Source organism: Netta rufina (assembly GCF_964035555.1).
Source record: "Netta rufina genome assembly, chromosome: 24".
In the NCBI taxonomy this organism is placed as follows: domain Eukaryota; kingdom Metazoa; phylum Chordata; class Aves; order Anseriformes; family Anatidae; genus Netta; species Netta rufina.
Window position 1 is genome coordinate 2270806 of NC_140148.1, and position 140886 is coordinate 2411691.

Here is a 140886-nt window from a genome sequence, read left to right on the forward strand (position 1 = left end):
TGCCACTGACAAAAAAAACTCTCCACAACAGTGTTCTGCTGCTCTCACCTCCTCATGGTTCCTCTTAAGGAAAAGTAGTTCTTCATTCACGTTTTCAATCTGTGACTCCAAATCAGATTTCGTCAGAGTCAAGTCATCACGAACTCTCAGCAGTCCATTGATGTCATTCTCAACACTTTGCCTGAGAAGGAGTTCATTCTCAAACCTGGAAAACAAGGCTTGTTTTGTCATCACCAAAACACAGATGTCTGATGAAAATGACAGAATCGATAACTACTACTGCCTTAGTCCTAAAATGTTTCTTTTTACTAAACTTTGCATTAGAGAAGGTTTACTTCTCAGCTTTGATGTAAGTAACTAGAAGCTTTCATGAACAGAAAAAAGAAGGAAAGTATGAAATGCTCATGCAACTTACTTCAGTCTGAAATCATCAGCAGCCAGTTTGGCATTGTCAATCTGCAGGACGAGCCTTGCATTTTCCAGCTGTGCAGCACTAATCTAGAAAGGAATGGTTGGAAATGGATGAAGCATTGACAGCAAGACTTGCAATGGATACCGAGTGATTCTTAAACATTATAGAAGATAGCTTTGTTTGGCATTTATGAAACTGAATGTGCATCAGCAACCAAAAATATTTTTAATCTCAAAAGAAAATTATATATATATATAATCTCAGTGAAGTGCATATAATGCATCTAGATGATGTATTGAGAAATGCATTATTTTATCAATGTATTATATTTTCCTGCACATTATGGTACTGATAGAAGCAAATCTGCTTGAAAATAGAAAAAAGGTCTGAGGCAGGAGAAGGAGAGGATGAGAATCTGTGCACATAAACGGACACTTATCTATTCCTAGAAATTAATTCTGCATGCAGACTTTATCCTCTAAACTTTAGCAGTCTGTTAGTTGTCCAGGTTTAAGCTAAATTCCCTTTAAAGTGCATAAAAGGGATCTGGATTTTGGATGTAAGTCCAATGGATTTATCGTATCTGGAGGACAAAATCCAGCAGATGAATTAATGTAAATGAAAGCCCTTTCTCACTTGATCACCAGAAAACTTTAATAGTCAGAAAACTATTAAAATTACCTAAGGCAAATATAATAGAATTAATTAATTCTGAGGTTTTTCACATATTAGATTACTCACATCTGTAGGCATATATCAAATATTATGGGCTATGTATAATCTGTCACTAATTTGTATCTGGTCAAAGTAAAGCATTTATTGTTCTTGGTCGAAACAATTACAATTTGAACAAGTAGGGTTAACACAACAGATTGTTACCCATCTCCACCCAAATTGCAATTCATATTGTTATAGATAGCTGTATGAAATCTTACCTTATTTTGAAGATCCTCAATTGTTTTAAAGTAAGCACTGTGGTCCTGCCTTACGTGTGTGACGTTCTTCTCATACCACTCCTTGATCTGCTTTTCAAGCAAGGAGTTTGCCTTTTCTAGAGAGCGCACCCTCTCCAGATAGGAAGCCAGCCGGTCATTTAGATTTTGCATGGTTGATTTCTCATTGCCAGTGAGCAGCACATCGTTACCAGTAACATTAAGCTGGAAGCTACTGCCAAAGTTTTGTCCAAGGCTGCTGCCAGTGGATATGCGGGTGCCATAGCCCCCGGCTCCACCATAGACGCTGGGTGCCTGGAGCTTCTGGATGGCTGAGCTCCTAACAGATAAACCACTGACACTGGGTGCAGAAGTTTGGAAGCGGGTGCTTGAACCCATCTGGAAGCTTCGGTTAGAGAATGCCATTTTCTTCCTCTTCAAATGAAAGAGCTAAATCTCCACACACACAGAGCAGCTGAAGTGAAGAGCGGCGTGTGCTCCGTAAACCTTTATACTGTATCTCAAAGAGGAAGCACAATGTCATGAACCCCACCTCTATTGACACATAAAGTAATTGGTGTCAGCGCAAATAACCCACAGCATATTGTCCCCGCACTCTGGGTAATGCAATGGGTGGTGGTTTTTTTTTTTTTTTTTTTTTTTTTTTGATAGTTTGGCTTGCTTAGTTACCATTTTGAATAAAAGATAAAACAAATTAACTGCTGAATCATTTATAGCAGTGTATCTGCACCCATTGTCTCTATAGCCCTTTTGAACAACCAAGTCAATTCTTACCCCTCTGTGCAGTTTATAAAATTAAGAGTTGTCTATATGTGACGAGACTTCAAATATTTATATCTTCAATCAAGTATATATTTCTCTTGAGTGAACCATGGTCTAGGCCTGAGGACAGCTTGGAACTGCCTATAAATTATTAGAAAGGTGGCATCTGTACCTACCCTGCTGATTCATTTCCTAGTAAGCACAAAGTGGTGTTCAGTTTTAAAAATGAACAGCGTTGTAGTTAGCTTGCATTGAATGTATCGTCACTGAGTATTAGAAGACCCTTACAAGTTGAACTGGGTTTCAGTGCACTTGAAACTAAGCAGAGTATGGCTTTGTGGAGAGAGAAAATAATCAGAGTATCATAAATCATCATGGTTGCCCACTTCATTTTACGTATGAGATGCGGACATCCATGGAGTGATAAAAGGCCCTGAGATTCTGTTTCCAGCACAGCTCCCAGCCCTCCTGCATGGCTGGAGTTAAAGCAAAGCAAGGGGGCCTCTGCCCTGTCAGTGCGCTGGGCTAAGATACCCCCAGCTGACCTGTTCCACTGCTGGCTGTTTTGCCACAAACACAGGTGTTGTAGTCATTACCAGGAAACCACCTGCCTCTGTTCAGTGTGCGAAGAAACCCAACGGGCTGTGTTTCTAATAGTTCCTAAAGCCAGGGTGGTGCGTGCTTTTGAGATGCACAATGCAGAGATGAAATGGAAGGCAAGGGACAAAGCAGGTTGCTGAGGGGGTTATTAGTGCTGCAGGAAAGCCTGTAGCAGGTGTGCACCAGGACAAAGCAGAGGTGTAGTTCCTTGGGGCACTGCATTTACTGTACTTAGTGTATTATTAATGTACAGCTAGTCACGTAGAACAGTTAACAAGTGCTCTTTGTGCTAGTGGAAAGCAGCTGCTGAACATAGTGGTCTTCCACCGTGGGGCAAGGAAATGGGTGAGACACAAAGCTTGGGGGCATTGGATTGTATCTTGGAAGCATCCTTAGGTTTCTGAGAACAGCCAAGCCTGGGATATCGCAGAACCAATTCTGCTAAATTGCTTTTAGATCACAGTGCAACAGATCAGTTTAAACAGTACTGTAGCAAGGCAAGAGTTAAGGTGTCATCGTTAGCTGTTCTGAAAGTACACGTCTCCAAACCAAAGTGATCAGCATGCAGGGCAGATTTTTTTTTTTTTTTTTTTTGCATGAAGATGCTGTTCAGCTGTATGAATTGTCCCGGACCTTGAACATCTTTGGGTGTAACCGATAAGGATAAATGTCTGAAAAACTTTTATGACAGTTCAAATCAAAGTACACTAGCCCAGTCATTTGGGCTGTTGCTATAGAAACTCAAGGTGGGTCTTTTATTTACTGAAAGCATTCAGACTAGATAGGACAGGGCAGAGCTTACATCTTTACAACTGTAAGAAGAATACAGCAAATATCCTGCTACGGTTACATCTCTTGGCTATGAACTTCACTGCCTGGATCTCTTACAATATTTTCTGATAGCCTATTTGATAGTAAACATTCTGCTTTGTCTTCTCAGTATTCATTAAAATTAGTTTCCATTTACCTTGATGGTATTTTTTCTAAACCTCATTTGAAGGTTTCATTCTTTCTTTCATTGTGGAAAAGCCAAAGGCTATTTGTTAACTTTCATGTTTGCGTATAAATGCAGCAGGATGTCATCAAAGGCCTAGACTGGCTTTTGTGGGTCAAATTCTTAATCTTTCTATTCACAACTACCTTACTTCCATATGGGGAAGCAGATAGAGAGTTTAAATATCAAAAAAAAAAAAACTAACTGCATGTGTTGTTAAATGAATGTCACATGTTTGAAATTTATAGAAGTTGGAGACTATCTAGAAACATAAGAATAATAAAAAAATACATTTCAGATTGATAGCAAAATAAAATTCACCGATACATAAAACCTTATAAACTTTGCTCTGACTTTGTCTTGTACAGTGACCTGAATAAAAATGGACAACAGGATTGGATCAGACTTTTGTCTTGGCCACAGGCTCTGCTCTTTAAGGTCGAGCTGAACCTTCAGCAGTCCTATTTCTTCCAAAATCCTCTTGATTTTAAGCAAAAGTGTTCAAGGCATACCCAGCTGGATGTACAGAGCAATAGTGCCAAGTTGACATAGCTTTGAAAGATACCAGGCTGAATTTCCCTAGCATTGTTTCTTTTCTTCTCCAATTTGCTTACTGACAATTTCTCCAGTCTTATCAGTTTATATATGCTTCTCCTTCCAAAAAATAACCTGGAATATCTGTAAGAATATTTACAAGGTTTGGTATAGGTATAATTCATACCACAGGTGGGTTTTACTCCTTTTTTTTTTTTTTTTCCCTCAATCCAGATTTTCACAGAATATGTTGAATGAATCATTGAATATATAAACCACTGAAAACTGCAAGAGTGAACAGGAAAGGCTGTATCTGTACCAGAAATGTAATGTGGGCTGTGTCCCTCAGCTGGCTGGAGGGCATTTGACTTGTCATGGCTCACAGCTGCACAGTTACACTCAGCTGGGAGTGGTTGATAGCTCCTGCTGCCACTCGAACTATGCCCAGGTGTTATCTGGAAGAATAGGGGCCGCCTTATTTTTATTCACAGAAATGATTGTAACAGGAGATAATCTAAATAGCTGTTGAGAAACATCAAAAATATTATATTGTCTGATATCTGCAGCTTTGATCAGTGGAAGAGGTGCTGTTAATGCTTTGCTAGTGCTTCAGTTTGGTAGTGCAGTTTCCAACTCAAGACTCCGCTGTGCGCTTTCCGTTGAGGACAGCCTGGGGATAACCCTGCGTAACGCTGCCTGCGGTGGTGTGGTCAGTCTGAAGGGTTGGTGTGGAGTCCTAACAAAATGTCCATAGCAACATCCGTGAGTTGTTTGATGTCCTGAAGATCTCTTGCCTTTATGACAGACATTTAGTGCCTATTACAGAGCTATGAAGATAACTCATGAAGGGTTTTGATAATGTGTGCATGCCATTTCGTATTACTCACCGTTACTAACAAGTTATATGTAACCAGTCATGAGAGTTCAAGGAAAAAAGACACACCCAGCTTTGGTTCGGTGTCTCTGCAGCCTTTAGGTGGAACATACGCTTTTCTTTTGGCTGACTTGAGGATTTAACTAAAGAAAAGCCTTTTAATTCGGGCTTTAGCGATGATCCATTTTCACAGTGAAATCCAGTGCCCGTTCAGTAGTCCCGGTAACTACGTTGTTGATTTCAGTTTGGGTTTTGTGCCATAAGAGTTTGATTCCCGAAGATCTCTTATAATGATGTCGTAAAAAGACTTCTACTGTACAAAGTGCATTCAAGGAAGAGGAATTCCATGTTCAAAATTCTGGCCATATTCCACTATTCAGTATTTCTGTGACTGAGAATTTCCTGTTCTTCTCTTCGTAGCCTACTTACGAGAAGACATTGCTTCCTGATTTATGTCATCCAGTTTACAACAAAGGAAACCATGTAACATGAGCTTTCGGGGCAAAAAATTAAATAATTTTCTTATGTAGATATGAACCAATAGCAGATTTTGAATTCTTTATTTTTTCCTGAAAAACTGAAAAAGTTCTTAGGACAATTCTCCACCCTGAATGTATATTTGCACCATTTGTTAATGCAAATGCTGCACCCTAGAACGCAAACAGTAAACAGAGGTGTTTTGTGTTTTGCAGACTGTGATCCAGGGGCACTGTGTAGCAATATAGATTGAGAAAGCATGATTTCCCTGATCGCTGAAGTTACAGGGAGCAATAATCCCTGCAGTCTGCGGGAAATTTCCCTTTGCACCTGTTATTAGGATATGTCCCATGCTGGTCTCTTTTACCTGGGAGCCACTAAATGGGAAACGTATGGGTCTGACTAAAGTTCATGGGAAGGAAAAAAGATTTCTCACTATTGTCATTGCTTAGTCTTTTGAAAGAATAGAGGTTTTCCCACAGAACGAGTGGATGGAGCTTGGACAAGCTCCAAAAGCACCGTAACCAAATCAGATGAGAGCAAGGACCAGGTGATGTCACTAATTAACCGGCTGCACATAAGCCCTGAACATCTGCAGCCCAAGATCTTACACTGTCTTCCTCACATATATAGTTTTTCCCTATTTCCCTCTCCTTTTTATCTTTTGTCCAGTGAAAATATCCTAATCGTCAAAACACCTCACCTTATTATTTTCTGTGGTGAGCTTTTGAGCAGAGGTAAATTTAAAACATCCCTTTAAATTGTGTGATACTTGTAGAAGTACTCCAGATCTCGGAGTGGTGCGCACGGCAGTGTGTAGGATACATCCTTCCCCAACCACAGGTTGCAAATGAAAGTCGGGAGCTGCCTTTCCTGTCTTAGCTGCTCTCCTCGAGCAGAATCAGATTTCAGTGCCAAGGAAAACAGCTCCAGGCCATACAAATGAGCCTTCTCTTCTTTTTCTCCCCTAAAAGTATCATGAATATCAGTTCTAATATAATCTAAAAGTCTACCAGCAGGAATTTTTCCCTTGTAAAAATCATGTGCAACGGTGGACTGAGAAAAGCAGTAAGCCGGTGAATTTTGCATTTTTCCTAGGTGCGGCAACAGCCAATAGCAACATTTACTGAACATCTGTGAACATGAATGTGTGGTTTGTATACAGTCATATCAAACCATTTACAGCTAGCATAAAGCTGGAACAGTCCAGTAACCATGAGCAGATATTCCGAGATCACAGATCATGAAATATCCCGACTTGGAAGAGCCCCACAACACTCCCTGAGTCCAACTCCTGGCTCCACACAGGACTACCTCAAACCTATCTGTATGATTCAGTAAGCAAATACCATTTTCGTGGCCCTGTGCAAATATACACACACACTGATAGTACACCATAAAAGCCGTGTATGAACACACTGCATCGCACGCATTCACATTTGTGTAGAATTTTTCCCTAGCTTTTTTTAAGAAAGCAGTCCTTGTCGTTTCAGGAATGTGCAATACACCGATATTTCAACAGAAACGTCCAGTTAAAAATGCCTCATTAGCCTTAAGCATCGCACAGAAGGCACAGATTGCTGTCATACCGTAGGCGTAGCAGTCCCATTTTTGTGCCATTTGGAGCAGAGGTGCAATGCGTGTATAGCTGGCTGTCACTAGAGGCCACCACACGCCTTCTGAAAAGAGCTGCGTGTGCGAGGCCGTGCAGTATTTGCTACAGCTGGAGAAGCCGTGCTGGAAGCTGAGCACAGTTAATGCAAGTGGCGTATTACATAACAAAAGTTCACATACTACCCACTTTTCTGTTCCTATGTCCAGAAGAAAAATGTTTTGCATAGCTCTTGCGGCCAAATGTGTGAAGCTGTGTTTATCTTCACAGCCACAAGCTGTAATTACAAAGAGTTTAGCGTTGTGTACGGCAGGGAGCTTGTAAGCAATGGCAACGAGGATTATCTATCTTTCTAAATCCCAAAAGCTGAATTTGTGGTGATAGGCGTGTTCATTACCCCTCTGAATGATGCTCCTTTCTTCATGAATGATACTTGAATATCTTAATTTTTAGAGAGCTGAAAGCTCTAGACATTAAAGGATTTTTTTGTTCTTCCTTTGGGTTTTTGTTTGTCTGTTTGTTTCTGTTTTTATGTTTTTGTGGCAATGTTATTTCCAGTGGAACATATAATTCACAGTAAGGTAACCGCTCTGAAACTGTTCTGTGGGAAGATTAACAAAGAAATGGAGCTTGGACACTGAAATGGCTTAAAAAATATTATTTGTCTCTATAATAAGGAAAGAGAGAAGTAGTGGTGTTTTTTCCTGCACTGGTAACTTTAAAATCACAGTTTTCTGTCTGCTTCTAAGAGCATTTACATATTTCCTGCTTTGAAATTGCTCTGCTAAGAGTTGCTTCCAGTTTAGTTGTGTTATGCCTTTTATGCTTTAGTTTCTTGCATGCATGATTCAGGAGGTGTAGATTTGAGCCAAAATGGGTACTTTTTCTCTGGAACTATCAGTACTAAAGAAGTACTGTACAGTTTGTCAGCTACTTGTTGGCTTGTTTCTTTCTTCTTTTCCCTGCCTGCTGCAAATAATTATTCCTCTAAATTAAATTAAGTTTTCTTTAATTAAATTATATTCCTCCTTTTCGTTGCTTTCATTAGAGCCTAATAACAGCCTATCAAATTAAATCCTTTTGACTTGTCCTTAGGACGTTGCACTGCAGAAAAATTTACCCCTGAAGTCTAGATAGTTATTGAAAGCGTCTTTACCACAGCTGATGTTATGATTTTATGCCTTTAAGCTTCTGATGCATATTCAGACATTCAAAAGGCAATTTAATATGTCTAGAAGAAGCAGCCATGCACCTGTTTCACCATGAGGTCATGTCTAGTACTTTGTCAGCTCTAAGTTTCTGTCATAAGGACAGTCCAAAATACAGTTGTAACGTATTGATTCTTGTATTTAATGTGTTTTTTTTTGCAAACAATTCCTTTATGCCAACCCTTAGATGTATGGCTCAAATAGGTCATTTCAGTATAGTTATACAATTAAAGATATCTTTAAAACGTAACTTGGAAAGAAACGCCGAACTATACTGAGGAAGGAATGAAGAGGAAGCAGTATGTAGTAAAACAGGCCCCAGATTAGTTCTGATTTCACGAAGCCAAGTGCGCATTAGAGTTGGTAATTAAGATGCTTTTGCTTTATAGTACAGGAAGTGTGGAGGGCAGGGGGTGCAAGCCTCTCCAGCATTATTCTTATTTGCTTTCCTGTTCATAGATTCTTCCTTTTTCTACGTGATTCATACACAGGAACAGGCATCTCACAGCAAAACTTTAGACACCTTTATAGGTCAGGGTGTGGACATTGTGAAACGCTTTACTGGCTCTTCCACCTATTCTCCGTGCTTCAATAACAGTATGCAAACAGTGTTTTTAGCAGTGTTGTAGATGCTAGATTTTGTTTTCTTCTCTTACTGAAATGACTGGCTTAATTTTCCATCTGTATTAACAAGGCAGGTACAAAGCAAAATTTTGCATTCGAGAGAAGTTTCTCGCTCATAAATAAGAAACAAACCTGCCAATGTGTGGCCACATCACCAGAAAGAATGTGTGATTAATAGCACAAACCATTACTGCATTACCTCATTGCAAACTTCTTCCAGAGGATCAACAATTCACTTACCAAAGCTGCATATTGTAATACACCTTAATAAGTTTTAACATTTCTACAAGTGAAATGAGCTGTGAGTCATAACACCTTCTGGAGTGCATTCAAGTCTGTTATAAATCACGTTGGAGGATTATTTAGTGCAGGACTTCCTTAAATGGCAGGTGAAACTACAAGAAGTGTTTTGAGAATGCTGATGGTTTCAGCCTCCTTTTATAGACTCTAAGTTCCTCTGTCTTGTCAGTTTGCAGAAGTTTTGTTACATCATTCACTAAGACTTAGAAATGACATTATCTCCCAATGATATTTTTCTGCTCTCCTATTCCATCTATGGAATATTATCTGTGGACATTCATTTTGAGTGTGGTATTTTTTACGATACTTCAAATCAAAAAAATTGCAATTTCTTTTGGGCCTGGGTCAGTCACTTCCTTGACACTGAAACAGCACTTCTGTGGATGTCGAATACTGAGAAACTGCAGCTAGCAGACTGTTCAAACAGTTTAACTACAATAAAATTACAAAATAATTTAAAATAATAAAATAAAGTCATACAGTACCGCACTCGTGAGGATTTCCTTTCATTCAGGACACTGATGTGAGACTTAGAGAAAGAGACACGTAAGGCGTCTCATTTTTAGAATGTCCCAAATACCACAAAATCAGCAAACCCACACTGTCATAATGTTTTTTACACGACTAATTTTAGTAGCGCTACTGACTCATGTAAATTGAAGAACGTGATCAAATTAGGTGCAGGGTCTTGACCAGCAGTGCACCCTTGAAACAAAACAGTCAGATTATCTCTCCAGCGTGATCAGGTACTGAAGGGATTGCTGGAACCGAGAGTGGCTCTTTGCGGAAGTCAAATTATCTAATAGCTGAGCTAAGTAGAAGCTGTGAAGTGATGAATTCTAATTTAGTCGCTATCAGTGACTTTCTTTGCAGCCTTGAGCAAGTTGTGTCATCTCTTTTTCCAATTTCTCAAGCAATAAAATGGGAATGATAATACTATCCCGCTCATTATCGCCCTAACTTCATCTCTCTGTGTTGTGAGAATGTGAACAGTGCATGTAAGAGGTGGATATTAGAATCATTAGTTATTATTCAGGGCACAGAACCAAAATTCAGAAATGATGGATAACCACCAGATACAGGGCAGCACGTGGCCAGTGACACAGTATCGTTCATTACTTGTCCAACAAAAAGAAATCTGCAGTGAAACGCAGCGTTCTGAAGACAGGAGAAATGCCCAGAATAAGCATTTTTTGTCATTAAATACCTGCCTTCATTTTGAAAATTGAGTGTAGTGTGACTAATATTTATATGTTTCAGGACTAATTGGTTTACTTAAATTATTAAAAGCAGTCTGAATGGAGGTATTAGAGCCACCGCTGTGTGGTGATGTTGGTAAAGTGCGTGATCTGTGAGGGCAGCGTAGTGAGCCACACCGCTCTGACCATTACAGGCTGCCATGACACAGCTGCAAGAGAAGGTTAACATCTTCAGAGCAGTGGGGTGGAAGGGGAATTGTGCTTTACACCTCTGCCAGTGCTGTTTGCACCACAGCTGAGCATAGCACAGGCATGCAAGGGAGTGCATCTCTCACTTCTGCATGGGAGGATGCTCGGGCAGAGCGAAGCCAACGCACTGCACGAGAATGTGAAATAAAAACAGGCTTGTTCTGTAAAAGCCTGCAATTACTGAGTTTTCTTTCTTCATTCCTTGTAGTTTAGCACAATCAAAACCTAGTGCAGGACAGATCCTTTGCTTTGATTTAGAAGTAAGGAACCACTTAGAAGTTTTTATAATTATTTATATCACAGCAATGCCGATAGGCTCTGTACATTTGATAACTAAATGTATCTCTAAATAGCACAGAAAATCGTACAAGACCTAGGCACATTTTGTCCAGATGCTACAAACACCAGGTCTGGCTTGTTGGATCTGGTAAGCCATAAGGAAGGACATTGTTAATTAGCCAAGAGTTACCAGTCCTGTATTACAAGTTTTACCCAATTTAAAGAAACCATTAGGTAATCCATTCAATGCTTTCGGGATCTCTTTGTGCAACAAGGGTGGAGAGTGGGGGAAGGAGGGACAAGGGGGGGATCATGAACTGGTCTTAACATGCCAGTAAGAGTGCTTTGTGTTGTAGAGATGGACTTTGTTTATTTTAAATCTGCATTTTCTTTGAAATTTTCACTTTCTTTTGTGAACCTTGTTTCAAAGCAAAGCTGGTAGCAAGAATTCTTTATGAAGGTCCCTTATGAGTAGGTATGAAAGAGTACAATGGCAATTTCACTCTTGAATATAAGACTGCCCAGAACATACTGTTTTATATGCAGACTTTGGAATGCAAATCTGAACAGACACTCTTGGTGCTCCATTTTGGCTCTCTTAGTTCTGCTCTCCAGCCTCCATTGTCTAAACAGTCCTAATAATACTGTGGGTTTTTTTTCTTCCTTAGTTTTCAGTGTTGTGTATCTCTGGAAATCTTCATATTGCTGTTAGGGTCTCCTGTTGTAGTGGTGACTGGGCTGACGTGAGAAAGGGGAAGAGTGGGTTTGGCTGAAGAACTTGGGCCTTCCAGCACTGGCAGCATGGTATGCACTGCATCTACCAGTCTGTCCTGACTGCAGAACCCGTCAACAAAACCGAGGAGCATTAATATGAAAGCAAATTGCTGAAATGGTGTTTTGAATTAAATAGGTCACTGGGAATGTATGAGAGTGGCTGGAAAAGTACTTACAGTCTGAAAGAAAACGTGTCAAGATAGTTGAACAAAATTTCTCTAGAGCTGAAGAATAAATGATTGTTTCCAGGATGAATATTTTAGTAAAGTGCACTTTACAACAGTACTGCTGATAACCCTGTTTTAAATGGTGCAAACCAAAAGTTTTATGTAAGGAAGTCTGATAGCTTTGCTTATATAAATAACACCTGTAGCTTGCGTCACGGCTTTTGTTCTTATTTGTGTCCTTCCACTTTCATACTCGCTGAAACAATGAGGCTTTTGCAGCCCCTTGGACCTGCGTCAATAGCACTGCCAGGGGCTGGTGCATACTTAAGAAAAAGTAATATCAGAAATACCAACGACCAATACAAGTAATGGAAAAGGATTTATTGGCAGCAGTGAGGTATATGATAAGAGACATAAGACCGGGAGAAAAGTTTAGAGATTATTCACGTTAAATTATAGTTAATTTGCAGAGCAATAACTGAACCACAGATGGAGATTCATGCCCCGGTGAGATGTGCATAATACATATATTACCAACTCAGACAGTCATTTCCATTGAGTAGTTTGTCTTCAGCGTTGTGGTGACTACAAGCCCTTTAGCATATCAGTTCTACCTAGCTCTGTGTGGCGCTTTTCAGCGTTAGGCTGCAGATCAGTTTAGGAGTGAGCTCACTACAGCATCCCCTTTTCACACACACCGAGACCAACGCAGAGCACGAGCTGTGCAGGGGAGTTCCCAGAGGCTGCTTGTTAGCCTGCCGGGGGAGCCAGGAGCTGGCAGGACTTCTTGCTTCATGCTTGCTGGTGGATCTCGTTGACGGTGGAGGATACCACCTGCCCGTTCACACTGTCGTGGACAATTGCTTTGATCTTTCGATTGGTCAGCCCAGCATATTCTGAAAGAAAATGAAAGGCTAATTATACAAGAAGCAATGCTGAGAAGAGATGATGCAGGGAAAACTTCATTTACAGTAATTTACCAGCTGCTTCTTCAACTGATTTATCTTTACATGTTTCCCTTTAAGTCAATACTTACTGCTCTTTGTGAAATGTTAACAAAGTCACCCTGGGCCTTGTCCAGGTCAGGGCAAATGAATAATAAAGCTGCATCCCAGCCAATGCAAATCTAACTTCAGAGCAAATTAACCTGCATGTCTGTAGGTCATGCTCATACCAGAATATGAGTTTCCAGACATGCAGATTTTGTTTGCTCTCAAGCCCTAAGACTGTTTTAGTCACCAAATGGAGTCTCTTTGCCTCCTCATATACCATGAAAGCTTTAGGCTTGAGTCTGAGCTCTGGACAGAGTGCTTCACTGGCAGAGGTCAGTGTGAAGAGCAGCCCGTGAGCAGGCAGACGCAGCAGAATGTGCTCTGAAGTGCAGTCCTTCGCAGGTGAATCACTGAAATTATTCTCAAATGTGGCCTACATGAGAATTAATTGCAATGCAAACCTTTCATAGCTCCTTAAGATGAAAATTATTCTGAGTAAAATTTGATTGGAAATGACAATAATTAAAAGCTACTATAGAGAACAAAATAAGGGACTTTTACCTTTAGCTTTCGATTCAGATTTTTTTGTTTTCCTGTAAAGAAAATGAAACAGAGACAAAGTAATGAATATACTCATCTCAAGAACTTATTCATCCCCTTCAACTCACTGATTCTAAGGAGGCCTCATACCAATATGAAAAGAGATGAAAACAAAAAAATTAAGAAGGGACTTTTTATAGTATACAAACTTTTCATTAGTTGTAGGTGCAGATGCCCTCAGCTGAAGCTGTCCCCTTGTGCATTCAGTATCACTTCTGTTAAGGACGGGCACATCGCTCCTCGTACGCCCTGAGCTGCTCAGGTCCCTGCCTGGTTCCTGATGCCCAGCCCTGGACTTGGTGCCCCACTGCCCTGCCTCAGGTTATAACAGAGGCACTCAGTTATTGCTGACCTTCCTTTTTCTATTTTGTGTAAATAAGCCGTGCTCTGTGTATCAGGTGGGAGAACAAAGAATAGAGAGGGCCAGAGATTTCTGAATGCAGAGATTCAGAAAAAAAAGAAAAAAAAAGATGGGGAAACCCAGCAGCCCCTCAGCACAGGGGCACGTTGTGTGGGTTTGTGTGCTGGTACTTGCAGCTGCGGGTGGCTGAGCAGAACTCAGCTGCACTTCATTTTGCACTTCACTCTGGGCTTCATTTTGATCTAGAACTTGTCTTGAAGATTGGAAATGACTATGAGTTTTACTGAAATTGACATTTTTTTCCTCAGCAGAGATAGACGTGCTGTGGGAATGTAGAAATTATTTTTAAAAATATATCGTTATATTAATTTAGGTAATCTAGACTACACAGATTCAAGTTTCTCCTTATATTAAATGGCTCAAGCTTTGTATTATGATCCATCAAATTAAAATACCAGCCCTTCACATAGCATGGAACTCACAAGCTTTGATTAAACGTAAACAAACAAATAAATAAGCTGAAAACAAGAACTCTCTTCTCATCTATTCCAGTCAGGGCAGCTTTGCCTTACCCGTCTACATTCCCTTCCAGCAGCAGGCGGTAAGTGGAAATTTCCTTCTCCAGGCGTGTTTTAATCCCAAGAAGAACTTTATATTGGTTATTTTGCTGCTTGATATCATGACGAAGCTGGCTTAGCTCTTCCTCACATTTGGAGATGATCTGCTGCATGTTTTGAAGTGCAACAGCATAGTAATTCCGGGTGTCAGCCAAGGTGTCTTCCAGCATGTGTTTCTGACAGCAGATAACAATTCTATGATTATTATTTATGTAGCAGGTATAATGCAGAAATACCAGCAAATTTGGTCTCTGGCCAGATGATTACAAAACCTAGGTTGTGGTCATTTAAGCACTTAGCCACTTGAGTGACTATTTACATGAAATCAGCAGAATCATGAAGCTGTGTTGTGTGTGCATAATGAAAGGCAAAAACTGAGTAATTTGTCCCTGCCATAATGCTTATTCTCAAAAGCTGTTGCTCCTGTAACTGCTGACTTTTTTGTCAGTTCCTGCTTTAACTGTACAGGGTTGCTTCAAAACCTCAAAGACGTGGATATGTGAGCTTTCACCTCTACAAAAGCTGAAGAAATAGCTTTAAGGTTCCCCATCAGTATTTTTCACAGTTCAGATATTTCACGTGTTATAACAGGGGTTGTAAATATGAAATTTATATTATCTGTCTTCTTTTTAGATAATGGAGTCAATTCTCCTGTATTTTCTTTTTCTTCTCCCCATATTTTGTTGTAAAGTGAGACAATTTTTACATCCTGGCAATGGTTGCTGAATCTATGTTACATATTCTGTCAAAATCAAGTATGGTCCAAATTCCAATTTCACGTATACTTTAATAACTACACAAAAATTACACTAGGCATAATTTAAGCAAAGAATTGGTCCAAGGCAGGTCCTATGAATTTATGATGTAACAGTGGCCAGCCAGAGATGTCTGCAGTAGATACCTTACTCATCTGTGCCTGCAGCTCGATGTCCAGGGACTGTAAAGTACGGGTTAGATCCTTGATCTCGTTCTCACTGCTCTGTATCTGTTCTGGATTAGGGGCTGCTGCCAGAGACACAGCTGAGCTCTGTGGAGCAAAACAAGAGAAAAGTTTACTGATTTTGGCAGTCAGGTACAGCACCAGGGATCTTTGAAATGAACAGGAAAGAGCTGTTACCAGTTCTTTGTACCAACTGTCGAGGCTTTGACGATTCTTTTCAATTATGGCTTCATAATCTTGTCTTATTTCTGCTAGAATCTTGGCTAGGTCTTCAGGAGGTGGTGCATTTACTTTTACATTGACTTTGAAGTCCTGTGATGAGCGATTTGCTTCCATATCCTGTTGATATCAGCAGATGAAACAAGCTCAAGCTCTGAAACTTGTTCATGAAAAGGGAAACAGTTTTTGTCCCTGGCTTGTTTTCCTCAGTTCCATCCTCTCAAAATACCCACAATATTTTTTTCATTATAATAGTTTGTTATACAGATTAGTTAACACTATTTTGAAAATGTACACATGGATCATACTGCGACATGACTTAAACCAGTGTTTAAGTCTGATACCTGCTTCCATGGCAGATCTGTGCTAGAGAGCTCAGTAAAATCATTGCAGAAGATCTTTTCAAATTATATTTCTGGAAGATATATATTTAATAAAGCACTGAGATTTTTAGTTTATTTATCTGTTATGAGCCTAGAACTTTTCATGAAAATCTAACAGTAATTTCATCTTTCTTACCCCGTATGTTAATATTTATGGAACTATAACGAAGTTTACAGGAGAGTAATATAAAAGTTCTATGTAATTGTTAAAGGAATAATTGGATTAAAACATATAATTACTGTGTAAACAACATAATTACAGGACAAGTCGAGCAGGTACGGTAACATTCCTTTTGGTGTAGCACAACCTTATGTGCTAGGTACCATTTTCAAAAGCGTCCAGGCAAAGCAGCATTTTGGGCATGACATCACGGCCTCTGCAATGTAGATCAGCTGGACATGCTGATGTCTCTGTTGGTTGCCTCGATTCCCAAAGCTGTTTTATGACAGCTGTTTAGTTCGTATCCTGGGCCGTAAGGGGACCAGCCAAAGAAAGTTTCACCTGCTGCTGTGTAACCCTTGTGTTCCTGTTCTGCTTTATCCACAGGTAGTGAGTAGGGTGTTTGGTTCTGTATTAGATACTAACTGAAAACAACACCAGATCAAGCAAAGTGAAAGCAGCATGCTGTCCCACAGTGGTATTACATAAAATGGAATAACAGAGACTACTCTGGTGTAGCTCTGTATTAAGACAGCAGCACATTTTTTGACAGGGATTGAGTGTTATCTAATTAATTATGTTTAGAGTTTTACAAGAATAAGTAGTCTCACATGGCTTTGCTAACCATTCTTTTCAGTTTTGGTCCTTTGTGAATTCAAGATCTGTTTAGTTTGGGTCAGCCTGCTCTAGGGGACCCTGCCTGAGCCGGAGGGTTGGACAAGGTGACCCCAAGAGGTCCCTTCCATCTCAGGCACTCCGTGCCTGTGAAATGATATATCCCGAGGTGAGGGGAAAGGCTACGGTCTGAAAAACTCCACAGCAACCAGAAACGCTTCCTGTTTATCCGAATCTCTGTGTACGTAGATCTAGGTATTTCTTAGAACATTTCTGTCAAATACGTAACTTATTATTAGCTGTGTGCGACAAACGAGGAGCTGACCAGAAAAGAGCCTGGGAGAAAATATAGCAATCTGTTATCCTTCCTGAAATCCTGATTTAGTTGGTAAAGTAGCACACAAACTTCGTGCCTCATCTGACTCTCGTTGGCTCTGTCAGAAACATGGTTGGGTTCTGAATCATCAATCCCATTTATAGATTGTGGATCTTACTCAAAGTTAATTACACAGTAGCAAAGATTTGTGTGATAGTGTAACTTTTTCTACCTCCTCATGGTCTTTCCTCCTGAGGATGTGCTCTTCTCGCAAGCCTTCGATTTCCATTTCCAGATCTGTTGTAATAATAGTCAGGCCGTCGAGCTCCTTACGCAGGTTCTCAACATCACACTGCACTCCCTGCCTGCGAGTCTTCTCGGCTTCGTACCTTTATGGGGAAGGAGCAGAGAGAGCCTGCTTAGTGAGAACAAACTGCCTCGTGTATAAGCAGTACCACAGAGAAGTAGACTTGCTTAAGTCCTCTATGTATGGAACAAAAACCCAAGGAAACAGATTCTGTTTGTAAAATACATTCTTTGATAAATTCTTGAATAGTCTAAAAATGTGGATGTGTTCCATTATTATTATTGTATTTTTTTTCCTTGTCACAGCTCCTCTATGGTATGAACTAGTTATTTTTCTTTTATTTTTCCTTTTTATCATTCACCAAGTTATGAAAGCTTTGGGAATGGAGTGCTTCGATTCTGCAGATTTATTACAATACCATCAAAAGCTGTGAGATTTTCAATAACTGATCACGTCTATTAAAAATAAGACGAGATCTTCATGATTCCTAAGAAGCCTGATTTACAGAAATGTAAATTCCTTTCCTGGGCAAAGATCTACCAGGAAGATCTCAGTCCAAGCATTTGGGCTTTTTAGATGGTCTGAAAACCCTTTCAGCAATGTCCTGAACAATCAAAGTGTGCACTGGTAACCGGGGAAGCGCTGGCCCATTTACTGTGGCAAAACTACTGAGAACCCAAAGCAGAAGATGCTGAGGGACAGGTATTTCTTGTGGAGCTGGATGGAAGAAGTGATAACTGCAGGAAGTAGATTTGGGCTGGATTAAGGAAGCGTAGGGTGCAGAGAAGGGTTAATTTGTACTCCCAGATGATGGTTTTAAATGCCTTTTGTCACAAGTATCAAGTGTCTGCTGTAAAACCTGCTCTTCAGGACCTGAACTAAGTATCATAAACAGGGTGACTCAAGGTTGTTCAGCAATCATTTCTGTGTTTTACATCCTTTTTTTAATCCTTTTTTTAAAAAATGTGTTCCACATTGGTTTTATTTATTCATTATCACCAGAAAGCTAAAGTAAAATCGGCATCAGACTGCATTTTCAAAAAAAAGAAATATGTTGCTTAATTCTCTTTCATACTTAATCAGGAAACCAAAAAAGAGCTTACTTGAGCCTGAAGTCTTCAGATGCCATGTTAGCATTATCAATTTGTAAAAGGATGCTGGCGTTGGTGATCTTGCCATCCTCAATCTGCAAAACAGAGAATCCAACAGACTTGGTGTTGCCATACACATGGTGACAATGAATAACCTGTGCTGTTTAAGATTCCATGCTGCTTGTATGAAAGAAAAATGGAAGTCCTGTTTTAAGGAATATAGATAAAGAAACTTAATTTCCTGAGTCACTTAGATGTTTCTGCTATTTTTGTCCATAACCTTACTCTTTTTTTTTTTTTTTTTAATTTTAATTTTTATTTTTATTTTTTTATTTTACTTTGTCTTTCCTGGCTATGAAGTAGTAGGAATCATACTATGTGTGGGCAGGCAAAGGATACGGATAACAGTACACAAATCTCATGGCATATTACAGAATAATTTCACTGTCTTCCTCAACATTAAATTCTGTCTGAGTACAGTTAAAATGCTGGCATTAATCATATGCTCAAAAATAAGCATGTGCATAAACACCTTGCTGAATCAGTGCTGAGATGCAGAGGTGTAATGATGATGATAGAAGCAACTCATGAGCAGGACAGGACCCCTCTTGTGCTTAAGTCTGGAGTTGTACGGATTGTCATTCTGAGACCAGCACCGGCCAGCTGTCATGATCCAGTCAATTATTCACCTGCCACTATACTGAAACCTCCAGCAGCATACAGTGATTGTCATTCTGATTTTGGTTTGGAATGTTGAAATGTGCTCCAAAAGGTGAAGGAGAAAGTGCACCACATCCTTCGTTTAGTGTACTCGGTGTGCTGAAAAGACTTGTAAGTCCGCGTTAAAGTGAGGCAGCTTTTGAGCTGTAAATCTGAATATGAAAATCTCAGTACTCCGTTCAGAATCTTTGGAAGTACTCTAGAACCTCATGCGTAATTAGAAGGAACTACTGATTGTGGGACATCACGTCCTCTCCTACCAAAAAGGAAAAAGATGCATGTTTGCAGCTGCCTCCACTCGATGCTTACATACTGAAACAAGGTGAATTATGGCCACAGAGATATCTCTAGCTATTTAGAGAGCTCTCAGCACTTTTTATCAAAACTTCCCACACCTAAATGAATCACAAAGACACCAGGAAACGACAAAATTGTCTTGAAGTGTCAAAAGTTTACCTCTCTTAAAAAAAAAAAAAAAAGAAAAAAGAAAAAAAAAAAAAGTGCCTGTGAAAGGTTTTAACTAATCTCTAAGACAGAACAAACTGTACGTTCTTAGTGATTAGCAGCACACCTCAGATACTGCCCTGGGACATGGTGGAGGCCAGCTAAAGAACTATAACAAGACTCTAAAAGTGTTGCTGCCTGAAATTTGTTGTCAGAGAAGAGGCAGTTCTTGAACCGATCCTTAGATAATAGTAAATTCTACTATGGAAGGTAATAACTGAGAGGCCGTAAGAAAGCACCACTTGCGTTCTTTGATTTTGTGCCATTTCATAACAATGCAACACAGCTACACATAGAAATATATATAGATGCTTTGTAACTCTCTGTGCAGTCTGAAAGAATAAAGAATCCAACAGAGGAGTTACAGTCATCACTGTTTTGCCAACTGTTGTATGACTGCTGCTGTGTCACTTAGCAGCGCGTTCCAGATGTGGATATTTATCTGTTTATAATTACACTGATTTCTTCACTACATGCATCGTGGATACAGATGTATCACTAACACCAGTCAACAAATTTACAGATGTCTTATTTAAGAACTCACACATTATTATATACAAAATGCACTCAAATTCCTTTTCAAAACAGTTTTTTTTTTTTTTTTTCAGGAAGGCTTCCTGCGCTGGCTTGTTCCTCAGTACGCTGTATGTCTTTTGGTCCACAGCATGGATCCTGCCTCCCTGAATCCTCTGTAAATCAGTTTGGATTTTTAGCAGGGCCAGATGCTTGAATATGACCATAGGCTGTACTGGCATCTATGTGAAAATGGAGCCAGGAATGCCTGAAGAACTGAGGCTATTTAACTTTTGGGTTAAAATGGAGTGGGGCTGGAGCAAAGCAACTTGCTGCCCTGTCATGTTCATCGTGAATTCACCCAGGGAAGAGAGTGCTTCCAAATGTAGGACCCAGGTGATTACACACGTCGAGGTTTAGATAGCCACGACATCACACACTTTCTGGGTTATTGGATATAGGTTCCTAAATTTTGTCTAAAATTCACTTTGGGTGCTAAATTATTCTCGCCTTTTTAATTTGTGGGCAATTAATTTAATTATGGTTAATAATTAGATACTATATTCTCACTCATTTTACTGGCAGTCATGGTGCTAATTGCAATAATTTATAGAGAAAGTGAAAATCTTGTGTTAATCATGGAATTGTCCCCTGTAAATAATCCTTTATTAGCCCTTCCTCTCCAGTACAAACACCACATTAAACTGGCTGCGATGGCCATTAGTCTAACGGTGCCTGCAGCCAGCACGTAGCTATTTCAGTCGGTGTTAGAAAAAAAGTATTTTAAGTATAACCTATTCAAAAGGGAGGGGGGCTTTCCTACAGTCTGCATTGTGCTTTTAGTCGTGTCGTCTTTCTAAATCTTTCTGACTTGTTAATTCCATATCAACGCGAACACATTATGTTCTTGATGAACAAGTATTCATCTCTGGATCAGTTAAAAAAAAAAAAAAGTGCTTAAGTGATAGGTTTGGAGACTGATGACCTTTCTTTATCCTTAAAATAGAACTAGGTGATGACAATTCTGGCTCTCCTTGCACATTGCCTGTGGTCAGACTGCCTCATCTTCTGCCTGGAGGCAACACATTTAGCAGTGAGCAGGGAGTTTGATTAAGTCCCTGACCTCTGTCAGCAAATGTGTGGGACAACACCATTTCCAAGCCCTTTAGAAAAAAAATTCTCAGGGTTTTGAGAATGCCAAGTCATCATATTAAAAGAAGTAGGGGGAAAACAAGAGCATCGCATTTGGAATAGCTCTGCTTTTTGCCCCATATGGCTATGTAAAGTTAATTACAGTGATTAGTCACAGAGATGGTTACAGAGCTAAGTATGTTCATTATGAATACAGATTAATATTATGCTTAAATTTGAAGACACGTGAGTTTGGGAGATTGAAAGAGTTACTGTTGAACGTTAATATTAACTACTGGCGGGAACCAGAAATTCTGCTTTTAATTATAGTGAAAACATCCACAAGGAATTTGTCACTGCTATTTCCTTAATTACAATGAAGTATTTTCCATCTGATTACATAAACTCCTAGGACCCAAAACTCCTGTAGTTTCATCGTCTGCTGCCACAAGAATCAAAGAAACGAAAGGCAACAGAGTGTCTAAAGGCAGCGTGCATGAAAGAAGGAAGTCTCTTCAGTTTGCCTGCTTTTTAATTTGCTTGAATACATGTGCAGTCAAAAAGATCAAATTCTGCCAGACATAGTTGCTCAAACCACAGTTTCATGTACAGGAATGAACACTTGGCAGCACACAAGTCTCTTTATACTATCAGTCTTTGCAGAATCCCCTTTGTCTCCTTCCAGACTTTCTTATACCCCTTTCTGTTCCCTGTGGAGGCAAAGAATGTTTATGCCCAGCTCCTGCTACCACTTTCATTTCTATTTCTAACATTTAAAATGTTTTACTTAATTTTCTTTAAAGGAAAGCCATCAGCATAACTGAGTACCCAGATTCCTTAAAGGAGCACAGAATGACATAGTTCGTATAGCTCTGACTTACCTGTCTTTGCATGTCAGTGACGTTTTGCTCGTATTGGTTGAAGTCATGCCTCTCTCCATGAGACTTTGTCTTGTGCCACTCTAGGATGCAGCTTTCCAGCTGAGCGTTGGCTGCTTCTAAGGAGCGGACCTTGTCCAGATAGGCAGCCAAACGGTCATTCAGGTTTTGCATGGTCTGTTTCTCATTCCCACCCAGGAAGATGCTTTCCCTGTGGTGCTCGCCGAAGCATCCCCAAGATGCCTCTCCTCCGGCAGCCAGACAGAGGGGTCTGGCAGAGGAGAAAGAGGTATGTATGCTGCTGGCACCACCATCTGCACCTGAAGGTCTGTAAGAAGTTCCTTGCTGGGCCAAACCACACCCTGAACTACCCCTGAGGGACGCAGAAAAAAATTGAAAAGGGCCTTGGCTGGTACTCATGTTTAGCTCAGTTATGGATCTAACCCAATGTTTGACTGACTAGCACTGAGCAGCTTCTTAGCCTTCCCTAAGCAGCTTTATGCCTTTTCCTGTGGGAGTTCCCTTCGATGAATGACTACAGCAACAAGATTGTGTCATCATGAAACGTGCTTCCTCTTGGTCAATTCTGAAGCATTTATGAGCATGCACTGTTGTTATTATTTGGAATCACAGCCACATACCGGATTGTTTTCCTTTTGCTTGTTTTCTTTTTTTTTTTTTCTTTTTTTTTTTTTCTTTTCTTCTCTTTTCATATTATAATTGTGAGGTGTGGCTAAAAGCAGTAGGTGTGGAACTGGATCAGCTCTGCTTCAAACTTTTTTTCTAACCCTTTAGTAAATACATTATATTTTCCCGTTTTGAAGGGAAGAATATCACCCATTACAGAACACATGAAGAGCTAGGGCAGGGACAGGTCTCCCAGAACCTTTTTTTTTTTCTGTCATAATTCTCAGGCTTTAGAACTATAGCAGTCTGTGCGTCCTGAAACACAGCATGTCCTATCAAGCTGTCATTAGCGTAGCAAACAGCTTCAGCCTGTGTGAGACATGAGACTTTAATGAAGTTAACCAAGCTCTATCATTTAGCTAAACTCCAGTCCAAAGTGAGTCAGGCTCAGCTATTCCTTTCAGCTGCCTATGTCCCGTAGAAATACACGAGAATTAGATACTGAGCAGTCTTTTCTACTGATTCTTCTTCATGATTCAAGGTGCAGTCATATTTCAGTTTCAATAGTCTTGTTGTAGTAGATAGTAGAGCAGGAATTTATTGCTGTTACTAATATGAGTGCTATTAGGATATTTGTATTTTTAGCTGTAGAAAATATTTAAAATATGAGTTTGTAACAATACTCCCCAAACTGAAGTGGTTATTTAAAGCTACCAATGCTATAAATTGACCTGGCAATGAAGTAAAAACAGGCTTTCTCAAAAGTGTCAGGTACCTTCTGTATAAATCAAAACCAGAACGGGCAGGTCTGGCTTCTGCAATGATTTTCCCATTCCTCCTGCTTGTTAGGAGGCAATAAATTGTGAAGGGTGCCCGTGGCAGGAGCTGGGGTTCTCGACTTGCCTCTGTCTTTCGCAGATGTTGCAGAGCACGGCTGAGGGATGAGACAGAGGAAGAACCGGGGCGCAGTGTGGGGCTGCCTGGGCTGGCAGGAGCCGTACGGCTGTTTTTCTCCGCAGCAGCGAAGGCTCAGCTCTTTCATGGGATATTATTACCTACCTGTTACCCGTCCCAAATGGCAGGGTTGGAGGGATTGTGCAGAACAGAATTACGCTCTCCTGGGAGAAGTCTTTTTTGCAGCGTTAGTTTCAGTTGGCGTTTTTCAGAAATAAGGAATTGCTGCACTGCATCCTGGCCTGAGGAGGCAGGAAAAGATGCCTCCTAGTCCCGGGTGACTGAGTTGGGCAGGATTTGAGCTCCTCCTTGTGGTTCTGTGTCAGCTTCGCTCAGCAGCTCCTGATTTTCATTTTACCAGTTACATTTCCATTGAGTACAGATTCCTTCTTATTCCTCATACACTTCATTGTATAGAAATGCTTACATTTTCAGTCGTTTTGGTAAATTAATCATTGAAGGTACTAGTTTCCAATAAATACAAGGCATATCTACGACAAACTGTTCTGGTAACAGCTGCACTTTGGTACATGCAGATCGTTATCGGCACTATAGCTTGATAGTAAGAAGAGCTTGCAGCACCAGACAGAAATGAAGACCTAACTTTAAAACCCACAAAACTGTAATAGAGGCACGGGTATCCTGCTGCTCAATTCATCTCCCCAGAGATTAATTTCAGATTGAATTTTCTAGTCTGGCAGTTCAGCAAGCTCAATACTACATTAAAAACAGTCATGCATGCTTATATAATCACAGAATCACAGCACGGTTTGGGTGGGAAGGGACCTCAAAGTCCACCCAGTCCCCCCCTGCCATGGGCACGACCCCTGCCCCTATCCCAGGCTGCCCCAAGCCCCATCCAGACTGGCCTCGGGCACTGCCAGGAACGGGGCACCCCCAGCTCCTCGGGGCAGCCTGGGCCAGTGCTCACCACCCTCTGAGGGAAGAATTTCCTCCCTGTCTCTAAGCTGAGCCTGCCCTCTTTTAATTTAAGGCATCTCCCCTTGTCCTGTCGCTACACTCCCTGGCAGAGTCCCTCTCCAGCTTTCCTGGGGCCCCTTTAGGTACTGGAAGGTCACCGTAAGGTCTCCCCAGCGCCTGCTCTTCTCCAAGCTGAACATAATATTACACGAAATAAAATGATTGCTTTGTTTCACATGAAATTACTCAGAGAAATTCAAAACCTAGCTGTTGGTGAGGTGACTGTGCGTGAGACAGAATAGCCTTTGTCTTACTTCCTGACAGTTTCACAACTATCATGCCACCGTGCAAAACAAATTGTATTTTTTTCCTGGCAAGTAATACAAAACCAGCCTGCCTCGGCACCAGTGCTGTTTAATATCTTTATCAATGACATACAGGGATCAAGCACACCCTCAGCGGGTTTGCAGGTGACACCAGGCTGAGCAGTGCACTGCGTCCAGCAGCAGGAAGGGATGGCATCCGGGGGGACATGGACAGGCTGGAGAGGTGGGGCCATGAGAACCTGATGAGGTGCAACAAGGCCAAGTGCAAGGTGCTACACCTGGGCTAGGGCAGTCCCAGATAATGTTTATAAACTGAAAGGGGAGATTTAGAGTAGAGATTAGGAGGAATTCTTCACTGTAAGGGCGGTGAGGCACTGGGACAGGCTGCCCAGAGAAGCTGTGGGTGCCCCATCCCTGGAGGTGCTCGAGGCCAGGCTGGATGAGGCCCTGAGCAACCTGGTGTGGTGGAAGGTGTCCCTGCCATGGCAGGGGGTTGGAACCAGATGATCTTTGAGGTCCCTTCCAACCCAAGCCGTCCTATAACTCTGTGATTCTGTGGAAACAACAGTAATTTGTCACACAAATGTCTCCTCTGAAACTCAGCTGTTTCAAATTGGAAAAGACAGCCCGGTTTTCATCAACCACACACGTGTGGGATCCAGGGAAAGGACCAAAATACTTAATTCAAAACCAGACGCAGCTCTCCACTCGATTTTTTACAGGGCTTGTTTTTTAGCTATTTAATCTAAAGCATACAGAATGAAAGTAGTGATCGGAGTGAGAAAATAAATCAGTCAGCAGGTGGCACCACGAGATGATGTTTTCTCTTTGCTTCATCCAGCCTGCTCCCTGCAAACTGGGGAGGTGCTGGGCAGGTCCAAGCTGGTGGACGGGGGAATGAACGCACAGCCCCCGCTTGCTTTAGCTGGAAATCCTGCTTCTCTTACTGAATAACACCTCGAAAACAAGCCAAACTGAGTTTATAGGCTGCAGTTTAAGCATCGGCAGAATATTTTGACCCCCACATTGTAGAGAGAAATACCTCGTGACAAAGCCCCAGCTGATGTCAGTCAGCGTAGTGCCATTTACATCAGCTGGAGATGGGACCGTGGAACATTTGCTTTGCTGAGGTCCTGCCAGCCAAGCCCCCCGCTTTTCGGGCATGGGCTGTTACTGCCAGGGCAGGGTGTTAGTGCTCTCTTGCTGCTTTGCTGTTTTCGTGGCAGCTGCTTTTAAAGCACAGGGGGCCCTGCATTTTGTGGGGAGCCTCATTTTGTTGGTGAGTATTTGGTGTGCTCTGAACATACATAGAAACATAAAATCATGGGATATCCTGAGTTGGAAGGGACACATAAGGATCATCGAGTCCAACTCCTGGAATATATATACATATATATATATATAGTATGTGTTTTTTTTTCCTCGGGTTACTTTCAAGACCTCATTAAGTCACTTTAAAGGAATGTCTTTCCAGCTACCTTAGCTGCATGTGGGAAGCAAAGACATCAGAGACAACTTACAAGATAGTGAAAGGCAGTAATCAGGCAAAGGGAGGAATTATCTGCTAGGGAAGCAGACTTATCTGAAAAAGCTGCATTTTTCAGATACTTACAAATACTTATGTGCTGAGTGGCTGAGTGATAACTGAAAGAGAAGACCCAAAGCGATAGTGAGCGCTATGGGTAATCAATCATTTCACACAGGTATGAGGAGAAACAGTTACCAGAAGGTGCACGCTTTTATTGTTAGGGTTTTGTTGTTGTTGTTGTTGTTTTGTTTTGTTTGTTTGTTTGTTATATTAAATGATGTAAAGATTTGTTGCATCTCACCTGAGGATTGGAAGTACGAATTCTAAACAGTGGTACCGGTATCCTCCGTATCAACAGCAATTAATTCAAATAAATCTTCCAGCAGAGTTACACTGCTGCTGGTAAAAATGGAGAGCCATGACAGATCAGTGTTGTTTTTTTACTGAAATGCAAAATCTGTGGGTCCCTGGGGCACACTTGGGCTGTAGGAACTTGACCCATATGAGAGACAATAACAAAAGTGACACTTGCTGACTTTACTGAGCTTAACTTGAACACATTTTCAGGGACTTGCTATTGATGGTGACAGCACAAAATAAGACACTGACAGCTCCTCGGTGGCAGTGGTATGTGAGGCTCCCTGGCTCCAAAAGTTTCTGTGGCAGGCTCCTGTCCGCATCTGGGCTCCCCTGGGAGCGCTGCTTGTGCTTAGCTGCAGGGTTCAGAGCCCAAGGGAAGAGCAACAGCACAAACCCACCACCAAAAAGAGATGGGAAGGAACAAAAAAGGAAGACACCTCCTTCTTGCTCCTTCCTTTGAGGGAGCAAGAAATGAGAAGCTGAGATAGTCATAGAGGTTGTGTATTGCAACAGCTACAGTATTGCCTTTAAAAGTATATATTTGGGGAATGTTTCCTTCCATTTTACTTCCTCTATTGTGTCGGAAAGGTGGATGTATGCTCCTTACAAAGGAGTGGTGTATCTGCCTGGATAAGATCTGGGTTTAATGGCACAGAAAATCATCCTCCTACTTGAGATGGAGAAGCATCCTCATACCTGCTCTGACGATCACCGTGCACCCCTGTTGTTTTCTGGGGCTAGGAGGGAGGGCACCGTTCCTAAAGCTTTGTGAATGGAAAAAGTGATGCCTGGCTTCCAAAGCTGTTTTCACAAACTTGGTGACAGTGCATGCCTAGAGACTGCCTGGTTTTGCACAGAAAAGGACGTGCTCTCATGGTTAAAAATTAAACCTGGGCCGCTGCAGTTCTGAGTCACGGCAAGGAGCTTGTCCGGTTCCTGTCACCTGCACCTCGCCTTGTCCTCCCTGAAGGGCTGAGGCCGTTTGCCTTCCCACTGAAGGAAGTGCAGGAACATACAATACAGGACTTTTTTTTTCAGAGGTTGTGCAAGTTGAATTCACAACAAAGACCTTCAGGACCTGAAGCATTGTATTTCTTCATAGTACGTTCAGATTCCTGGGAGAATCTTCCAGCACTTTCTCCCTGTCCATTCATCATCACCTTTCCTATGATTATTGAAGTTTTTGTTGCTGTTATCCGCTGAGTTACCTGAACCTCAGCACATCTTGTTCAGGGTCACAGGAGCACTGAGGTAGGGAGGGGATGTGGTTGTGTGAACGGCAGTGCCACGCTGACCACACAAAAACGACATTAGACTGAATGTGTTTGCACAAGCAGAAGAGAAACTTTATTGTGTAGGTTTTTTTCATGAGGGTACTCTATAGCTACTGACAGGAAACAAGGACATCATCTCTGACCTGGAGAGCCAAATGATGTGAAAAGGGAGAGGAAATCTAAGGAAAGACATCAAGCTGTTGCACGTTTTTTGGATTACATTCTTGTCATTTAGCAAAAGTAAAAGCGGGTTTCTCGTAGCATTAGCCAGAGGTTGGACTGCACTGGTCTTGTCACTGGTGCGGTACAGCTGGTGTCAGAACGAGAGAACTCCACATTTCTCTATTAGAAAGCTCTCCGGGTCGCACCAGGTTTTCCATCATCTTACGCAGTCACGCGAGCTCTTCCGCCGCTCACAAATGATGCTGTGGTAGGAGAAAAAAAGATAATTAAGCTTGGGGCTAAAAAAAGCACCGCTAAGACAGTGAAGAGCCATGCGATGCTTTTTGTTTGTTTGTTTCCTGACAAGATTTTTTTTCACGTATGGAAGAGGGAACTACATGAGTGAACTATAAGATGTCTACATCTTCTCTCCCTGCTGGTCCGCACCCATTAAATCTTCCACATTATGAAAGAAGGGAGGGAAAGATATAAATGAAGAGTGCACCTCACAAATCAGGTTTGGATCTATTTTGCATGTTGTACGAACCAGCAGAGGAACTTGGGAATCCCTAAGAGATTTCCGTATTTTAGAAATAAAGGAGGAGTTCATGGAATCGTTTGGCAAGCTATTGGTTTCAAAAAGGCACATAAAATACGAGAAAGTATTATGGTTTCCTCTCTAAATGGTAAAGAATGTTGCAGAGAGGATGTGATCAGTAGTCATAAGAAGAAATCCCGAGGAAAAAAGGCTTATTTAATTCTATTTTGTCACCATTTCAGCCCCTCTTTAAATCAAAAATTTTCTTACCATCCTTGGGGTTCACTCCTGTCATCCTGCGGAGAAGAAGAAAAGTTTGATTAAAGACCCTCACTGAATGTGTCGACTGAAAGCATCGGTTCATTTAGGAGCATTGCATGAGAACAGCCACGATTTCACGCTGCTTCTTCACTGGGTTATTGCTGGTGCTGTGGGTGAGGTGCTCTCTGCTTTGACGGGCAGAGCAAGCTGAGAACAAACTTTCATGGGCTGAAGGCTGTTACTGCAGCACAGCAAGAGGATTATGTGAGACATGCACATGGTGCCTAGGGCCTTCTGTACTTCACTGCAGCCAATACGGTTGCGTTTATATTTTCAAACCATCAGCACAGTGGATCTGGAGATTTAGTTTCAGTAATAGCTCCCAGGATTTTGCCAGGCATCTGTTTTGCCAGCACTCGAAAGACTGCATGTGCAATCAGTGTGATTTAGTAATCTGGAGTCAGCTTAACAACCACAAATTACTGCTTTACAATGTGTCGTGTTATTAAGCTTATCTAATCATCACAGGATTTGTAAATGGTAACGTACTGGGAGTCCTGGGTCTCCAGCAGCTGGCGGTATGTGGCGATTTCCTGCTCCAGGCGGCTCTTGATGTCCATGAGCATCTTGTACTCCTGGTTCTGACGCTCCATGTCACAGCGGATTTCACTCAGCTGCTCCTCAACGCTGGTGATGAGGTTCTGGATCTGTGACAGCTGTGCGCAGTACCGGCCTTCCGTGTCCCGCAGGTTGGCTTCCAGTCCAGCTTTCTAAAGCAGGAAGACATGAGAACAAGCTGTCATACAGACGTGTCCCACAGAGGGGGAACCTAAGCGGAGGCAAGACAGGGAGGGAGGAAGGGGAGAGTTTGAACAATGCTCGGGACAGCTCCGTACCATGCTCATCTGTGACTGGAGCTCGATCTCCAGGCTCTGGAGTGTGCGTCTCAGCTCTGTGATCTCCGTCTTGCTGGTCTGTATCTGCTCTGTGTGAGTGGCTACTTCGCGGTTCAGCTCATCAGTCTGAAAGAAAGAAACAGATCACATACGTTGAGCTTTTAAAAATTATTTTCAGAAAGGAGAGACGCATCCCACCTGCTGGGGCAGTAGCAGCGGGGCAGTGCATCGGTTCGCAGTTCGTTGGCATTTCCATACCTGAGTGAGGAACCAGGCCTCGGCATCCTTACGGTTCTTCTCAGCCAGGGCTTCGTACTGCTCCCTCATCTCTGTGAGGATTCTGGTCAGGTCGATGCCAGGAGCAGCGTCCATTTCTACGTTGACTGTGCCACTGAGCTGGTTGGAGTACTCTTTCATTTCCTGCATGGACAGAAGGCAGAGGACACACAAAAAAATGATGTTCTATACTCTCACAGACTTTTTTCCAGCAGCAATCCATGCAGTGGTATGTGGTACTTCCAAAGGGATTCCTCTCCACTTGAGGACTCACCTCCTCATGGTTCTTCTTGAGGTAGGCCAGCTCCTCCTTCAGCGATTCAATCTGCATCTCCAGGTCAGCTCTGGACAGGGTCAGCTCATCCAGGACTCTGCGCAGGCCGTTGATGTCAGACTCTACGCTCTGGCGAAGGAACAGCTCGTTCTCATACCTGCAGTTTTAAAAAGAAACAAACATTGGAATGAGTGGAGCCATAAAACTAGATCATTTTATGTTGAATGTGGGAGGAATGGGAGCAACATTTAAAGGAAGCGTAAAGGGAGTAAAGATCTTATTTCCTGCTTCCAACTGTGACATATGAAAGTACTTGCATTGGATACCAGAGAAGAAAATATAAACCTGCAGATACGTCACTGGAAGATAAACCAGTTGCACAACTGTCTTTATCATCTTCTCAGCAGTGTCTGATGTGCTGCTGAGTCCATGAACAGGATAAGCACAAAGTCCCTCTTGTCTTTTTCTACATTTCACTAAAGATTTTCACAAAACTATTGCAAATGAACACCAATCTCTTCACACCACTGTCCTCCTTTTAAGTGAAAAGCCCAAGCTATGCCTGTCTTCTTTTCCCTTGTGATTTAGGCTAATAAAATAGTTAAGAGCATCACTAAAAACTAAGACATGAGCTATAATTTATTGCATAAACAGCACAGTAATCTGGATGCTGTGTTCTGTCAGGTTTATTTTCCTGATTTATCCTTCATCATACCAAATTTTTGCCAGGAATTTTTTCATCAGAAGTTATCAAGGAAAAACATCTACCCATAATTTGGAAGTATGTCCTCCAGTGACTGAAGAACTTTATTTTCTACGTAAGAAGTAATACTAAACTTCAGAAAACTGTTTTGAGAGAGAGAGAAAAGGAGAGAGAAGAGAAATGTGCTTCAGCTACACTTACTTCAGCCTGAAGTCATCTGCAGCCAGCCGGGCATTGTCAATCTCCAAAATGACTCTGGAATTGTCAATAGTAGCTGCAAGGATCTGGCAATTGGAAATACAGAAAACAATTCCTGTGAGTAATGGTGGAATGGCATGGTCCTGAGTACATAGCAAGTGGTTATCCAGGCTGTAAACCATCAAAGAAGGCAGAAGAAAGACCTTTGTTGAGACTTCACTGGTGAAACTTGCTTTCTGGATTGTAATAACCATTTTGCTTTTACGTTGCTCTTCAGCCTGCCCTTCCTAAAGCTTTTATAGACAAACACCAAAAATGCTAAACTCTGTTCCATTTTCCAGATGCAAACCAGAGAGCTGAGCTACCATTCTGGAGCCCAAGAAAGGGCAGGTACATCTATGTAAGAGTAGATAAAATTTTCCTTTGCTGGACAGTTCATACTTCCTGCATGGAGCCTTTACATCCCTCCTTCTTTACCAGTTCCTAGATGGATCACTGTGAAGCTCGTCAGCATGTACTTAACATAATTAGAAAATACATTCACAATACCTGATCTTGCCTTTAGCCAGGAGAGTTAGTTTTTCAGACTCTGAGGCCTACCTATCACATTCTTTACTCTTATTATTCTGTTAATATATTGATCATCTTATACACATTTTGCCAAGTTTTGTTATTTTTCTGTGCAATCATTTTAATTTCAAAAAACTCATTTTCAGGATAAAACTTTTTCATTTTAAATGAAGAAAAGTTACTCTTCTCTGCTGGAATGCCCAGAACCACAGTGTATTTGGGTTTGGGCAATTCAACATTGATTTTGCAATTGTTTTAATTGATTTCAAAGAAGTGGACTGTGCAGTTCCACAATTCCAATGCATTCTTATAAATCCCGTAGTTATGAATGTCATACCTTGTCTCGGAGATCTTCAATTATCTTGTAGTAGTTACTGTAGTCACGAGCTGGGCTGGTGGGGGCTTCCTTCTGGTACCAGTCTCGGATTTTGACTTCTAATTCTGCATTTGCAGCTTCCAGTGCTCGCACCTTCTGCAGGTACGTGGCCAGCCGGTCGTTCAGGTTCTGCATAGTTATCTTTTCATTTCCAGAAAGAAGGCCATCACCACCACCAAAGGCACCACCATCAAAACCTCCACCAAAGCCAGCTCCTCCACCAAAGCCAGAGCCTCCACCAAAGCCAGCTCCTCCACCAAAACCAGAGCCTCCACCAAAGCAAGCTCCTCCACCAAAGCCAGAGCCTCCACCAAAGCCAGCTCCTCCACCAAAGCCACCGAAGCCTCCTCCAAAACCAGCGCACGAGCCACCACCATATCCACCTCCTACAGAGGAGGTGTACTTAGCTGAAGACATGTAGACACCCCTGCCACCAGCTCCTCCGTGGATGCTGGGAGCACGGCAGGAGCCTCCTGTGCGGACTGAGGAAAGGCGAGAGCTGCCAGTGATGCTGCAAGAGTTCTGCATGGTGCAAGTAGATGTGGCTGCAGCACAGAAGGAGCTAGTCTGAGCTACTCGGCTTCGTGCAGAGCAGGAAAGCGTGCTCCTTCACTGCCCTGGTGCTTCTTTTATAGCCACAAGATAGGGCGTTAGGAGACAAACCCAACCTGCACCCTCCCTCCAAAGATTCTCCTCCCTAGAGGTGAGGCCAATTATGATGACATTCCTCACACACAGAGCTGGCTGTACATCTCAGGGGCTCGGGCTTGGTTTTTTCTTTTAATTAAACTAAAGGGATGATTCAGATTGTGTTTTTTCTTCAGGCTATAGTTCTGAAACCTGGAGTTTACTTCTTTGACAATAGAGAATGGAAAAACAAAGCAAGTTCAGCCGCACCCACTTACCCATTTACAGCAATCACCATGATTATTTTTATAAAAAAATAACTTAAAATTGAAGTTTGAGTAAAATTCTACTTTCATTGAAAAATGTGCAATCATCAGTTCATCTCATCATTATTTCTTCTTTTCTGTCCATATTTTTCCCCAGTCAAAATTGAATTTTAGATGTTCTTATTCCTGTTCTTTGCTCAGAATTAGTATTTAGATTTTGGATTTATTTATTTATTTTTAATTAGAAAAAGCATATAATCATAGCATCGTGTGAAGAATAATTAACATCCAGCAATGTACTGGGAATAATAAGCATACTTAATTTACTAACGCTTGTGAAATGGTCAAGAAGGGTAATACACGACTGAAATGATTCAATTAAAAGAACGTGGGGCGGCAAAGTTCCTCTTACTTTTGGGCAACTTAAGCAAGTTGAGTTTGAGATGAAACTGTTCAGGTAGCAATTAATGTGTGTAACAACCACCTGTGCTGTGAAATGGAATAATTCTTGCAAATAGGACTTGAGAATCCCTTACAGAGGTACATTAACCCTTCCTGTAAAGAAGGAGTCTCACTTGCAATAATTTTCTGGGGAAACGTGGGGGGCAGGAGTTCAGCCCCTCAGCTTCTGTTCAGTACCAAGTGTGAGAAACCAGATTTGGGAGATTTTTTTTGAGGAAGTATTAGCTTGTTTGCCCTGCCAGGGTGTGCCACTGGGGATCATGTGTGGAGTGTGGCAATAGCGTGGGGCTTTCAGAGGGAGCCCCATTCTCTGCCCAGGGAGCCTCTGGTCAGCTGGAGGGCACGAGGTAGGGGAGTGGTGACGGAGGTGGCACCGTGTCCTACAGGGGCTTAAAGGAGCTGGGGGGCAAGAGAGGAGAGAGAGAAGCAGGGGCCGAGTGAGATGGGAGGAACTTCCTCTATCTCTAGTTCAGAACCACCAAGCTTATTTTACAATAAAACTTTTAAATACAGAAGGAAAATGATATATTTACTAGCACCACAGCAAGAACCGTGCTTTTCTTAGCAGAGAGAAGCAGCAAAGGGCTAGCAGGGGGACGCAGCTTAACAGCCTGCTTCTGAGACTGTCACTTGCACTTCAGCTGACTAGAAACGACAGGATATTCATAGCTGTGGAAACATGTTTCAGACTGAACCTGGACCTTTGCCACTGCAGTTCAGTTTTGCTTTTGGGCAGATTAATAGTTCTGCAGAGCCTGCCAAATCTGCCTATCTCCAGGAGTTAGTATCTCAGGAGACAAGTTTAGACAAACTCTCCTAAAAATAAGTAAGTTTCCTTAAGCCCCCTGTAATATAAATACACTGAGGTGTGTATGCTGCTAGGGTCTGCTTGACTCTGAATGATCCCACAATAGGCAAGATCGAGTTGCATTAAAAAAAGAAAAAAAAGAAAAGTAAAAGCACACAAAAAAAAACACACACAAAAGCCAGCAAAGCACTTCTAGAAATCACCATAAACGTTAGCAGAAAACTTGGGGGATTTTTCATTTGGTCTTCTTTCACTCAGCCTTTGTAACTTCTCTGGAAGCTTGCTGGTGAAATACACGGTGCTGCTATTTAAGTCCCCTGTTTGTTACCCTGGGTTTTTTATCAGATGAAGCAGGTAGCAGGCAGAAAGCTGTTTCTTTTCTGTAGAACATTTACTGCCGGGGAAAAGAAAAATAAATGAAGCAGCCTCTACAGATTTTGTCCTATACCATAATTCAGAAGACTGTAATGGTGGGCTTTTTTTGTGGGTTTTCACTTTTCTGCAAACTGTCAAACTCAGATCCTTAGGGTGTGTCCCCCACAATCAAAAGCTTGTAAATGCAGAGTGCAACACTTGCAGACCCGGGGCTGAACCCCGCCTTCATCATCTTTAGTTGTTCTTTCATAAACAACTACTTCGAAATAGTTTCAGATATTCTCCTAGAAATTGTCAGTAGTTTTTTTTCAAACCCAAGGAGAATCCAAGACACGGTGCCTCACTGAAGCACTGTGAAGTTTGGAGGTGGGCTGTTATGGATGGGTTAGTTGCAGCTTGTGTCAATTCCTGTACAGGTATTTTCCTAAACAGAAAAGGTTTCAGTTTTGAGACTTACTCTTGAATGTTGGCTCTTCTGGTAAGAGAAAAATGGTGAATGTGTCTGTACCACTCCACTGAGAGCAGACTGCTGGCAAATGCTTGTGCGTGTTCAGAAGTTGCTCACCCCCTGGTATTTATTTATACAGGCTGTACTGTTTTATCACTGCATCTAGGCTGAGGACTTCTATCTCAAAACATGCATGGATTGTGTCATTTTATAATAGACTGTGTAAAGTGAAGCTGGCTTTGCTGAAAATTTGCATACAATTTACTATTTACATTAACAAAAATTTAGAAATCAAAAGTGTCTTGATAAATCTTAAGTTCATACCCGAATTTGAACAGACACATGAAAGTCATCCGTCTTTAGCTCAGCTGTAGGTCGAGGTATAATTGTGGATGCAGTCACACTTTCCAGTTATTATTTCCGCATTTTAGCCAGGTTCAATTAAAAAACGATAGTTACATATCTGTACATTTATGAGGTTTAGAGTGTTTCCAGATTCATAATCTCTTATGGCTTTAAATGAACACCTCAAATGGGAGCTCTGTCTGCTTTGGTAGGGATCTGGGTTGTTCTATACATTGCTTTAGCTTTTTCTGCAGTGGGAGCACAAACCTAAACCTACATTTTCATTTTATAGTTTGTACAAGGCAACTGAAGCCTATCTATCTATTGCTGAAGCAGAAAAAAAAATGCTATTTCAAGCTTTTGCCTTTATTCTGTTCTCACTGTCTTCTGAGATTTTTATCCACTGTCTTGCCACAGTTGCAGCCCTTGCAGGGTGCTCACCATTGTACTTGTGTGCATAAGCTCCTTAGCTGGCCATGCAGAGCTGGAAGACATTCCCGGACACGTCCACGCTGCGCAAACTCTTATTACTCCTGTCACAGTATTACTGGAGCTGACACACTTCAGCCTCTCCTTTCTCGAGGACAAAGAGCTTCATTCAAGAAGCAGCTTGTTTATCGGCCCAGTCTTTGCTGGTAAAATCATCACTCAGGCATTACAGACTTTTTTTTCTGAACCAAACTCAAAAATTAGAGTCTCTTTGTGATTTTATATTAAACATTTTGCCAGAGATCCTTCATTACCCTACAAACATGGAATGAAACCAAGAAAATCATAAACTGTAATTCAAATTAGGTTATCAAAACAGGAATTCAAGCCTTTTCAAGATTCTTTCAAGTCTCTGAAGCCTCCAGTTTCTTTAACACAGTCTATAGGGATTCTTTTACTTCTTGGTACTTTAACCTCTCGAACACTTCTAAATTGTTTACCTTTTAAGCATCTTTTTTTGCATTTAATTCAGATTTTGCAAATAGAGCTTTTTGGTCAAAATGTGCTTCTGCAGTGTCCTTGTATCTTCTATTTTGCATTCTCAGAGCATGAGAACTGCCTGGCTGACCCTTTCGCATTTGCAGCTATACAGCACAAGAAACCTGCTCCAGCAATCTTGTCCTCGGACTGGTTTTGTCACAAGAATTTATCCCAGGGAATGGGACTTGTTGAGATTCAAAAACAGACCTGGAGTTTGTTGGTTCATGTGGAAGGGCTTCCAGGTCTAACTGCTCTAGGGAATCAGACTGGTATCAGACATTTATTAGGAAGTCTCAGCACCCAGGAACAAGCAGTAGTGAAGCATTTCATGCACAAGAGCTCTGTGCACCCCGTGCTGGCAGAAGCAGACAGGGTACAGACGGGTGTGCATCACAGAGCCACTTGCACCGTGTGCATGCCGGTGCTCTTCATGCCACTGCTTCCTCTCGATTCTGCACTTGGTGCCACCAGAGCAGCTTGGTGCAGCTCTTCCCATCTTGTCCTCCTCTCTGCGTGTCTTTGCTGGTTTGTACTTTCCAGCACTGTTTTTCTCCTCTCAGTTTTTCCCTGTCGTAGCGAACCCACTGCAGAGTGTTACTGTGCTGGCTTTCCAGAGGCTCAGCTGGGATTTGTGTGTCAGTACCCAACAATTGATGCTGACAGGCCACCTGAGTCACTGCTGAACCAAACCCAACCACCAACACTTCGTCAATGGCAGAGGATTACCCAGCCTTGACAGAGGAGGTCCACGGCTTTGGGATGCTCCTTGCTATGCAAACACTCCATTAATCTGCAAACTAGTTATGAACAAGAGTGAACTAATTTATTCCCTCCCAAGTCCAAGGGGAGGAGTGATGAAGGGGCTGACGATGTCTCCCTAAAGCACAGCCTGCAAGATGATCCCTGCTGGGGGGTGCACTGGGGGGCACCTTCAGTCTGCTGATTGTGCCCTTTGGGTTTCACCCGCAGTTCCCCGGGTCACTGCGCGCTCTTACAAAGCTGAGAAGCAGGAAGGGGCTACTCATGCTGTAGCCCTGATATTTTTCAGCACAAGCCCTGAAATGTCTTTGGCTGTAAGCTTCCAGATGGTTGGGAATGAAATTTCTGATTTCTGCTGGCCTGAACTAGAATTATGTTAAGAATTGCAGCTATGATAATGTCCTTTCAATAGCAGGAGAACGAAGGTGGTTAAACATGGGCCTGAAGCTTTGTTACCTGTGTAGGAACTGAGGGTTTTGTTTTTGTGCTTGAAGATAAATGCATCAGACTAGAAAGTGAGTGAGGAGATCTCACCCGTTCCTCACTCCTGTGTTTCTGTAGGAATACCTTCAAGCTATTCTAACAGCTTTATATTTTACCCTAACAAAGCATCTCCCAGCTCTTGCTTCTTCCAGAACCACTTAACATCTCACTGTTACTGCTCATCGGAGCGCACAGCCAGCGCAGTGACATAAATCACTGCTGTATTTCCCACTCCGAGGGACCAGGCACCCCGCTGCCTCCATACTCCAAGCTCCTGCCAGCAAGAGGAGCCAGAAGAAAGCAGAGATGGAGCTCCTGCACCCACCAACACCGAAGCAGGGAGGCTGGCCAGGGTTTTGCTGTCTGATTAAAGTCAAACTCGAGTAATGATACCACAATAACCAAATAGGAGGTGAGACTGCAAAAAGAAGATTATCTTTATTAGAGTAGATACAGTAACTCAGTATATGAAAAAAATGTTAGTAATTAAAAAGCTAACCCAGTTTGCAAACTAATCACCACCAATCTACTTAAACTTTGTGTGGTCAAGAATTTTCCATGCTTTAAGATATTAATTTCCAGCAGTTTAGCGTGATCCTCTGCATTTTAATTCCTTTTTTCTCATCTTCAAGATGACATTTGGAGGACTTCCAGTACTATTTTCCATCTGCCAACTTGTCTCTTTTGTCTGCAATGATGTGGAGAGAAAGAACAGCAATTACTTAACCAGAACACATAAGACCACTCTCTGCAATATTCACTGAGCTTAGTTTATGTCTCATCTGTCATTCCCTTCTCTCAGAAGTTTTATTCTTCATAGCATTGATTTGAATCATACATCACTTTTACAATACAGCTGACCTTTAAAAAGCAAGTCATGCTTGCATGTTGGTACAGTTCCCCTGAGCTGGGAAGCTGAAAGTTCTTGTATCCCTTCATCTGGGGGAATGATTACACATTTTGTGCTTTTCTTAGCCTTTATGGTAGCACAGTCTGAGATTTTTTCTCTGATGTCTAACAGCTTTGGGTGACTAAAACCTAAATTCTACCCAGTCATCACTCATGACTGCCTAGGTTTTTCCAGTGATACACATCAGCGCAGCAGCCCAGTCTCTAAAATGGATGCAACGACCATAATATATGTATTTCTTCCTTTTAGAAAATAAAACTTCTTTGACTACTAAAAGTTTCCTGGAAGAGAACGAATCCTTACCGGCAGTTCCAGAAAGGGAGCCAAACATCCTGTAGAACAAAGAGATAATAGTTGAAAGGAGAGGTAACGCATTGTCTGTGTGAGACAAGGATGTATGAAAGCAAATTCTCTACAAGGCAAGTTTTGTATATAGTCAGGAAAAAAAGGTGTTAATCTCCTTGCTCTCCCTTTCAGCTCAGGAGAAGGAGTTGCTGTAGGAAGTATTTTTTTAAACTATGGCAGTGGGAAAAGGCAGAGGATTGTTGAAAGAAGGTGTAGAGGACATCAAAGCCTTTCAACCCTTACCTCACTTTTTTGTTTCAGGCTATGAGCTATTTTCTTCCTTGAGGCCATATGTGAGATAACAGAGAACGTCCACTTAGGTGGCTGTCTGAAAAGATCTAGTTTGTCTGCACTCACTTCTATTCAGAATATTTATTCCTGCGCTGAATCCCATGAGGTGAGAGCTACTTCACTGGTAACAATTTATGGGAATTCAGTGTTAATGCAGATATTCTATAAACCATTGCTAATTGCACTGTTTCCTAAATGTCAAGCAGCTAATGAGTACTTACTGCTTTCACTGTTAGTGCCATTTAATCTTTTCTACTGCTTGTCAGTTTGCCTTTTGGTTTAGAAGCTCTTAGAGGCACTCAGTTAATGCATGGGAAATTTCTAGCTTTACCATGGCCCAGAAAAAAAAACAATTTGTTAAAAAAATTAGAATCCCAGGAGTGTTTGAAGTTGTGCTTACAGTGATGGTGTGGCACACGAGCACCATGGCATGAAGCTGAGCACAAAGGTTTCCTGCAGCGAGCAGAGTTACTTACTGGGACTCCTGGCCCTCCAGGAGCTGTCGGTAAGTAGCGATCTCCTGCTCCAGACGACTCTTGATATCCATGAGCATCTTGTATTCGCTGTTCTGCCGCTCCATATCAGCTCGGAGGTCGGCCAGCTGGGCCTCGATGCTGCCAATCAGGTCCTGGATGTGCGCCAGCTGGGCACTGTAACGCCCTTCAGTGTCTGCCAAGGTGCTTTCCAGCGCGCCTTTCTGAGAGCAAACCACAAAAAGGTTGCTGCCAAGTGCAGGACTGCTTGCAGGAAGGGGAATAGGGGCATATTTCAGGGTGCTTGGGTTTACTCAGTGCAAATTTGAACGTACCATGCTGAGCTGGGACTGCAGTTCTATTTCCAGCCCTTGGAGGGTGCGTCTCAGGTCACTGACTTCGGACTTGCTGCTCTGCAATTGTTCGGTGTTGACAGCGACTTCGCGGTTCAGCTCCTCAGTCTGAAACAGGGAAAGCACTGCGTGAGAACCGTGGGGCCTCTGGGTGGAGGTCACAAGGCTTTCACAGCAGTTTTCTGTAAGTTTTAATAATTATTTAGGTTCTTGCATGGATATTTTTGGTAGTCTTTATATAATACAGAGCTTTTTCTACCTTACTGTGGAACCAGGCCTCAGCATCCTTCCTGTTCTTCTCGGCCATGAGTTCATACTGGTCCCTCATATCGGCCAGGATCTTGGACAGGTCAATGCCTGGAGCAGAGTCCAGTTCGACGCTGACTTGGCCAGCCACTTGTCCTCCCAGGGCACTCATTTCCTAAGTGGAATAGGAGAGGAAAACAAGAGAGTACAATTATAACCGAAAACATGAACCCTCCGTCCTTTCTAAAAGGGCTGAGGTCTGACTGACTGCACTGCACTACTGGCAGGGGGCATCTTTCGTTTCCCCATCTACACAGAAGTCTTTTCTGCTCTGGTGCAGAACCTGAGGGACTCCACACAGTGTTTTTCTAATCTCACTTCCAAATACGTGTCCTGGTTGTTGTTTTTTGCTTTTACCTCCTCATGGTTCTTCTTGAGGTAGGCCAGCTCCTCCTTTAAGCTCTCAATCTGCAGCTCCAAGTCTGTTCTAGCCAGTGTGAGCTCGTCCAGGACTCTGCGCAGGCCGTTGATGTCAGCCTCCACGCTCATGCGAAGGGTTTGCTCCGTTTCAAACCTTGAAAAAGCAAAACAAGGCTAGTCAGGCTAGCTGAATAAGGCACCATGAAACACGTCATTTTTTATAAATGTATCTGATATAGGAAATGTGATGTAACAAAAGTTGTCCAGTGTTAAACTTTTCTCCATGTATTTTACATGATATAAATTTTTCTGTGGTACAGATGATGTTTTCAGCAGGTAGAACTTCAACAACAGGATCAAACTAATGTTAACACAGAGATTTTATACACGTTCCTTTGTTTTTTTCACAGCTCTTTGTCTCAATAAGGATTTTTGCCTCCTCAAGAGACCTTTTTCCCTTCAGAAATTACTCACTTGGTCTTGAAGTCATCAGCAGCCAGTCTGGCATTGTCAATCTGCAAAACGATCTTCGAGTTGTCAATAGTGGCAGCAAGGATCTAGAAACAATGAGAGTTCATTGCTGAGGCTTAAACAACTGTTATTTTCTTTCCATACACAAAAGATAAGATAGTTAAGATTGTATCTCACTTGTAGCTACACCAAACACAAGTGTATTTTATTTAGTCTCAGTAGGAAAGTACCAAAGATCTACAGCAAATACACAGCACAGATTTATCACAGTACTTTTGCCATTATTGTCAGTTCTGGGTAGGTTCCCTTACTTTTGTCTGGCATATGAAGTGGCTTTATGCTACAAATCTCCCAGTGAGACAGAACTATGTTGGCTCACCTTTGTGAGCCAGTCAGTAGGTGAATGAGGCAAGAAAACATTTCCTGGAGAGAAGCAAAGGGAGCAAATTCTGCAGAGCCCTCTCGGCAGAACTTGTTCTCCTTAGGCATTTTCATAATGAGGGGAGTGATTGCATGGACTGTATGATTTCAAAATAAATGATGTGTTTGTGTATCATAAACAACGTATGGTCATATTGCTTTTGTATAGCCCTTGAACACATTTTTATTTCCTGCAATACTCAGTTCAGTGTTTATTGACTCTTCTAATGCATTATAAAAGGCCATAAAGGAAATTCCGTTTACTTAGAAGTAATCCCTGTTAATTTTTAACTAGAAGGCATGCCTTTTTTTGCCTGCCACTTTCAAAACTTAAAAAGTCTTCTACAATAACAACTGGAACAACATCTTATTTCCTCTAACCAAGGGGAATAAAAGACAGGTGGAAAAAGAATACTAAAAGGAGAAAATTAATTCCCAGTTCTGCCTTTTCTGGAGCTCAGTTTCTAAAATCAGTAAAGAATGTGAATGGGTTAAAGCATGGAGAAAGTAAATTGTGTGGGAGCGGTCATGAACTCCAAGCTGAACTGTGAAAAATAAACCTCAAGTTTTCTTTCATTTATTTACATAGGTTAGTCAGCTGCCACCTATGTTTTCCGGGGTGCGTATCATCGCCAAGTAACCTGTTATCAGCTTCCCATGGGCTATTGGGGCAGTTTCGGCATTTATGTATGGAATTGATAACTTTACGTCTGCGGTTTCCATTTCCCATAAGCCAAACGTTTCAGCATTCTTATTTCAAGCTTAACTAGATGAGAGATGCAATAAAAATATATTTAGGGTGATGTGTGAGCTACTACCTATACATTCACAAAGTTGTACATAACCGATTTTTATTTTTACAGTAAAAGCAGTGTGTATGTGCCTGGCTGAGATACGCAGGTTGCTGTCATTGTTTAGCTTGCTTTATATATATATATTAGAATATATAGGGTTGTACGTATATTCTGGTCATACATATGCCTATGGCCAGCAGAAATATTAAATATTACCAAAGAATGAAGTAACGAGAAATCTCAGTCTGGCTGTTCTGTACATTCACTTAGATAACGTTAAAAAAGGTAGATAACTTCTTACTAAGCATTTTCTTTACCCACCCTAACCAATCATTACGTATTCATTTCATCTTCCTCCTTTTCACAACCTGCAGTGCCTTCTGGCTATTTTCCTAGTGAGGCTTTTCTCTTTTTTTCATGCTTCCTTCATAAGTGTTTGTGCAAATCTCAGGTGCTTTTTAGTCAATGTTAACACCTACCTGGTCTCGAAGGTCTTCAATAGTCTTGTGGTAAAGGCTGTAGTCTCGAGCGGGGCTTGGTCCTTGTTTTTGGTACCAGTCTCTGATTTTAGTTTCAAGATCAGAGTTTGCTTCTTCCAGTGCACGAACCTTCTCCAGGTAAGATGCGAGGCGGTCGTTCAGGTTTTGCATCGTTGTCTTTTCATTTCCTGAGAGGAGGCCATCACCGCCCCCCAGACCACCCCCGTAACCACCGCCGAAACCGCCACCAAAGCTGCTGCTAAAACCACTTCCATACCCACCACCCAGGCCGCTTCCTAGACCAGAAGAGACAAATCTAGCAGAAGAGACTGACACACCCCTGCCACCAGATCCCCCGTGGATGCTTGGAGCCCTAAAGGAGCCTCCACCAAAACGGACAGAGCAGCCACCGGGTCCCCCTGCCACAGAAGAGGTGGTTTGCCTGAAGCTGTAACTCGCCATAGAGAGCAATGCCAAGGGCCTAAGGCAAGCTGCAGTTTGAGATCCTGAAGCAGGAATGTGTGCTCCTTTCCCCCACCCCACGTCTTTTATGCCTCCGACAATGGGAGTTGTCTCCAGAATGTGTTATCTGAGACCCGTGGAATTTATCGGCCTTAAACCCTCTGCCAACACAGCCATTCCTCCCATTGGTCAGCTGCTGGGAAGTGAGTGGGTCCGAAATACCTTCGCACACAGGAGCCCATCCCCTCCCCTTGCCTCTTGCCTCCTGAAGAACAAGGTGGGATTCAGAGGAGGCCTCGCCCTGCTGAGGGGAACGCTCGTAAATCTGCTCCAAGTTTACCTGTGTGGAAACAAAAGGGCTGGAAGGGCACAGCCCTGCTGCAGCCTGAGCTGCGTCCACAGCGAAGTCACACCACGGCTCGCTTCATATGATCACAGGAAAGTTATAACAGAAAGCGATTAAATAAATGATTTGTAGACTAATAACAGAGCCTGAAAAGAGCCCAAATGATCAACAGTTGTGTGGACCTAAGCAAAACAGGTTCCTACCTCTCTTTTTCCTTATTTCCCTTAGGAAAAATCCCTCTTTCAGAAGGAAAGATTTCTTCACTGTGAGGGTGGTCGAACATTGGAAGAGGCTGCCTGGGGAGGCAGTTCAGGCCCCACTCCTGTCAGTGTCCCTGAGGGGTTGGGACAATGCCCTCACAACAGTGCTTTAACTTTTGGTCAGCCCTGAGATGCCAGGCACCTGGACTAGATGATCCTTGAAGGTTCTTGCCACCTGAACTATGCTGCTCTGTTCTAAAATTGTAGTTTGTTTGTTTGCTCTCAGTTCCTTTTGGAACAACAGAAGAAAAGAGGACCTGACAATGTGCCTTGTGTGGAAGAGTCTGGTTTTGTACAGAGACAGGAATCCTTCAAGGAACTGTAGCTGTGTTTGCAGCACAGATGAGCACTGAACTTCCCTGAGCAGTACCTGGGGAGTCAGCAACAACAGAAACAAGGGACTGCTTATACAGTCAGTCCTTGTGTTGCTACTGAAAGGGGGAAGTAAACAGAAGAAACACAATCGCATGGTCTTCTGGGCTCTGAGATTAATGAAGATGTTCTCTCTCAAATGTTAAAGTCCTCTGTTATCCAGATGGATTTTCCTCTGTTGCCCAGATGAATTTTCAAAAGCAATGCTGCTTTCATTACTGCAAGCTCCTCCACGAGCATCCCTAACAGACGAGCAGGCGCTTCCATCTTTCCTTCCATTCTCTTCCTTCCCTTGCCACCCCTCATTCCCTGCACAGCCCTGGGACTCCCCAGGAGATACAGCTGTAAGGAACGATGGAGCAAGCTGGCCTCCCAGCACTTGCAACAACCAGGCCGGGGCAGAAATGCCACCACCTACCTACAGGTGCTTCCACTGAACCGAACATTTGGAGTGCAAGATGCAGGCTGAGTTGCTTGGATGAGAAATCCATTTAATGCCAAGATAAGGAACTAAAGATAAGCCAAATGAGATGCATACTCAACACGAGGGCATGTTTGCTCTTTATATACCCATAAAAATGCACTCACCACACACTAGTGCTTTACCCACTTTGTCCAGAGAGAAATGTCAAACTGCAGGGCAAATACAGGGAGTGTATAAGAATAAATACAGACTGGAAGCCGGCCAAGGAAGCTGAATCAACAGCCCCATTGATCCTTCCCGGAGGTTCTGTGCACAGCCAGCGTGCTGCAGCCTTCCCTGCACACTTCTAACCAACCAGCAGTGGATGTGTTGTATCCAGGCAATTAATTTTCAGTTTCTTACAAGTTCATTCCTTCTCTACTTCTAGTGCTTGGAAACTCCTAAATTATGTCTGTCTGTGAAATCAGAGTAAATTCTCAGAGTACTTATGGTACAGATACACGTCCAAATTCTTTGAACCACAAACTTATTTCATAGACCTAATAATTATTTAAATATCAGTCAGTAAATATCTTCTTTCGTTACTTAGTGATGTACTAGAACATGTTTATAAAGAGGTGAAGAGCTGAGTCTATCATTGTCCTGAAAGCAATTAAAAATGCTTAGCTACCCTTTTAGATTTTCTAGGTGGAAGTTGCTTTTTAAACGAGAAATGTTGTGAGTAGCAGAAATTGTTTAATATCCACTGGATCGCTAATGAACGTATTTGATGCCCTTATTCATTCTAAATACTGAAAAGAGATGGTTATGGGATGGAGAAGTATTTACTCCTTTATCCTGCAGTTAGGCACGGGGTTCCTGTTGCCCCTCATGTACTCTGTTCGTTGTGCCATAACATAACCAACCCCTCAGCGGCCTCCCTTACAGCTTTTGGTGCTTCATAACTTGTCATTTATGTAGACCGATGTCTTTTTTGCTCACATTTGTAATTGATAGGATTCATTTGCCAGTTAACTAGAATTTAGCCATTTTAGTCAAATGTACTGTATTGACAAAGCATGGTCTCCTAGGGGACTCGCATACCGTTGGTTTTCAGAGCCGTGTCCCTATGCACGTGATCTATATCCCCAGGTGAGAAGGAGTCACATCTCCTTGGGGTAGCTTAGACTCTCCTGCATCCACTTATGAGGCTGTATCAGAAAGAGGAAATGTGCAGAGCCTCTCACTCCCTCTATCCAACACATGCACCCTGTATGCCCTGCCTGGGGCTGTGCAGCCTCGGGGCGTGCCAGCCAGTTCCTTGCTTTCTGTAGGGACTGCTGTTCTCACACAGCTCTCCAGCTTGCACTGTAAAACCTGCAGCCGTACCTAAGAGCTACGGAGGGCTTTTCCGCCTGCCAAGACGCACTGGTTGTCCCTTCTGTGGATCTAAATGTTCTCTTTGGCCCTGGGGAGGAAAAACCTGCCCAGCAGGCTCCAGGTCCTGTGAGTAGGTGAATGAATGCTATCAGAAAGGTAGTGTCTGCACCGGGCAGAAAGAAAGCTATAGAAAGTTACTGTATTGTTAAATGCTAAAGTCCATAGTTAGAGCATAAAGAGTGTAAGTCCATGGGCTTTTCTTCTCTGAACAGAAATAATGGAAGCTTAAAGGAAACAAAGAGCTGCATGCTCTGCCTTGTGGCCTGCAGCACACAGAGAGGAACGTCCTTCCCTCTGGGTACTTCTTCACTACTCCCCAGACTCCCTTCTAAGGCATTCAAAGCAGTGCTTTTGTTTTTGGTGAAACAAAATGCACGTTTATGGTGTTGCACAATGTTTTGTGACCTAATTCATGAAAGCTGGGGGCTGAGAGGACTCCACATTCTCTCAGAAACCCTTGGAGTAAAAGCAGCAATCATCGTGTCTGATACTATAAGAACACTGATAAAGTGCCACAAGCAGGTTAGGTTTGCTTCACCTTACAGGGAAGAATTCCTGAAGAACGACTTTTAATTCTTCCTGGCAATTTGGAAGTACATCTGATAGTGTCAGGAGAGGGAAAGCTTGGGAGACACTGTCCAGTGGAGTGACTATTTCACCTTGTTCATACCTCCAAATGTGCAACAAGCTTCTAGACGGTAGCACAACAGTCCCTCGTGCTGCATTTCTGGTAGGGCTGTGTTCTGGGTTTCCAGAAAAGTTTTTTAGCTTTGACTTTGCATCTCTTATCTTCGTGGCTGCATGTGTTTGGTTTTGCTGGGACTCTCTTAAGATGATAACAGGTACTTAAAAGCTTGGAAAAGCCTTTATTGTGGCAAAGCTTTAGCCTGGGAAAGATGGTGCTTTTATCATTCTGCACAGGTCTTTTTTTTCTCTCACTACAATAAGCTTAAACTATAGTAAACTGAACTTTGCCCTAAGGCAAAATAATGAATGGACAACAAAGGGAATTTCCTTTATCTGCAATTTGTCTGAGGGTGAGGGAGACACCCGTATTAAAGTCAAGCCATGCAGCAGACCCGTGGAAACAGTCCACACCCAAGCTCCTTGCTGAGACCTGGTTCTGCTCTACCTTTATCTGCTCTGCTTTCCTCGCCACTGCTGCTTTATGGAATGGTAAATACTTGTCAGGGCGTTTTAATGAGTTTTGTTGTAAACCATTTTTTATTATTCTTGTGTAACACTGGCATATATTTCTCTCTTACATGCTGCTAAATTTGTTTCCAGTGAAGTTCTTGAGCTGGTAACGCAATTACCGTTAATGAACTCTGTGAACATTTTAACCTTCTTGACTTTTCTGTATGCACATTTTCAATCCTCATCTTTTCTCTTGATTATCAAAACTTTGGCTGCCCCACCTTACAGTTGTGTTTTGTATGCTTTTAAGATCTTATCTTTGTATGCACTTTTCTCCTGTCAACGATCACAAGCATGAAACATTTGAATCTTGAAACATTAATTCAAACACAAAACTTTCTTCTATTTTTTCTTTAAACTTCCTTGTGGGAAGAACCAGCGATAATGAGAACTGATCTGTGCTGGTACTGAAATGATTGTGTTGATTGTCTGCCTGAGATACAATTCTTAGCTTTCTTTCTTTCATATCCCCTAATTAATCATTTTTATGTTTTTTTTTTTTTTTTTTTTTTTTTTTAAATCCTCACAAAGCTTGCCTTGCCAAATATTCTCTGTATGTGCCAAGAGATTCAAAGACAAGAATGTTTACGTGCTGAAAAGGCAGGTCCCAGCACATGCACACACAGCTGTTAACTGTTTTAAAAGAGGGTGGATAAGAGCAGAGAGCGATAACTGTTAACTTTCTCAAAATTTCTATTTTTGCAGAGTAGAAGGAACGTGACTTGGTGAAGAGAAATGCACACAGTGCCCCGATTTCTGTATTGAGAGAAATGAGAAATGAGGTGGCTTAAGGCTTCAGTTTTGAAAGGAATTACGAGCGTAACATGCAGCAGGACAACTCATTTTTATCCCAGGGTCTAGTTCTGTATAGCAGAAACAGAATTATTTGAGTTGAACTTGAGAGATTTGGATTCCTGTTCAGCTACAGGCTTCTTTTGTGATATTGGAACATATAATGTCATCTCTCAGTGTTCCTCATTTTTATAATATTTCAATAGATTATTGTGAGGAAAATGCATGAAAGATCATGATGAACTCAAATAGTTAAACAGGGAACAATGTAAATACTTGGAAAATACTTGAAATTGAATATGATATATACTTTGAAACACCTCAATATTGTCAGTTTCCCTATTAATATAAATAGCTTTATAAATCTGGAATTGACTTCTCTGTCAAGCCAGAACTATAACGATAATGCACATCATCAGGGAGCAAAGTTTTCCCGAGGCAAGAAAATAAAATGGATTTTCTTATAGAGTGATTAAAGATGGTGTGGAAAGATAGGAACAGCCAGGGCACCCAGCCCTGATGAGTGAAAGACAAGTCACTGGATGTATTTTTACACTTCCTTTAACCTGTTATCTGCTTGGTAAATCTCAGCAAGTTATGATGGGCCTGGAAACCATTATGAAGAGTCCAGCTTCTAACTGATGAGAGGAGGTGTTCCAAAAGTCAGGTTTCTGCAGGCAGCAATAGGCAACTCACTTAGAGCCCACTGCCAAAACTGAATAGACTAAACCTGTCCCAGGCTTCAGAGGAACCAAGTACGTGTTGAGTGCTTGCCATGTCAGCTGCAGTTCTGCAATGAATCATGTTAAAAGAGCCCTAGAGCTCTTCAGAGGGTTGTTTCCCATAGGCCACATGGAAAATTCCTACTTAATAAAATCCAGTTCTGGTAGAAATACAGAGAAAGGAGCAAGTGGGTGTCATAGAAGAAAGTGGCATGAGCTGTTTTATTCCCTTCATGCCTACGAAACGTTTGGAGAACATGCTTAAGTATCTTTACATTTGCCTGTTTATATATTTAAATCACAGAATCATAAGTCTACATTCATATTTAAACATTATTCTTTCTGTTGCTGGTTTTGTAAGTCTGTATTCTGATCACAGTGACAAGCCACGGCTTCCAGCCAGGGTAGAGGTTTTGCAGTGCGAGCATTAAACGCCTGTCCTGGATCAACTGAGAAAACAAGGAGCTCTCCTAGTGCCCTGCTGAGGGACGGGTCACCAGGATTTGGCCTTTCCTGATCTTACAGCTGGCTTCATGCTGCTTCTTGCTTGAGATGAATTTTCAGAGCCTCGACATCTCTGGTTTGGCAAGAAAACTGCCAGTCCTGCAGCCCTGGGCCTGAGGAGCTGCTGCAGGGGCAGCGGTGTTTGAGCCTCCTGCACACCTTGCCGGAGGCAGAGGGCATGGGAGTCGCTGCCTTGCTTGGCTCCGTGTTCACCAAGAAGTAGTTTATAGGCAAATCTCACAGGATTCCTGTGTATCAGGTTACCTTCCGGGCCAGTCCTGGTCATTAACTAACTGAAAACCAGGGTTTTCCAGCAGCGTCTGACACTCGTGTTCTGCTTTAATTTCCCTTGTTTGAACACTGAGGCCGGTGTGGGCTGTCTAGGTCTTGTGGGCAGCCCGCTACCACCAAACGAAGCTGAAGGAGATACTTGCTGGGTGCCTTCGCACTCCATTCTGATGGATTCAGCTTTAATAACTACTAAACATGGTACAATTCTGGTGACATGGCTACTAACAGCATTCTCAGCAGAAAGAAGCTTTCAGCATTTATTTAAGATGTTGATGTGCGTGTAATCGCTGTGACCCTTTGGTACAGCCATCACTTTTGACTGTCCAACTGGCATCAAGCTGCGGGGAAGAACTGAACTAAGATTAGAAATGTGGTAAGGAAAGGTAGATGAATAAGGCTCTAAGTGCCTTTGATCCACAGTCGCACTCCTGCTGCCAGGGCTGTTTAAGCCCAGGAGTGCATGCCAGCAGAAAGGTGTTCCCTGCAGCCAGTCTTTGCAGCGCACATCTGAGCGTGGGTTCCTAAATAGTGGGTTGTTAGCGGTAATTGCAGTGCGCATAAACTGCTCTTTAGGCAGTGCTAAACACGTTGCGAAAGGCAGCTCCAGCACACCCGAAATTGAAAATGGGACGTTTACTGCATCAGCCGCGGGAGCATTTGCCCTTCGGGTCTGCTGTAGTGTGAGAACACTTCGTGCACTTGGGAAGTTTCTTGGCATTTCTCCTCCTGAATGTTACGTGCTACGTGAAAATTGATAGCAGTATGTTACCTGCAGCACAGAAAAATGCATTTTCCTGCAAGAACTTCTGCGTTTGCTTAGCTTGCCTGCTATTTTTCATGATTATGATAGGCTGGCAAACGTGAGAAGTGTCACAGAAGTGGCTTTTTCAGCTCATTTCCATCCATCTGTTTTTTATCAGAGGCGGAGTAAATGACAGATTTTCTTTGTTAGTTACTTGAGACCGGGGTAGGGGCTGAGAAGGAAGTTCCCCTGGCCGAGGGCTGCCGGCAGCAGCTCAGCGATACCATTTCCTTGCAGCCAAGTGTGCCAAAGTTGCAAGACCTGGAAGCAGCGGGTGGCTGTGCCTGCCCATACCTGACTGCTGCCTCTGTGAATAGCAGCTCCAGAGGCAGCACTGGGTGATTGTCCTGACCCTGCATGAAGCCCCCCCGAGGATTCGGTTCGCTAGGTGCTGCTTCTTGCTCTGGGCTCTTCCCTATCCAGTTATTTTCCGCTCTCATCTTCCCCTGACTTCCTGAAAATGCGATATTATGCAGGCGGAGATGATTAATTTCCAGAATTAAGAAGCCTGAACACACCCAAAGATTATGAGGCAGACTATCCTTCATTACCTCTGTGAGTAGTAACAGTACACAATGTCTGTACCTCTCCAGTCCCCCCTACAGGCCTGCTTTTTAAACACACCACCACTTGCTGGAGCCTTGTTCTTTGTAGGTTCTTCTCCTCCCGTGGTAAGACCGGGCTCCCCGGCTGTGGCTGGCAGCCACCGCTGCTGCTAAAGGAGCCGAGCTCAGAGACTGAACAGCTTGTGTGCTAATTAAATGCAAGCAGGAGCAATCCAGGAGGTTGTTGACTTACTCTGAACTTGCTGATTTCCTATGGAATTACCTCAAAGCTTTCAGACGGTTACACGAAGCAGATAGTGCCTCTCTCTCCCCAGCCCTTCATAATGAATGATTTTCTAACCTTTTTACTGTCTGTTTTGGTGAAACACCCATCTGGTATCACAATGTCAACCTTGTGAAAAATTTATCCATTTTATTACTTTTTTTTTCCCTTAAAAATGTTAGTTTTCTTAAAAATGTAGTTGGAAAAAAATATTTTCTTTCATTGTTTTTGGGCAGTGAAGCTTCTTAATTGAAAAAGTAACCAGGAAACCCATTTTAAGCTGCATCTTTTTATACAGTCTTGATTCAATAATTTGATTTCTCAGGAGTTAAGATCCCTAAACAGGGAGTGGGGCTGCCATGAGACAAAGGAGTAGGAACCAATATTTTATAACACTCCCCCCCGTGTGTTTCCTCTGCAGGTGTGTCGGTAGCTTTGTCAGTGTGGGAAGGGAAGGAAACTTGAACTGGAGAGCAAAGAGATGTCAGGTTTGAACACAGGCCGTTGTGGTGGTGGAGACGGAAGAAGGAGCACACAGGGATTTTGTTTTCCAGTAAGGTTATTTTCAAAGTTTTAAGCTTTTCCTTTAGTGGCCTAAGTGCTTCCCAGGTCTGAGCCCTGAATTTAATTTTGAGGCTGTATGAAAATGTTTCTGTTGCAAAATCCTGTTGCATATTTTCTGAATTTGCCACTAGAGGATGCTGTGGGAACTGACACTGTGGGAACTGGCATGCTGCAATGTCAGCTCTGGAAAAGGTGAAACCGTCAGGCCGTGGTTATCCAAAGGATCCAAACTGTGCCGCCGCACAAAAAATCAGTGTTCCCTTGCATGGCATCTGCAAACGGAGGCTGTGCTTCGCTGATTTCAGCCCCCGTCTTGTCTCGATGGGCTCTGTGGTTACGATGGGCATGCCTTGGTGGAAGCAGGAGCTCCGTAACGTTCCTGACAGCCAGCCTAGAGAGCAGTCGTCTCCTTTTCAGGCTCAGAAACATTCTTTCCAGTAAAGCTATGGTCAAATGATGTGTTTCATCCCAAAGTCCATTATAGATTAGTAATGTTGAGTTTTAGACCTTGCTCTGAAGTAGTCAGCTCCAGTTGGTACAAGAAGTGGAATGAGTGTAAGGCAGAGCATGAACCTTTGTTAGCTTATACAGAAGCCTGAGAGTCATGTGGTGACTCAAGAGAGAGGCATTTTTTGCAAATCCCCTTTGTTTTGTAAGGAAAGGTTTCCCCTGACTCATCTTTTTATTTTCTTTCCGCTGTGCTATGGATTCTGCGTGGATTGTAACGTGTGGGCAGTTGGATGCCTTTTTGAGTGATCCAGTGTTATCTGAAAAGATGATATTTAACTGGCCTGAGTCTGTTTGCAAACCAAAGTACAGAGCTATTAGACAGAATAAAAAATGCTGGTGATTTCTGTGGTGTTCAGGGAACAAAGAAGGCTTGTGAGACCCACCCTATTCGTTACAGGGCGGCCCTTGAATCACTCACCTGTTATGTGGCGGACCCTGTTCAGCTGCTTTCTCAGCCCTCTGCAAATGAAAGACTGGAACATAGATTTGAAAGTCTTAAATGAGTCAGTTCACCAGTCTTTCTTTCTCTGTCTAGCTCAAATAATTCAAGTGTGTGACATGAAGTGGAGCAGTTTTAGTAAAAATGGCCATCCAGAGCACTGTACAGCCGTGGAGCCAGGGATACACTCATACGAGATAAATGAACCCACCTCAGGTCTTTTGTTTTGAACCATCAGATAAAAGACAAGAGCCCTGATCTTCCACCATATTGGGAGGAATAATCCTAGCAGCTGACCTTTGTGTTACAAGGGGTTCTTTGCATACTTGTCCCTGCCTGATCTAATCATTGCTTTTATTGAACAAGGCTGGTTAGAGCCCTCCCCTGAAAGCTGGGAGAGAGGGCTGCCTGAATGAGATTGATACCTTGTTCAGTCACCCAAAGACAAATGTTTTAGATTTACCAAATTTTTCCTGAATTTTACCAAATTAATCCTGGTAGTTTCTGTCAAGCTACAGAAGCAACAATCAGCTACTTGCACGCACATCCTTTGCAATGTACACTGTGAAAAAGGGTTTCACCCACCCTTTTTCTTCCCCATAGGTGTCACTCTTGAGTTTAATCTGAATTTGGACAGGAATTCATTCTTTAATAGTTTATCCAGACATTGTCTGCTTAAATTGGATATGCAATTTTCTTTGGGGCTATACTATATAATATAACCAACTGTAATTTTACTGTGAAGTCTATCTCAATTGTCCCACCTACATTAGAGGATTTCTGCAGCATTAATATGCCAAATAACTCGCTGGACACACAGGTTTCTTTGCATTGCAGAAAAGTAAAGTTTTATTAGAGGCGCTGTTACCAGCAGAAAGTAGATGCCAATGGCCCTGCAGATTACTGTATGAAGATTACAGTGACTGCATTATGAAAACCAATACAAAAGGAAGAAGTAGATAATTTTAGGAGAGTCCTGGCAGTGATTCCTTGGCTTAATGAATGACATCTGTAGCTCAGTCTGTGCGCTGGGTAGGCACACGGTGCACGTGCTGTGTGTTATCACTTTGTACCAGGGGCTGCTCAAGTGGAAGTAGGAAGATCAAAGACCAGAGCGTTGGTGGTGTCTTAACACACTCTTGACTGCCCTGTGGGAGGAAAGAAGAAATGATTACTTTGGTTGAGGGGGAAATCAAGAGTCTCCTGCAGCACTGGCATTTCAGATTTAGCCAGTATTTAAATGTCCATCCACTTAGCAAGAGCACAGGCAAGAAGCTTAGCCTGTTTCTGTAACTGAAGCTAAGACAGCCTGAAATTAAAAGATTTGATTGCGAATCATTTAATCCTTGTTATAAGTGCAAAAGTGGAAGCCATACCACAAGGGTTAATATTGACAGGCAAGCAGAGGTGAAGTACAAAACATGAAAGCCGTGGGGCTGGGATAAATGAGGATCCTCTTTGGAAGCTGTTTCTTACCTGACTTCTCAACAGACTGTCCGTGAGAGTAGGAAGTGGAAGAAAAGGAGTGGGAGGTTCTTCCTCCTTGGAGAGAGCCTTGGATTGCTCCTTGAGGCATTCTGTGCAAGGAGAGGAGTTTTAGTGAAGGGAATGATAAATGTAGTCATGAGCAGACAGGCTGAGACATGCTGGGCAATCCATGTAACAGTTGGACTTTCCCTGGACCTTACAAATATTTCTTTCTATCTTTTTATTTCACCCCCTTCCAGCTATATACTGTGAGAAGCTGTAGAAGCAGAAATGACAAAAGGCTGTACAAGTGTAGTTCTTCTACTCTCTCAGTCCAACACTGCTAGCTGCTATGCTGGCTGAAGGCAGTACGGGAGTTTGGCTTTGGATGGTGAATCCCTTATGGAATTCACTCTGAGCAAACACGCCAGGAGGGGCTGGTTAACTGACAGCACATCAGTGTATATACAGGTATATATCAGTGGGTATACATGCCCCACTTCATCTATTTGATTATTAAGATTGTGATACACGCATTTCAATGCAGATACTGTGAAAAAATGTTAGATTTAGAATACAGCCAGGGACTGCTTAAAACACTGTGCTCTGTCCTCTGCAAGTTTCACCAGACAAAACTGTGATGGAATTTATACCTCATTTACACCCAGGTTACTTACACAATGTCTTGCTGTCCCTCCTGCAGCAGTGCGCGGTACTGAGCGATCTCCTGCTCCAGGCGGCTCTTGATGCCCAGCAGCATCTTGTACTCCTGGTTCTGGCTCTCCATCTCGCAGCGGATGCTGGCCAGCTCCTCCTCTACGGAGTTAATCTGCCCTTGGATTTGTTGCAGCAGGCAGCCGTAGCGAGATTCGGTTTCTGCCAAGGAGTTCTCCAGCGAGTTTTTCTAGGAGAGGAAAGGCAGGAGGGTAGCACCGGAGCTCTACGTCCCCTGCCCAACGAGGGAGCTTCCCGTTGCGAGGAGGAGAGAGCCCGAGCACCCCTGCCCCAGTACCGTGCTGAGCTGCGCCTGCAGTTCGATCTCCAGGTTCTGCATTTCGCGTCTGAGTTCCGTGAGCTGGTGGCTGCTTGTCTGGATGTCCTGGCTGCTGGAAGTGACCTGCCGGTTGACCTCTTCGATCTGCAGGAGCAAAGCAGCAAGCACATTGGGAATTAGAAAATCCCCTTGCAGAGCAGCTGGCTGGCTGAGGGTCAGGTAGGCAGCAAGCCTCCCCCTTTGCTTGGCCCCTCATGGAGCGTACCTTGACTTCATACCACTGCTCAACCTCTCTGCGGTTCTTCTCAATGATCTGCTCATATTCGCATCTCAGGTCGTTTAGTATCTTTGTCAAGTCTTCACCAGGAGCAGCATTGACCTCCACGCTCACGTCGCCACCGGTCTGAGACTGCAGCAGTCTGAGTTCCTGCAGCGAAAGGAGGAGAGAAACAAAGAGCACCGGTCATTCCTTCTGCTGGGGACAGCAGGTGAAGCAGTATTGAGATTCTCATGGTGGTATTTTAAACATGGAGCACTGCTAAAATAAAACTTAAGCTGAAATACAGCGTGGATGTTACTGGTTTGAAGATGCACTGACATTGAGAGGTACTACTAAACAGAACAGTCCTATCAACTTATTTTTTCTTTCATCTCCAGTGTGTGATCCAATATGGCTGAGTAAGATTTTGGATATCATAGCCATAAAGGTTTTATTTTCAGATTAAGCTTACTTATTATGGCTGCAATTCATTTCACACTGGTGTGTATTATAGCCTGTCCAAACCTGTGCTACCCAAGAAAACTTGTGTCTGAAATACATAGTATTTGCTCATTAGTACTGTGTAAAGAACGAGTTCGTACCTCTTCGTGGTTTCTCTTAATGGCAATCAGCTCCTCCTTCAGAGACTCAAGCTCAGATTCCAGTGAAGACCGAGTGTGGGTCAGTTCATCCAGAAGATTTCTCAAGCCATTGATATCAGCCTCCACAGTTTGACGGATGACCAGCTCGTTCTCATACCTTTTACCACAGAAGAGAGAAGCATTACACATGCATTTCATTACTACCTGTTGGCTTGTCCCTTCCTCTTGGGGCAGGGCATCATCTCCTGAATTCCTGAATCTCATAAATTCAAGACAGAAAAGACACGCGGGGTTCCCAGAGATACTCACTTCATTCGGAAGTCATCAGCAGTCATCTTGCTGTTATCGATCTCCAGGAGCATCTTGTTGTTGTCCACAGTGGCAGAAATGATCTGCAAAAGAGGAAGTTGGAGAGGAGTCTGAGTTCAAGACATGGAGGAGAAGAAGAAAGTAGACCCAAAGCTTTGAGAGGGCTTTGTTGTGGATCTTAGACTTGTTTCTTGCAGTGATGCAGGAAGTCATTAAAATGGTGTGCCATAAGAACTGGTGTGTGCTAGGTTTTGCCTATACCAGACATGTTGGCCAAATAGCATTCTGGTGAAGGAAAGAATGGAAGAACATTTATGTGGTGAGGACACCGACACCTTTGGGTTTGTGCACTCAGTGTATAAGGAAGCACAGTCTTTGTACCTGATGAATTTGTGCCATTATTGTAAAAACTGGCTGTAAGGGAAGGCCTCGGTCCATCCAGGCATTTTATATAGGAGTGTGCAAAACCACAGGGAATTCAGATCTTGCAGTCCTTGCAAGACCTTTGTGCTTTGGCTTTGCACTGCATCCAGCTGAATGGGATGGGAGTGGTGGGGAAAGAAAGACTGGAAACCCCCCGGGAGCCGCCGGCACAGCGCGGGGTTTAAGCTGCATGCACCAGCAGGTTTGGGCTGTGCCCCCTGAGCCCAGCTGTGCCCTTATGGGTCGGTGAGAGCTTTGCTTGATGGGGAGCTAGGCAGTGGGCTCAGCTCTGCAGGCTTTTGGCTGTCCAGTAGCATCAGGCTGCCCACTAGCTCCCTGCCAGCCCCCAGGAGCCAGGGCAGAGGCAAGGCCTCACTCCGGGGCATTAGTGCAGGCCAGAGGCATGTGCGTTGGTCTGACCTACCTGGTTCTGGAGCTGCTCAATGGTCTGGTAGTAGGCGCTGTAATCCTTTGAGGCAGTGGGAGCTTGCTTCCTGTACCACTCGCGGATGTGGTGCTCGAGCTGAGCATTTTCTTCCTCCAGCCTCCGCACCTTGTCCAGGTAGGAAGCCAGGCGGTCGTTGAGGTTCTGCATGGTGACCTTCTCATTGCCGCTCAGCAGGGCGTCTCCCCCCATCCCAAAGCTTCCTGCAAACCCACTACCAAAGCCTCCTCCCATCCCAGCACCGAAGCCTGCTCCCATCCCAGCACCGAAGCCTCCTCCCAGGCCCCCAGCGAAGCCCCCAGCGAGGCTGCCAGCGCTCATGCCCCCCCCATAGCCGATGCTGCACACTCCCCCCGCAGAGCTCCCCCCGCCTATGACGGAGGAGGCATATCGCCTGCAGGACACGGAGGAGCTCCGGCCACCACTGCCACCACCGCAGATGCCTCCAGCTCCTCCGCTCCTGTAGGAGGTACTCGATGTCCTCTTGATGCTGCAGCTCATGGTGGAAGCTATCAGATGTCCCCAAATGCAAAGCCCCTGCACAGCTGGATAGAAGAAATCAGAGTGCTGCCTTCTGCCCTCTCCGGTGCCTTTTTATACGGTTCTGGGTGGGTGTCACCTCTCAGGCAGCCCAGCTTCCCATGAGGTTTGCCAGCCGGAGTGCTCACGCCAAAAGTGATGTGCTAAGGGGAATTTCTTTTGGGACCTGGGACAGCCCTCCCCATAGGTATTGTGTGTGCATGCTGATTCACAGAAAGCATTCACTGTAATTTTGGGTGGGTGGCTGGCTGTTAGATTTTGCTTCAGATAGTATGTTGCTGGCTACTTAGGGAGTGAAACTTATTTTAATAATTCCTCTTTGATCTTTGTAGTCATTTCTTTTTTGTCCTGAAAAGAGGTGGTGAAAGCACCACCTGGTTACTGTTTTTTATTTTCATAGATGGAGAAATATGAACTCGGGTACCTGAAGTTTGCCTGCAGAAGTGCAGCACCTGACATTTCTGGAAACAAAATCTCTAAAAGTTTAGGTCCTGTCTCACACAGAAAACTTATCCTGGGTATTTTCTTTCAGAATATTCAGTGGTAAGTCTCTGCAGAGGAAGCACTGCAGAAGCAGTAGTTCCCTTCTTACCAAACTCTGGTAATATCACCAGGAAATAATCCAATGCCTTGCCAGAGTGATGGACGTGCAATAATGTTTTAATTAAAGTTGTGATTTTGTATATTTTGTGCTGATTTCCATTCAATCAAAAACTATTCTGGACAGAAATAGATGGGTAGAATGTATAAGGCATTGCTGACTGTCTTGGGAGAGAAAAGTAAAGGGACACAGCTTCTAACTCAGCAGAATGAAGGCGTAGATGGGGTCACCTTGCTCTGATGGGAAGAAATAGCAGCACCGTTTCAAATACGGACGATCCTGCTGTGTACGTGGGAAGGGTTGTCATCTGCCTTTCAGTGCATGTGGGCTGGAAACTAGAGAAAGGTTTGTATCCCTGGGAGGCAGAAGGGTCTGGGAGGTGCCTCCACTTTGGGGCTTTTGATAGGAAGGAGAAGCAGTTGTGAGATTGACCCTGAGCGGTTTGTGGTGGGGATTTTTCCTTCACATAGTGGAGTCCCAGCTGTGATGACCCTTTAGGTCCCCACTGCCTTCTGGTGTGGCACGGTGGCACGATCGCAGCCTTTCTGTCAGAGAGCAGGATGTGATGAACCCTTTGGAAATGGAGTTTTGCCATTAAATCACTTTGGGAAAACATCAACTTGAAGCTTGAAAGACAAGGGGCCTCTTTACATGGGAGTTGAACTTTGATGGGAATTCAGCTGTGTTTGGGAGTTAAAATTACCAGTGCATTTTGCTGGTTTCTTCATTTATGATCCTACTTGCCCACAGCTTGAAATTGTGGCTGGGGCAACATTTTTTCTTTTAGCCACAGCAATTATGAGCCCCATAAAAGCTACTGCTACATGTTATAATTGACCGAAGACTCATGGAAAGCCATTTGCCCTCCTTCTTGATACCCCAGCACACGTTTCATAGATATGATGAAGATAATTTAATACTTTGATCTTCATAATTATGATTGTTCCTTTATTAGTAGTCCCTAATTATCTGCACGTCAGAACCAGTTGCTTTGCATATATAACTGAGACTGAGTCATTATTAAAAAGAAAAATTATTTTCTCACAGGGCGTGATTCCTTAGTCATATTTTCCTCATTACATTGTTGAAATGCTCTTTTATTCTTCCCTATGAGATGTTTATTGCTCAGTGGCATTGCTGCCAGAGGTGTTGATTTTATGTCGTCTTGGTGCTGTTGCATCATGACATCTGACCCAACAATTCCCAACATTTCCCAATGCTGTAAGTCCATGTAATTCCCTACCATCCACAGATGCCTTTTCCCTATCCCTTTATTCCTTTTTTTTTTTCTTCTATTTTTTTTTTTTTGAGCAGCTGATCTAACTCCGTTTAAGGCTCTAAACGTATCCCCAAATTTAACTTTTAGTCTTTCTATCCTGTAACTCACTGCATTTCCATGTCTCCTACGCATTTTTGGTCCACCCCACTGTGCTTTGGCCTGAGATGGCTGCTGGCAGGCAGTTTGGAACAGACACGCTGATTTGCTTCTCAGGGCAAAAGAGCAACTTCTCGAGGTGCTGTTAGCACTCATAATCCTTGCAGTGACAGAAAAGGGTCGGACAGGTCATGTTGTGAAGGATATAGGGGCTCCTCAGCAGTTTGAAGAGCTCTGAAATCACTTCTTGCCCTGGAAGACCTTTTGCTCACAATCAGAGAAGTTTATCTGAAGTCGCAGTGTTATGAAAACTTTCCGAGTGCTGTTTACTCCCTGGTGAAATTGGATGCAGAACCACAAGCAGATGCTCTGAACTGGCAAAAGAACCAAAACAGGCGGTGGTTTTCACAGGAGCCCCGATGCTGGTGCTGGATGTGTGTCTGCAGTCACACAGGAGGGAGAGGACAACCTCAGAGACATTTACTGGTAATTAAGTGTTCTGCAACAAATGAGTCAACTTTCGTCTTGGTCAGAAGAGCGCTGCTCTCATCGGCTTCATCGGGAACTCCCATCAGTGCATTCCTCAAGCTCTGCCCATCAGCATTCAGCATCTCCGATCTGGGAACTTCGTCAGCTTGCTCAGAAATTAATGGTTTCCATAGCCCAGATTCTCTTCTGATTTTTCTCTTATGTGACTGCCTGAGATGGACCCGTATACCTTGGACACATAGTAGAAAATCCTCTTAAATATCAGCTGTGTTAATTCTACAGTCTGAGTTGTTAGACCAGTAGTCCTTCCTACCCCTGAAAAAAATAAAAGGATTCAAGAGTAATTCCCAAGAGAAATGAAGCTTTTCCAGTATAACAGTCCTTTCCTGTTCTCTTTCTAACTCCCTGCTGCAATATGCTGTCATTATCAGCGGTGTTAGCTAATTGCATGTAAATTCCTCACTGCCAAAGCCCTTTTCATTCCCTGGAGATCTTTTCAGGACAATGCTCAGCCTGCGTTGCTTTTTCTAAAGAATCGTGGCTGAAGCGAAGGAGGTGCCAGGAGCAGGCAGCGGTATCGAGGCACCTGCCAGCGTCTGCCCAGGTTTCTGCAGCACCTGCCAGCCCGCGATGATGGCAGCGAAGCATGCTGTGCTTCTGGCACACCTGGGGCATGTTCCATGCCTTTTTCCTGGGACAGCCCTTGCTCCATCCCTAGGTGGAGGTTGGAGCCTCGTGACTCAGTGGTGACAATAAAAATTGTTCTGTCAGCTTTGGGAGGCCTCCAGCAGAGCCCCAGTGCTGCTGCAGCGACCGGCAGCTCCGTAGTGCGTCCCCTCCTGTCAGGCTGACGATTTTGCATGGCTTTGGTTTTACAGATTTGACTGGAGATTGCCATCTGTTCACAAAGTCCTTGCACTCTTACAAATTACTCCAGAAACAGGGAAAACGGTGTGTATGGCAGCACTGGTGTTCCCTGGGGTTCTGTGGCTGTGGAAGGCTGTATTTTGGTCATTCTGAGGCTTCTTTATACTTCTGGAAGACCAGAGGGGAACAAAATAACCTTTAAGTGCTTACTTATATGCATTAATTGGAGTCCAGGTCTCCATAACCCTGCTCAAAAAGGTGTCTCCACATGAGGCTTTGACTGTATTAAGTACAGCTGAGGCGTGAGCGAATTCTGGCAGCCTTTGGAGGTGAAACTCGTGCTTGCATTCGCTTTTCATCCCTTTCTCTATAGTTAAAACCTTAAAGGAGCTTTTTGCTTTGGAAAAGGGCTTTCTTCATACAAATTTCTAATTCTGGCCTGAAAAAAAGTTGGTTTGGAAGTGCAGTTTTTCAGCATGAACAGGGATTATCTCCTCTTTGTGGATACTTACTGTAGACTGCGATTACGGTACTGTGGTGGCCGAGCCAGGCCACGTAATTACCGAGAGAAAACCTAACCTAAATAACATTCTTCTAAGCTGTTTATGGTGAGAATGCCTTTCATTTATTACCCTAACAGAACAATACCCTCAGCCCTAAGTGAAATGGCAGGTACTAGAGACCAGATTTGATCGGGGAGAAGGGAATGAGGAGCCCTTGGAATGAAAGCTGTCTGATTTTGTGACACTGATGCACACAGTTATGGGTTAAAAAGGGGCTTCACTGTGATCTTCAGAAAGGAAAACATACATAAAATACTAATTCTAATTTAGTATTGCCCTCTCGTCTCCAATTGTATTGCATATTCTTTGTCTTCTTAGAGAAGCAGAAACATGCAGCATAGGAAATACTTCCAGTGCATGAAATGTGTCTGATTCCCTGGAAGGTCTTGTAGCAGCCAAGCGATAATACAGACAAAAATTGGGTTCTTGCCATCATAGTGGTATTTAAATTGAAATTTCTACCCTAAAACAGAAATGTTTTTGGTGCATGACACCGAGTGAAACAGGCGCATTGCCTTGTTGGCTGGGTTTCCTAACAGGAGTTAGCAATACGTAATTCTCCGCATGGTCAAAGGTGGAGAAATACATGACGTCAGGAAACCTGTGTGCTGAAGCAACCTATCCTGAGTCACACTTCCCACAGGAACTACACCAATAATGAGCTGAACGAAGTCAAAGGTGAATGGATTCAGATGAGTCGGAGCTGTGGCATTAAGCAGAGTTTAGTACATTAATGGTTAATTAATCTTCACGGATTACCCGTCGTTTTCTTTCTCCTTTCCTGTAGCTCAGTGACACCTCCCAGGCAAGATGTCCATTTTCTTAAAGCAAAACAATTTGTTCTCAAAGTATGTTACAAACTCTGAAAGAACAACCTGTATTTTATTGCACAGCTTGGAAAACGTTAATCAACCTGTGTTAAATTAAATTTCTGAGACACATTTTTATTTGCATCAAAGAAGTAATATTTATTGGAGGCAGTTTTATCAGCAGAATTTAAGCCTTTAAGCAAGAACCAGTTGACAAAGACAAGTTGAGTAAGACAAGCATTGCAGAATGGAAGAAGAGGCGACGAGGCAGGGGGCCAGGCACTCCTTCCAGATCCTTCTGGTTGCATCGGCTGAGCTGCAGAAGCGCTTGGGTTCTATCTCTCGTTGTCCATGGGTCACTTCAGTGCATCTTGGATGGAGGATGCCAGCATCACTGCTGTCGCTCTAGCACACTCTTGCCTGTCCTGTGGAAGACCAGAGCAAATTATAGTCTTAAGAGAAAATTTGATTTTCCCTGCTTATCTGACTTTTTCACCTAACATGCAGTGTTAGCAAGAGAAGAATGGGAGGAGCTCACAAGGCTCCAAGCCCAGCAAGACCCTAGGCAATTTCTCAGAACTGTAATTTTTTAATTCCAATGTCCTGAAGAGCAGATCCTGTCCTATAAAGTTTATAATCTGTGTTTTACATTTAGGTAGAGGGAAGGGCAAGACTTGCTGTCTTTTAACCATAGGCTTGTCTGAGACAGAATGGTGATGTTGTTTCTGGGCTCCTCAACCTGGGAACTTTGCCCAGGCCAGAATAAAACAGTATTTTTTTCTGACAAAATGTATTGTTATCAGGATAAGTGTAACAAACTATTCTTACCTGAAATGTCACCAGTCTGGGAATGAGAGTACGAAGTAGAAGAATAGGAATGGGAGGATTTACCACCTTGGAAAGCTCCCTGGGAGGCACTGTGAAAAGAGAAAAATTCACCAAAATTTAACAGCTAAGCACTGGGTATTCAGTCAAAAAAGATACTGATGTAGCTGCATGCACAAGAAGTCTCTGTTAGAAATAATATGCACAAGGATTTCTTTTTATACCCGTGCTCTAATATTGTATACATACACAATATCCTGCTGTCCCTCCTGCAGCAGTGCGCGGTACTGAGCAATCTCCTGCTCCAGCCGGGTCTTGATGCCCAGCAGCATCTTGTACTCCTGGTTCTGGCTCTCCATCTCGCAGCGGATGCTGGCCAGCTCCTCCTCTACGGAGTTAATCTGCCCTTGGATTTGTTGCAGCAGGCAGCCGTAGCGAGATTCAGTTTCTGCCAAGGAGTTCTCCAGCGAGTTTTTCTAGGAGAGGAAAAGCAGGAGGGTAGCACCGGAGCTCTACGTCCCCTGGCTCCCTACGAGGGAGCTTCCCGTCGCGAGGAGGAGAGAGCCCGAGCACCCCTGCCCCAGTACCGTGCTGAGCTGCGCCTGCAGTTCGATCTCCAGGTTCTGCATTTCGCGTCTGAGTTCCGTGAGCTGGTGGCTGCTTGTCTGGATGTCCTGGCTGCTGGAAGTGACCTGTCGGTTGACCTCTTCGATCTGCAGGAGCAAAGCAGCAAGCACATTTGGGTTGAGAAAATCCCTTTGCAGAGCAGCTGGCTGGCTGAGGGTCAGGTAGGCAGCAAGCCTCCCCCTTTGCTTGGCCCCTCATGAAGGACATCCCAGTCTTTGGTCCACAGCCCCTGGCTTTCCACCCGTCCTTGTCCCTCAGACCTGGCCTACTGCCCTCCCCACTGCAGCCTTTTCCTTCGTGTCCCTCCCTTGCCATGCGAGGGAGATGATGGGAGCACTTCAGCATTGCTCCGTACCTTGACTTCATACCACTGCTCAACCTCTCTGCGGTTCTTCTCAATGATCTGCTCATATTCGCATCTCAGGTCGTTTAGTATCTTTGTCAAGTCTTCACCAGGAGCAGCATTGACCTCCACGCTCACGTCGCCACCGGTCTGAGACTGCAGCTGTCTGAGTTCCTGCAGGGAAAGGAGGAGAGAAACAAAGAGCACCGGTCATTCCTTCTGCTGGGGACAGCAGGTGAAGCAGAATCAAGGTAGGAAAGAATGATAGTCACATCACATAAGGCTGATTTTTGATATTTAACTTCAGGAACCCCCCAAAATTAAAAGAATGTTTCTTGAATGTGCTATTGATTTCTGGATCTTACCTCCTCATGGTTTCTCTTGAGAGCAATCAGCTCATCCTTCAGGGACTCAAGCTCGGATTCCAATGAAGACCTGACCAGAGTCAGATCATCCAGAAGATTTCTCAAGCCATTGATATCAGCCTCCACAGTTTGACGGATGACCAGTTCATTCTCATACCTTTACCACAGACAACAGAGACAGATATGAGATGATGACAGTCAACAGCACACAGATTTACATGTCAGTATCCCAATAAACATGGAGGCACACCACACAACTGTGCAATGTGTTGTCTACTGAATTTGTGAACAGGACAAAAAAGACACGCAGGGTTTCCAGCAAGATACTCACTTCATTCGGAAGTCATCAGCAGTCATCTTGCTGTTATCGATGTCCAGAAGCAGCTTGTTGTTGTCCACAGTGGCAGAAATGATCTGCAAAAGAGGAAGTTGGAGAGGAGTTTGAGTTCAAGACATCCAGGAGAAGAAGAAAGGAGACCCAAAGCTTTGAGAGGGCTTTGTTGTGGATTTCAGACTCATTTCTCACAAGGATGTAGGGATCACACATGTATGAGAGGGTTAGCTACAAATTTACTTGTAAAGGTAACTCAGGCTGCAACAGAGTGACCTCCAAACTCCCTTTTCTTTTATTCTGTTTCTCAAACAGTTCTCCACCTCACCCAGGGAATGTGTTCATCCCTTCTCCCACAAAGTGCTCCTTCTCAGTCTGTTTACTATAATTTCTTGGTACTGATGTATGATAGCTGTAAGGGAAGGCCTCGGTCCATCCAGGTGGTTTATGTAGGAGTGTGCAAAACCAGAGGGAATTCAGATCTTGCAGTCCTTGCAAGATCTTTGTGCTTTGGCTTTGCACTGCATCCAGCTGAACGGGTTGGGAGTGCTGTGGAAACCCCCCTGGAGCCACCGGCACAGCGCGGGGTTTGAGCTGCATGCACCAGCAGGTTTGGGCTGGTGGAGCACTGCTCGGTGCCTCGGGCTGTGCCCCCCGAGCACAGCCGTGCCCTTGTGGGATGATGAGAGCTTCGCTTGCCCAAGAACTGGCAGCAGGCTCAGCTTTGCAGGCTTCTGGCTCTTGGGCAGCATCAGGCTGCCCCCGAGCTCCCTGCCAGCCCCCAGGAGCCCAGGGCAAGAGCAAGTTCTCACGCCAGGACGTTATTAAGGGCTGAAGCCACGTGTGTTGGTCTACCTACCTGGTTCTGGAGCTGCTCAATGGTCTGGTAGTAGGCGCTGTAATCCTTTGAGGCGGTGGGAGCTTGTTTCCTGTACCACTCACGGATGTGGTGCTCGAGCTGAGCATTTTCTTCCTCCAGCCTCCGCACCTTGTCCAGGTAGGCAGCCAGGCGGTCGTTGAGGTTCTGCATGGTGACCTTCTCATTGCCGCTCAGCAGGGCGTCTCCCCCCATCCCAAAGCTTCCTGCAAACCCACTACCAAAGCCTCCTCCCATCCCAGTGAAGCCCCCAGCGAGGCTGCCAGCGCTCATGCCCCCCCCGTAGCCGATGCTGCACACTCCCCCCGCAGAGCTCCCCCCGCCTATGACGGAGGAGGCATATCGCCTGCAGGACACGGAGGAGCTGCGGCCACCACTGCCACCACCGCAGATGCCTCCAGCTCCTCCGCTCCTGTAGGAGGTACTCGATGTCCTCTTGATGCTGCAGCTCATGGTGGAAGCTCTCAGATGTTCAGCCCCAAATGCAAAGCCCCTGCACAGCTGGATAGAAGAAATCAGAGTGCTGCCTTCTGCCCTCGCCGGTGCCTTTTTATACGGTGCTGGGTGGGTGTCACCTCTCAGGCAGCCCAGCTTCCCATGAGGTTTGCCAGCCGGAGTGCTCACGCCAAAAGTGATGTGCTAATGAAATTTTGGTCTTGGGTAAGTAATACGCATTACCGTTCTGCTCAAGTATGTCTGTGTTGATTCACACAAGGCATGTACGATAATTTTATGTGGGTGGCTCTTTGTTAGATATTTTTGTAGGATAATACAATATCTCATAGCTTTTATTAATCTGGCAATATATCTCTAGTAATAGGAGTTAATGAAGGCTCCGCCTTGGTTGCCTGTCTCCTTCAGTCTTCAGTGTGGTGAAATTCGGTATTTCAGCCTTTGACTTCCTTCTTCCATCATAGGCAATGAGTCCTAGCTCCGGCAGCCTCCGAGTGGCTCCCCATTCATTACTTTATTTGGAATTTACATTCGCTATTTGAAAATCTGCTTACATTTACTGAAAGAAATGGCTCATTTTAAAAACTGTGTTGCCATGACTCGTAAAAGGGAACTTTACACTGGACTTTCTACTGTCTTGCTGCTGCTTAAGTCAAGGAAGTTCTTGCTGGTATTTATCTTTCACTTATTTTTTCTGACAGTGCAGGATGGTGACAACAGTCATTTTTCTGTTGTAGAAAATTGGGTTCTAGCCACAGAATTAGTATTTTGAAAGGGAAAACATTGAATATTTTCCCATCAAGCAGCTACCGATTTTATTTTAGCTGTTTTGAACGGACTTGTAGGGAACTGAGAGGAGAAATCCCTAATATTTCAGATTTTGTAGTCATATTAAAAATAACCATTTCTCAAAATACACTGTAGAATGATGTAATACAGTTAAAAAATCATTTACATTAAAAGACATGGTGTCAAAAACTACATCTGAAAAAATACATTAATTATCTGGACTCGTTACAGTGAATTATGTTTGCCAGTGGTGAAAGAATATTTTGCAACACGAAACAAGGAGTAAGAAACACTTCTGTATGTTTTCCAGTGTCTATGCAATATCAGATCTTCAGTGAGTTGCTTTTTCCATCTTCACCTATGAAGCTTTTATCAAACAGAGAAAAGCCTTGCAGGGAAGCATGTTCTGGTTTCCAGTTGTCCATTAAATACTGGCACCGTAACCCCTACACAAGGCTTTGGCTAGCACAAAGGAAGCCCACGGAGCTGGTGGGAACTGCTGAGAGTTACAACATCAGAATCGGCTTATCCACGTTGAGGGAGGATGAATTCAGCCTAGATTTATTTTCAGGAGAGATTTGGTAGTACAGAAGGAGAAGTAAACCCACTAAAATTAGCAAAAGGAGAATGAGAAGGGATTAGGTTGCCTTGCACGTGAAGGTAAGCATCAGAGGAGTGTTTGAATTGGAGGACAGTGTGCCTGTATGTGCCATGCGGCTGTAAAGGAGCTGGGGCTGGAGCACTGAGCAGGGGCACCTTTTAATTTTGCTGTGCTCTTGCTCCTGGGGACTGCTTTTCCCCCTCTGAGACACGCAGGGAAGCAGCACTCCTCTTTGCCAGCCTGGAGCAGCGCAGGCACCGAAGGGAACCAGGCACAGACACAGCTCCTGCCGCCGCGCCTCCGAGCACCGACAGGCAGCTACTTGAAAACAGACGGCTTCAGCCGGGGCGAAGCTGTATTCTTGCAGAGTCTTCGGTTTTGCGGGCTGGGTTTTTTAGGTTTATTGTTTTGCAATAGTTATTTTGTATATCCATGCGCCTCTTTTTCTTCTGTAGTCAAAAGAACTCTGTTGGCTTACCAGTAAAATGCTGTCGAGGTGGAATGGGAGGGATGTGAACTGTTACCACTGGAATATCCTCTGCTACCTGTAGAGGTGCTCGGTGCTTAGAAGCTTAAGACGTGATGAGGTATAAACTCGAGGTGTTGAATCCCAGCGCTTGAATTCATCTGCCTAAAGGCATGTCCTTGCCTGTGGCTTGCAAAGAAGCTAGAGATGTTAGCTCTGACTTCTGAAGGAAAGGGACTTCAAAAATGAGTAAAATAGTTCTTAAGACAGAAATAAATTTTCGAGCTTGAAGTGAGACTGAGTCATGAAAAGATAGCTACAAAATTATGATGTAACAGCTTTAAATCGACTAGCTTTAGTTAGGAACACCTTCATGCCAGTCCTGATTTTGCAGACTGCTGTGTTTAGACAGAATGCTGTCATATCCTTGGGCATCATGTGCCTCTTTCCAATGCTGAAACACTCTGGGATACTATCTGTTGTTCATGCAGATATTTTTTTCTATGCCTTTTCCACCATTCTCTGAATCTTTTTCAGCTCTTCCTTGTTATTTTTGAGAAAGTGTCACCAAAACTTCCCACAGCGCTCACAATACAGCTCATGGTATCCTCATGCCCTAGATTGACAGTGAAATAAATGATGTTCTTCATTTTGATCTTCTGTACACCGAGCAGAGAACCATCCCTGTGGCCATAACCTTCAGTGGGACGTGGTGCCAAGTCTCACAGCTGACAAACCCCGGCTGTATGCCTTCATCCAGCATTCCTACTCTCTAGATCCACAGGGTTTTGCTCATCTGTGTAAGACGCAGTGAGATTCGTCATGCTTCTCATACTCTCTTTCAGTTTCCTCAGTCACAGCAGTGTCTTTTGCCTGAAAATGCTTTGTTCCCTCTAAGCAGCTCGCTGACTGGGTGCTGTCTCCACCCTGTGTATTTCAACGCCTTCAGACTTCATCATATGGTGCGTAGGGCTCGGTGCCCCTTGGGTAGCTATGAGACAGGAGAATAAATTCGTTGTAAAGGTTGCACTTTAAGTGTGGTTTAAATACACTTCAAAGCATAGATTGACATCTGTGGAGGCAGTTGTACCATACAGGGTGCAAGAGGTAACAACACAATGCCCTCTAGGGGAGTGTGGCATAACCACAGGAGATTACTTTGGAATAATCTCCCTGCCGTTCACTGCGAGCATCGCTTCTCTGTCTAGGTGATGCATGCAGGTAGCACTGGCAATATTTGTGTAGCACAGAATCTGTTTAACAGGCCTGATAAGGCTTGCAAGCACAACACAAGCAACTACAGAGTTCAGTTTGGTGAAGATGAGGTGTTTCTATTCCCCTGAATGGTTTCCAAGGGTTGAGAAAGTTTGCATGGCAGCATGACATGTATTTCTGGAATGTATTTCAATTTTACATCTATTCTCTGCATCCACACCCTCGTGCGTTGGCTTATTAGTCTTTAATCAGTGGCACTGGTGTCTCTTGCACAAAAAACACATTTTCTTTGAGCTCCACTAGAGGCCAGTCCCTGAGCGCAGAGCCCTCCGTCAGCAGTTAGGCCTGCAAGGCCATGTACAGGTGAGATTTGTGCAGCCTTGGGGAAATTTTGGCTCCTTGCTTGCCCTGGATACTTGCCAGCCTTTGGAGCTCTTACCTCTGTGTGCCTTTTTTTCAAAACTTGGATTCACCATCAACATCTCCTCTTGGCCTGGGTAATGCAGAGCCTTCTGTTGTCAGCTGTGTGAGCTGAACCTGCCTCAGAGGGGATATTTTGTGTTCCTTTCCTTCTTTTCCACTGCTCGCATTACTTGAGGACTGCACGGCCTGAAGTTGACTTCTCTTCTGCGTTGTCCAGGTGGTAGCTGTACAATGGACTGAGCCTTTCAAATGAGTCTGAGGAATTTGGGTGCTGCCTGCTCATTAAAATTACTAAAGCTGTGGTTCAAGATCTGTCTAATCTAGCAGCCATCTCTCCTCTAAAATAGCACGCAGAAATTCCTGAGATTCCTGAAACGTGTGCGCCTGAGACTGCTTTGGAAGGCCGAAGACTGGTTTTCATTTCCTTTGATCTCTGAAGTTGTTCGGCTCCAGGAGAAAAGGTCATTTGGTCAGCCAAGTCGCTGGAAATGGTTTTATCCCAGGGGGTGGGCTGCAGTGAGAAAGCTAGCTTTGTTTTTATGAACAAAATTGTCCCTGTCACTGGAAAATGCTATGCTGTAAGTTCTTTGAAGTACTGAACGTAAGGAAGTGTAGCGCACGTTCAGCTGGACAGAAGCAAACACAGCCTCCAGAGAGTGCTAATGACGAGAGGGAGCTTTGTGGTGTGTGGTTTGTTGGGCTGCTCCGAGCTGTTTTGCAAACTGGAGTCAGAAAAGTTTTCAGGGAACAGCTGGATGAGGTTGAAAGAGTTTATGTTAATTTTCTTCACAGTACAGATCTTCTTATATCTAAAAATAAACATTCCAGTTACTTTCATGCCTACTTCATTTGACACGGGTAGGGCCCAAATGTTGCGGTTAATATATAGCATTTTATGGAGTGGAACTTGGTAAAGATCCTTTAAATTATGTTCCCCTTTTTTCTCTTTTTCCCTTCTGTTCAAAAACAGATCATTAGTTTATGCATTTCTAGTTCAAACTGATGAGTGTCAGATAAGTTTTTGCGACCACAAATTGAAACCGCTTTCATTCCACAGTCACAGTCCTGTGATTGTTCATGTCTCTTTGTGTTTCAGCTCCACAGGAGTATCAGGCACATTATTAAAAACCAAAGGTGTAGCAGGATGCTGTGGAAGATTGTGATCTGCCCTGAGTGCTCAGAAATTGAGCTTTAACTCTAAATTTTATTATCAGCTGTTGTAATGTATCATCAGCCTTTCTGCCTGGAGGCAATCATTGGCTTGGCTTTGTACTTTCTTTTTAAGTGTTTATACTTGCAGAATGGGAAAAAAAATCTTAGACACGAGATTCTGGTTGCATCAGACAGAAATGAAATTTTATTTGCGACATTTTCCTGATACAGAACAACGCAAGTAACAAACTGGTTGAATCTGTAAAGCAAGAAGTTCAAGTGCAAATGATTAAACCCAGAAAGCATTCTAGGTAGAAGAAGCACGTAGCATGCGTGGCAGCTGGTCCATCTGAGTAGTTCAGATGGACCTTTTTGGATAGATGGCATCAGCAGCACTGAGGAACCGTGAGGAGCATCTCGTTCCTCCGGAGCACGGGGAATGCAGAGGATTTGGGCCAATTGCTGTTTGAAACGTCTTGCGCTGTCGGATCCTCAGGGTGTGTCCTTAGTCGAAAGATTTTCTTGCATAACCTGTGTAGAGATAAAGAAAACATTATTTTTTTCAGTACTGGCACCCAATCTCTGGGGCATCAATATGTACCAGGTGGAAAAGAACCTTGATTATGTGACAGATGACCATAAGATGTTCCAGAAGCATAAAGGGGAACTTTGGCACAGTATGAAAGCAGCATTTTTAGGAGCTTCTGCAACGAATTAGATGAGGAAAACCAGCTGGAGTTTTAACTACGTGCTATGGTGATATCATCCATGAGATTGGATAGAAATTGAATGTGTGCATCTTAAGTAGGGTTGGTCCTTCATGTACAGATATAAAAGAATTTTCAATATAAGTAAAACCAGCACTTTCCAGAAGTGCTTTTTTATCCTCAGCACTGTTTGTCCTCAGGAGAGGATGTTGATGTGGTATATAAATTGATAAGGATGGGACTGCGAGAATACCGTGTCCATGTAACAGTTCTCACCTTGGCTTTCACCACCGCTCCTGCAGGCCTGAGACTGGGAAGATGAGGAGTAGGAGTGGGAGCTGCTGACACCTCCTGAGATTCTTCCTCCTCCGCTTCCTCCTCCGATTACACCGCCGCAGCTTCCTCCACTTCCTCCTCCTATTCCTCCACTGATTCCTCCGCTTCCCATTCCTCCTCCCATTCCTCCTCCCATGCCGCAGCTAGAAGAAGAGCTAACACCTCCATAGCCACTGCTTATGCTACCACTTCCTCCTCTTCCTCCTCCAGAATAGCTACCACCTCCTATTCTGCCACCTCCCATTCCACCTCCCATTCCTCCTCCCATTCCTCCTCCCATTCCACCTCCCATTCCTCCAGCTGGGACTCTGTGAAGAGAGAAAAAGAAAGAAAAAAAAAGAGTTAATCACCTGCATTTTTGATCTCAGAATGAAACCTACCTACAGGCACTGCACCCAGGCCTGTCTGTACTTTGCCTTTTTGGAACCTCACACAGATCAGAAAGACAACTGATGCGGTGCCAAAAATCAACCTCCCTTTCAATTTCGGCTTGAACACGGGAGTTTTTGCTTTTTCCACACACTACTCATAAACTTCTTGTAAGATTTAGCGCTGCTGCTTTCTCAGTTGCACTACTGTAAGGGTCACCATGCTCCAAACTGGAAAGGCAGCACATGAAGCTTCAGCTTCAGCTTGGGTTTCCTTTTCCTTATCCAGCCCAAAATTGGTAGTTCAGAATTTCTGCAGTAAAATTTCATCACGCAATTTCTCCCCTGAATAGACTTGCCAAGAAATTTATAGTACCTCAAACCTGGGAGGTGATTGGTCAAGATAGCTGAATTAGCCCCATTTCAGTCCAAAACCTGCTTTGCAAGTCTAAACTGTTCATTTACTGTCTTTGTGACTAATTAGGCAGCCCTGGGATTCACATAACGCTGTGTTCTTTTGTCAGTGTACATACACAATGTCTTGCTGTCCTTCCTCAAGCAGTGAGCGGTACTGAGCGATCTCCTGCTCCAGGCGGGTCTTGATGCCCAGCAGCATCTTGTACTCTTCGTTCTGGCTCTCCATCTCGCAGCGGATGCTGGCCAGCTCCTCCTCCAAGGGGCCGATCATGCTCTGGATCTGCTGCAGCTGCATGTTGTAGCGACGTTCCGTGTCATCCAGGTTGGATTGCAAAGAGTCTATCTGCAAACGGAAAAAAAAATGCAGTGGTTACGGGAATGTGGCAAGTCTAACTCAATTTGGTGGAAAAATAGATCTGCACAAAACAGAGAAGAACATGTCTCTGATGATGAAGCAATCTAACAGCCCATTCTCTAAAGATGGAGTAAATTCTAGGCACAACCAATCTGTTTATTCTGGTGGCACATACTGCCTGTGTCACAGAAGCAAACACCTTTACTTACCATGCTGATTTGCGACTGCAGCTCGATTTCCAGGCTCTGATATTCACGTCTAAGCTCAGAGATCTGTTGGTTGCTTGATTGGATCTCCTGGCCGCTTGAGTGGACTTGTTGGTTAACTTCTTCCATCTAAGAAATACACAAATAAATTTGAGATATTTCTAATTATAAGAAAGCAATTGTGGGGGCATCATAACAGCATTTATAAAGCAATATGTGTACAGGGAGATGTAATGTAGACTGTCTGTGTATATTTCCCATGTGCCAGTCCACTAACCCACACCAACCCTCCGTAATGCTGCTGGAACACACGTGTTTTCCCATGTAATACTCCAGAACTGACTTGTTACAGTAAACTACTTAAGATCATTTAATATGAATGTCCCTTACTTAATGCATGGGGACATCCAGTCCTTCCAATTCTTTGTGAAAGAAGTAGTAACTAAAAAACCTTGTTCTTTACCTTGGTTTCATACCAGCTTTCCACCTCTTTCCGGTTGTTCTCAATAAGCCGTTCGTATTCACAACGCATTTCATTCAGTTTTTCCATCAGATTAATACCAGGAGTGGCATTGACCTCCACATTGACATCACCACCAGATTGTGTTTGCAGTCCTTTCATTTCCTGCAAAACACAAAAAAGCCCCACCGAATTCAAAAAAAGTTGAAGGAAAAAAGAAATGTCGTAGTTTCAACTAAAGAAAGGGACACAAATCCTCACAGATCCATATCACTCCCTCATCTTCCCTTGTTGTGAAAGAAAGCAATTTTGCCATTCCTAAGCTAAACTTCACAGTGAGCAGTAGCCAGGCACCACAAACTCCTTGATCCTGAGTTTTTCTCTTCGGGAGGATAAGGAATTCTGTGCAGCAATGCTCTTTGTGAAAATCCTGCTGTGTATTGTTCTTCTCAATGGGAAATACCATTGCAGATAGTATGAATGTTTTCCTTTGACTCCTCCATATATCCTACCCAATTATCCTTCTGTGATTTCAGCAAGAAAATTGTGCCTGGTACTGAAAACCATTCATTTCCCCGACCCCATTTTGCCACACGTTGACCTAGGTGTCTGGTTACAGCAGTTTCAGGCAGCTGTGGCCGCTGCATACCCCTGCAAATCAAAGCCAGATTGGGTTAAGTCGGATGATCAAAGCCAGACAGATCTGGTTACTGCTAGCAGAAGAAACACACAGGAAATTCTCTGAGGGTTGGGTTTTCATTAGTTATTAATTTAAAGTGCAGAGAAATTTACCTCTTCATGGTTCTTCTTCAGATAGATCAGTTCTTCTTTAAGGGATTCAAACTGTGTCTCCAAATCAGACCTGGATAGAGTCAGTTGATCCAGAAGTGGACGTAATCCATTGATGTCACTTGCCACACTCTGGTGGAGAGTGTATTCAGTTTCATACCTAAATCACAGACAAGAAAGATTGTAAAGCTGCTGCCAGTGCTCTCTGTTGTCTTGCTTATGAACAGCTCCCACCAGTACATCTTTGGTTGTTAGTCCCATTGCTTAGTTCATAAGAGAAAGGACCTAATTCTCTTTCCATCTCAATAGGTTTAGATTTCAGTAGAATTACTCTGTGGGATTTATGTGAGGAAGATTATGCTTATAAATCTACAAGCAAAGGTGGAGAAACAGAGAATATAGTCCTTTAAGCAGCACTCCTCAACAACTTCTCTGAAGCACAGTAGCAATGAAAAGCCCTTAAAGTCATTCTCACAATGCTCTTCCCAACAATTATCTATTCTGTTGTTGGAGCCAAGACACTGTAGTATCTACAACAGGAGAGTGGCAATGCAAATTCATGGTGGTAAAGGCAGGGAAGATGGCATGGGCCAGGAAAGGAAAGACTCACTTCAGTCTGAAGTCATCCACAGTCATCCTGGTGTTGTCGATGTCAAGAAGGATCTTGTTGAGGTCCACATTTGCACCAACAATCTGGAAGGGAGAAGGCAGATGATGATCAGGCAGCTGTCTTTGCAGGCTGACACACAGATAGGAATAAAATATGTGTGCTTTAACACATTTCAGAATATCTTTGTAACCCTGACTAGTGCTGCTGGTGCTATACAGAGAGGTTTATTGTCCCCAACCAAAAGAGAGTGCCTTTATATACCATCAGCACTGGTTGGTGCCTTTGCTGTCAATTTTAGTTTACAAATATCCATCAAAAGTGCAATACCTTGTTGGAAAGAATAATCAAATAAACTCACCATACTCCCAAAACAGTGGGAAAACATTACCCTTGCATCTGACAGCAACAATATTCAAGTAGGAGAGCAAAAAATGGCTGAGAGCTAGGATTAGACTAAACACAGTGGCCCACATGTTAGCTCATGCTGTATATTCACAAAAAAGATTCAGTTTATCTGGCCACAGGTAACACAACATAAGCAAGCACTGATTCTATCTCCTGTTTTAGAGATGGAGGAGCAAACGAACAAGGGCACTGCATTGAAGGAATGGGACAAGCCTCCCAGTGGGAGCACTACTAAAGGCCTGCTGTTGCACCAAATGATGCTACATATGCCAAATACAAGTGTGCCAGAGCACCTGTATCACCAAGAGCAAAGCAAAGCTGGTAATCAGGCTTGGTCACCACACCAGGATGCTCCTGGCTAAAGCAAACCAAGGAATACATTGCCCCAAATAGGAAAATGGTGCCATAGCAGGCAAGTGCCAGGCCATTCTAAGGAGAATCTACCCAAAGTTAGTCAAATTTTATCGTACCTGGTTTTGCAGTTCTTCAATTGTTCTGTAATATTGGCTGTAGTCCCTGGTACCAGTGGGACCTTGCTTTTGATACCACTCCCTGATCAGACGTTCGAGGTGAGCATTTTCTTCCTCCAAGCCTCGGACTTTATCCATGTAAGAAGCCAGGCGGTCATTAAGGTTCTGCATGGTCAGCTTCTCGTTCGTGGAGAGCAGCCCGGAATCTTCACCGAAGCCCATTCCACCGAAACTACCTCCACCATAGCTGCCACCACCAAAGCTGCCACCACCAAAGCCTCCGCTGCCACCACCAAAGCCACCGCTGCCCCCGAAGCCACTAAATCCACCTCCGCTATATCCACAACCACCGAAACTGCCTCCACTCATGCTACCTCCATAACCACCTTCCATTCCCCCAAAACCACCTCCACATGATCCAAATCCTCCTCCCATGCTTCCACCCATTCCTCCTCCGTAGCTGCCGCTGCTTATTCTTCCACCATAGCTGCTGCGGCCAATCCTTCCGCAACTGCCGCTGCTAAATCCCCCTCCATAGCTGCTCCTGGAGCCTCCACCACCAAAGCTTCTCCCAGAAAAGCCTCCGCTTCCTCCAGAAGAGGTGTATCTTCTAGTGGAGACCGAGGAGTATCCACCAGACTTGCGTATCCCACAGCTGCTGCCCCCGCCACCACCTCCGCTGCTGCATCCTCCACCACGACCACCACCAATGGTAATCTTAACGATGCTAGGTGAAGATTTAGTGCCACAGCTCATCGTGACAGCAGGTAGGAGGTAAACCACAAGCTCAGATCTAGGTGCACAGCCTGATAAGCTTCAGGACTGTAGATTTTCATCCCCAGCTCTCTCTATTTATACGTTTGACAGTGGGTGTCACCACCAGGGTGTTTCCTTCTCCCAGGGCATTTAACAGCCTTGTTGTTTGTGCCAAGAATAATTTGCTGAACAATATTTTTGTGCTCATATCTCAGGCAATCTGGCCTATTGCTGGGTTTATGGTATTTCTTTAAGACCAAACATTTCACTTTCTTTGGGTGGCATTCTCTTCACGTAGCTTTTCTGGAACAGGTAGCCTGATGCAACCTGGATCTGCTTTTCGATGCAAAAATCACCTTACCAGGGTCGTGCTGAAGCTAATGTTGGAACTGATGGTGCTACACAGAGAGAATTGTTCTCAGTTCTTCCCTAAAAGAAAGAAGATGAAACCCAAATCTCTCATGCTAAGACTGTGCGTTTATTTATTTCTTTATTCATCTGCATGCCTTGCTCAGTTCTGTGTAGCTGCTGTTGTCAAAGACTTCTGCTCTTCTACATTCTGTACATTTAAGATCTTTAATGCTTCTTGTATTCTTCTTGTATTCTTTTATTTTTATTTTTTGCACTATATGTGATAATGCAAGAATTTTATTACTAGGACTGTGTGACTTGTCTATTTAGATTGTCCAACTTGTGTATCCCTGCCCTCACTGAGAACATATTTAGTGGTGAGAAATCTCCTTTGAGCAGATTGGCATTTGTATTGAAAAATCAAAATTCTTCCTTTGTGAAGAAGGCGCCAGGCCAGTGCACAAGATAGCTAAAACATGGAATTCAAAGAAAATAAAATATTTTTTTTTGCCCACCAAAAAGCTGTTGATCTAAAATAATAGGAAGATTAGGGATACTTTAATTATGCTGTAAAGTCAATTGTAGCACAATTAGAAGCTTTATTAAGCCAGGCAATGACCTATAAACCACTGTGTGGTAAGACCTGTAAGGTTTAATATAAACAGCTCATTCTCCCTATTGTTTCTGTGTCATATATTACAGAGCACAAAGTAATTGTGCGTGCTGCTTATGGCACGGAGATCCTCAAGGCTCTAGAATAGTACTCAGAGGGAAAAGCCAAAAGTTTTTTTTTATACAAGTCAGTAGAAATCACGCTGTTGAGACCACCAAAGAAATGAAACCATTCTTCATTCATGCACTGATCCCCAGAAGTTTACCCAAGATGTTCCCAAGAGGTTTTCACCCTCAGCTGTTAGATTTGGTGGCAAAGCAGAGTATCTGAAGACAGAATTGCACGCTTCTGAAAAAGCTGTAAGAAGATTCTGAGTTTTGGCAAGTGGTGCTTGGTTCCAGATGTCTGTCACCACCTCCAAAACTACGTTTGCGTTGTGACGTTTCATCTTTGTCCAGGGTGAAAGCTAAATAAGTTGGTTCAAATGCAAATCTCTTTTTTTCTCAGCATCTGCTTTGCTCTATTCTTACATTTCTTCCTTTTGGGAGAAATTTCCATCCTACTTTTTAACTCAGTGGAGATTTCATTCGTGCAAACAGCCAGACCTTACTGACAGACCTTGACTGTACTCAATGGCAAAGCCAGCAGCACCTTGGTCTTGCTGGAGATGGACCCCAAATATTTGCACACTAAATGGGTAAATTTTTGTACTTTGGCTGGAAGAATGTGTACATTTCTCCAGCAACTGTTTTGTTGGATGTTACTGAAACTTCTTTATTGCCCTTCCTCTCTGGTTACTGATCTTCTCCTGGCTGCAAGGCATTATTTGTGCAGTTTAGTTCTCCCCTACAGCTGAGGTGAGGGGAGCAAAGAAGGGGACATCTGAGGAACCGTTGTCTGCTGTGTGCTGCCCTTTTCTTGGAAGCTTCAGAACAACCTCTTGTAGCTGGCAGCTCAATCCTTGCTTTCCAAAGGCGGCCTCGATCTACAAATTCATTATGTGTTGCTGCTTTTTACACCCTGCTGTCAGTATCCATGTGCATATTTCTTCTACAAGCTCCATTTCTGCCCTTTCTGGTCTTTTTACATGAAATTAAGCATTATTTAACATTTTCTGACAGACTGAATCCATCGTCCTGTCCTTCGTGCCGTGGTTTTGCCAACATTGCTGTATTGCTGCTTAAGCAATCTCTTTCAAAAGCTTTCTGATCTTATCTTGCTATTTTATACACTCAATGGCTCAAAGATGATGAAAGTTTTCAAGTAGCTGGCGATGTGATAATATCTCCTGTTTCACAGCTGGAGGATGGTGGTGTCACTTCAGCAGCATAAACACAGTTTCTGGGCTTCTGCTTGTTCTCTTATTGGTGTTGAAAGATGTAGTTTACTAAGGCAAAGTGATTTTTGCTTTTAATTTTGTTTTGCCCCTGTGTATGGGTAGTGTGATTTTGGGCACTGAGGGACCTTTTTCACAAATTCCACCCCAGTAAGTAAAATTGATCGTCACATTCAGTTTTCCATCACTGATTCTAGAGATAGTCCTTGCTGATACTTTTCACACAGAGCAACCTATAGGTTTGTTAGTGATAAGGAGCAAAAAAACTCTTTAAAATTATTGCAACAAGAGGAAGAACATTTGCCAAAAGAGTCTTTTAATCCATTTATGTACTTTCTGAGAACATACATTGTTTTCTCTTTTATTTATACACTTTTCCTGTACATACTCATTCACTGCAGAGACTTGTCCGTGCTGGAAGGTTATCCTGATAAAGCATCTTAATGTATGCTTGGAAAATACTTAACAACAAAAACAAAATGAAAGAAAAGGGAGAGTGAGGGTGGAGAACTTTAGACAGCCTCAAAATTTCATTTTAGCTCTGTATTATCACTACTACTTATCTGTGATGGAGGAACACGAACAGAACTGCCTTTAGACCTTTGGTGACTTTTTTTAAGTCGCATGCTGGTGGGATGTTCCTTTTTTGTGTTGCAGTTATTTCATTTTTGTTACCAGTTTGATCTTAGTGCCCTTTACAGAAATCCTACTGGCTGTTAGGATCTGCTCTATTCTTTCGAGCTGAAAAATTTCCCCTGGGGTGGCTTGTTTCTATCACAGTCACTGAGCTCTCAAAAATGTAGCCTGTTTCTTCAGACCCTAACATTAAGTACCCGAAAAATACAGATGAACTGTGACTGTTTCATCTTCTTGTAATGTTGTGTACGTTGTATTCCCTCATGGTGTATTTTAACTTATTGATTATTAAATATTTAACTGGGTAAATATCTGTAAATCAGTGCAGACCTGTTTTGTGGACAGAATGATTGTTTTCCTTCTGAGCTCATGAACTTTTAAACATTTTTGTTCTCTGATGCTTTCCATTACTGAGTTTTATGGATGATGTAAGGCTTAGAGTTTACTTAAGAACCTAATGGGACCTGGCAATTTTAGGACCTCTTCTCACCTCTTTCCTATATATGATGCACAGCTTAATCCTTCAGGCTTTTGTGTTGCTGCAGCACCCGGTGTGCTATATAACATTCTTATTTCCAAGTCAGCCCAGAACAAGGACATTTATTGCCACAGCTCCCAGCATTACTCAGCCTGCAGAGTACCTGGCTGTTTTGACACTGTGCACTGCTTCTCGTTGAGCTCAGCTCAGGCCACGTTTCAAGTACAGCTGACATTCTTTGACGCTCTCTCTCAGTTATTGTTTTCCTTTTGATCAGGCCTCCATGATGTATATCAAAGAAGTGACTGCCCAGAATCAGAATGAAGACAAAGTCTGCTACTGAACACTATAAGTCAATGACTGCCCAAGCAATGCGTGTTCCCTCATCATGAAAGTGAACAAAAACCAGCTGGATATAAATGTTGAGATGGGTGGGCTTCAGAAAGACTTGCTCATTTCTTCCTCCCCCCAAGCAGTGCAGGGAAATGGCACATCTTGCTGTACTAATTCTGGGCAGAACGCAGACTTGTGCACTTGCACATGGGCTGACAGTCAATGCTGAACAAAAGAGAGATCAGCAAAATATATGCATAGGCAATTTTGAAAATTTGAAATTGCTTCTGTGCGTTCAAATGGACAAATGAATTGCTCTGGGAGCTCTGAAGCCAAACAGGCAGGAGTGTGTGCCCACATTTATTTTTGCCTAAGGAGGTTCTGAAGGTCTTGTTTCAACACGCAGTGCAATTTTCCTTTCATAGCACTAATAGGAACACCAGATAAGTATCTAAATTGCAACATTTTTTGCTCATAAAATTAAAGCTTATTATGCTGATTAATGCCTAACAAAATGCATGCAAATAAAAATTGCAAGGCTATCCTCCCTACTCCTGATATTGCTGGAGTCCCACTTTAAGCATGCCCTAAACTTTGACACCTGATGCTACGACATTTGTAATTTTTACTCCTGGTTTGCAGTAGTTTTGGTTTCCTAGCTCTGTTTGGCCACATAAGGTTTTTTTTCATTGTTCTTATTATCAGCCTGTTCTCTCAGTAAGCATATGTGATTCTGTGATTCCGTGCTATGTCTGTGCACCCATAGCCTAAATGCAGATTCTGTATAAATAAAGTGGAGAAAGGACAGAATTCCTAACCTTGCACTTTCTTCCACTTTCTGGTAATGCTAGGAGCATTGTAACAACACCGTTTTAAGACAGGTACACATTTTAATTAAGGAAGAAAAAAATAGTATGGACAAGGCTGAGTAGCAAAAGTAGTAATAGTGATATCATGCTACTTATCCTAAGTACTCAGAATTTTTTCCTTATTTCTGTGTGTGATTATAACATGTCAATGTAAGCACTCAAGCTAGCAGCAGAATTGCACAGCATGTTCCCAGACATCCCATCCTAATGTTGCATGTTCATGCTGCTGTACGGCTTTCCCAGCTGCAGTGCTGAGCCCCACACGTCCAACTCTTCAGGCTTCATTCCGCGCTGGTCCCCCAAGGGCTGCATCACTGGGGTTTCTTCTGCAGGGCTGGGTGCATGGTAATTAGGTAAGTGGCAGTAAGAGCGTGAAAAGGAAGCTGTGGTTTTGGAAAGAGGTGTAGGATCAAGGGAAGAGAGCTGTCCTTAGTCCTCAGAGCTGCTCCTACAGCACAGAGCAGCACATTGCTCCACGCAGACGTCAGTAACCTCCCCAGTGCTGCTGTATGGCCATAGGTCAGGTGGGTACAGTCAATCGCCCTATAAAAGCCAGGAAGCACGAGTGCAGCAGAGATGTCGTGGCTCTTGGAGGAGGTATGAGAAGCAGGGCTGCTCTCTTGAGAATATTATTTAATTTGGGCTGTTAGTTTATGACCCTGTCTAGTCGGGTGTAAGAAAGAAATTGTCACAGCCTCCAACAGGTGGAAAAGGAGCGGAGCAAACAGGGAAGATGTGTTTAGGGTTAGCTAGCAATATAGAGGCATATGGGATTTGATGCTGCAGAGGGTTTACAATGAAGTAGGTGATTTTGCAGTCAGATGGAGTTGGGGGAATTCTTGAAAACGGGATCCACATTGTCTCTTTGCATGTCAGATCAGAGATATCAATAAATGTTTATGTATATAAAGTAGTCCTTTATATATTTATATATATACCTTAGACAAAGGTTGGCCACTTGCTCAGACACCCATAGCAGCAGTGGTCAGGAGAATTTTATTTTATTTTTTCCAAGACTAGTCACACTGGCTGAGAGCCTGGTGTAAGGCAATGCAGTGAATCACTGGCACGTATCTGCCTACAACCCGGGCGTTCAGGATTCCCGTTCCCACGGTCTCCCACTCGATCGGCGTTTCTCAACCTCCTCCAGCAGGTGATGCCTCCCTCGGAGTGAAACAGCACAGCTCATGACTCCAGCGTCTTCTGCAAAACCAAGAGAGAAAGACTGATGCCAGTGATAATCCTATCTGGTTCATTTGGTTTGTGTTCAAGGAGATGAATCAAGAAACGCAAAGGATAAAAAATGAATTAGTTAAAGAATTAAAGAATGGACAGGGCTGATGTGAGAAGCCATCTGAATTATTCTCAAGTGAAATTCCCCCCAGAGTTCATTTCAGCAGTTCAGCCCGTGGAAGTTCTGCTGGCACAGACCCCACACTTGAATTATCCTCAACAGAAATGAAAAGCCCTGTGTGGGGTGCAGCATGGGAACAGGCAGAGGGAACCCTCTGGCCGTTTAGCACCCGTCCAGGGCATAGGAGAGGGATCCGTGGCTATAATTAAAGCAAGGAGAGGCTCAATCTGTATCTTCCAGAGCACCTTTACCCCTGAGAGCCATCCCTCTGCTGGGAGATCTGTAACCAGCCCCTAAAAACAGCTTGGGAATCCTTTCCCTTGGATTTCTTTTTGTTTCTCTCAGCCTGCCAAGACACACTAGGTTTTGTAAAAGTACATCCCAAATGTGAATATTTTGCCAGTCTTCACCTAAAATCTCTGTTCATTCGTATACAACAGAGATGCCCTGAAGTGGAAACACGGAGAAGAGGCCAAGTATTGCACAGCTCCCATGGCTGTGCTCATTAAACCAGGCTGAGAATCCACCTTCTGTAAGACTGTACACATGCAATTCGGTTCCTACTCCAGCTTTATGAATTTATTTTACAGTGCAGGTAGCTACTGCCGCAAAGTAGCGTTAGGCTATTGCTGAACTTTGCACTCTTCTTATCAGATGTGAACCCACGCAGGCAGCACTCAAAATGTGTTCATTTGTAGTCTTCAGTGTTTTGCCTGGTTGCTCTTAAATGGTGAATGTGCCGCTGTGAACTTTTGGGTCTTTTGCATAACCTAATTGAGTTGTTATTGTGCACTCGTGTAGGGCTGACGTTTGTAACCGGTTCGTATAAAGATGTGTGCTAAAAGAAATTGTGTCAGACACGGCTTTCTGGTTGCATCAGAGAGAAGTAAAGGTTTATTAGAGGATTTTTCTTTCCACTAGAATACCAATCACGGTAGAGATTAACTCAGGTAACAGTGATTAGGCACAGAAAGTCAGACGGAAGAAGCGGGTGGGCCATCCGGAGAGTTGGGATGAGCCCACGGAGAGAACAGTGCTGAGTTACAGAGCTAGGGCTCGCCCTTGCTCTTCACAGAGGTGTGATCAGGTGTCCGGGTACGTTCTGCTTGGTCAGAAGGTCCTGCAGTGGGAGATGCCAGCTTTGCCCATCAGTGCTCAGACTTCCTAAAACTGCCTGTGGAAAGAAGAAGGAAAGCAGGAAATGTTATCTCATTCAGGATTTTTAATCTTTTTGTTACTTCGTAATTAAAGGCTGGGCAGTTCTCAGTGGACTAGATTTTTCCCAGTGTCAGGCTTCATATTTGTCCATACATGCTCATCTGCAGCTTTGTCATTGAATATGTGGAACTGCTTCTACTCTCCCCTCTGTAAACGTAAATCAGGAGTCACTTTAAATTTAGAGCAGCTGTAGCAGTATAAATCTAATACAGATGGACTTAGAATCTGTATTTGTTTGTTGGGGTATTTACACCAATTCTTTAAAAATTAAAGTAAGATGGCATGTCATATATTTTAATTTTGCCTACCAAACATTAGCACACACAGGACTGCTGCAAGTCAGGTAGGAAGTTTGATCAAAGCTTTCTAAAAATTATGACCTTCAGCTCATTTTCAGTGTTTTCAGGCATTTGTTTGAGATGCTGTCAGGACCAGAATCCTTACCTGATCTTATAGTTTTTATGGCCTCGGACACTTCCTCCATTGTTGCTCCTCTCTCCAGTGTTCTATTCCCTTCCAGGCAGAGCTTCAGGTTTTCAGCACCTCCTGGAACCACAGCCATGAAATCAGATACGGAACAGACCTTTTGGTCACTCCTCATCTTTTGCTGCTTTAGGATTTTGGCAGCTAATGCTCCTTTTATTTTAAATGTGATGAGTGTTGCAGCTACTTCACTCTGCTTTAATCATATTGCTCCCTTAATACCCATTACATTTCTAACATTTGGCTTCATTCTGATACTACTGACTTCTCTGGTTCCCTGTATGCTTTCAGTTGGGCTTTAGTTTTCCTTTTCCTCCTTTATTTCCTCCTACACATCCTCTGATGAAGCTCTTCATAACATCCTTTACACTTGAGTCGCTTGTGAAAATGCCACCGTGTTCATTGTGTTACTGTTTAAGAACAAATGTCGGAGTGAACTTAAAACATGATGGTGACAGAAACAGCAAAAATGTCTCCAGGTTTCCAAATGTGGAAGGAAGTTGTCAAACCCTTCACTGCTATTTCGAGGGAGAAGTTAATGGAAGGATGTATGCTTTTATTCCAGTTCTTACCTTGGCTTTCACAAGATCTGCCAGAGTGGGAGTGGGAAGATGATGAGTGGGAGAGGCAGGATTTTCCCCCTCCTCCTCCACCGCCACCTCCTCCACCTGAAGTTCTTCCACAGCCTCCCCCTCCAGCTCCTCCTCCACTCCCTCCTCCGCCGCCTCCAGAAGCTTTTCCGCAGGATCCTCCAGTTCTTCCTCCACTGCTTCCTCCACCTGAGGACCAACTGCTTCCTCCTCCACTGCTTCCTCTCCCAGAAGACCAGCTAATTCCTCCGTGGCCACCTCCTCCTGAGGATCCGCCACCACCACCTCCTCCCTGCGAGGAGCTGTAAGAAAGGAACAACACACACACAAAATTTATTGCAGCAGGACTGAGGTGCGGCATCCTCGTGACTTTATCAAGGCCACTTTGGGACTTTTCTCTATGGTTGAGAAAGCACTACCATGTGAAATGTGTTCTAGAGAACGGGTTTTGAACATTCCTAAGTAAGAACAAATCAACTGATCTGCACAGAGGAAGAAAAAGAAAGAGAATGAATGGCTTTGGCTGTCTTTCAAGAGTCAAAAATTTGTACTTCGAGTATTTAGAAAGTACAGTTATTCTCTTGCTTCTCTTTCATTTTCATACATAACTTCATAGTTCCTGATTGGACTTAGTGGAACAGAAGGCAAATGATAGTTTTAAAAACTTTTCTACATGTTTTTGTCCAGTTCACAATAAGTATAGAATAATACAGCTTTGTGCACTGCCAGCTAAGCTGTAGATTCAGTATGAATTCTTGTGGTTGTAGTAAATATCCTGACGATGAATCAGTTGCACTGGTTCCTAATATAAATATTATTACTATCATCTCTTATTACTGTCATCTCCACCTGTTGGCAGAGGTATGTTAATTAATCTGGATTACCCGATGCCATGCTGTCCCTCCTGCAGCAGTGCCCGGTACTGAGCGATCTCCTGCTCCAGGCGGGTCTTGATGCCCAGCAGCATCTTGTACTCTTCGTTCTGGCTCTCCATCTCGCAGCGGATGCTGGCCAGCTCCTCCTCCAAGGGGCTGATCATGCTCTGGATCTGCTGCAGCTGCATGTTGTAGCGACGTTCCGTGTCTTCCAGGTTGGATTGCAAAGACCGTACCTGAGAACGGAAGAAAAAGTACAGTGAGTACAGGGCTGTGGCAAGATGAGCCCTTCCTTATGCCCAAAATGAGAAAAATCTTTGATGGTGTCTTATTCTTTACGTGTAGAGTCTAGCTATAGCTCCAGATAGCTGTATCTCCTGTGATTCCAGCAACTCGCATTTCAGAGGACCAGGAGCAATCGTTGCATACCATGCTGAGCTGAGACTGCAGCTCGATTTCCAGGCTCTGATAGTCACGTCTCAGCGCAGAGATCTGCTGGGTGCTTGATTCCAGTTCCTGACCACTTGAGTGGACTTGTTGACTCACTTCCTCCATCTGAAAAATGAACATACAGGCTTGGAGTTTTTTAGGTTTACCTATAATATGTCACCCCTCAGAGGGATTCTACTATTTTTATCCTAAAAGCAATTGAATAACTGGCATTCGGGGTATCATTCATCTACAGGAAGTTCTTACCAAAAGTTGGTGTTATTTTGCTTTTCTAATATGAACATTCAAACCTTAATCTTTCTGGGATGCAGATAAGACACCTAACCCACTTTTGTTAGAGAGAAACATGGACTCAGTGATCTTTGTGGGTCCCTTCCAATTCAGGATATTCTATGATTCCATGAGAAATAGTAAGTTTTCATTCCATTGTACTGATTTCTACTTATATAAACTAAGGAAAATCTATGTGAATTCTAGATGCTTCTGACTATATTTGTAATGAAATAAATCAAGAAAACCTGCTTCCTTACTGCGGGGACAGATCAGATCAGCATGACTTAGGACAATTACTTTTTTAAACTTTCAGTGCTCATCATTTACCTTGCTCTCATACCACCTTTCAACCTCTTCACGGTTTTTCTGAATAATATGCTCATATTCTTGTCTCATATCGTTCAGTTTCTTCAGCAGATCCTCTCCTGGAGCAGCATTGACCTCCACATTCACATCACCACCAGATTGGGTTTGCAGTGATTTGATTTCCTGCAGAGAAAACCCAGGCCCAAGGCAAACAAACAAAGAGGAGAAATTACATTGTGAAAGAGTTTTGGAGTCATTTAACTTCCTTTGAAGTCATAAACCATCCTGGAGCCTTTCAACAACATACGTATCTGTATGTTTTGTTTTTGTTTTTGTTTTTGTTTTCTTGTTGCAATTATTCAGCCTTGACTTCCCAGACACTGCTTATGGAGGGGACCTGTGCTAAGAGATGCCCTGGAAGAGCCCGGGCCTGGCACTGAGGCTGTCTCAGGCTGCCCCTTGCTGAGCTGCTGCACATTAGGGGGGCAGGGAAGGCTCCTTGGTGCATCAGATGTCACCTGGGAAGCCTATATTTCTAGTATTGGAAGTGTTCTTGTTTTCCCCTCCAGTTTGAGGTAGGATCTGGCTCTCACCTCCTCATGGTTCTTCTTGAGGCCAATCATCTCCTCCTTCAGGGACTCAAATTGCATCTCCAGGTCAGACCTGCTCAGAGTCAGATTATCCAACAAGGGTCGCAGGGTGTTGATGTCAGCCTCCACGTTCTGCCGGAGACCATACTCGGTCTCATACCTGCACCAAGGAAAAGGCAGAAACGTCAGCCCTAGTCTTGGGCTCTCAGTCCTTCTCCTGCTGACTTTATTTACAAAAAAGACAATGTATTTCAGTGTCTCAGTGCCCGCTTTTGTGCCTGTACTCTGTAGCAAACAGCATCTCTCAACCAGCAGAATTATGAAAGCTCTTACTTAAAGTTTAATGTTAATATTAAACTTTAATATGAAAATGTATTCTGTAGTCTATTTCGTCTTTTCTCTTTCTGTAGATTTTGTGTAGGTTTCTTGTGTCTGTTTCATTTGACCTTCAGTGAGAGATAGTCACAATTTTTCTACCCTTAAAAATAAAGCTTTTTTAAAGCTTTCCCCTAAGCACACGTTTAAAAAAAAAATCATTCTTTGCTTCCACAGTCATAGGAAGTATTACCATTGAAGACTGTTACAGAAGTAATGAGAGTTTTGATGTCTTACAGATTATTTCACATGTGCTGTCATGGAGCCAGCAGGAACCCTAGGCTCTGTGGATTGATTTCTGTGTTGAATAAGTTTCTGAGAGAAGGTTGGGGCAAGAAGGAGGGAGGAAGTCAGAGCCTGGAAAAGAGAAATAAGTATTTACTTTATCCTGAAGTCTTCTGCAGTCATCCTTGTGTTATCCAGGTCCAAAAGTATCCTGTTGGTTTCCACAGCCGCAGTCACAAGCTAGAAGAGAAGACAGTAGTGAGGACAATTTTCCCTGTGAATCTCTAAGGTGTGCACAAGAGACACACATAGGAATGGGATGTCCCAGGTGTCTGAACGTTTCCTACATAGAAGGGCCTAGAAAGGTCATCTACGGTGTAAAATGAAGAGGTACCATTATAAAAACAGCATCAGAACTGCAAAAAAAACTACTTGGGGAATGCAAGAGGGGAGTGAGGAGTCCAACCAAGAGGCTTGGAGCCATCACAGCAACTGTGGCTCACCTGCTGTGCCCACGGGCCTGGGGCTGTACTCAAATGTCAGACACTGCACACCCTGCAAGGTAATTGTTGCTGTTTTTCCTAGGCTCTAAAACCCACTGCAGGCAGCTGAGAGCCTGCACTCACTGCCAACGGACTGGGATGTCTGTAGGGGTGTGCATTGTTTCTCCACTTTGGGCTGGAGAGAGTTGGAGGCATGCACAGAAGGCAGAGTTTCAAGCACACGAGGTACTTGCAGGGAGACACTTAGTGAATGTAAAATATCCACACTGGCTGCCTCAAAGATTTTTCTCAATCGCAGAGGTCCGTCTGATGCTTCTTAAGCTTCTGTGATGAAGAACACCCTACCTGATTTTGAAGGTCTTCGATTTCCCCGTAGTAGTGACTGTAATCCTTTCTGCCAGTAGGGCCTTGCTTCTGGTACCACTCCCTGATTAACTGCTCAAGCTGAGCATTTTCCTTTTCCAAACTTCTGACCGTGTCCAGGTAGGAAGCCAGGCGGTCGTTAAGGTTCTGCATGGTCAGCTTTTCGTCGTTGGACAGAATTCCCATGCTCCCTCCACCAAAGCCACCTCCGCCAAAGCTGCCACCGCCGCCAAAGCTGCCACTGCTGAAACCAGCAGCACCTCCACCAAAGCTTCCTCCGTAACCACCACCAAACCCGCTCCTGGCTGATCCGAAGCATCCTCCCATGCTGCCACGGCGCATTCCTCCTCCGTAGCCACCACCGCTCATCCCTCCGTAGCTGCCACCACTCATTCCCCCTCCAAAATATCCGCCCCCACCTCCTCCTCTGCAGCTACCGCCGCTCATTCCCCCTCCGTAACTGCAGTGCCTGATCCTTCCATAGCTCCCACCACTCACTGCCCCCCCGTAGCAGCTTCTGGAGCTTCCTCCACCACAACTGCCACCAGAAAACCTGCCGCCACCGCTTGTCCTAGCGGTGTATCTTCGTGAGGAGGCAGAGGAATACGTGCTGCCCCCTCCGCCACCGCCGCCGCTCGCGCCGCCACCGCTGCTCCCTCGGTGGCAGCTTCTAGAGGTCTGCTTGGAGCCACAGCTCATAGTGGCAGCAGGGAAGGATTCAGCTGGTTTTACAGTTGTTCTGGAATCATAGCTCCGAGTCCTCCCCTGCCTGGTCTGAATTTATACCTGAGACAGTGGGTGTCACCAGCGAAGGGAGTACCTTGCCATGTGTATTCGCAAGCCGTGGCTTTTATGCCAAGAGTAATTTGCCAAAGGGAGATGTTTGACAGTGTCAGGAAGCTTAGCCCATACTCAGAGTGTTCCTGACCGTTTGTTTGTTAATACAAAACATGTAATTTCTATTGGGTGGCTCTGAATTAGGCAGATATTTTCAGTGATCTAGTCCACTGACTTACAGTAATCAGAGTTAAACTCATCCCACTCACCTCGTCCCATTTGCATCTCCTTCAGCACAACAATAAACTGTCACAGCATGAGACAGTGATGAATGTTGCCATCTCTCTTCTAACGTGGTCATTCCTCATGCTCTTTCCCCTTTCAGTTATGTGTCAAGGAATCCCAGCTAATTCTTTATACGCAGGCAATATCTTGCTACATTCTGGTTTATGGGTATCTTATGCCACGTGCTCCTTATTTTTAGTCTTTTGTCGCTTTATGCTTTTTGAAAAGATCACAGGATGTATTTTCTAGGTACACTTGAACCACTGAGACTTCTTAATTTCTCCTAAAAACTTAGTGAACATTGTCAAATATGGTACATCAGCAGTTTGTCCCAAACATCCAGCTGCAGTTATGTTTTAAAAACAGCTTATTATGTAAAATTTTATGTCAACAACTTGAAAATATCTCTGTGTAAAACTGCAAGGAAGAAAAATGTGGTGGCTTGTTGCAGGAAATATTTGCTCAGACCAACTGAGGTTACAGCACAGTTGAGGGACCGGGGGAAGCATCCTGGCTCTGGGCTGGTTTCTCTTGGCACATCGGTGAAGGTGAGAGACGAGCAGTGAGGATGTGTCCCCGCTGCTGGAGGGATTGCAGAGTTTCAGCCAGGATGTTTACCTGTCTCAGCACACGTCCAAACATCCTCCCCCCTGTAGGAGGAGGTTAATGCACAGGAACACCTGCGCTGCATTACCTGAGTATATGCGGGCTGGGATTTTATTGGGAAAAGGCGGTCACGTACAGTACCTCGGTCTTACTCTGATGGTGTATGCATCGTGTACAGAGAAGGTTTTGTAAACTTCCATTTTGCCCTGGGATTTCTGAAGAGTAGTGACAGCGTGGAAGATACTACTAAAAATTAATGTGGATATAACAAAAAAACAAATAAATTGTGAGTTGGAGTTCTGATAATGACAGGATGCTCAACTGATGGAGCATAAAACAAATAGAAACATGGACTAGAAGCACGGAATGAATGAAAGATACAAATGGTAATGTCAATGCTCTGTTAGCTGGCACCGTGTAGGCTGAACTAGTTGGGTGATGTCCAACTTCCCCTATTGATTGGCTGTTTTATTTTTTCCTCATTAAGCCTTTGTGATGTTGATTGTTGCTAATTTGGAGGTTTGGTTGTTATGGGCTCATAGCAAGTGTTTGTGGAAACATCTTTTTATAAACACCCCTCCCAGCACACCCTCACCCACACGGTTGGGCACACCTAAAGTTTCAGCTCCCGCTCCGTGTCATGAAATGTCCCAGGAAGCCAGGCCTTCTGCGGCCTGGGGAAACTGAAATGGTTCACTGCAAAACTTGGTGGAGTCTCAGTGATGATAATTTTAGCTTGTTCTGGTGAGAAATCCTTGTCTCTTGAAGCTCATGCGTCTGTCTCCTGTCCTAACAGCTGCTTTGGCACATGGAGCTGTGGGGTTACCTTCTGCCTGTTGGCTTCCAGTCGCTGACATCTGTGTTATAAGAACATTGTTGGGTTGTTCTGTGTAATTCTGCAGAAGGGAGAGGCTTATTTATTTATTTATTGGAAGGATGCTTACTGCGTCTGTTGTATTAGTTATTCCTTTTGGTTAGACTAAGCTCTGTGTCTTCCGTTCCCAAGCAGAGCACGTTTGCTTTGTTTGAGCATCAGTGAGTATCCTTGGGCACAGCTCGATGATTAGTTAGTGAAAGGAAGACACGGTGCCACTTTCCCCCCTGAATGTATCATACCTCCAGAGTGATGACTGGCTCCTTAAAACTCATGAAGCCTGATGGGTTCTGTGTGTCTGCACTCATTGGGATCAGAGAGATGTTATGGAGCAAACGGTTCCTGAAAGGAATGTTTTATTTCAGATTGGCTGTGGGATGGAAGTCCTTTCCACCAGCTCTTTTATGAGATGGTAGTTACCTCTGCAGTTATGTCTCATACGACTGTCCAGGCATCTGCAAGCATACTGAGCCAATCAGAGGATTTTAGACAATGTCTTCTGCAAAATACAGAAATAAGTGCTAAATAAGTGCTACCAGAGAAGCTGTGATGCCTGTGCCTCCCACACCGCTATAGGAAAAGAGGCGTGGACTGAACTGTAAGCTGAGATTTAAAACATGGGCCTTGTTTTGAAACAGAATATTGTTTTTGGCACTGAGCATAGCTAATGGAGAAAACATACAGTCACAACGTACCCTCAGAGCCGAGAGTTTCGTGGCATTCAGGACAAGCTGCCCTTGTGCATTGACTGACATGCTTCAGGGCATAGCCGAAATGGAAGAGGGTGGAGGAGGAGGAGGATGCTTTGAGGGCAGATGACACCACAGCTGCTTGCAATGAGGTTTCCTCCCTTTCCCTGTGATGGAAACGTTACGAGCTGCTGCCCAGAAGAGGTTGGTGGACTATTTAAGCCTGAAAGGCTCACCCAGTACACCCAGACTGCAGGGTGGCTGCGTGCTGTGCAGCAGGGCAGATGTGTCCTGGCTGCCAGCAGAGAAGGAAGGGAGTCTCCTTCCTCTGGGGTGCAGGGGCAGGAATAAGGGCTGGAAAAGCCACCGTGGCCACCTGGAGGATGGGCTTAGCACATGGAAGGTCCTGCCTGCTCCCGTGGCACCGCCTTTTCTGTGCTCACAGCCTGCTTTGGGGTTTGGGAGAAGGCACTGAGGCTGCTGAGCACATCTGTGGGGTACAACTGCACCAGTGCCCACCTGTGGCTGTTTCTGTGTGATGAATCCTTTTCAGTCCTTCCTACCTCTGGCCAGATCTGTCAGAAGTCATTTTGCTTGTGTTCCTATAGAGAAAAACCGTGGAAGATCTATCTGGGGAACGTGACTCACTCACTTAATTATACATTATAAACTAACTCCCATTATATAATCATCAAGCAATTTTATTAACACCAGGTAATTCCAGGGGATGATATTTCTCCATAGTGAAGAAGAAACCCAGTCCCTGCAGTATGACGCGGTTGGAGGCAGCACGTGGTCCTCGTTCTGAGGAGGGACACTGCTCTTCCACTGCGGATCAGCATGGAGCTGCTCTCCTCTCCATTACAATGCATATGGCGAGATTTTGTTCTCATCTCAGTAAAATCCAAATGTTTAAAAACTGGAAAATCTGAGAAAAACTGATTTGGGTTGGTTGAATTGTATTAGGGCTTGATGGTGCTTATTATTTTAAAAGTGCATCAGTTGAGAGTTGCAAACAAAAGGTAATTGCTACCTAACGAGTCCCAGGTTTTTTCCTCTGTAATGAGGGCACAGAGTGCTTTGAAATCTGTTGTTCCCACAAACACAGCTGGTGGTGCCTGGCAGCAATTCCCACCCGAATTTTGGAGGTTCAAAATGTCAGTACTAACTATTTCTAGCAAAAATTTCATTTTCTCTAAGTTAATTTTTGTATTAGAAATTGTTGTGTAAAAAACAAACAAACAAACAAAAAAACTGTCCCATTCTTGTCCTAACAGTGAGATTGATGGCTGAGAAGAATATCGTGTTGTTCCCACAGCAGTTTGTACAGCTGCCACGAACCCAGAAGGAGCATCTTCAAATATTTTTAGCATTACTTAGTGGCACAGTACACAGAATGCGTCGTTCGTTCTGCTTCTGCTTGTGTTTATTTCTGGCCACATCTCCTAAAACAAAGCAGCACCTTCCCAGAGCTCCAAAAAATTCCACCTAGCCCATCTTCGTACAGCCATTCCCTGCATGCCAAAACACTTCTACAAACACGAAGGTTTTTAAAATACCTGTTTTGAAGTGGGGGAGCGAGGCCCCACCTCTGCTGTGCTGTTCTGCAACGCAGGGCGTAGCCCTGGGCACCTGCCTGCGCCCCGAGATGCGCGGCCGGGGGGCTCGTTGTGCCTACAAGGCACCCACCCAGTGCCACTGGCAGCCCGAGCACGGGGTGTTCCCCACCCTACAGCCACCCCACAGCCCCCTGGTTTGGGGTCTGCGCTATCCTAGCCAGCAAACAGCTCTCCAGCAGGAAAACAACCAATTCCTGGGTGCCGCCTTCTGGATCTGTTACTCATTCGGTATTGCAGGAACCAGCGCTGATGAAACCGTAAAGGGCACCTTCAAAAGCTCCACCACCCACTGGAACGATGGTGATTATGATAGGAGCAGTAATTAGGTGAGTCAGGGCTGTGAGAGGGACTTGGACTGTACGAACCCTTTGTCGGGGACTTCGTTAGTTCGGGTCTGAGCAGCCCTTTGCGCAGCCGGCTCGGTGCTGCCTCTTTGGCAAGACCTTGGCAAGGGCTCGGAGCTGCAGCTCTGCCACCCTGCGGAGAGCCTGGCTGCCACCACACGCTGCAAAACAGCCCAGCACCATCCGAAAAAACATCCGTGGGTGTCAGCAAATGGGTGCAGCGAGTTTCGGGGTGGCTTCAGTCCTGGGCACGGCCAGGCAGGGGAACGCACCCGGGGTCTTCAGAGGCAGGAACAAAATCCGCGTTGTGTCCTGCAAGTCAGTTTTTCAGAATCAGGCCACGTCAGCCTTGCTTGCCATGAATGTGACCGCTAAATGGAGCAGGAGGGGAGCTTCTGTCTGTGTGTTTGGCTACCGGCATCCCCGCAGCACACCTCTGCTCGGGCACCCACTGCGAGCCCCCAGAGCTGCACGTTGGTGGCCTCCAGCCTCACCCATGACCCTGGCAGTGAGAAGCGATGTGTGGGGACACGTGGGGACACCTGGGGATGTTGTGGGGACGTGTGGGGACACCTGGGGATGTTGTGGGGACACATGGGGACACGTGGGGATGTTGTGGGGACACCTGGGGATGTTATGGGGATGCATGGGGACACCAGGGGACATCTGCAGACGAGCTCCTCCTGCGTGCTGGGGACATCCCGGCCAGCACCCACCTTCCCGAGCGCCCCACGCGGCTCTTCGCGTATCGCAGGGCGTTAATTCCCTCATCTCCCGGTATCGCACCCTGATTTCATCGCCTACCAGCACCGGCCCCAGCCCTCCTGCAGCGAACGGCTGACACCTGGCGGAGCCGAGCCGTGCCGAGCCGTGCCTTGCGCGTCCCCGTGTGCTCGTGCCCGTGCCCGTGTGCGCGTACCCGCAGCTCCTGCCCGCTCCTCCCCGGCCGCGCCACCAGGGGTCGCCGAGCTCCGGGCTGTTTTGGGGAAATTCGCTGGGTTTGGGCTCCGAGTATGTTGTATTCTTCATTTCTTCATTTCTTGGCGATCCCCAGATCTTTCCTACAGCTCCAGCTCTGAGACATGGTTGTGCTGTGCTGGTCTGGGCTATGAAATGGGCTTTGGGGTCATCTGCTTTTCCCACACGGGTTTTTCACTCGTTTCAGGCTTTTGGTTGTAAAGGGGATACGTTCAGACCGGGCGTTAGGAGGAATTCTGCACTGTGAGGGTGTGAGGCGCTGGCACAGGCTGTGGCTGCCCCATCCCTGGAGGGGCTTAAGGCCAGGCTGGATGGGCCTTGGCCAACCTGATCTGGTGGGTGGCATCCCTGCCACGGCAGGGTCGGAGTTAGATGAGATTTAAAGTCATTTCCAACCCAAACCATTTTGTGATTCTGTGATCTGCCTGCAGGGGCTGCCCGGGAGGAGCTGCTCGAGCCCTGCAAAGTTCACGAGGCTGCTCTCTGGCTCCCGCTGCCAAAGCCGCTTTGCTCCCCGTGGAGCAGATCCCAACCATTTCTGGGGCCCCTTGTGCGTGGCTTCCCAGCTTCTGCTGGCCGGGGATGTGGTTTGCACCCAGACTGCCCCCTGCTTTGCTAAAGGAACTCAGTTTGCAGACACGGGTTTCTTGATTGCATCAGGCAGAAGCAAAGTTTTATTAGAGAAGGTTTTTCACCAGCAGGTACAGTAGTGATCCTGACTAACTCAAGTAACTTCTAGGGGTTGCAGCATTACAGAACAGAAGTAGCAGAACAAACAAAAGGGAGGCCCCCGAGAGGCCCCCTGAGATACACGGCAAAGCATCGCACCATTACTTCTACTTTCCCTCCGCAGAGGCGTGCAGGGAACAGCGAGTGTTCCTGTTTTGTCTGTGGGGTTCTCTGTACGTCACCTTCTAGTCCATGCATCCTCAATCACAAATTCTCCTGCAGGTCACTGGAGAAGAAAAAAAAAAAGAGAGAGAGAAACATTATTTTGATTCAGACAGAGACAAAATCTTTCAAATAACAACAAAAATCAGCCAGGAGTTGGACTCCATGATCCTTATGGGTCCCTTCCAACTCGGGATATTCTGTGATTCTGTGTGTAGGGCCCTTATTTCAGGAGCAGACTTTGTTAAGCAAGTTTCTGTTAAGCAGACAAGCCAGGGAAACCCAGAAATTCCCTAAATAATTGTGTTTAGTTGGGAGTTTGCTTTGCCTGGCCTTATTACAAAGGAGCAGACTGGAATAAAAATGTTTTCTTCTTGTGGAAACCCGACTCTTACCCTGTATGTCTCCGGTCTTGCAGGGTGGGACTTGCGGCTGGCAGTGGGAAGACGAGGTTGTAGTATAGGTGTGGCTTGTCCTAATGACTCCTCCTCCTACGCCAGTTCCTACTCCGATTCCTCCTCCGTGACTAGTGGGAAAAATTTGGTGAAAGAAATAGGCAGTTTTAGAACATTACTGGACACTACTGAGGGCACAAAGTGTCAAACTACATCTTTACAGGGGTTAGAAATGTCTGAGTATTTTACACAGTGCTCTTTTTTTTTCATTTTGCTTTGCATTTGTGCCCCCTTTTGGCATGGAAATGGCAGAGCACTGCAATTAATTTTCTTCTGACAGTTCTCACCCATCTTATTACAGAACAGAGATGGTGACAAATGCTAACAGCACTAATAGCTACAGGGCTGGAAGATTTGGTTCCTCTGCTTTGCAGATCCCAAGGAGTAACTTTTAGTTCAGACTTCATAGTAAGGCTGCTCATGAGACAGCTTTATCATCTCAGTGAAAACATTAAGATGGGCCAAATGTGGTGTCAGATTCCAAATCCATAATTCAGATCCTTGATATTTTCCTTTATTCTCTAACAGGTTCAGGGATTTACGTACATAAGGTCCTGCTGTCCTCCTTCCAACAAGCAGCGGTAGGTCTGAATCTCCTGTTCCAAACGGCACTTGACATCCAGTAAGGTCTTGTACTCCTGGTTCTGGCACTCTATTTCCGCCCTAATTTCAGCCAATTGCTGCTCCACGCACGTGATCTGGTTCTGTAGCTCCCCGAGGAGTGTGTTGTACTGGCACTCAGTCTCAGCCAGAGAGGATTCCAGATTATTCCTCTGGTAAACAGGACAACCAAACAAAGAAACAAGGTTCATTTAGGTGTCACCATGGAGTTCATTATTTCCAGTGTAGAAATTAAAGAGTTATTCACCAGTATCCAAACACAGCTGTAAGAGAGCACACCACCCACCTGGCTGAGCTGAGCCTGCAGATCGATTTCCAGGGCTTGCAATTGGCGTCTCAGTTCGGTGACCTGGTTGTTGCACGTCTCGACCTCCTGACCGCTCGTAATAACCTCCCGATTCACCTCCTCAATCTGCAAAACACCAAGCCAGAATAAAGACCGTCAGAGTATATCTGTGTAATTTGGACTTCTTTTACTGAAGCAGAACACAGTGAGCTGCTAGCAAAACCAAAAGGGAGCACGGTGAGTTCTCTGAACTGGGCGTTAACCACCGCCTTCAACTGCTTGCTCTTTTACAAATCGCATTAACCTCATGGCTATTAAGTCTCTTTAATCCAAATGTGGGGTATTTCAGTTCCAACACCACACCACAAGGCCTTGTGGTTAATGCTGCCGTTCCAGATGGGGCATAGCAAACTGGTCAGACAGGCCCGGGTCTCCCGCAGAACACAGGGTGTAAATGAGTGCTGAGCCTGGGCTTCATTGCAAAGGGCAACTGCTTATTTTCTCTGAAATGCTCCCGTGCTCTGAAATGTGCTCATCAGTTTGTTTCACAGCAGGCGTGTGTCGCTTACCTTGCACTCGTACCAATCCTCAACTTCCTTGCGGTTGCGCGCTATCAGTGTTTCATACTGGCATCTCAAATCCTCCAAGATTTGCCTGAGATCTGGTCCAGGGCAGGCATTGACCTCCACACTCACATCTCCAGTTGATTGTTTCCTCAGACAATTCATTTCCTGGAAATACAACCCAGATTAGACACATTTTGGCTTTTAAAACAGCACAGAAGAGCAGAGCTCGGTGGCTGAGAACATCTCTCCCTGCCTGGGGTGCCTCCCAGCTGTGGCTGTGAACCACTGAGAGATGGTGCAAGTGTTTTCCCCAACAAATCTGTTGGGTAATCTCTTTTCTCACCCACTGCAGACAGCAGCAACTTTCACCCCCTCTGGCTCTCCCAGTGCCAGTCCCAGAGAGGAGCAGCTGCCTCGGCCTGAGCTCCTGCACCACCCAGCAGGCAGGCAGGTCTCAACCCCAGACCTGTTTGATGGGAAAGCTGTGGTATGGATCGGCTCCTCTTTACTTCTACATTCAGAGCACGTTCTTGTAGGCAAAATGTTTTATGCCAGGGCTGTGGTGCTCCTAGAGGAGCAGGAGCCTACCTCCTCGTGGTTCTTCTTCAGGCAGCAGAGCTCCTCCCGCAGCGACTCCAGCTGTGCCTCCAGGTCAGACCTGCAGAGAGTGAGCTGATCCAGGACTTGGCGCAGGCCGTTAATGTCAGCCTCCACGCTCTGGCGAAGGGCCAGCTCCGTCTCGTACCTGGTTTGTGCAAAAGGAAACAAAAAAAAAAAGAAAAAGAAAATCAGAACTGAAACATTTCCACTCAGCTTCTGCAAAGATCTCCTCTTCCCATCTGCCTGCTCCGTACTTCGTTTTGCTGGCTAAGCTGGATGCACTGTGTTTGATTTCTGCCCTGCACTTGATGTCTGTTGTGTGCCAGCTCTTCTTCCCCATGTCTTTCTCCCCCTTCTGATATCACTGTGTTTGGTATTGCTCACCCAGCTGCATTTCTGCTTTGTTGATCCCGATCTGCACTGGTCTGTGATGGAAATGCTCCCAGTATACCACTAAGGGCCACTCCCTGCAGTGTCAGTCCCAAGCCCTAACCACCAAACACCATTGCCCAATGTTTTACCCAAGAATACTAATTATGGGATGTCTGAGGACCAGGAGCAAAATGCCTTTCATCACTCCATCCTGCCCTAACGTGGTGTTGCAGGAGACTTGTCCTCAGCCTCTGCATGGGGTGCGCTGGGACGCCGCGAGTGAGATGCGAAGGAGCAGGGAGGAGGCAAGGGGGTGCATCGGCACGGAGGGGCACTCACTTCACACGGAAGTCATCAGCAGCCATCCTGCTGTTATCAATGTCCAGAATGATCTTGTTGTTATCAATGGTTGCGCAGACAATCTGGAAAAGAGCAGAGCATGAGAGATGGCTCCCTTCTCTCCGCTGCAGTACTCTACAGGTGTATCTAGGGGACAGTTAAGTATTAACTCTTTACAATTTCCTTTTTCCATCACCTTTCTACTTAAATTGCTTTGTTCCTTGAGCAGAGCAGCTGCAGGAGGTAGCTGTGCCTCCTTGACTAGCAGGCAGTAAAGAAGAGAGGTAGGGAGTTAGTGAGAGGGGAATTCCCAGTCTCAAAGTATGAAAGGAAAGTTCCAAAGATGCTTCACAAAGAGGTGAGCATAAAGAACCTTCCTTGAGATATCAAAGCTCAGCTGACATTTAGGCTGGCTTGTTCCTGACTTCAAGCTTAAGGATTTTCAGGGAAGAGAGTTAGAAGGTACTTTTAAGCCTAAAGCTCATCTACAGCTTTCACTGGGGACATACTAGTGTCAGGTGTGCCACCACTGCAATCAACAGACAATTTTAAATACTCAGCTTTTTTCACATAGCATTTATAATGCTTTATTTGATACATCTGCTATGTGTGTTTTCCTCTTGCTCTACAGTTCTCATTGCTTTGCTTTTCTTACTGGGCTGACACCACTGCATTTCCTCAGAGCACAGTCAGTAATATTCAACTATACAGCCAAATCACAGCGTAACAAGGCATCCTTTTTCCTTTTTAAGAGCATTATCCTACCTATATCACCTCTCAGTATGTGTCCACACTCATCCTTAACAATGTCACAGAGGAAATTGCTACAACTTATGTTTGCAAAGACATTTTACAGCAGTAAAAAATATCTTAAAGAATTGCAATAAGTTCTAAATGCAAATTAAGAAATGAACCTTAATGATGGCAGGAACAACTGAAAAATGGGGTTACCTGATTCTGAAGATCTTCAATTTCTTTGTAATAGCAGCTGTAGTCCCGGGGCTCGCAGGAGAGGCCCTGTGTAGCATACCACTCTCTGATTCTGCATTCCAGTTCAGCATTTTCCTTCTCCAAGCACTTCACCTTGTCCAGATAGGAGGCCAGGCGATCGTTGAGGTTTTGCATGGTCACCTTCTCATCGCAGGATGAAAGCAAACAGTCGCCACCAAGACCACCAACAACCACACCGCCTCCAAGGCCAAACCCGAGGCCATTGCCATAGCAGTTGCCACCTCCATAGCTCCCACCAGCCAAGCTACCAACACTCAGTCCCCCTCCATAATTCACTCCACCGCAGTAGCTCCTTCCAGAAAAACCTCTGCCACTGCCTATCCCATAGGAAGAAATCCGTGCTCCACCACCACCACCAATGATACAGCTGCCACCACTGCTCCTGCCTTTGCTAGACACAGTAATAGTCTCCTTAATGTTGCAACTCATGGCGACAGCAGTTGGAAATGCAAGCAGAAGCCCAAAGCAAGTTGCACAGCTTGATATTGAATCAGACTGCGAGTTGTCCGCTGCCACGAAACTCTATTTATACCTTCCACAGTGGGTGTCACCACTGGCTCCTCTTCCCATAAGGCTGGCTACTCCAGCCATTGGTGCCAAGAATAATTTCTCAAAGGGAAGTTTCCTTTCAAGATTCCCCATAGACAAGGAAGATACTTTACATGTCTCTTGCTTATTTCAAAAATACATTAGCAATAATGTTTTATGAATCATCAGCTTTTTGTTTATGATGCAAACTTTACAACATTAAGCCAGGAAAAACACTGTCCTAAATTATATACCAGGAAGAAATCATTAAAGGTTATTGCATCAAAGAGCTCTTTATCTCTCATTAATTTATTTTCATCTTATTTTGAGTTGAATAAGCAGTTTTCTTACAGGGTGCTGATGTTTGAATATGTAAGATGAAAAAGAAAAAATACATACGAAGTTTGACTCTCGAATGATGTATGAGGAATGATGTAAGAACTTTGTGGAAAGATCAGAGACAGAAAGATTAACCTTTAAGTCTCTCCACTGGTGAAATAATTCCCGAAAACTCAGCTACAAGACGTGACGCTTGTGGAATGGGCTCTTAAGGGCCACGGACAAAAGATTCTTCATTTGTGAGCTGGGCTCTCCGGCGGTTCACAAAGGTTTGCTTCTTTATATGGAGAGCATGAAATAACATCCTAGGACTTTAAACATTGTTCTGACATTCAGTGAAAGATGTTTCTGTAGTTTTCATCAGTATGGATAGTGGTTGTTGCTGGGGAAATATGTTTTGTTGTTTTTTTTTTTTTGAAACAGTGAATGGGGCTGGAAACATCCCGTGGGCAATGTCTCTGTCAATATGTGCTGCATGCTTCTGAGAGGTTTGAGACCACTGTCCTAGGAAGTACAAAGACAGAATTGCTGATGAAGCTGGCAGAAAAATTGTTCCCCACTACAGTTCTGGACTGGTTTGGAAAAGATGGATTAAATAAAACTAGAGGTTATTCTCTAACCCTAATGTCTCCAAATCTTAGCTAGGCAGAGAAAGGAAAAAGCAAAAATCCTTCCCCTCTTCTGACATCAAAATCCAGGCTAAGCTCATTTTCCTGAGGTATTTGGCTAAGACACAAGTGCAATGGCCTTCTCGGTAGGGAGAACCTGTTTTTAGCCACTGTTGAGCAAGAGGCAGGCATTCCACAGCTCCCTGAAACTAACCGTTCCCTGTAAGAAATTCTCCAAGCTTGTTTCCCCAGAGAAGAAGTGAGACGAAACTCCTGCTCACATCCCCACTCCGTGTCAGGACGGCAGATTGGAGTAGCTGTTATGGCAAGTAGCTAATCTCATTTACTGAAGGACTGAAGTGTCCCAGTGTTCATGGATTTTACCATCACTTTATTGCTCTTACTCTAGTTATTCCTTCGTAAGGACGCGTCCTCTTATCTCTGCATCCTTGGATGTCACTGTGCCAGCAGTGAAAGCTGGCAGTGATATCTCCAAGCAGGCTGGAGACAGAGGTGTGGAGGCACTTGCTCCGAGTGCTTTACTCAGAGATAAGGAGCACGCCTCTGGCAGAGTCTGGGGATGCTGAACCCAGGTCTCCTGGATCCGTCTGCAGTGCCTGAATGTCAGCCTGCCCTTCCTTCCACCTTGTGCTCTGCTCAGCGCCTAAATGCAAAGGAGCCGAGCTAAGAATAGGTAAAAACCTTAATAAAAAGTTACTGTGCATAGAAAGGAATATCTGAATTTCATTACTAGGACTGGAGAGCATAATTGGAGTCAGGGTGTGGTGGTAGGAATGAACCGAAACTGATGTAATGCTGCATTGCTTGAAGCTTTGCCTGTCCTGCGTATGATTCTTCAGGAGTTTCCCAATAGCTGTCTGCAGCAAGCATCTTTCCTGAGTGAGCACACATTCCTTCCTCTCCTTCACAGTTATCATTTTAGCACATCAGAATAATGCAGGCAGAAACGTGGGACTTGCTCCTTTGTGGTAGTGGAGGACGTCTACATGCTTATTGTGGTAATTGCTGCAGAGAGGATGGCTCCGGCCCCTGGGAGCACGCTGGTCCCCGGGGGGACCTTCCCCTCGGACCCTCCTCTTCGTGCCTCTGCCTGGGATCCTTGCATGGTGCACTCTTGCCCTCTGTTTTGCTATTTTTCCTTTTTGTCTTCGGGAAAAGGGTGCACTAGTTAAGCTAAGATAAAATTAAATCACTGCTCTGAAGATCTAAAAAAAAAAAAAAAAAAAAAAAAAACAACCCTAACCTTTCCCTCCTTATTTTCATTCAGTTGTGTGCGCTCATAAGCTTCTTGGGTCTAGTCTGCGTGGCACAAAGAAGTATGGAAATCTCATGGAAATGTAATTTCCAGCCCAGGGCTTGCAGCTCCATAATTTGCAGCTCCCTAATGTATGGGTTGTTTCCAGGGTGTTTGCTGCTGGGGAACTGTTTATCCCAAGCCACCTTCTCATGAGCTGCTTCCCAGACGCATCCCGACTCGTAGGTCTGGTGTTTTAGGAGCTGAGTCTGTAGGTCCCTGGGGGCTTTCCAGAGGCATAGGCATAACCTCAGGATCATTACAGTCCTGCAGCCCGTGTCATTAGGTCTCTTTCACCTCTCAGGAATTTAGGACAGCTCCTTTGTGAAAGTGCGTGTGTTGCTCCTGCCGGACCTTGTGCGCCGGGTGGGAAGGCCTTTGATGTGAATACAGGGAATCCAATGGAGCAGCTAGATGTCAGTAGCAGGTTGCAAGAGAAGGAGGCTCCCCGGCTGGTGGGAATCAGCTGGGGCTCCCAGAAGAAAGCAGCAAGCTTTTCTCCTTTGGGGGTAGCCCGGAGTTTCCAGAAGACTGAAAACTGGAGGCATGTCTGTAAAATGTCCTTGTATTTTTAGAGGAAGACTGGCAGATTGGGAAAGGTCAAGACCAGAAAGGGAACTTACCAAGACCAAGAAAGGGATTATCTGTCTTTCTTTGCACTGAACAAGGCAGGAGAATACAAAGGCAAAGGAACGTGGAAGGACGTCCTTCCAACTTCTCAGCTGGAGCTCTGAGAGCAACTGGGATATACACAGAGGAGTCCGACCACTGGAAAACTTCCAGTATAACCACAATAAGCACCTCTCTCTGCTGGGAAGCATATGCCAGCATATCCCTGGGTATACACGTCTACCAAGGGATTCCTGCATCAAGTCCGAGACTTTCCCTAGGACTGGAACTTGTCTTTAGAGAAGACTTGATTTAGAGTTTTGGTTTAAAAGCATCTACTGATGGCAGCTGTTCTGTGTCAGTTTGCAGTAGTTCCAGTGCTGCATTTTCTCATTTCTCTTTATTTCTTTTTATTTCTTACTATGCTCTAGCCACTGGATAGTCATGGATTTAGTGTCTCATAGATAAAATCAAATAAATACCACTTACTCATCTCTCCATGCACTTCTAGAGCAGGAGATAGGCATCCTTCACCTCCCTGACACACTGATGGTGGAATTTCTTCAGCCACTTGCTGCCTGTGAGCCTTTGAGAAGACACTGGCCTGGAAGATGTCAGGTTGTGTTAAGTCTATTTCTGTAGCAACAGAGAAATCAGTTTCTATATAAGAGGCGAGGCTAGAAAAGAGTGCCACACCAGACTGCACATGTTGTCCTGAAATGTTTTTGTCTCTATATCCTTTCTCCTTCTCCCCATGAGGTTGACTGCTTCGTAATCTCCAGCTTGTGACAGCAAAGGAATTACCAGGTGGGGGTTGCCTTGCCAAATCACCCCATAAGTGAGTGTGACTCTGTAACAGCCACATCACAGCGCACCAGAGGTGACAGCAGCCAATGCTGTAGCTGTAAACCTGCAGGGTGGAGTGAGCGTATAAAACCAGTCGCTGCATGGTTCTCTGGTCCAACAAACAGTGTAATCCTCAAACCCCTCCAGCTCGTACTGGCTTTTAACTGAAAAGTCCCCAAACGCAGACTGACCCCCGTAAGCCCGTGGCTGCACCCACCAGAAGAGCTGCGGGGCTGTTACCAAACTGCTGCCCTTGGTTTTCTGCCCAGGTCAGCCTCAGGACGCACTCACACTGCCCATCTACACTGACTCAGCACCAGCTACCTCTGCTCTTTGGGGGCAGAGGAGGGGCTGATCTTTGTCTTGCTTGTGAGGTTTAAGAAATAATGGCTGTGTGTATCGAAAGACGCTAGCTGGCTGTTTTTCTCTATCGTATTCTCTGCTGAGCTGCACTTTTTCAGCCCCCATCCTGCCCCCTCTGGTTCTGCAGGGGATGTGATGAGCGTACAGCTGCTTCTGCAGCAGTTTCTGATGCTTGGGTTGAAACTGCTTGAAACAGGATGCCCGGCCAGTGACTCAGTCCCCAGGTGAGAATAGGTAGGAAATGGACTTTTTGCCACCACTCCTTTTCTCAGTGGGAAGGTTCCTATAACATGAAAGGGCTGGGTCTGAGCAGAAGCCATCTCAGCAGAAATTAAATCAGTTGTGGGACCAAGATCTGTGGGCTGGATGGTGAATTACAGCGGGCACAGCCCAGACACAACACCCAGGGCTGAGGCTCTCTCTGCCTGTCCCATCACTGACCTTCTGCCAGTTCTCTTTATTCTCCTATATACTTTTCTGTAATTGTGCTTTAACAAAGTGCCCTGTGAGAGGAACGCAGGCATCTGCCCACAGGGGCTGCCCGGGAGGAGCTGCCCGAGCCCTGCAAGGTCCACGAGGCTGCTCTTTGGCTCCTGCTGCCAAAGCCGCTTTGCTCCCCGTGGAGCAGATCCCAACCATTTCTGGGGCCCCTTGTGCGTGGCTTCCCAGCTTCTGCTGGCCGGGGATGTGGTTTGCACCCGGACCAGCCCCTGCTTTGCTCAAGGAACTCAGTTTGCAGACACGGGTTTCTTGATTGCATCAGGCAGAAGCAAAGTTTTATTAGAGAAGGTTTTTCACCAGCAGGTACATGAGTGATCATAGTACTGGTTAACCCCAGTAGTAGTCATGGTGGCTGGGCACACGCAGCAGTACAGACTGGAAAAAGCAAATAGCAAAATAAAGCAGAATGTGGCCCAGCGCTCTGCTCATCCCTCTGACACATTGCTTAGCATCGCTGAGTAATACAGAAGAGCACGTTCCTTGCTCTTAGCAGAGGCATACAGTAAATATTCTCTCTCTTTATCCACGGCTCTGCTGCAGGGATCTCTTGTTGTATACTCTCATTTCTCTGCTTAATCACAAATCCTTCTGCAAGGCACTGGGGAGATCAAAGAAAACATCACTTTGTTTAAAGCAAGAACAGATTCTTTCCCACACTGTCATGCCGCACGCATACGCAGCACGATCATCCCACAAGCCACCTCAGCTGGAATTTCAGATAAATACCAAAAGGAGAGGCCTGGTCGCTGCCTGCCCATCAGGCAGATGTGCTCTGAGGCTGCCCTTTTACACAGGGATGCCAAAGGTGGGAGCTGCAGACCCTGCACCCCCAATAACCTGGGTGAGGGACCAGCACCAGGGTCCCCACCAGCTCAGTGCCCCTGCCCACACCCGTTCTGCTGGATCAGCTGCCACCACAGTCACGTATTTTGCTTCCAGTTTGGCTGGAAGTTTCCCCCTGAAATAGTGCTAGTAATTTTCTACCAAAATCCTCATCGTTCCTGTGTCTTTTTTGGTTTTCACTCCTTTCTCCGGCTCTCCTTTTGCCCTAGGTTTTGTGCTGGTTCTTTCTCTGTGTTCTCTGCCTGTCTGTGGCTTGCCTTCGCTGCCTCTCTCCCTCTGTCTCTCCCTCTTCCTCCTCACTTTTTGCAGTTCTCATGCTTCCAAGCAGACTGACAGCTGCTGCCTACTTTCTGAAAGCACTCGCAGCCACTCCTCTGCCTTTCCCAGTAGCTTCGCAATAAAACAATAAACACCCCCTGAAAACTGCATTAAATACCCCCTGTAAACTTCACTGGAAAGGCCTTTGTTGCTGCCTGTCCGTGTTGCACTAGGAAGGAGAGGACTGTGGAAATCTTGCCGTGTTGCAGCGCTTACCTTGTATCTCCGCAGCTGCACAAGATGGCATCTGGGAAGACGAAGTGTAAGTGTGGCTTGTTCTAATGATACCTCCTCCTCCTATTCCACCTGTTCTTGCAACTCCTCCTCCTAGCCCTGACGATTGACTGATTCCTCCTTGCTGACTGTGGAGACAGGAAAGTGACATTGAGTGAAGGGTTTGTCAGATAAATCAGAAGTACGGGTTGCTCGTTGGCCCTTCTGCTCTCGATCTGTTTTCCTCTTGGGCATAAAATGGGCAGAAAGCTGCAGGGAGCTCTTCTCCTGGCAATGCCTGGCACAGGATAGGGAAGCAGATTATCCCCACTGCCTTCCAATCACCCCAAATAAGTGAGGAAGGGAAAGGAGCTGGAAGAAAGCCTCCACCTGTAGCTCACTTTGAGGCTGTTTGAAGATACCCAGGACACAGGTATTGCGCCTCTTGGTGTGTCTAGGGGGTACTCACATGAGGTCCTGCTGGCCGCCCTCCAGCAGGCAGCGGTATGTATGGATCTCCTGCTCCAGGCGGCACTTGACGTCCAGCAGGATCTTGTACTCTTGGTTCTGGCACTCCATTTCCGCGCGCAGGTCAGCCAGCTGCTGCTCCACGCACGTGATCTGGCTCTGGAGCTCACCAAGGTGGTTGTTGTAGCGACACTCTGTCTCAGCCAGGGATGCTTCCAGGTTGTCCCTCTGAAGAAAAACGTGTGGCACGTTAGAAATACAGCATGGGAAGCACTGCTTTTAACCACAGAGCCTTCCGCCAAAGCAGAACCATGCACCAGCTGAGCTGTGCAGCAGCACGCCACCCACCTGGCTGAGCTGAGCCTGCAGATCGATTTCCAGGGCTTGCAATTGGCGTCTCAGTTCGGTGACCTGGTTGTTGCACGTCTCGACCTCCTGACCGCTTGTAATAACCTCCCGATTTACCTCCTCAATCTGCAAAGCACCAAGTACAGACATTAAGGGGATGTCCCAGTGTAAACCAGACTGAGGATTAAGGAAAGAGCAGAGGAGCTAGCGAAAAACAAAGAATGGGGAGAGTTTGGGTGAAGTCTCTCATCCTAATGAAGTAAACCCTGCATGTAATTCCTCTTCTAATAGTGCCACTGCCCAGTCCTTCCCACTCCTCATCTGCTTTGTGAAGAGCTCCTGCCTCGAGTCCTAATGACATGTGGCAGAGGGGCAGCATCCCCTGCGGCACTTGGTCAGCTGAAATCAGTGCCGAATGCTGTTGGTTTTGCTTAAGTTAAATAAGTGTGGAAGCATTGCCTGGAAAAGTCAAAGCTGAGTAAATTTGCTCACCTTACACTCATACCAGTCCTCAACTTCTTTGCGATTGCGTTCAATCAGTGTTTCATATTGGCACCTCATCTCCTCCAGGATCTTTCTGAGGTCTGGGCCAGGACAGGCATTGACCTCCACGCTCACATCTCCAGTCGATTGTTTCCTCAGGCAGTTCATTTCCTGCAGAAAATCAAATCATTTTTTTTTTTTTTTAAAAACAAGGAAAACAACTGCGAGAACCCAGTTTCCCTGTAGGGAAGAGCAGAGCCCCCGGCAGAGCCCCTCTCTGGTGGGCATTCTCAGCTCCTGGGTGGCACGCGCCGTCTGCATCCATCACTTGCAGCAGAGGAGGAGAAACCCACCTGCAGCCAGCAGTGGCTGCAATTAGCAATTAACGCTTTTTGCACGAGAGGAGCAGGAGCCTACCTCCTCGTGGTTCTTCTTCAGGCAGCAGAGCTCCTCCCGCAGCGACTCCAGCTGTGCCTCCAGGTCAGACCTGCAGAGAGTGAGCTGATCCAGGACTTGGCGCAGGCCGTTAATGTCAGCCTCCACGCTCTGGCGAAGGGCCAGCTCCGTCTCGTACCTGAGAGTGAGAAAGGAAACAAGACAGAGCAGTCAGAGCCTGACCTCACCATCCGCTCTTTTTTTTTTTTTTGATGTGACCGTCCATCTTTCTTGCAGTGGTTTCCTAGCTAGCATCCCAGGACAATAGGGAAAGCAAATCCGGCTTGCTCTGTCAAAGCCTGCCCTCAATCCACTTTGTCTGGAGCTTTCTCACCGGGGTGGAGGTGTCACTCACCGCGTTTCCGTGCTCCAACAAGAAAAACAAAAACTTCCCTTCTGCAAGGCACCGCGTGCCAGAATGGCAGCTCAGGTGAACCCGCGCCCATCCCTGTCTGCGAATCCCTGCAGCTGGCTGCTTTCTAAAAACCTCCGAGCTCCACACAAAACCTTGCTATTGCCCCAACCTGGAAGTGCCACCAGTGAAGGCAGCTCAGAGGCACTGGATGAGAGTTTTCCACGTAGCCTCCAGCCTGTCTTGGGCACAGGGCTCGGGGGACCTGACCGAGAGCTCCTTGCCACGAGGCTTTAGGTGGGGGCACGGTGCCAGAGGCAGGGGTGCTGCGTGCTGGGGGGGTACTCACTTCACTCGGAAGTCATCGGCTGTCATCCTGCTGTTATCGATGTTCAGAATGATCTTGTTGTTGTCTATGGTTGCGCAGACAATCTGGAAAAGAGCAGGGTTTGGTACTCAGCCTCTTCCCTGTATCCCCAGGCTCAGGTGTGCCCAGAGCAGACCCTGAGCTCTCCCTTCTCTGAGGCTGGCTACCAGGCAGCAGAGCCTGGCAGTCACAGGGACAAGTGAAATACCGTGGAGGCATTAAAATGCTAAAACACACAGTTCAGACAGCTGGGGAATTATAATTAGTGCTGTCCAGAGCCTGCCACGATCCACCCAACCTTTTAAGTCTAAATCTCACTTTCACGGATAAGAGATACAAAAGCTTTGTTCCGAGACTTAATTATAAGTCTGCTTTATTCTGTCTGTTTCCTGGATTCTTTTCACTTTATTCCTCTTTGTGCGTTGACATCCTAGAATTTTTGCCAAATACACTTTGCAGGGAAATGTTTTTAATTTTAAATTGCATACTCAAAATGCATTCAGGCAATTCTCTCCTTGTTCTTGATATTAATTACACGTCCAATACATCCAGTTCTCTGTGAAAGAGTAAACTTTAAATAAAAAAAAAAAAGAAAGAATTTTAAACTGGAATTCTGCAAGACTGGTGACAGCACAATATAAATTCATGTCACTCATTATTTATTTCTTGTTCAGTTGTTTTCTTGGCATACATCTCTTTGAACATGTTGGCACAGATCTAGTTCAGAAAGACTACTGAGCCAAGCGAGTTGTATTCTGTGAACCTAACACTTTCCCTTTCAAATATATCTGACGAATAAAAGCAATGGAAACAGTCCAAGCACCCAGGATTTTTACATTTCAGCTCTAGGGCATTCTACGGGCAGTCGTCTTAATGTCTGTTTACGAAAAGCATTGTACAATGAGGAAATGTTACTCTCGATAACTGCAGTAAGTTGTGAATCAACAGTGTGAGAGAAGCTTACGAGGGAGAAAGCAGCTGAGAAATGATGTTACCTGGTTTTGAAGATCTTCTATCTCTTTATAATAGCAGCTGTAGTCCCGTGGCTCACAAAAAGGGCCCTGCTTGGCGTACCACTCCCTGATTCTGCACTCCAGGTCAGCATTTTCTTGTTCCAGGCACCTCACCTTGTCCAGGTAAGAAGCCAGGCGGTCGTTAAGGTTCTGCATGGTGACCTTTTCGTCACCAGAAAGAAGAATGCCATCACCAGCAAAGCCACCTCCAACTACCCCTCCACCAAGACCGATACCAATGCCACCTCCAATGCCACCGCCGAAGCGGGCACTGCCACCGCTGAATCCGATGCCCGGACATCCTCCGAGGACGGCGGCTCCTAAGCCACCTCCATAGTTTCCACCAACCAAGCTGCCAGTGCTCAGTCCTCCTCCGTAATTCACACCACCACAGTAGCTTCTACCAGAAAACCCTCGGCTACCACCTATCCCACAAGTCGTGTATCTTCCAGAAGAGACTGAGGAGATCCGTGCTCCTCCACCACCACCACCGCCACCAATAACACAGCTGCCACCGCTGGTCCTGCCCCTGAGCGAGCCAGTTGTCTGCTTAATACTACAACTCATTTTGAGGACAGCTGCAGATCCAACCCAAAGCCCAAAGCAAGATGCACAGCTTGATATTGAATCAGACTGCAGGTTGTTTGTTGCCGCAGATCTCTATTTATACCTTCCAAAGGGGGTGCCACCTATAGGGTGTTTCTTCTTCCCACGGGGCTGGCTAGTCTTGCTGTTTATGCCAGGAATAAATAGCCCATAGGCAGTTTCCCTCTAGAAATCCCAGTTCACAAGGAAGATACTTTACATGTCAGCAGCTTATTCCAAAAAGTAAAATAATGTTTTATGAGTCATCAGCTTTTTGTATGATGCAAACTTTACAAGAAGTCAAGAAAAAAAGTTGCCCTAGATTATGTACAAAGAAGAAACATTGGTATTTATAACATCAAAGTCCCTTTTATCTTTTATTAATTTGTATTTATTTTATTCTTAGTCCAATAAACATTTTTGTATCACATGCTATGGTACAGTGTGTGGAATAAAAATGGGAAGTTAATATAAATTCACACTTCTGAAAAGCATGAATAATAGCGACTGTAGTAGTGAAAAGGCAAGGGATATCATGATGTAGATGTCTGCCACCTGGCACAATTAAAGACAGTAGGTCTAATACATGCTTTGCCGTGAGATTTCTTAAGTCACTCAGGTAGTGTCCCTGTGGGTTTAGTTCCCCATTTGTAGCTCACATTGCTCTGGTCGTGCAAGCACAAAAAAAACCAACTTGCTGTCATGGTCTGCGAAGAGCAAGCCAACTAAATGTGGGATGTTCCTGCTTGTCCCAGACTCAGTGCAAGCTGACACAAACAAAGTACCTCTCTGAAGTTATTTTTCAGTTAAAGTAATTGTTCTCCATGCTGCCTCAATTTGTGGTGATCACAGATAAAGGAAGAGATGAAGGAAAGGGAATGTCCATGGGCGATTTAGCCAGTTCCCTGGCTGGACTGTGATGAGATCCAGCAGGTCATTGCCATAACTACTAGCCAAGATTTTATCGAGCACAAAATAAAAAGGAGAAAAGTTTTCCACATGTATTAACTGAGTTTGTCGGAGCGGTACCAGGTAATGGCACAGCCTGGCCATTGCTCACAGCAGAGCAATCTCCCAAACCGGGCAAGCGATAGCCAGAGGAGCCTTCGGAGAACTGGCTCAGCCAGTGCAAGTGTCTTTTTGTGGCAGACTGCCGTAATGAGAGGATATTCTGCTCTCCAGGGGACACAGGCTTCTGTTCCCTACAGCATGCAATTCCCCGGCCGCTCTTACTCACAAGCAGCCTTTGACTTGAGGACGTCCATCTACCCAGCTACAGGAGTGGTTGAGATCGGTCCCCTTTGGAGGTGAGTGTGACACCTGCCCGAGCAGCCAGCACCGGTGGGGAGAAGGGCAGAGAAAACCCCACAAGGGTGCTCGGCAGCTGCTTGGGTGCTCAGCCACTGCTCCCTTGCTGGTGGCAGGACGTGCTGTGCCTGCGGGTCGGAGAGGGTCCCCGAGCACACAAGGATGCGACCACCTTTTCACAAGCACGTTAGGGCTCTCTACTCTCCAGTGAGCTAATTTACTTCTTTATTTAGATCAAAAATGATAAAAGACGCCTACCCAAGGCTGGCAGCATCCTGGAATATTCATTATTCATATGGTACAGTGAAATAACTTGCTCAAGGACAGAGCTGGAGTCTCCCAGAGCTCACATTTCTAAGACCGCAGTGCCTGAAATACAAGTCCATCTTCCCCTGGAAACACATCCCCCGTGCTCCCCACACAGCCTAGACTTACCATAGTGAAAATACGAGCAAAAAAGGAGGATAGGGAGTAAATCTGGCTTTCATCAGTCATTTTGAGGAATATAATTGAAGACAGGGTGTGGCTGTGAGAGCCTACAAAAATTAATATAATGTCTGGATTGCTTGGAGCTTCGCTTCTGCTGTGTAGGTTTTCAGAAGTTGCCTAACAGCAGTCTGCAAAGAGAAGGGCTCTGCAGTAAGGTTGTCTTTCGTTCCCTTTCAGAGCCTTAGGTTTAGGGGGACGTACTGGGGATACTGGACATCACTCCGCAGGTGGGCACAGGGCACTGCCTCACTTCATCACTTACAGGTCTTGGCCACGAAGCAAACTGGTTCACATAATTGCTCAGCCTTTTATGTACGTCCTGCCTCAAAGGTCTACAAGCTACAGGATCACATTTACCGGTGAAGGTTAGAACCAATCCTACTGCTCCTCCAAAGGACTTGTGCTGAGGATCCAGGCACATCCTTTGGAGCTTTACTGGGCTCCTGCCAGTTTCACTGGGAGATGGACATGGGGCTGATGCAGCAAATGCATCCAGGAGCCAGTCCGTGGCCAACCAGGCTGTATTTTAGAAGCAGTTTGATCGTTTGCTCCATGTGCTGGATGGCTGCTGTGGTGTTCGCTGGCAGGCAGGCAGCTTGCAGGGCCATGGGTGAGCTTCACTCCATGCCATGCAGGGCCGTGCTCTTCCTTATGACCATGGCAAGGCTCCAAGCTGAGACATCGCCATGGATCAGGTGTAAACGTGCTGTTGTGTTTGCTGGCTACATGGCACTCTGTGCTCTCCAGCTGTGTGCCACCATCTTGTGCTGAAACATCCCCCAGTACCGGCTCTTTTCTCCACTAAACTAATTCCTTTTCCTCCTGCAGCTGTTATTTGTGCTCGTGTAGACCGGGAGCATAGCCTCGGGGCAGAGTACTACATGGAAAAGGACTGGGCAAGCCCGAGACATAAAAATGTCCCCGAAGGATTTACAACCCAGACGTGATGGAAGGAAGCAAATGGTTTCATACAGACGGAAGTAAAGGAAGCAATGAGACTCAGTTCGCCAGCAGGATTAGCAGTGCTGTCAGCACAGTGTCCGTGCAAACACTGGTAACTTCTGTGGTCATTATGGCAAAGAAGGGAGAGATGTGAAAGCAGATGAGGAGGCAATGCAGATAAATACCGACACAGGGATGGGCACTGGGGGGGCAGCAGGACAACGTTACATTTTCAAGGGATGCGATGGGCAGTGGGGTTGGGTCCTCTGGCTCCATGGCCATCCCAGCACCCAGCCTTTTTGCCGATCGTCAGCCTGTCTCCTCCACATTCTGCTCGCTTTGCTTATCAAAGCTGATAGTGTTGCCTTGTGTCAACTACGAGAAGGGCGTGTCTAATTTGACAACTTTGCTTTCATAAGCATTGCTTCAGTGATGTTTGTGCAACCACACTGGAATATGATTTTATCTTGTCACTTGTAATTACCATTAATGATTTGCATAATAGCCATTAGGCATCACTTATTAAATCCTTCTTTGATGTGATACTGAGCCGGCTCCAGACCTCATGCTCCCATCCTTCAAATGCAGACCACGACTTTTTTTCTGGCTAGTGACTCACTGATTTATACCACCAGGTTTAGCAAAATTCCTGTAAGGCAACCGAAAAAATTGCCACAGGGAGCTTGGTAATAGAGTGATCTTAGGTCTTAAATGCACCTCGGTGACGAAGGTGATAACTCTGTGAAGGAAACTGAAAGTTCCTTTCTTGCTGACTGTTCACATCTTCAAACTACCTCTGAACATTTGCTAGTGATGAAGTCCGGCAGAATATAGAGGTGGAGAGAGACGGATTTCTTCCTCCTGAAGCTCACAGCCTTTCCTGATTCACTTTGTGGAGGGTTTTAATTTCTTTCCAGCGCCAACAGATGATAGTGCCACCAGGCTTCCCAACCTCTGCACCTCTGGAAGCACTGCTGATTTCCATGGCAAAGGAATAAAAGAGAAATTGTGTTAGGAGAGGTGGGAATACTGATGGCTGCATGAAACTAGAACAACCTCACTGCTGCATGGAAAGCTGTTTCCAGCTAAAACAAGGCTAAAACAAGGTTTTAGCCTGTGGTCCCTGCTAGCAGAGCCATGGGGGTCAAACCAGAACCTGGCAGGCAGGACTGGAGTATTTCAGGTGCTTCCTGAGCTCAGGTACTGTGCAGCGGCACGACAGGCAGGTGGCCAAGGGCACAGGCCAGCCAGAGCCCCCCCTTAAGAGTTTTCTTCTTATCTTTATTTAATACTTGTACTAATATGTCTGTTTTCAATGCACCGTCAGTATGTGGTGATACAGGCAGTTTAAATGAAATTATTCAGTGTATTGGGCTGAGAAATCTCCTGCTTGCTTATAGTAGTAATTTACTTATGTAAATACTTCTTTGTAAATGTTACACAACCCAAGAAACAAAAATACAGGTTCCACAGATAGTTACAAGGGCGTGAGTGAGACGGTGCCCGTCTGCATCTTTCATAAAACAGACTTTTATAGAGAAATTATAGTTTGTACATTACACCAAAACACGGCTTAGTATTAAAAATATATTGTGCCTGTAATCAGGTATAATTGCGTGTGCAGCGCAGTCCTTAGCTCATGGCTGATTTCCAGCATTAGCAGCTTGCCAATCTAATTGTTTTACTTCTGCCGCTTCGCTCATGTCTTAAACCTCTGGTATGTTCTCTCCTCGGGGATTTTTTCTGATGATGTTGTAATTCGCATGTGTCTGTTCTCTCTGTAGGAAAAGGTGCTGTGTCTGCCAGGGCGATCACAGCGCGTCTCATCGACCCCGCGGGCGGCGATGCCGATAGCTCCTGCTTGCCCGCCGGAGTGCTGAGGCAGCTCTCCCTCGTCTCCCTGCGGCACCCACCCCTGCTCTTTTTATCCTTAGGTTCCTCTCCTGGTCTTACACCTTCAGCCTAAGTCTCTGTCTGTCCTTGACCTACTCCTTGCTGGCTTTACAAGGTTTGCACAGTAAGGAAAGAGCGGGTTCTTGCAGGCTGTGCTGGCGTACTGCATCTGTGCAGGCTGTACTGCATCTTCTGTGTTTCATTTGTCGTCCCTTGCTGCCTCTTCCTGTGCTGTTCCAGGTTGGATAATCATGCAGGTTATGCAGTCTTTGGGCAGGGGAGGCACCTTTATGTTCCTGCATCGCGTTTAATGCAGCGACCTCGGAGGTTCTGCAGCCAGGTTAAATAACGCCGAAGGAGTGCAGTTGGTGCTGCTGGGGCTGCAGGTACAGAACGAGCCACAGCACTGAGCGCAGAGCCTTGTCCACAAGCTCATTACAGCAATTAACCCACGGGGGTAAGAGCTGCTTCTCACTGGGCCAGTGATGGGAGAGGCCGTCCCCAAAGGGACATCTGGGGCCATCCCTCGATTGCTGGCCCTCCATGGAGAGCCATCTCCGTAAAGGCACAGCTCGGAGCCGAAAGGGCAGAGCAGGAGAGATGTCACAGCAGCAGACCAGGCTTTCTGCAGAGCGAGAAAGAAAGCTGGCTACAAAAAGTCCCATCTTTGCTGAAATTTTTGCCAAGAGAATAATTAAGGCTCATCATCTCCCCTGAAGTCTTCTTGTTGGAAGCCTTCATGTTGGATTTGTGTATAAGGTTAGTCATCAAACCCCAGCCGGTGTTTGGGTAGAGAAAAGGGCTAACAGAGCCGCCTAATGAGGAGCAGAGGGGGTAAGCACCATCCGCAGCCTCTCTGATGCATTTAGAGGAAGAGAGGAGGGGAGGGCTGGATCCTGAGCCTTTGCTTGCACAAGCAGCAAAATGCAGCTGTGTTCCCGAATGTGTAATTCCTTTCTCTGTGGTAATGAAACACCACCATCTTTTTTTTTTTTTTTTTTTTCCCCCTGCTGTTTACTGTATCTTGCTTTTAAAAAACTTCTCTCCCACATATTAATTTGTCTCTCCCTTTTATCTTCCCACATGTTGCCAGCTGGTTCTTCCTGTTTGCCCTTTTCTTGTTTAATCCGTTTAGGGGTTCTTTATTTAGCATTTTCTCTTGGAAGTGTTTCCCTCTACCAGAAGGGCGTGTCAGGTCCAGCAGAACCTTGCTTTCAAAATTACTACTCGGGATTATTGGGGAAAGCTTGTTGTTCTTGATTTTATCCTGTTGCTGCACATTCACATTAATACCTCAAAGGTGTTGCGAATTACAGTCCATTATATTATATTAGCACACGCCTACTTAATGAAAACTTGGTTTTCACTCAGAAGTCTCTTTCAATAGGACATCATCAGTCGGACTGCCCTGAAACTGCTTCCCTGTGCTCTCTCCAGCCTCCCTGAACGTTTCTTTCCTTATCACCTTCGACTTCATGTGTTAGCTTACACCTCCTCCCCTGGAGGCCAACGGCCCTTTGCGCAGCACCGGCTGCTCCCTTTCCTCCACCAGCATCCCGCAGCCGCTGAATTCAGCACAAGCAGCATGGCAGATGGGAACACTGAGTGTTTTTCCTTTTCCCTTAAAATAACTGCTTCGTGGAAGTAGATCAAACACTTCAGAGAAGCCCTGATCTGGGTGGATTTCTAGCCAAGGGTATATGATAAACATAAGTATCTGAGTAACAGGTTTTTATTTTAATACTTGTATTATAAATTACTTGTAGAATTGCTTTGCGGGTTCAAGGCTGTATCAGTAGTAGCAGAGTTTTATTAGAGACAAGCTTTGGCAGCTGTTAGATGACCGACCACGAGACAGATTAGCCCACGGGTGGAGGTCCGTGGCGGGCTCCAAGCAGCGTTGCAGGAGGAAGCAGCAGGCAGAGGGGCGGCAGCATGGCAGCGGTTCTGCAGGGTCCCTTCCAACTGGTGCCATGCGCAGGACTGAGAACTGCCAGGTGGTTTTTGCCTTGCTTTTTCCAGATTTATTCTTCGAGAGACCTCCTCAGAGGGGCGTGCGGTGGGACTGGCAGGGAAGCTCTCTTGTCTGCAGTGACCTGCCAAGAGAGAGGAGGAAGCACAGCTTGTCCCGAGGTTTCCTCCACATACCCCTTTGTCCTTTTTTTACGTTCCCCCTTCCTCTTGTACTGACATTTCTTTTCCCTCTTCTCCCTAGCTTGCTTGATCTTACGTCCTTGCTGAAAGGCTGATGACTGACTTGCCTCCCCCTGCCAGCTCTTCATTTTCATGTCATGCTGAAGCTCTTATTGAAACATATTTACTCCTGGTAACTCCCCAGTGACAAAACTGTTTTCTTTGCATAAATGTCCTGTGGGTGCATCCCTTCCTGCTGCTTTCTGCTGTACCTAATTAATCCCCAAGCTCTGCCACCAGTGGTCACACCTGCGATCCTGCTGTCTGACCTGCGCTGCCTTTCTCCAGGAAAAAAGAAACCCTCTGCAGCTCCTCACTGCCCAGAAAACCTGAAAATCTCTTCCTCCTCTTCCCTGAGAAAATGGCTGGGCTAAAGCAGCAGCTCGTGGCCACCCTTCCAGGCTCCTGGAGGACACCTCACCTTGCCTGCTCTCCCCAGAGCCTTAGGACAGGCACGGCTGGCACAGGCTGGCTTTAAGCCCCCCGCTTCTTGCAGCCGGTGGGACTCCAGGGACTCCTCTTCCCGCTGGCCCTCTGTGGAAGGGAGACAGCTCTGGTAAGAAAAGCCCCCGTCAGTCCCACCCTGGAGAACTGCCCCGTGCCAGGCAGTTGTCCCCGTGTCCCTTCAGCCTCTGGTGGCCTCGTAGGGGGCAGAGGCACAGTTCAGGTCCCGTTTCCCCTTCGAGCCACGAGGGTCATTAGGAGCAACATTTCGCACACCTTCCATCCCGCCTGTCTGTCCTGACACTCGGGACTGCCTGAGGCTCTGCGACGAGCTCTAACAGTTCATTTCAGCCACTGCAACTGGCGTTTTGGAACAAGAGCCGATTTTTCATGTAACTAATTTAGGACTGGAGGGCCCAGGAGAGCCCGCTTCGGGGCACTACCATTAAAATACCTTTTTCCAAACCAATGGAGCAGGTGGGTGCTCGGGCTGGTTATGTGTGTCTGCTGCTCTTTATGATATTAACAGCATGCCTCTCTCTTTCAAAATCTCCGTCAATGGGAAGCAGGGAAGAGCCAACTGCTTTGCATACAAATTAAATTTCCCCAAACTGTAATTAAAATTGTTGTGCAAAACTGAAAATGTTTAGATAATTTATTGTTTCAGTTAGTTTAACTGCCAGTCCCTAATCCTGTCAAGCAGTGGCAAAGCCAATAAAGCTCGGTTTTCATAAAAGCCCTTGCCCAGCTCATGCTGAAAACCTCCCTGGAAGGTGGCGAGGTGCCACACCGTGCCGGGTGGTGGCAGTGGGCTTGGTGGGCTCTCCAGCTACCTGCACTGCCCCAGGAGGAGAGAGTGATCTTCGGCTCGCACCCAGGACATTGAGCAGAGCCAACTCCTCAGGTGCCTCGTGATTTGCTTCCCAGCCCTGTCTGGTAACAGGTCACTACTGGTTGCTCACCGCAGCGTTGTTTTTACCACTTGTATCTCACGTTTTCCTATATCCCCTAGTCAAAGCCTGGAGGTTTTACTGCATCCCACTTTGTCTGCAGTCTGCGTACATGATGTCGTGCTGCCCGCCCTCCAGCAGGCAGTGGTAGGTCTGGATCTCCTGCTCCAGGCGGCACTTGACGTCCAGCAGGGTCTTGTACTCCTGGTTCTGGCACTCCATCTCTGCCCGTATTTCGGCCAGCCGCTGCTCCACGCAGGAGATCTGGCTCTGGAGCTCAGCAAGGTATTTGTTGTAGCGGCATTCGGTTTCTGCCAAGGAGGACTCCAGATTTTCTTTCTGAGAATGGAAACGGGAAAAAAGGAACCCAGGTACGCTGCAGGCTTAGCCCACTTGGTCACAGGGTGCCGTGACTTTATGGGAGAGGTCCCACCAAAAAGCTGGATCAGAGTGTCCCAGCTGGACAACTCTGGTCGTGCAGCTTTCCAAAGGAGGTGAGGAGTCTGAGATGCAAATCGTGGTGGCATCGCTTACCATGGTGAGCTGGGCTTGCACATTGATCTCCAAGGCCTGCAGCTGGCGTCTCAGCTCAGTGACCTGTTTGTTGCTTGACTCTATCTCCTGGCTGCTTGTGATGACCTCCAGGTTCACCTCCTCCACCTGCAAAGTCAGCACAGAGCACTCCTTCCCTCACCTCGCCGCAGCATCTCAGCGAGCCGGAGGGCTTCGACCACGCTGCTTCTGCTCACGCTGCAGCAACCTGAGCATTTCCAAATCCCCCTTCCTCCTCTGTGACCCACCACGCAGTGCCTCCTCTGCCGTGAGCAGAAGAGCACTGTAATTGGCAGTATAATTAACAGCAGAGCACATCCCTGGCAGGATTGCTGCCACCCAGACGTCCCCACTAAGCGGAGGTGACTTAATCTCTCGTTTTTCCCCCCGATTGGCAGAGTAGGGTAGAGCTGGGCACGTGTACAGTACCTTGCAGGCATACCACTGCTCGGTCTCTTTGCGGTTGCGCTCCATCAGCGTTTCGTACTGACACCTCAGGTCCTCCAGGATCTTCCTCAGGTCCGGGCCGGGGCAGGCGTTGACCTCCACGCTTACATCGCCCGTCGCCTGTTTCCTCAGGCAGTTCATTTCCTGCAGGGGAGACGCGCAACATCCACACTCAGCGGGGACATGGCTTCTTTCCGCGTGCTTCTGGAAGAGCGGGGAGGGATCTGACCTCCTCGTGGTTCGTCTTGAGGCAGCACATCTCCTCGGTCAAAGCCTCGCACTGCAGCTGCAGGTCGGTCTTGCAGCTGGCCAGCTGGTCCAGGACGGGCCGTAGGTTGCAGATGTCTGCGTCCACGTTTTGCCGGAGGCCGCATTCGGTCTCATACCTTAACCACAGGCAACAGAGGAAAGCCAGCGCGTCAGCACGGCAAGTCCCCGAGTCGGGTTCATGGGGAAAAAAATGAGGAGCAAGCTCTTCTCTCGCTTCAGGCATGCTATGCTATGAGTGTTTCCAATGCTATCCGTGCCTTTCACAGAGACCTGTGTTTAATACGGCAGCACGACAAGCAATGGTGTGCCCCCAGCACTGCGTTAGGGTCTCCGTGTCACCATCGCTCACCTGCCCGTCCACGGGCAGTGCAAACTGCTCCATCCAGCACGGGGCTGTACTCACTTCACTCTGAAGTCGTCGGCAGTCATCCTGTTGTTGTCAATGTTCAGCAGGATTTTGTTGGTCTCCATAGCTGCACACAGGATCTGCAAAGGAAGCCAGAGGAGAGAGATTTGGGCTGGCAGGCTCTGCGGGCTCCAGAAGGCGCTGGAGGAAACATCTCCCATGGTACTGCAACCCAGTCCTTTTATAATCAGTTCATATATTGGTGTTAGTAATCTGTTAAATGGCATTTCACCAGGAAAATCTGCATGCCGGCTTGGTTGAGCAGCTGCAGAAACCTCAGTTCTCCATAAAAGCAGTGTGCTGCTCACCCAAGCTGTCACACTGCACATAAGCTGTGGCTCCATGTGCACCTCCAGAGACAGATGCTGCCTCTGCCACTTCACATTGGACATCTGCATGCGAAAGCGAAGCCCCAGAAAATATTTTCTTGAAAAGCATTGATTTACCTGGTTTTGAAGATCTTCGATTTCCTTATGAAAGCAGCTGTAGTCGCGCGGCTCGCAGCTGGGCCCTACTTTGGCGTACCACTCCCTGATCTTGCACTCGAGATCCGCGTTTTCTCCCTCCAGGAGCCGCACCTTGTCCAGGTAGGAGGCCAGGCGGTCGTTGAGGTTCTGCATGGTGGCCTTTTCATTGTTAGCGAACAGGATCCCCTCTCCGCAGCCAGCGCCAGCCCTGGCGAAGCCCCCAGCAATGCCACGAGCGCACATGCCCCCGCCGCCAAATCCGATGGTGGAACAAGCCCTCGGCGCGGCTCCGAAGCTCCCACCGGCCGCGCTGCCAGCGCTCAGCGGCTTCCCAAAGAATCCCTCGCTGGAGCTGCCACCCGAGAAGTTGCCGGCTGCAGCCGCGAAGTCACAGGCGGCGAGTCTGCCCGAGGAGGCGGAGGAGACCTTTCTGCCAGCCCCAGCCGCCGAGCTGCCGGCGCTGCTCCTGACTTGGGAGCAGGCAGTGACGACCTGCCTGACAGCGCAGCTCATCCTGAGAGCAGCGAGGATCCAGCCCAGAGCCCAAGGCAAGCTGCACAGATCGCCGCGGGATCAGGCTGCCATCCCTCTGTCCCCACAGCTGCCTATTTATACCCTTCCCCGTGGATGTTAGCGCTGGAGAAGGGCTGTTTATTCTTCCTCCTTGTGACCTGGCTAGTTTTCTCTCTCTCTCTTTTTTTTTTTTTTTTTTTTTCCAGCCTGGAATATTTCCCCATAGGCGTTTGTCTCCAGCAATCCCACAACAGAAAGATGCTTTGGTTAACAGAAGCGTGTTTCAAAACTACATCAAAAATGGTACTTCCTGAATCATCAGGTTTGACTTGTGATGACAACCAAACAGCAGTGACACAAAAAAAAAAAAAAAGACGATACCCAAGAGTGCCCGGGGATTGAAACATGGCAATTATCCATCCCTGGCATGGACAAGTCTGCCCGGGAAGTGAGAGCTGTGGGAAAGGTGCCCACCTCCTGCCCCACAGAGCCTGTCCGACCCCTTTGCAACCCAAAGTGAGGGTGCCCATCGTGCAACTGCCTTGGGGTGCCTGGGTTTGGGGCCAGGAGAAGGTTTTTGGCTGCGCTGCCTGTCCCTGAGCGCACGGCACTGGGGACCCCTGGTGCACTGGGGGCAGTCAGCTGGGTGAGATCCTGCCGGCATCTCCAACATTGGACCTCGAGACTGGAGAGCAAGTGAAAATAATACTGTGCTCAAGTGTACCGGTGATTGCTTGGTGCTTCTCTGTCTCTTGCATGCACCCAAATACCCCCTTCCAGAGGGGACACACCAGGATATTTGCTCTGCTGATCTTGAAGATAGACAAAGTATGCAAGTATTTATCCAAAATGAAAGAGAAAATGAGATTTCCTGAGTACCAAATATTGCAGTCAGCTACGGATGTTCACTGCCAAGAGAGGACAGCCACATAAGATGTTTCATAAGATTTCTAAAACAGTAGCATGGAGAATTTTAGAAGCAGCCTGATCCTGTGTAGGTCTGACCCAGTTCCAACCAGCACCATGGAAATTCTCTCAATATCATCTAGGAGAAGCGTGTTAAATTTAGAAAAGAGAGAAGAAAAGAAAAAGGATATTAAAGCTAATTTTTAGTCTTGCAATGCTGAATTGAGGAAGAAGGGAAATAATTAAAATGTTTTGTCATCCGGATCTTTCATTTTATTAATAGTATTAATACAGCCATGGTAATATTGGCTGCCTTTTCCCCATTTGTTGTTCAATATTGGCTTTGGCGTCCAGGTCACCTGGACACTTCACATAAAGGATGCGTCAGGTGCAGCCTGGTTCAGAAATATTGCTTATGCCATTTGGGTAGGTTCATTAGTCTTGATTTTATCTTGACACTGCAAATCCAGAGCACCTTAAATGTGGTGTGGATTCCGTCTATGTCCATCCTTTGTTACGTCCCTAATTAGCGAGTGAAGCCTGTGCCATGGTGCCATGGCATGCCTCATCGGTGGCGAGGTCGGGAGCGGAGGCTGTGCCAGGGCTTCTGCCTGCAGCTGCCCACACCGCTGGAGCCATGCATTGGGGCTGAACTGTCAACATCAGTTTTTTTTTAGTGAATTGCAATGCTGAGCTTAAATTGAATTCAATTTAATTGAAAAATATTTTTCGACAAGAAAAAAGGCATAGAATGTTATTTGTTTTTTTTAAATTATTGGGAACTAAGCAGAGGTGTCCATGTTCCTTGCTTACATTTTGAGCTTCAGTCCTTGTTCAGGTCTCTGTAGCCAATGGTGAAATAGAATCTGCACAACTTTTGTAAAGGAGAGCGATTTCACTCTGGATTTGACTGGACTGTACTGGATTTGTATGTTCTTCATGGTGGCTTTCTTCTTTTCCAAAATCTGACATTTTTATTAAAACCAGCTCTTGCTTTTACACCAGCCCATACCTCAAGACCAGCCAGCAGCTGCAGTCTTCCTTTTATTAAAAGGAGATTTCCATTTCGGATGAAGAGCTCTGCTAACGATGCTATCTACATGCGTAATGGAAGGCGCTTTGCAGAGCCCGCTTTTGTTGGCTTCCAGACTGGAGTCTCCAGCAGGAAACGTGCTCAGCGCGGCCGCGGGCGATGCCTCCGACGAGCCGTCCTCAGCCGACCTCGGAGCCCCTCGGCAGGCAGCGCTGTGCCCGGGGGCACGGAGCAGAGGAGGGAAGGCCCGTGTGGATTCCCCGGCAGGCATTTCAGAAAAGAGCAGTGCAGGCCTGACAAGGAAAGATAATTTCAAATAACAAATGAGCTAGGGAAAAGCCTCCCCTAGGCGAAGGTGCTGTTCCCATGTGATTTCGTGAAAAAAAAAATGGAAAGGAAGGAATTATACCACAACTTCACATTTACTTCTGGCACTCCGCTTGAAAAAGGAGAGCAGGATGGTGGTAGAGGATGGGCTCTGTGGCATTATTCCAAGGGCTGGTCTCCTGTACAAAATGATCAGGTTCAAAAGAGGGATGAAAATGAGAAAGGACTGGATTTCCCCGGAGAGAAGTCCTTTGGTCGTCTCGGAATACTTTAAGACTTGAGACTGTTTCTTAAGCAGTATGAAGTAAAGAAAGTGTAATGTGCCCCCAAGAGGGAGATGCAGCATTTCACATTATTCCAGGTATCCCTGAGTCATGAGCTGTGCTCGCGCCCAGAACTGCCCCGCAGACGTCGTGACTCACGCGCGGCACCGGAGCCCCGAGCTGCTGCCCCTCGCCCTGCCTGACCGCGAGCCCACGCTCACGTCTGGGCTTGAAGCAACCACCAGGGAGTGCCAAGGGAGAGAGGCTGAGCACCAGGCAGCGACTGGCACCCAAAACACACGGCCAGGGCTCGGAGAAGTCCCTTCAGCCTGTTCATCTCTGGTTTCTGGCTCGGCGGTCCTTATCAGGAGGCATCGGCACAGCAGTGAGAGCTGTGAGCTGCTCTTTCTCAGCCAAGCTTCAGGATTTCACCCCTAGAAAATTCTCGTGTATACTGTTTACGAGTATTTTCTTATCTAGCTGTTGACTAAACTGTCATTCCCAGGTTTTCAGGGTGTTACTGCTGCACCGAAACTGTTTTCCAACTCGCTGATGACGCCAGAAGCGCCAGGGTTCTGAGCCCAGCTTTGTAAATCACTCTAGGCAAATCGTTCAGCTTGAGTCTCAATTTCATGCTCTGTAGGACGGAAATAACAATAATAGTAATCCTCTTTCTTAAGGGCGTTGTAGAACATCTGATGTGAACACGGAGCTTTAAAGGTGGGAAACACAATCCTCATGTTAAGTCTTACTCATTGCATGTACTCCTGTTATTACACATCAAGCTTGACACCAGCACATCCTACACACTTGTCTCCATGTCTCAGCTGATGAAATATCTCTCAAAGACATTCTTGGTTTTTCTTTTTTGTTTCACTGTCCATTAAAGTTTCACCACTCTTTGCAGAGGACTTTTGTAAGTCTTTGCTGAGTCCCACCAAAGCTTTTCTTGTTCTTGCATCTTGCAGAAAACTCGAGAAATGCTCCCCAAAACCAATGTTTCTCCATCTCTTGGGTGTGATAATTTGTCCACATTTCACAGATGCAAGCGGTAATTGTAGAGCAAGGTGTAATAATAGAAAATAAATTCCCTAGTAGCTAGGTGGTATTTTCCTTCTGTTTGATCACTGTAATGCAACACAGCAATCACGTACGTGTGCTAAGCATGGCCTTCCATCCTGTTTGTGGTAATAGGATTATGGAGAGCCTTATGCAGGATTTAAGCCTTTTTGTTAAAACAAATATATGTTGGTGAATCGGGAAAATGCCCGATACAATCCTCCCAATGGAACTGAATGGATTACAAAGCTGGGCTTCCCATCGGCTCTCCCCAGCTCACCTCGCCGGCATTCAGTTCAGGCCATTCCTGCAATCTCTCCCTTGCGTCCTTCTGGCCATGCCTTACTGGGCCGCCAGCAGAGGCAGTGCTCTTGGACTGGTGCCTTCTTTTAGCCTCCTACTTACATTGAGATGGTTTTTTTTTTCCAGAAAACCCTACTGTGTTCGGTACACTTGGGGCATTCTGGCCTGAGAGTCTAATAGCTGCCTACATATACACCTGAAATAAAATAAATCTCTTCTGGTGGCAAAAACTGATGCATTTTGGTAGTAGGGTGATGGTTGGACCAGATGATCTGGAAGGTCTTTTCCAACCTTAATGATTCTATGATTCTGTGATTTTCAGTTTAATCAGAATTTCTGCTCTGCACCTTGTCCATCACCATAAAGGGCAGGACAGCTTGATGCTACAGTACAGTTTTGCTTGATCTAGTTTTTATTTCTGAGACGGGTGTAGCTCGCTTGGGTTGGGAGACTTCCTCTTTCCGCAAGGAAGGTCTGCAGCTGAGCAAAGCATGATACAGTCAATGAACCCTGCATTCTGGTTTTTGTTTCATTTCCTACTTTTTTTTTTTTTCTGTAATTGCTGAACAATAACACAGAATGATAGCATCACCTCTGAACACGCTCCCTTTTCTGGAAAGACCTGGCAGGTTCCCCACTTCTTCGATCACCTTCCCGTGCCTCTGCTTGTCTCGTCATGCCTCGCATGGCATCGTCAGCTCTTTTCAAGAGTCTGCTCAGGCCGGGTGCATGCCTTTGTTCTTGTTCAATAAGTGCCTCGATGCCTTTCCGGAGGCTGAAGAGGATGAATCATCAATAACAATCCAAGAGACAAACCTGCCTGAATTGAGCCGCAGAAACCCCTTGTAGGATCACAGAATGGTTTGGGTTGGAAGGAACCTCAAAGCCCACCTCATTCCAACCCCTGATATGGGCAAGGACCTCTCCAGCAGCCCAGGCTGCCCCCAGCCCCATCCAGCCTGGCCTCGGGCACTGCAGGGACGGGGCACCCCCAGCTCCTCAGAGCAGCCTGGGCCAGTGCTCACTGCCCTCCGAGTACAGAATTTCTTCCTAATATCCTTATATTGTGTATTTTTGGATCTAAGTGATCCACCAGCCTTTTGGCTCTGAGATGACGTTCTCTCCCATCTCTAGCCCACAAAATACACGTGGGGGACGTGCGACAAGCGCAGCACCCTTTGGTTCTTGCTGCTCTCCGTGGGAAGTGAGTGGGCAAAGCAAAGGCTCAGCCTGGTACCAGGCTGCCTGTGCACGGGTTGCATCACCTCATCCTGCGTGGCAGCGTGCCCGCAGACGGTGTTGACATAACGATAAGTAGCTCATGTTTCAAGAAGGATTTTAGCAGCGATCTGCTAGATGTCACGGTGATAAAAAGTTATTGCCACTCATCGCACTGCAGATTAAGCAGTGGTTACTTTAGAGCCTGTTAAACGCAGCCCTCAGCAATGTTAAAATGCCTGTATGAAGTTTTCGTGCAATGCGCCTAATAGTGTGATTTTAAGACAGGCAAATGAGACAGAAGGAATGTTTGTGCAAGGTTTGCCAAGCCGTCTGATGCTGTGCTCGTTTAAGTTCAGCCTGTAGGTGAAAGGGATTCTTTACAATATCAGGACTTTGAGAACAGAGCTTTGTTTTGTTGGCTTTAATCAGCTCCCGTTTGGCACTTTGTCCAAAAGCATCCTTGCCTTCGTTTCGCATCAAAATGATCAGTGTACGTCTCAGTCATCCCATGGGCCTGTGCTCAGTGTTAAAAGCTGCCCCAAATTATTTTTGCGCCAAGTAGAACCCGTGCTCCTCCGCTCCCCTCCCCACGCTGGCTCCTTCATGTGGTTTCTCAGGACTTTCCCTGGCGCGAACACACAACCCCGGGGCTTTGCGAGATCACCTATCAGTGACAGACAAGTCTGCAGTTGCATGGATGAAAAAAAAAAAAGCTTTATTAAATGTGTACAGAGTGCACGTTAGCACCTGCGCGAAAATCAGGCTAAATCAGGGCGCAGAAGCAGCCGGGTGAAGCTGCCTGCGGCACAGCCCCAGCGAACAGAGCCTCGGCCAGGGCTTGGGTCAGCGGCCACGAGCCTGAGCCTGGGGCCAAGGGTCCCCAGCGCCGTTAGCGGGTGGTGAGGGCGACCTGCTCCCGGGAGGACACCACCTTCCCGTCCTGCACCTCCTCCACGATCGTGCGGACCTGGCGGGAGGACGTCATCCCTGCGCAAGGGAAGAGGGAGAAAGTTATTCGGCGGGCAGGGAGGGGAGAGATCTCCTACCAGGGGCTCGGGTGCTGCACGAGGACGATGTGGGAAATCCCATGGGGTACCAGCCAACACGGCTTGGAACAGCTCTGTAGGGCTGGAGGAGGGAAGAGCCAGGCTGCTGAGCAGGCTCGGGAAGGCAAAGGGCCCACTCCCTAAATTCCTAGCGCGGTTTGGTCCTGCAGGTCTGCCCCCAGGTGCAGCGCTGGCTGCTCTGTCACATTTAGGCCGAATCATTCCTGCGATAAAGGCATGCGAGGCATTTCCCTTCCTGACAGCTTTTTCCTGTGGTTACTCGTTGTAAGATGCTCGCACGCCGTCCTGGCTGCTGACACTGCCTCAGCCGGCGAGGCACGCCTTAGGGCTGCTCCTCAGCCAGGCTGGCAGCTGCTCTAGGAGCAAACCTCAAAGCTGTGTGCACGGCGTGCGGGGCAAGGTGCGCTCTTACCATCCCTGCCGGAGTGCGAGGACATCGCAGAGGAGTACTGGGAAGAGATGCTGCAAGAGAAGGAGAAAACGAAAGAGAAGTTAGGGACAAACTTTATTGCTTTGTGGGCTCTGTACTGAGGCAGAGGAGCAAAACAGAGAGGTCTCATGGGGGCTGCGATAGCATCTGCTGTGCTCGGTGTCTCCTGGAGTGAGAGGGACCATTGCCCCCTTCCAGATGGGACAAGTGCCTGCTGCAGCATCCCACTGCAGACAGAAGCCAGGGACAGAGCCATTGGGGCTGGCATGAACAGCAGCATGAGCCCTGAAAGCTGCAATCAGGGTGAGGCCCTGGCCAGCAAATTTTTCTGCCTACTGCCTGTCCCCTCTGACCCCGCTGCCCCAGGCGAAGCCCTGTACGCACTGGGCATCCTCGCCCTCCAGGAGGCGGCGGTACGTGGCGATCTCCTGCTCCAGGCGGCACTTGACGTCCAGCAGGACCCTGTACTCGTGGTTCTGGCGCTCCATGTCGCAGCGCAGCTCGCCCAGCTGCTCCTCCACGCTGGTGATCAGCCCCTGCAGCTGGGCCAGCTGGGTGCCGTAGCGGTTCTCTGTGTCGGCCAAGGTGCCCTCCAGCGCCGCTTTCTGTGTGTAGAGGAGAAGGACGGGGTCAGAGGGGGACAAGGATGATGGGGAAGGGAGGGGACCAGCCAGGGGACCCCCTGCCCACAGGCAGCAGCCCCTCGTACCGTGCTGAGCTGGGACTGCAGGTCGATCTCCAGGCTCTGGATGGTGCGTCGCAGCTCCGTGATCTCCGTCTTGCCACTCTGGAGCTGCTCCGTATTGATGGCCACCTCACGGTTCAGCTCCTCCGTCTGCAAGAAGGCCAAGCCGTGCCGTTACAGCCAGGTGAGGGGGCTCAGCCTCAGGCCCCGTGTGCCCCATGGTGCCACGGGCAGGTGAGCAAGCTCACCTTGCTGAAGAACCACTGCTCGGCATCCCTGCGGTTCTTCTCGGCCAGGCTCTCGTACTGCTCCCTCATGTCGGCCAGGATCTTGGTGAGGTCGATGCCAGGAGCAGCGTCCATCTCCACGCTGATCTCTCCACCCACCTGCCCACGCAGGGCGTTCATCTCCTGCAGGAAAAGAGACACATCGGAGTGGAACCATCGTATTTTCACCGTGACAAATTTCACATCACTCCTGTTATTCACACCCAGCAGCCGAACCTCACAGACCTCCTGTCTGAAGGGATCACTGCCCTTCCCCACGTGCATTTGTGTGTCTCCTGACAGCCCTAATTGCAGACAGTCCTGCACGCTGCACCTGGCCCCCTTTCCATTTCGCACAAGGTCCATTTTGTCAGCACAAGTATGTGCCCGGTTCCGTGCTCACCTCCTCGTGGTTCTTCTTGAGGTAGGCCAGCTCCTCCTTCAGGTTCTCGATCTGCATCTCCAGGTCAGCTCTGGCCAGGGTCAGCTCATCCAGGACTCTGCGCAGGCCGTTGATGTCGGCCTCCACGCTCAGGCGCAGAGCCTGCTCCGTCTCAAACCTGCGGGCACACACTCACAGTTACTCCATGCAGCCCTGCTGATACAGATTTTTTCTTCTTTTTTTTCCTCCCTAGCGTGTGCATTTCTGCCAAGCACCTTGCATGGCGTGCATGCACAGCTCTCTACAGAGCAGGAATGTCAGGACAACTCTGTGTCCAGGAAGAGGAGCACACTCCCAAATGTCCTGCAGCCAGCAGTGAGCTGGTGGTGCGACTTTGGTTGCAGAAAGCAAAGAGAAGCCTTCAACGGGCTGGCTTTTCCCTCCCTCCTCCCAGGAGCTGCGGGAGGCATTGCACTTACTTGGTTCTGAAGTCGTCAGCTGCCAGCCTGGCATTGTCAATCTGTAAGACGATGTTGGCATTTTCGACGGTAGCAGCAAGAATCTGGGAGGGAAAAAAAGAAAAAAAAAAGGAGTGAAAAGGTCATTCTGTAAGTTGCATGTTGCTGTCGGAGTTCCTGTTCAGGACTGCAGCAGCACAGAACCGCCTGCCCTTGGGCTGGACTTCCACGGGGACTGCAGAGAGAGGCAGGATGCTGCAGCTCAATCCCTCCTTGGCACGAATTTGGTCTTGTGAAGGCACCGGCACGCGCACGTGTCGCAGCCTGTTCGCTGCCGGAGCGGCATCTCCGGACACTCCCGCAGCGCTCGGAGTCCTGGCAGTGCCCTGGGCCACGTCTGGCAGCACCGAACGGCCCAGCCGAGAAGGGAGGTGAGGAAGGAGTGCCTTGTGCCCGGATTGCTTTCGTAATTGCACCCCAGGTGCGAATATTTGTTCTGGGATTCAGAAAATGATTGGCCATTTAATGAGCAGTAATTTCTCTAGCCACAAGCTAATGAAAAGCTCGCGCTGAGCTGTGATGCTTCGGGGGGTGTTTTAGCAGTAATCCAGGAGGGAATATTGAGCTCGCAATTTGGCAGCTGCAGGGGGAGGGAGGAAGGGGCTGCCTCGCCCTGGGCAGAGGCTTTCTGAGACCAGCAGTTCACTGCTCGCCTCCGCAGCTTTCCGTGCTGCAGGTCAGAGCGCACCCGATGGGCTGCAATTTGAAGAGGAGCTTCGTGTCTCAAGGCAAGTGCCTTTCACCCCATCGTGAAGCCAGGAGAAAGGGAAAAGAACTGAAAAGTTCCAGGTTGACCAGAGCCTGCCAGTGCCACTGCCCCTTTCCCTGGCGTTTGCCATCACAGGCAGGACAGTTGCCCACCCGCACACCTCCGTCCCCTCCGGTGGAGCCTGGGCTGTCACCTGGTGTAGACAGTGCTGAAGGACCACGCAGTCAGCTCCCAGTGAGTAATATGGGCAGAGCTGGTCGTGGGGAGGAACACGATGGCAGGGCAGGAGGGGAAGGACAGATTCAGATCCTTTTGCCCAAGGACCTTTGCCTAAAATCAGCCAGGGGGCTGCTAGGAACAAAGGAACAAGCTGGGCCGTGATTTCCTGTGCTGCGTTTCAGCTCAGCTGAGTTTAGCACCTCTGAAGCCACCTCGTGCAACCCCTATGCCCTGGCTCCTCCTGGTTTTTCACTTGAGCCCGTGCTTGCACCTCCCAAAGAAGAAGCATCCCATGGGGCAGTTCCTTCATTTTAAACTCCTCTGCTCAGCCTCCTATCAGGCTAGAAACGATCTGATTTGTAGGATCTTCACCAGAACTGCTTGGCATCACAGCTTGCATATCATTCTTCAGGAGTGAACAGGGGCAAGGAGATAACGTGTCCCTGCCTGCAGAATGCTCAGTCAGGAGCCTGGCAAAGGCAGCACACACTTGGGGCAGGAGCAGCATCGAGGAGAGGTGGGTGATGCCTGGCCGTGCAGCTGCTGAGAACCGAGCCAGTGTCCGATACCCTCAGGCTCCAGCTTTCCTGCTCGCCTTCCTCCCTGCACTGAAATACCCCACTGAAAACACATCCTTGTGCCTCGTGGAGGAATTGGTCCATAAACTGCTGCTAACAGGTTATGGCTACGATTTCCCAGCAAGGTATTTCTCTTTTCCCATCTCAGACCATTACCTGACATCTGTTAATTCTCGTCCCTTTGGGTTTTAGGGACAGGCTCATCTTTAAAACAAGGGACTTTAGTGAGGACTCGGATAACCACAGCATCCTACCTTGCTCCTGAGCTCCTCGATGGTCCTGTAGTAGGGGCTGTAGTCCCGGTCGGGACCAGGTCCCTGCTTCTTGTACCACTCCCGGATCTTCACCTCCAGGTCGGTGTTGGCGTCCTCCAGGGCACGCACCTTGTCCAGGTAGGCGGCCAGGCGGTCGTTGAGGTTCTGCATCGTCTCCTTCTCTCCAGCTGGGAGGATGCCATCGCCCCCTCCGAAACCACCTCCGAAGCCACTTCCGAAGCCGGCCCCGAAGCCGCTTCCGAAGCCGGCCCCGTAGCTACCCCCGAAGGCAGCGCCCAGGCCCCCTCCGACGCTGCTGCAGTAGCTGCCCCCATAGCCGCTGCCCAGCCCCGAGACGATGCGCGAGGAGACGGAGTAGCTGCTGGAGCCTCCGTGGACGCTGGGGGCTCTGTAGCCTCCTCCACGCACACAGGAAAGCCTGCTGGAGCCCCCCCCCAGGCCTCCCAGGCCCTTGAGGGAGGAAGAGGAGGAGTACTGCCTGACAGTGGTGGTGCTCATGGCGAGGGGCAGTGGAGCTGTGGCGCTGGAGAGGGACACCCGGCTCGGCAGCGCAGACAGCGAGAGTGAGCTTCCCCCGGGCTTGGAGCCCTTTATAGCCCGGGCAGGAGGCGTTGCCGGCGCTTTTTTTTTTTTTGTTGTTGCATTCCCGATGATTTTCATCACTCCTAAAATCTGAGCCAACTTCCAGAATCGTCATTTTTCCTTTGTTCTTTCATGCTTTTTGTCATATTTCACTCGAAACACCTTATCTCATGAAGGGCGTTTTAAAACTTCTTCCGTTTCCAAGTAAATAGTCAGGTGTGATTCAAAGGAGGAGGCTCCTTGCTCAGGGCTACATTTTAATATTCCTTTGTGGTGTTAGCTCAGAAACAGAACTGTTCAGCCTGTGTTTGAGTGGAGTAAATCAACATCTCTTTTGCTGTGTCTGTTTGTCCCAGCTGCTGCCATCCCCTGCTCACATCGTCCGCACAGCCCGGCTGCAGGACCACGACCAAGCAGGGAAGCCCTAAATACATCCACATCTGTGAGCCCAGCGGTGCTGGAAGGAACTTGGCTGCCAGTCCTGGAAATGCAAGTCCTCCCTTTCATCCAGCATTGAAAAAGGAGTTAGTCCTTCAGGGCTCATTCAGTTCTGCCCTTCAGAGACCACCCAAGAGCAGAGGAATAAGAGCAGGCAGTAAGGATGGGTTGTTCTCCCTGGTTCTTTGTGAACAAGCCTTGAAAACTGTTCAGAAAGGGCAGGGCATGGCTACTAGCTGCAATAGCTTAAAAATAATGGGATTCTCCAGGAAAAAAATGGAGAATTGCATCAAGCAGATGAAGGATGTTGGGAAAAGGGCTCCTGGTCACTGAGCACTGGGGAGCAAAGAGCTGGAAGCTGGCAGCACCGTGGTGAAGCAGCTAACGCTAACACTGCTTTTGGTGTGAACATCCCAATCAGTTGTGAGCAGGGAGGACGACTTCAGTGTGAGTCTGGAGCTCACAGCTCTCATGTAAAAAGGGATTTGGGGGATCTTGGCTGCCCTGCAGAGCGAGGAGGCTCCGGAGACCCGCGTCCCATGCGTGGTCGAGCTCGGCTGTCGGTTCTCCGTGCTGAAACCGCAACCCTGAGTGTCACTCGCTAATCATGCAGGGTGTGGAAGAGAAGATATTTCTCATGTGTGCGCACGGTGAGCTGTTCGACTGTGTTCATCGACAGGCCCCAACAACCCCTTCCCAACAGCCAACTAATTCTTTAGATCACTTGCCAGGAACGGGGGGAAAGAACTTGGAAATATGCAACGAAGGTACGGGCTAAGTAGCTTTGAATGGCACGACGCCCTCCCATCTGCGAAGGCAGCTGGGAGCGATACAGGGCTGGGACGTGCCCTTGGGATTCCACTCGCTGGCAGCTACGGGGAAGCACAGCAGCAGATGTGCCCGCTCGGAGGCAGATCTGCACAGCAGCCCGCTGGCAGAGGAGGAGGAGACCCAAAAGCTCCTCCGTGTGCTCTCCGGATGGAGGGAGCCTTCGGTCTCTTGGCGGAGGCACCTTCTTGTGGTGTGAGCACCAGCAGCCGAGGCATGGAGCCAGTTGACACCCATGTTTTGTTCCTCTCCTCTTTGGATGCAGCACAAGGGAGGCAGGGGCTGGGAGCTCCAAGCCTGGCACCTTCTTCTCCAGCTCCATCCACAGCTTCACCTTGATAACGTCAAGAGGCAGAGCTCACGGATCATCCCTGCTGAAAGGGGACCACCAGCGACACCAGCAAGTCCCTCTACAAGCCCAAACCCTCAGCCTGGACACTGGTGAAGCCTTCAGGACAGTCAGCCAGCAGCAGTAACCAGCTTCTGCATGGGATGCAAAACCGTCACAGCATTACGAGGCAGACAGCATGTCCTTTCCTTACATGAAATTGCCTTTTCTTTCATCCTTTGTTCTCTATTTAACCGCTATAAGTGTCGTAAAAATACACGTCGCTCAAAGTGTCTAGGATACGTTGATAATACCGCCCAGCAGCAATTAAAATTACGAGGTGTTAATTAAGACTTAAAACAACAAATTAAAAATTCTAAGTCGTTATTTAGCATGACCTCCCATTGAACACAACCACTAATGACTACATATTGTTTGTTCCACCTTCTCTTTTAAATAAAAGGCCAACTATTAATAAATCAGGCTCCCATGCACACTAAGAGCCTATTTCTTACACATTTCAAAATCAAAATGCCATTTCTATGGCATAACAGTCATTTCCTGGTAGCGTGTTGGTGTTTAAACATGCCGTTCTGTCTCCAGGAGGAAAACGGAGATAAAAATCTGGCTCCAAACATGTGTTCAGCACACAGACATGGTAGATGGAAGTACTTGGACAAGAACACATCTGTGTTTTTTTTAGTGGGCTTGCGAATATCAAATTATCACACAGAAGTTCCCTAAAAGGAGTGGAAAACCCACCCCTTCGTATCTCTTCATAAGTGGTCTCTTATGCCAGATTAATTCCCTGTATCCTGAGAAGTCAATCCATCTCTCTGGAATAAAATTCCTCTTTCTGAAACCTGCCTCAAGCTGCCGCTGCCTGTCTGCATAAGCCACCACCTGCAGCTCCCTCCTCAACGGGTTTCTTAAGGTGAGGACTAATTGTCAGCGCTTTAGGCAGGAGAGAATCCACATCTGCTTTCCACACCTATCTTGCAATTTGCAGTAGCAGGCGTAATTAACATAGGGGATTTTGTTAGCGAGCTGGTATTTATTGTTTTTACAGCAGCGTGGATGTGCCCGGGCTTTTCCAGGAGAAAAACACAAAGCAAGGACGGATTCCAGAGAGGCTCCTTCAGCATCTCCACGCCGGGAGTCGCAGGGCAGGGGGCTCAGAGGAGCTGCGAGAGGTCCTGGTGGTCCCTGTACTGCTCATGGGGAGACCTGGGGGTCCCTACGAGGTGACTTGGGGGGTCCGTCCCCTCCCTTCTCATCCATCTGAGCTCTGTGCCTGCCCGCATCCCGCACGGAGCCCTTGCGGGTGCAGCAGTCGCAGGGAGGGCAGAGCAGCAGCAGCACCTCCTCGGGGCAGGATTCGTGCCGTGATTTACTCCTGGGCTGTCCGCCACTGGTGTCAGTAACAGCGGTGGTAGCTGCCTTCCTGCCCACAGCACTCCTTCCCTGGGATGTGTTCGTGTGTCCTTTGGTGGAATCCCAGTGGAAATGAGATCACCGGTCGTCAGCCACGAGCTTCTAAGCCAAAGCCACGTGTGCTGCAGCTCGGGAGATGCTGGGCGTGCTTTCAGCTGGCTCGCTTGGGTACCAGCGCCGTGCTGGAACCCCAGGGGGGTGCAGGCTGCAGGGGGCACACGGAGCAGAGTGCCCTGCGATGGATGGGTTGGGTGCAGCCCACCCAAAAACAGGCTGGGCTGCACGGGGCTGAACCCAAAACCAGGCAGGAGCCAGCTCAGGGCTAGACCAGGCACCCCTGCGCCTTCCCACAGCACGGGTGCACTGTGGGGACCCTTTCAATGTTTTGGGAATCAGGAATTCTGGTTCTATCTTATATCTGCATACAATGCAGGCAGGTTTTCTGGAAAGGGGACTTAAAGCTGTGTGGCCAGCTCTGTTCTCACACACATCGAGCAGCACCTTTCTGAATCACCCCATTGATCTGAAAGGTGGATTTATGAAGTAATATGGCAGAACCCAGCCAAGAATGTGTCTGAACTGGCTTTCCAGGAACAGCTGGGCCGGCTGACGGCACCGAGATCTGCTGTGTCAGGAACACCGCTGACAGCCAGGAGTGCCAGAAGTACCTCCCCGAAGAGCTTCTGTCTCTGCTTGCAGAGCCCATGCCCACCACTTACTATCCCTTGTTCTCAGCACCCCTTAGCAGTGCCTTGAGAGCAAGAACTAAGCGAAGCTGTTTTTCTAGAGGGGCACCACCCCGTGCATCCTTAACCCATCCACGGCCTCATTTCACCACGAAGCTTGTGTCTGGACTGCAGGACAACTGGGGCAAGGCCAGGAGCAGAGCTGCTTGCAGGGTCCTGGCTCTGTGTCCCGCTTTTTGTTCCCTTCCTTGCTTGGGCTCCCTGATCCAAAAGCTTCAGCTCTGCTGTCACTGCACGTGGCAGCACAGAAATTCACAGTGCCTCGGCTGAGCCGAAACCCTTCTCAGGTCTCACCTCCCGTGACCCTGTAACCTGCTCCTCTCCCAATTCCTCTCTCCACCTCCTCCCACAGCAGCTGCCCGCAGCCAAGCAGCAAGGGCTCAGGTGCTCAGAAACGTGGGTGTCTCACCCACCATCTGCAGACCAGCGATGGAGAACGCTGCTGCTTCCAGAGGAGCTTTGCCCTATAGGTGTTGGGGCAGCCTGGCCCTACGGAGCAACACCACAAGATGCCACAAGACTCGGGTTTGCACGAATGCCAAAAGCTTTATTTGATTTCCAAGCACGGCGCTTAGAGAAAGGGTGAGGGACGCAGCAGTGGGATAAAAAAGAGAAGCTGCTTTTCCGGAGCTGCGTAGCCGGAGCACACAAGCTGGCATCTTCTCGCACTTTGCTGTGGGAATTTTGCAGGAAACCACGCCGCCGGCTCAGCGGGCAGCCTGGGTGATCTGCTCGCGGGAGGAAATCACCTTCCCGTCCTGCACTTCCTCGAAGATCGTGCGGATTTGGCGGGTAGTTACGGGAGCTACAGCGGAGAAAGAAGGAACCGTTAGTTATTTCAAGCGCCTTATCATAAATTTCGTGGGTGGATTTGTTATTAGCAGCAGCTGCCTCAGAAATACAACTAAAAAACAGCGTTCCTGCTCCTAAATACTTTAGTAGAGCTTCAGTCTACACCAATAGTCTTCTAAAACATGGTTTGGGTATATCAGAAAAATTGCTCCTGTCTATTCACATTTGGAAAAGCTAGTAGAGTGGTTATTTTATTATATTAGTAAGTATGAGTCTGTACTAAGGATGTGACAGCTCGGTGTGATCAGTGCTGCAGAACTGAGGCGTTCTTACCTTCTTTCACAGGCTGCGAGATGTAGTGGGAAGACATGCTGCAGGAGGGAAAAAAGGAAATACGGTCAGAACGGGGAAAAGAGTGAGTGGTCTCTAGGACAACATCAGTATTTTAAACCCTGCCTTTTCTTCTTGTACCAGAATATAATTAAAATGCCTTCAGAAGACTACTTCATGTTAAGATTGAGAGGAAGAAAATGATCAGGAGGTATGAGTGTCGGGGGGGGTCGGGCATTAAGGCAGCACCCTGCCCAGCTGCAATGAGCAGCGGTGGTACCTGCTCCTTCCCCAGGGATGCTGCAGTGCTTTAATAACCCCCGGGCTGTTCTGCATGAGCAGGACTGAAACCGGAGACCTGGTGACATGCCACGGGTCAGGAAATGGGCTCACAGGACCCTCCAAAGAATATAAGCTGCTCATTTTATATTTCCTTTGCTACCACCTGTCCCCTTCCAACCCGAGCGAAGCCCTGTACGCACTGGGCGTCCTCGCCCTCCAGGAGGCGGCGGTATGTGGCGATCTCCTGCTCCAGGCGGCACTTGACGTCCAGCAGGACCCTGTACTCGTGGTTCTGGCGCTCCATGTCGCAGCGCAGCTCGCCCAGCTGCTCCTCCACGCTGGTGATCAGCCCCTGCAGCTGGGCCAGCTGGGTGCCGTAGCGGTTCTCTGTGTCGGCCAAGGTGCCCTCCAGCGCCGCTTTCTGTGTGTAGAGGAGAAGGACGGGGTCAGAGGGGGACAAGGATGATGGGAAAGGGAGGGGACCAGCCAGGGGACCCCCTGCCCACAGGCAGCAGCCCCTCGTACCGTGCTGAGCTGGGACTGCAGGTCGATCTCCAGGCTCTGGATGGTGCGTCGCAGCTCCGTGATCTCCGTCTTGCCGCTCTGGAGCTGCTCCGTGTTGATGGCCACCTCGCGGTTCAGCTCCTCCGTCTGCAAGAAGGCCAAGCCAGGTTACAGCCAGGTGAGGGGGCTCAGCCTCGGGCCCCACAGTTATGCAGGCAGGCAAGCGAGCTCACCTTGCTGAAGAACCACTGCTCGGCGTCCCTGCGGTTCTTCTCAGCCAGGGTCTCGTACTGCTCCCTCATGTCGGTCAGGATCTTGGTGAGGTCGATGCCAGGAGCAGCGTCCATCTCCACGCTGATCTCTCCACCCACCTGCCCACGCAGGGCGTTCATCTCCTGCAGGAAAAGAGACACACGTCTTCATGGATCCACCGATCCATGCATAAGGATGTTCTTCTCAAGACAGCTTTTCAGGAAAGACAGCATCCTCCTGGACATACTTCTGGGGCAGGTAGCAACAGGGACCAAACTGGGACCTATGCTTCTGCTATCACAAATAAAATAACCCAAATTGTATCTTCAGAAATCTCCATTTGAGTTAAATCTGGCTTCTTTCTGAGAATAAATCAGAGCTTGCAGCTGGCTTCGTTGCTCGTGAGATTGGTCTGCCATGCCTGGAGCTACTGGGATGTCAATAAACCTCTAGCAGCCACGGTGGACATTACTGAAATACCAAGTGGTGAACGGGTTTTACCCCGGCTCCAGAGTGGATGCTGTCATCCATAACACATCATCTCTGCTCCCTTACCCGCAGGTCTCATCTCCCCCCCCAGCAAAAGAAATCCAGCATAGTCTAAGACTGGACCAGAGCTCGTATTTCTGGCCCCAGTCTGGAGACTTTTCTGAGCCCGGCTCCATGCTCACCTCCTCGTGGTTCTTCTTGAGGTAGGCCAGCTCCTCCTTCAGTGATTCAATCTGCATCTCCAGGTCAGCTCTGGCCAGGGTCAGCTCGTCCAGGACTCTGCGCAGGCCGTTGATGTCGGCCTCCACGCTCAGGCGCAGAGCCTGCTCCGTCTCAAACCTGCGGGCACAGGAACACTGAGGAAGGACGCAGGAGATCCTGCCCTGCTGGGACAGAGCCCCTGAAGTGCTGCCCACGTCCTCCACACTGCTGGTGTTGTGTCAAAGCTGCGTGACCCCTGTGGTGCATGCACCACCTTCTGATGGTGAGTGCTCCTGAGTGAGGGGAGCACCTGAGAGCACGGTGCCCCCCTGAGTCCTTAAGACTGCCTTCCCCCTGACATGGTGGGGCTTTGTCACTGGGTCTGGGCACTGCTGAGCTGTATGCACAGAAATTAAAAGCATAGCAGAAGCTCAGCGCAAGCTGTCCATGCAGGAGAGCTCACACCGGAGAGCGACAAGCTGTGGGAGTACAATAGTGAAGGTCTGGATGGAAGCAAGACAACCCCCAAGTGCCTACAAGATTTAGGTAATGAGCTGCTTTGGAAATTACACCTTCATTTTTAAGGCTTTGCCTCCGAGTTGCCTTTCTGGGTTTGGGGTGGTTTATCTTTCCCCTCGTTTCATCAAATATCTCTGCAGACTCCGTTCCTGTCTCCAGGAAATGTGGCTTACTTGGTCCTGAAGTCATCAGCTGTCAGCCTGGCGTTGTCAATCTGCAGGAGGAGGTTGGCGTTGTCGACTGTGGCCACCAGCACCTGTAGGATGGAGAGTAAATAGAAAGCACAAAAGGATTGTCAGAAACGCCTCCTGGCTGATCACCGCATACGTGAGGTAGGAGGGATAGGACCAATTTGGGGGAAGTTTGGGATTTCCTGAACTGAAGACTACACTGAGTCACGACAAGAAGTGAGGCACAGCTGAGACTGACAGCGTCTGATGTCCTCCCTTTCCTAAAACTCCGTGACCTCCGCTTCCAAAATTCCATCACTAAGTATTTCAAAAGGCAGCATGAAGTCACACGAGATGGGTGAGATCAGACAATAGCACTTGTTCCCATGCTCCAGGGCACGTGGTGATTATGCAAGGGTCGGGAAGGAATTGCC

At 46.1% G+C, this 140886-nt stretch overlaps 11 protein-coding genes across 12 annotated transcripts in view; all 11 read right to left on the bottom strand.

Annotated features, from left to right (window-relative positions):
- Positions 1-1743, bottom strand: part of LOC311218427 (keratin, type I cytoskeletal 20-like) — a gene marked incomplete at both ends in the record, with an annotated part of 3809 nt that extends 2066 nt beyond the window's left edge. Inside the window, 3 exons of the mRNA XM_084301110.1 lie at positions 49-205; positions 416-498; positions 1348-1743. Of these exons, the coding sequence (XP_084157236.1) occupies positions 49-205; positions 416-498; positions 1348-1743 (636 nt within the window). The remainder of the gene's footprint in view (positions 1-48; positions 206-415; positions 499-1347) is intronic.
- Positions 1744-12810: 11067 nt separating this feature from the next.
- On the bottom strand, positions 12811-22785 carry KRT23 (keratin 23; the record flags this gene model as incomplete). The annotated part of the gene is made up of 8 exons (XM_084301321.1): positions 12811-12914; positions 13572-13603; positions 14544-14764; positions 15490-15615; positions 15706-15867; positions 17454-17610; positions 18632-18714; positions 22369-22785. The coding sequence occupies 8 exons, from the start codon at positions 22783-22785 to the stop codon at positions 12811-12813; spliced, it is 1302 nt and encodes a 433-aa protein (XP_084157447.1).
- A 5954-nt stretch (positions 22786-28739) lies between these two features.
- Positions 28740-33137, bottom strand: LOC311218428 (keratin, type I cytoskeletal 19-like; the record flags this gene model as incomplete). The annotated part of the gene is made up of 8 exons (XM_084301111.1): positions 28740-28780; positions 29326-29351; positions 29866-30086; positions 30213-30338; positions 30471-30632; positions 30763-30919; positions 31667-31749; positions 32571-33137. The coding sequence occupies 8 exons, from the start codon at positions 33135-33137 to the stop codon at positions 28740-28742; spliced, it is 1383 nt and encodes a 460-aa protein (XP_084157237.1).
- Positions 33138-40169: 7032 nt separating this feature from the next.
- On the bottom strand, positions 40170-58285 carry LOC311218429 (uncharacterized protein; the record flags this gene model as incomplete). The annotated part of the gene is made up of 12 exons (XM_084301112.1): positions 40170-40394; positions 40506-40631; positions 40783-40944; positions 41187-41343; positions 41664-41746; positions 43354-43834; positions 55430-55656; positions 55765-55890; positions 56012-56173; positions 56608-56764; positions 56917-56999; positions 57764-58285. The coding sequence occupies 12 exons, from the start codon at positions 58283-58285 to the stop codon at positions 40170-40172; spliced, it is 2511 nt and encodes an 836-aa protein (XP_084157238.1).
- Positions 58286-63433: 5148 nt separating this feature from the next.
- Positions 63434-77374, bottom strand: LOC311218430 (uncharacterized protein; the record flags this gene model as incomplete). The annotated part of the gene is made up of 15 exons (XM_084301113.1): positions 63434-63453; positions 63857-63945; positions 64103-64329; positions 64441-64566; positions 64836-64997; positions 65189-65345; positions 65520-65602; positions 66379-67035; positions 72456-72846; positions 73440-73666; positions 73888-74013; positions 74348-74509; positions 75137-75293; positions 75744-75826; positions 76619-77374. The coding sequence occupies 15 exons, from the start codon at positions 77372-77374 to the stop codon at positions 63434-63436; spliced, it is 3423 nt and encodes a 1140-aa protein (XP_084157239.1).
- Positions 77375-84944: 7570 nt separating this feature from the next.
- LOC311218431 (keratin, type I cytoskeletal 9-like) lies at positions 84945-90294 on the bottom strand (the record flags this gene model as incomplete). The annotated part of the gene is made up of 8 exons (XM_084301114.1): positions 84945-85108; positions 85618-85937; positions 86520-86746; positions 86940-87065; positions 87561-87722; positions 88133-88289; positions 88887-88969; positions 89578-90294. The coding sequence occupies 8 exons, from the start codon at positions 90292-90294 to the stop codon at positions 84945-84947; spliced, it is 1956 nt and encodes a 651-aa protein (XP_084157240.1).
- A 6402-nt stretch (positions 90295-96696) lies between these two features.
- Positions 96697-101337, bottom strand: LOC311218589 (keratin, type I cytoskeletal 19-like; the record flags this gene model as incomplete). Its single annotated transcript, XM_084301322.1, has 8 exons — positions 96697-96722; positions 97054-97184; positions 97660-97886; positions 98021-98146; positions 98590-98751; positions 99175-99331; positions 99898-99980; positions 100849-101337. 8 exons carry the CDS (start codon positions 101335-101337, stop codon positions 96697-96699), a joined length of 1401 nt encoding a protein of 466 aa, XP_084157448.1.
- Positions 101338-106589: 5252 nt separating this feature from the next.
- Positions 106590-111424, bottom strand: LOC311218585 (keratin, type I cytoskeletal 19-like; the record flags this gene model as incomplete). The annotated part of the gene is made up of 8 exons (XM_084301317.1): positions 106590-106615; positions 107395-107540; positions 107861-108087; positions 108208-108333; positions 108700-108861; positions 109108-109264; positions 109827-109909; positions 110840-111424. The coding sequence occupies 8 exons, from the start codon at positions 111422-111424 to the stop codon at positions 106590-106592; spliced, it is 1512 nt and encodes a 503-aa protein (XP_084157443.1).
- An 8315-nt stretch (positions 111425-119739) lies between these two features.
- On the bottom strand, positions 119740-122316 carry LOC311218432 (keratin, type I cytoskeletal 19-like; the record flags this gene model as incomplete). Its single annotated transcript, XM_084301115.1, has 6 exons — positions 119740-120000; positions 120196-120321; positions 120643-120804; positions 120890-121046; positions 121334-121416; positions 121783-122316. 6 exons carry the CDS (start codon positions 122314-122316, stop codon positions 119740-119742), a joined length of 1323 nt encoding a protein of 440 aa, XP_084157241.1.
- Positions 122317-128294: 5978 nt separating this feature from the next.
- LOC311218584 (keratin, type I cytoskeletal 14) lies at positions 128295-133055 on the bottom strand (the record flags this gene model as incomplete). 2 transcript variants are annotated; one of them, XM_084301315.1, is made up of 8 exons in its annotated part: positions 128295-128415; positions 128908-128957; positions 129310-129530; positions 129635-129760; positions 129859-130020; positions 130280-130436; positions 130738-130820; positions 132537-133055. In XM_084301315.1, 8 exons carry the CDS (start codon positions 133053-133055, stop codon positions 128318-128320), a joined length of 1416 nt encoding a protein of 471 aa, XP_084157441.1. The 2 variants fall into 2 exon arrangements, with proteins under 2 accessions (XP_084157441.1, XP_084157442.1); XM_084301316.1 differs by lacking the exon at positions 128908-128957 and having other exon boundaries at positions 128318-128415; positions 129287-129530.
- Positions 133056-137620: 4565 nt separating this feature from the next.
- The window catches only part of LOC311218434 (keratin, type I cytoskeletal 14-like), a gene marked incomplete at both ends in the record, with an annotated part of 4623 nt that continues 1357 nt past the window's right edge, over positions 137621-140886 (bottom strand). Inside the window, 7 exons of the mRNA XM_084301117.1 lie at positions 137621-137718; positions 138039-138076; positions 138518-138738; positions 138843-138968; positions 139055-139216; positions 139745-139901; positions 140456-140538. Coding sequence (XP_084157243.1) covers positions 137621-137718; positions 138039-138076; positions 138518-138738; positions 138843-138968; positions 139055-139216; positions 139745-139901; positions 140456-140538 — 885 coding nt within the window. The remainder of the gene's footprint in view (positions 137719-138038; positions 138077-138517; positions 138739-138842; positions 138969-139054; positions 139217-139744; positions 139902-140455; positions 140539-140886) is intronic.